The sequence below is a fragment of the Eublepharis macularius genome, chromosome 13 (assembly GCF_028583425.1).
Source record: "Eublepharis macularius isolate TG4126 chromosome 13, MPM_Emac_v1.0, whole genome shotgun sequence".
NCBI lineage: Eukaryota > Metazoa > Chordata > Lepidosauria > Squamata > Eublepharidae > Eublepharis > Eublepharis macularius.
In genome coordinates, this window is record NC_072802.1 from 7,394,152 (window position 1) to 7,499,437 (window position 105,286).

Here is a 105,286-nt window from a genome sequence, read left to right on the forward strand (position 1 = left end):
TGTACCACTGTGATGATGTGCACATGACAGAATCCTCCTCTATGAAAAAAGCTTCCTATACATTGAAAACTATTGTGACAGATGTGTGTGTGTGTGGGGGGGCTTTTGGTTAAAGCCGTTGTTCTTGACATCAGGGAATATTTTGAATAGGGAAACATTTGATCAAGAGCTCCCATGCCTTCAGTGTGATGTGGCACAGCCCTGATATAGGTTGACTTCAGTACAAGGTGTATGCTTGTAGATTACAGCAGCAATGGAACTGAGTGTCCTTGGGCCAGTCATTCTTTCTCAGCTTAACCTTACAGGATTGTTGTTAGGAGGAGGAGGAGAGCGCCATATGTACTGCCAACATCTTCCTTAGGGGCTGCTGCGCTCAGGGGTAGAGCTGTAGCTCAGTGGTGTTCTAGAGTGCCGCCAGAGTAGCTGTGACACCCTGGTGAGCCTAGAGTGGCCACAGCAGATGTCCACTAACCAGAGAAGCAGCAATGCATACATCCTGCTCGGTGGGATGACGTTTCCTGTTCTTCCTTCTCATTTCACTCTGGAGTTTTTCCTCTTAATTTTTTTTAAAAATTCATTTCCAGCTTTCATTTTAATAGCGCAAATAGACGGTGGATGTGACAACTCATCCCGCCTTTCAGCACTGTGCACTGCTTCTTCCACTGTGTGTAGTAAAATGGTATTCCAGGCCAGCTATCTGTGTAAAAAGGTTCCACTCTGCAAGAAGGATGTTGAATTTGCACTCTGTGAAATTGCTCTGTCAAGTAGTCAAATATCAAAGAACGGATTTCTCCTTTTTTCTCCATTCCTGCTGTAAACTTTTTACCTTTAAAGGGCCAGATTAGTGGTCACATCATTTTCTCCCCTCCCTTTTAAAATGTCAGATTTCCCTGCACGCCTGGGGGGCTCGCTTGTGTTTGCAGACATCTCTATGTAGCCCTTGGTGGCCCCCTTGTGTTTCTTTGATAATGCATGATGGGGCACACATGGTCATACAGATATAAGAAAGAACACATCTTGAGAACATCATAGGAACAAGGAGGGAGATGTTTAAATAAAGCTTGTACATGTCAGATCAGGGATTAGCCCAGATAACACTTGCCCTTTGTGAAGAATTGCCCTTTGGTAGGTTTTTTTTTTTTTTTTTTGGAGAGGGGGCTCCACAGGGCCTAACAGTGTGTGTGCAGTCACAGCGAGGGGCCATATCTGCTTGCCCACAATCATTCCAAGGAAAAGAAGGGTAAGGAATCTATGGGGCACATAGGTGAGTTGGGGAACACTGGAGGGCCTGTAGAGAAGTGAACATTTAGCATAGCGTTGAGGAAAGGATTCAGGAGAAAGACCTCAATATAGCAGCAGCAGAGCCTTCTTTCTGTATATCTAGTGCTGGATGTCTTCAAGCCAAGACACAAAATATGGGGCAGTCGTGCCCCTTGACAGGGAAGGGCTAAGGGCAAGACTGGCTTGGCATGGAGAGTGAACACAAGCTGACAGCTGAGGGAGGGAGTGCTTGAACTTCCTCTCTCAATGGCTGCTGAACATAAAGGGGATCTGGCTTTCTTAAGTGGGAGAGCAAATGCTTCGCTTTGATAATTATAGAAGTGTACCACTGCATCCAAGAATAGCATGGGCTTCTTATTTTTGTTCTCTCTCAAACTTTGGGCCTCTGGAATTTAAGGAAGAGATGCCACCTTGCTAGAAGGAGGCCTTCCATGGTACAGTGGTCTCTCTTGCATTATGGACTGGAAAGAAATGCCCCTAGAAGCTGTCATGGCCTTTTCTGGTTATGCAGAGATAATGGGAATAGTGCTACATGATTAAGGGCAACTTGCAGTTTCTATGTAAAGGAGCAAGGAAGGCCATGTGTGCACCCAGGATGGGTGCTAGGGGCACAACTTAGAGAGAGGAACTAAACTGGCATCACTAAAAGCACATGTCACATTCAGAGTAAAATATTACTTATTTAACAAAATTTATATCCCACCTTTCTGCTCTCATAAGGGCCACTAAAGCGGTGAACAAATTGAAACATACATACTAAAATCACATAAAACCATTAAGATTGACCTAAACACATCAGTAAAACAGTTAAAACCAGAGCCTTAAAAACATACAGAAACATAAAAACAGCAATTAAAACATTGAGCATGAAGGAAGGATCACTCAGGATAAGCCAAATAGCAGAAGATGGCAACAGAAGAAGACAGACAAATATCCATGGGGGGAAGAGTTCCAGAGATTTTGTGCCACAACTGAGAAGTCCCCCTCCCAGGTTACCTCCCGTCTAATCTCAGAAAGCGGGTGGGTAGGTTCATAAGGGAGAAGGTGGTCCTTCAGATATGTTGGTCCCGAATCATATAGGGCTTTAAAGGTCAACATCTGCACCTTGATTTCTGCCTGGAAACAATTTGGGAGACAGTATAGATGGGCCAAGAGTAGAGTGATATGGACCCTACAACCCACTCCAGTCAACACCCTGGCTGCAGCTTTCTGCACCAATTGTTTGAACACTTCTCAAGGACAGCACCATGCAGAGCGCATTGCAGTAGTCTAATCTAGACGTAACCAGGGCATGAATCACAGCAGCCAGATCTTTTCTGCCCAAGAAAGGCTGCAGCTGGCTAACCAGGTAAAGCTGTAAAAAGTAGTTCTGGCCACGGCTGCCACCTGCATATCCAGCAGGAAGCCCAGGTCCAGGAGCACCCCCATACTGGTTCCTTCAAGGGCAGGGTAACCTCATCCAGACTTGGTGACGCCTTAAATCCTGGGTCAGACCTTCCACTCACCAGTAGCACTGCTGTCTTGGTTGCTGTCAGTTTGTTAGCTTGCACCCATTCCAAAACTGCCTCTAGACACCGGTTCAGGGTTTCTACAACCTTCCTGGGATCAGCTGGAAGTGAAAGACAGAGCTGAGAGGCATTTGCATATTGTAGACAAGCCAGCCCAGATCTCCAGATGACCTCACCCAGCAGTTTCATGTAGATGTTAAAGAGCATAGGGGATAAAAGTGAGCCTTGCAGGACATAACGCCAAAGGCCAAGGGGCTGAACAGCAGTCCCCCAGCACCGCCTCCTGAAACATACCCTCCAGGTAGGACCAGAACCCCTGCAAAATGGTGCTTCCCAGTCTGAAATAAACTAACTGACAAACACGGAATAAAGAATACCTCCTCATCCATTAAGAAAGATCACACATGGGCACATCACCCAGTGAGATGGAGGCACAACCCTATCTGCATTGCAACACTTTCCTTCCTCCCTCCCTCCCTCAATAAGTTGGAGGATCAGCGTTATGCAATGGGATCGCACACTCCGTCTCACCACTTCGTATTTCATAGCAAATCATCCTTGTTGCTTCATCCACACTAGGCAAAGAGTCGTTGATGGAAACTGTAACTTGTCCACAAACCAGAACTAGACAGCATGCTTTGATTGAAGCTCTGGCTTGGGGGGCGCCCTTCTTCGCATGCCCCCCCCGCCCCGCTGGCGTATCCTGCAGCTCACAGTTTTTCCTGTAACAGCTTCCCTCCCTCCCTGGCCCTTCCCTCTTGTGGGCAGGAGTCCCATTGCAAAGGCCTGCTTTCTCTCGGCTTTGCCAGGCAGCCCTCCAGGGACCACGAGCGCTCTGCCCAGAGGGGCAGCCTGCCCTGAGAAGAGCCAGCCTGGCTTTTATGAGTGCCTTTGATGGGGTTCCTTAAAGCCGGGGAGGCCGCCCTGCCCTGCAGGGAGGAGGAGAAGGAAGGAATTCACACACGGTGGGGGGGGGCAGCCTCTGGCTGGCAAGGGGTGGTGGAACTGGCAAGGGGCCGGCGAGGATTCTCTCCCTGGGCTACTGCTCCTCTTGGCAGAGGCCAGGGGCACAGGGCGTCTTTAAACAGCCCAGTCCTTGGCATGCTTACTCAGAAGGAAGCGCCCACAGAGTTCAGCGGGAATTCCTCCTAGGCAGCACACACAGAAAACCCGCTACTATTTGTTTACTCCCTACTCATCAAATTTTCCTCCAAGAGTGGTGGTGGTAGATTCTCTTGTGCCCTTAAGCTACACAGGCAGCAGTAAGACTGGTGTATTAGGGGTCAGAAGAAGACTGGGGAGTCCCAAGTTCAAATCCCAGCTCAGTCGTGAAGGCCCTGTTAGAGCTGTTGTGAGGGTAAAATGTTGTCCTGAGCTCCTTAGAAGAAAGCTGAGGTTCAACGGTCTTGTGTAAATGTCGGGCCTGAGCCCAAGCCCAAGGGGGCCAGGGCAGAATCTACCTGGGCATCTGCAGAGAGCTTCCAGCTGTTGCAGGATGCAGTTGCTAGCCAGGAGTCCTGTGCAAAGAACACGTCTGTGGAGGCCGGAGGAGCAACGTCATCAAATGCGTTTACGCAACTCCTTGCTCAGAGAGGCCTGGTCAGTGTGGCTCTCACCCCATCCTCAGGCGAAAGCTTCAGGGGGCTTGGGGGAGGGTCTTACTTATTTGCATATTTAATTCATACCCTGCCTTCCTCCCCAGTGGGGATCCAAAGTGATATACATCATTCTCATCCCCTCCATTTTATTCGCACAGCAACCCTGTGAAGTAGGTTAGGCCGTGTAATCCGCTTTGAGTCTTGGTAAGAAAGGCGGACTATACATAAATAAATAAATAAACAAACAAATATTTGTATTTATTTGTACCAATCCATATGCAAAAGAACCTCCTCAGGATACAGTACCAATCCATATGCAAAAGAACCTCCTCAGGATACAGTGAAGCCTCCCGCCATTAGCATTCCACACCCTGGGAAACTCTTACAGGATGACTCAGCTCAACCCCACCCCTCCTGAGTAGATACAAATGACCTGCCAACATCTTTTCCACACTGTGACACTGAGAGATCTCTGTCTTTTGGTGCTACACCTCTGAAGATGCCAGCCACAGCTGCTGGCGAAACGTCAGGAACTACAATGCCAAGACCACGGCAATACAGCCCGGAAAACCCACAACAGCCATCAAACAAACAAACAAATAAATAAATAAATGACTTGGCCCAAGGTCACCCAGTGAGCTTCCATGACGGAATGGGGATTCGAACCTGGGCCTCCCAGATCCTAGCCCAGCACTGTAACTTCTGCACTACACTGGCTCTCATCTTGGCTTAATAAGTTGCTGGAAGGTTTGAAAGATGCAGTCCTAGACTGCTGTTATGCTTCATGAACCATACTGGTTAAGTAGTCAGGTTGTAAATTTACGCTCTGCTGGTTCGACTCCCATGAGCTCAGCAGATGGCCACGGATAAGCCTCTCCTCTCAGCCCAGCTCCCCAGCTGTATTGCGGGGGAAATAACATTGACTTTGTCCACTTCTTCGAGTGGGGCACTAATCTGTCTAAAAAAGCGGTATATTAACACAGGTTTTATTATTATGTTATGTATTGATGGCGATAGTTGTTTCTCAAATTGGAACCCCCAATGCAAATCTTGATGGGATAGTGAGGTCTTTTTGAAAAAATATTTATGTACATATTTATTTATCACATATGCACCCCCCTCTTCTTTCAAGGAGCAGTGAAGGTGACTCTCCTCATTTATCCGTGCAACAACCGTGTGAGATGTGATCAGTGCTAGTCCAAAGCCTCTCAGAATGCTTCATGGCCGGGATCTTCACTGCCCACGACCAGCCCCTCCCCCTTTGCATCAGACCAGCCATCGGGAACGGCAGCTGCGCTTCCTAAAGAGAGGCCACCCCTGCACCTGTGCTCTGGATCTCTGCTGTGGATGGCGGCCTCAGGATGTTCCAGTGCAGTTACAATCTATGCCCGAAGAACATCTCAAGGTGCGTTGGCAGTTTTGGGGTCACAGAAGATCAGGAACTCTCTTTAAACATACCCGAGATTTGATTTTTTCCCACTATGTGAAGAACATGAATACTTTTTGCAACAAAAGAAAATGTCTTGAACAGCCTCCAGATTCTCTCTTAATTTCCAAGTAATTTTAGAAGGGAACAGTTTTCACATACCTTTCTAGGATGAAGACAGACTTAATATTTTAGAGCAGTGGGGTTGGAAGTTCCCTCAGTGTGTTCAGACAACCATTACTTTCCTCTCTAGTATCAAAGATTGTTTTTATTTAAAAGGTTCTGGCTGTACACAGAAATGCTTGGCCATTAGCTGTGATGTCACCAAGGAATCTCCCCCATTCCTCAAAAGCTTTGCAAATGACTTTTTTAATGGAGGGGCATGAATAGATAGATAAAGACAAATAAAATGCTTGAATAGAGGGTTTTTTAAAAAAAAGTAGAGAGCCTATTTAAAATATGGGGGAGGAGCAAGACATAGCCAAAGCGGCGCTAGATTCTCTGGTGTGCAACTTTCTCATTCGAATTGTGAAGCTGGACTAGTGCCGTGGGCTGACTTCACCTTTAGTTGTTCCAGCTCTCTTTGGCCAGGTTTCTCTCTTATCAGGTGAAACCATATATGTCCCACTGAAATAGTCTCCTCTCTGTTTCCAAGGAGAACACAATGAATGATTGCTATAGCAACAAGCAGCCCGCTTCTGTTCAGCAAGTAACCCACCAAGCGCCATCACAATCATAGAAGCAGAATGACCAGGACGTGAAACCCAAGACCAGGCGGGTCCCCACATCTCCCTTCTCAAAGAACCAGAGGAGCTGGCCGTGTTAGTCTGTAGCTGCAGAATAGTAAAGAGTCCAGTAGCACCTTTAAGACTCACCAACTTTACTGTACCATAAGCTTTCGAGAACCACAGATGCACGATGCATCTGACGAAGAGAGCTGTGGTTCTCGAAAGCTTATGCTACAGTAAAGTTGGTTAAAGGTGCTACTGGACTCTTCTCAAATAAGTATGATCTTTTAAAAAAAAATCAGCGGATGAGCAGGCACCGTAATGATATTCAGCATCATCAAGTCTATGCCAACAGCACATTCAGAATACCAGTTCTGTGTTTTGAGAAAGTTGGCCGAGTATGAAGCTGACACTATTATTTATTTATAAATACATTTGCTGATATTTCCAGTATGCTGACGTTTGCTGATGTTTCCAGGTTTCAGTTTTGAATGGAAAATTAAGGTCTTCGATATTGATTCCCTCCCCCGTCAAATTCTGAGTACTTTGGATTTGTTATCTAATTTTTTAAGACAACAATAAGAACATTTGCAATGGTTACCATCAAATCCTAAGAATCATATGTTCAATTATACAAAATTGAATTCAGACATGGTAGGATGTTAAATAAAGTGAAACGCCCCGCAGTATCGCTAAGGAGAGTTTTCGGAGCAGGTTTGTTCCAGCTCTGGTTGAGTACATTTTGTAATACGCTCAATTGTTTGGTTGATGTCTTCCCTGTCTATTTGGTGTGCCAACTCTGCCCCTATTCATTGCATCAGGAATTTTTCAGCCGCTCTGCAACAGCAAGAAGTATCAAGAGGATGAAATCTCACCACTTCTTCACCAGACCCTGAAACCTGCCCCAATCAATGCAAACCACGCTCTTAATTTGGTTGATTGAATAGATTCGTGGGCCGTTTCCACACGTCTTACCTGCCTGCAGAACATCGCACAAAAGACCCGGAAGACACCATCACGTGAAATCGCACCAGGAAGACAGTGTCTTCTGGATCTTCGATGCGATGTTACGCAGGCAGGCAAGACGTGTGGAAATGGCCATGGTCTGGACTCCCAGAGCCTTTTAAAAAAAAAATTATTATAGTCACAAATTTGTAGACACTCCAAAAAAGCAAACATTCATCACAAAGTAAGAAATAAATAACAATATGGAAAAAGTATCAAAAGGTTTCCAACAAATAGACAATCAGGTTAAATTAATGATCACTTCTGTTATATTAGAGATGTTCAAAGACACTGTACTATCATTATAACACTTGTTAACTACTTAGGACACCACGTGCAGCCTAGCTATAGTATACATGTACTGCCATGCAGAAATCCTGGCTCTGGAGTGGAGGACTACTAAGGCTGTGAAGCACAAGAGAGCAGAGCCCGACGTTCCTGCTGCTACATTCTGCTATAGAACATCATCCACCAGACTGTTCTATACGAATATGCAGTGAGGGAACGTGTCTCCCAGCACATTAAACTTTAAAAATTAATCACTGGTATATGAGCTACTCATTCAGCTGCAGATCTTTGCAAAGGAAGAGACGACTCTGCTGTTATTTTTCTCTGCTAGTAAAGGGGCCATACGAAACCCTGCCTCAGCTTCAAGAAAACTGGATGCAGAGCCTGGGGTAATCCGAGGCCTAGGAGAATTAATCTGTTTACCCACTAAGAACTGTGAGCCTGGCTCTTTAAGTGGGACATCTAGTTTAGATGGCCTAGAGGGAATCTCTTTGGTTTTTCCAAAGGAAGGGTCCATTCTTAATGCGAATCATTTCCTGGTGAAATGCTTGAGATTTCACATTGATTTCTGAAGCACTGGTCATCTTCATTTGAGCATCTTGTACAAATCGGTGGCGGTATGCATCGATTGGTTTAGCAAACTCCAGATCCATTTTGACTTGGCAATCAGATGACAAAACCATTATAAACATGCCCAGTTTTGGTTGGAAATACAACGTCTTGTGTACAGAGAAGGCAGAAGACACAGAATACCTGCAAGGGGCAGCGAGTCTGACAGAAAGATGGCAGAGTGGGATGCTTCTTTCTTCCTCTCTTCCGTCCTCCTTGCATGTCTCCAGGTTGGTATTCTTGGGCTACTTCCTGTTTCTTCCCGGAAGTCCCTCTCTCCCAGTTCAGTGAGGTAGTTGGTATCTATTCTGTTTCCCTGCTTTCTGTCAAAGTTGTAGTTCCTAAATAAACTCTCTTCATTCGCTCCTTAATCAGACTCAAGATCATTCCTAAGGTATACCACAGCCTACAGTTTTTTTAAAAGGCTGATGGCCCTTCCACACATAATTTGGCTGATAGGAAAACCAAAGGATCTCTTGCTTTGACTGGGAAGAAAATAATACCTCTGCTCAGCTATTGAAGTGTGAATTGATTCTCATAATTGGCTTGCAACGTTGAGTAATCCTTTCAATAAATATTAAATCACAATTGTCATTGGGACAAAATGTCATCACGGTTGATTGATGGGGGCACAGTCGCTGGCAGGCAGTCTTTCCAGCCTGGTATTCAGTTATTAACTCATTCCTTCATTCCAGGGCTCTGGAGCAGCCACTGCGTTAAGTGCTCGGTTTGTTTGCAGGCGTCCTGAGCTGCCTGAATGCCTTGTGCTGCACAGTGACTCACACATGCATGAAATTTGGTGTTTCAGGAACAGATATTGTTTGTAAACATTTGTGCCAAAAGATGGTTTGCATTCTAATGTTGTTTCATAAGGTTTGTAGTCTGAAAATGAGCACAGTTTACTGTTTTGCCAGATTTTAATATTTAAATAAAACTTAAAACTAGCCCTGCAAGCAAGTAGCTTTGAATTAGGGAGCATGTGGAGCCAGGCAGAGCTGCCTACAGTACACATTAAAAATATTAAAAATGTTGCACCATGAAAAATAGAATTCTGTGACCAACTATCCATTAGATAGAATAACAACAACAAAAAAATCGGTTTTCAGAGATGACTTAAGTCGCTTACAAATTAACCTATATTCCTAAAAGCATAGACATTGTAACTTAAGGCTGCCGCTTTAACGTCCGCATGATGTGGGCAGTGCAGTTGTCGTACAGTCTGACATTTTGAGCTCACTTGCAATGGGGTCCCTTCAGACAGTTGCACTTCCGCTGATCTTTGACATTTCCACCCCAAACTAATTTTACTGTTACCTCCATGACTTCTAAGGGGCGTTCTGTATTTTTAATTTTGGTGTAACCAAATTCTTATTTGTTCTATTTCTAAGGCACTGATCCTGAACTCAAGGAGTTGGACACTGAGCCTGAGGAGGAATAGAACTGGTGCTAAAAGAGGAAAAGGAAAGAGAAGTGGAATTGTTTGTGTGTGGGGTGGAGGATGCACGTGAAACATCCAGCTTATTGTTCACAGAGGTCAAGATGGGAGCTTTAACACAATTTCCATTGGTTTTGAGACATAAGTTGTGTTTTAACAGTTAAAACAGTGGGTTTTTTTAAAAAATAATTTCTATATTTATAAAAAAGGGAAGTAATTGGTTCACATGTTCCCTCCATGTATGTGTGATGGAGATTTTATTTTCCTTTTCTACAGAAATGCTTTATGCTTATAAAACAACAACAATGTAACCCCTCTGCATGCCATTAAAAGAACCCTCAACATACAAGTTGATTTTGAAATGTTTTTAAAAAGTTATGTGGTGTTGTGCAAGGACTTTCATCCACAATGTACAACTGTGAAAAAAGAAAGATAAAACTCCTTTGAAATCAATCCATTGCCTGAAAAAGCCCCCTTTCCTATACTGCTTACCCCTCCCTCGCTCCTACACCCCCCTCCCCAAATAACTGGCTTTGCTAATACACTCCTTCGCAAATGAATACCGTTTTTGTTTTTGAAAGACATCCCAGTTTACATTGTTACTGGACAAGTATGCACTCACAACTTGCCCTTTCTTCAATGAAATATGTAACTGAACACTTAACTTTAGGAGTACACAGTGAATTTTCACCGAACCATCGCAGGCAAGACGCCCGGTTGGATGGAGCTGCTCAACATCCATTTTTTGGTACAAGGTTGGCTGAGGTATTTGCTGTGATGGATTCTGTCTGTATGATGGCTTCTATTGAATTTTTAAATAGGACTTTTGTGGCACCATACAATCCTCTAAGCATGCCTACTCAGAAGTAGATTCTGCTGCGTTCAATGAGATTTAATCTCTCACAATCATGACCTGGGCTGCAGTTTTACTTGTATGGGGTTTTATTGTATGGCATGCTGTTTAAAATAGTGCAATGGGAGTGCGCTGGAGCGGCTGGCTGGCTTGCCACGCACGCAGGACCTCCCAGCCCTGCGCTCAGCCACCCACATGGCAAGCCAGCTGCCCCAGCGCATGCCCTCGCTGCCACTAGCTCCGCAGCTCACTGTGCGCTGGGGTGGCTGGCTGAGCGCAGGGCTAGGAGGCCCTCCACGCAGTTCGCGCGCCCCGCTGCCCTGTGCCGCCCGCACGGCAAGCCGGCCACCCCAGCGCACGGTGAGCTGCGGAGCTGGTGGTGGCGGTGAGGGCATACGCTGGAGCAGCTGGCTTGCCACGCTGGTGGCTGAGTGCAGGTCCTGCACGCACGGCAAGCCAGCCACCCTATCGGCGGGGCTGGTGAGGGTCTCCCAACCCTGTGCTCAGCCTCCCATGCGGCAAGCCACGATGCGCTCCCGGGCGGCTGGCAGCCATGCCCAGCGCCCCCTCTTTGGCGGTGCTGGGGGCAGGCTACCCCCCCTGCCCCCTTCGATCCGGCCCTGCACTTCAGTCTGGTTTCCCAGACTGGGAGCTCTGGGGTTTTTCCCGGGGCGTTAAAGGATGCTGTGGTGAAGCCTATACTGAAAAAAACAACTTTGGAGCCCACCGACCTGTCCAGTTACCGCCCAGTCTTGAACCTCCCATTTCTGGGTAAGGTGATTGAACGGGCAGTGGTGGAGCAGCAGCAGGCTTTCTTGGAAGATGCATTGATCCTGGACCCATACCAGTCTGGCTTCCGTCCGGGCCATGGAACTGAGACAGTGTTGGTCGCCCTCACAGACGATCTCTGTAGACATCTGGATCGAGGCGGGTCAGTGCTGCTGGTGTTATTGGATCTTTCAGCAGTGTTCGACATGGTTGACTATGAATTGTTGACCCACTGCCTTGCCGATGTGGAGATACGAGGGACTGCCTTAAAGTGCCTTGTCTCTTTTCTCCATGGTCGGGGACAGAGGGTGGCGCTAGGGGAGAGGGTGTCTGCACGCCAACCATTGGTATGCGGCATCCTCCAGGGGGTGATTCCCCATTGTTGTTCAATCTGTATCTGCGCCCCCTCTCCCAGCTGGCACGGAGTTTCAGACTGGGTTGCCACCAGTACACTGATGACACCCAGTTGTATCTCTTGTCGAATGGACGGCCTGGCTCGGCTCCAGAAGCCCTGATTAGAGCTTTGGATGTCGTTTCTGGTTGGGTGAAACAGAGCAGACTGAAGTTAAATCCCACGAAGACGGAGGTCCTGTACTTAGGTCTTGGGATGTTGGAGGGGGGGATCCAGCTTCTGGCCTTTGATGGCACACTACTTGTGCCCGTTTCACCAGTCAGAAGTCTTGGCGTGGTGCTGGACTCCTCTTCATCAATGGAGGACGAGGTCGCAGCAGTTGCCCGGTCTGCTTTTTTCCACCTTCGGCAGGCCAGGCAGCTGGCTCCCTCTCTCTCAACCTGGGACCTGGAAACAGTGATCCATGCAACGGTCATCTCCAGATTGGATTACTGTAACTCATTCTATGCAGGGCTTCCCTTTAGTCTGACCCAGAAATTACAGCGGGTCCAGAACGCTGCTGCCCGTGTCCTGATGGGTGTGCCTTTCAGGACACATGTAACTCCAGTTCTGCAGCAGCTACACTGGCTTCCCATGGAGTTCTGGTTCAGGTTCAAGGTTTTGGTATTAACCTATAAAGCCCTAAACCAACTGGGACCAGCATACCTGAGGGACCGTCTCTTCCCATATACTCCCCGGAGGGTGCTGAGATCAGCCGGTAAACACCTACTGGTGGTCCCTGGCCCCAGGGAAGCTTGATTGGCCTCAAACAAGGCCAGGGCCTTTTCAGTCCTGGACCCGACCTGGTGGAACTCTCTGTCTGAGGACACCCGGGCCTGCCAAGAACTTGTCTCCTTCAGGCAGGCCTGTAAGACGGAGATGTTCTGCCAGGCGTATGGTTGAGGCCATCAGGGTTTCCACCAAATGAGCCTCTCTCCCGGTCTCCTCTATGTCTGTAGGGGGTATTGACCATCTACCCTCCATATATGAGCAACCATGCATGGTTAAGCCGCACCTCCACTTCTGTCAGATGTTATATGGTTTTTATACGGTGAGCAGGTGTTTTAATTAGAAGCTGTGTTAATTTATTGTGATTTTATCTTGTATATTTTATCTTCTGTTGTAACTAGACATGGGCATGAACGAAAAAAAACCCCAGAACACCCTGTTCGTTGTTCAGTGCCATCCACGAACAACGAACAATAAACAACGAACATGGACGAACATGAACTGTTCCCGGACATGTTCGTTGTTTGTTGTTCATGGGGGCCAGAACCACCCCCACCCCCAAAAACCCCCACTTAGCCCCCCTCCCCTCACACACTTACCTAGCCCTTTAAAGATCCCTTTAAACTATCAGCTGTCAGGCGGCAGGGGGGGGATTCCCACTGACAACTGCCATGTGATAGTTTAAAGGGCTGGGAGAGCAGTCGCACAGCCAGTCTACCTGCCCAGTGCAAGAGAGGTGGGGAGATACTCTCCATCCCTCTCGCACCTGGGAGAATCTTCCCAATGTCCAACACCCACCAAATTTGCAGGGGATATAGTCCCCACTGTCCTCTGAAGACTCCCCCCACCCCCAGTTTCAGAGAGATTGCATGATCTACGGCTCTCCCCCTTTAGTCCCCATTGTCCTCTGAAGATACCCCCCCCCCAGTTCCAGAGAGATTGCACCCCGGAAAAGCATGATCCATGGCTCTCCCCCTTTAGTCTCCACTGTCGTCCAAAGACCGCCCCCCCCAAGTTTCAGAGAGACTGCAGCCCGGGAAAGGCATGATCCATGGGTCCTTCCCTTTGTTGTCATTTTCTGTTCACAGTGGCAAAAACGGGACTCTCTGGTGGAAGCTACTTTGAGGGGTTACAAACTGACCTTCCCAATGTCCAATACCCAGCAAATTTGCAGGGGACATAGTCCTCACTGTCCTCCGAAGACCCACCAAGTTTCAAAAAGATTGTACCCCGGAAAAGGCATGATGCATGGCTCTCCCCCTCTGTTGTCATTTTCTCTTCACAGTGGCAAAAACGGGACTCTCTGCTGGAAGTACTTTGAAGGGTTAAAGCCAGAAGGAAAGCCAGAAGGAGTTCAGACAGAGTTCAGTCCCGCCCTCCGGTTGCCAAGGGGATTGATTGCAGAAGGCTCCAGACTGGCTGGCTTGCCAAACAAACAAGGCTTTTAACATCCACCTGTTTGTTTAGGATGGAGCCTCCCGAACAAGCTTGCTCCCGAACAGCAGATTGGGCTGTTCATGGTTTTTTTCTGTTCATAATGCTGTTCGTGCCCATGTCTAGTTGTAACCCGCCCTAAGCCAGCTTGTGGGGAGGGCGGGATAAAAATATAAACAACAACAACAACAACATTGATTGTAGCAGAAAAGATAAGTGTAAGAAAACAGAGAATGGCATACAAATAAAGAATGCTGGGTTCTGCCCATGCAAGGGAGCAGAGGTTGGGGTCCAAAGAGCAGGCACGAAGTCAGCTCTCTTTATGTTCTCTGACTGGCAGCCAGTCTCTGCAGACACCCACTGAGATCATTCCTTGGCTACCTGACCTTTTAGCAGGAGTTGCTGCAGATAGAACCAGGGCCCTTCTCCATACCAGGTTTGTGTACTACTACTGTGCTATTTTGGGAGCCTCCTGAGATGCCACCTCCCACAGGAAGAAAGAAAAAAGCTTCTGGGGTGATTTTTATGGCATTAGAAATCCCAGAACTCAAAAGCGATGCCGGGCATCCTTCCAGCAAGCATCTCAAGCTCTTCAAGTTATTTTTTCCCTACTCCAATCACATAATTAGCTGCAGCGCTTTAGCAAATGCCACTCACTATTGTTGCTATGTTTCCCCCTCTTTTTATGACTAACTTGACTAATTTAAAAGTAATTATATGAGTTTGCTTTGCTTTTTAAAAAGGAAAGAGAAAAATGAGAGGTGCCCCAGTGTTAGCAGTCAAATCCCTCATCTAGCTGAAGGGTCATTGAAGCTCAAGATGCCGCTTGGCCTAACATGAAACAAAATGGATGCCAGCCAGGTAAGAACCTGGAAAATATTTTAGAAGGTCAGAGCGACTGGCTGACTAATGGGCCCCTTCTTGCCTCGGAGACTAGAGGTGTGCACTGAGTACGTTTCTGTTTCAGTTTTGGATCCAGGGCTCCCGAACAAACTCAGTTCCATGATTGGCTTGTCCTGGGAGGACCTGTGCCAGTTCAAATCTAATCACTTAAGGGTTTTTTATCATGAGTTTTGACCTGTTGCACATATACAAGGCAGCTACTGGTGCACATGCACACACGCATGCTGTTTTCAAGGAGGGTTGGGGAAACAAGGCTCTGGGGCAGCTGTTTTTGCACTTAATGGCACCAGAATCATAGTTCTCCTTCCTAATCACTGATCCATTGAGTTTGAGCACACACATAACATTGGGGTTCGATATTTACAGACCCCGAAGAATACTTGGGGGAAAGTATCAAGGTGACTGTGGGACATATGTGCACACACAGTTCTTTTGGGGGGGAGGGCAATGCGCACGCGCTAGCGTTTGGACGCCTTGTCTCCACTCTCCCGAGGACATCCAAGTTAACAGCTTTAAAAGAATGTAAACTGCTGATTGAAACTGCTGAAACTGATTTATGAGACGTCTGGCACAACAAGAAGAAGCTTGGTGAAAGAATAGGTGAGAGGATAACAGAACTTGTTTAGTTTTAAAAGGGAAGGGAGGACGAGCCGAGACAGAGATAACATGGCGGCTACTGTGAAAGGCTTATCAGAACAACTGGCACAATTTCAAGCACTAATGCTTGACTCCCAGACCAAAATACAAACTTCTTTAACTGAGCTAACAGCAGAAATGAGAAATTTGGGCTCAGAGGTTAAATTGGTGGCAGGCATTGCATCGGAAGCCAAGGCTCTTGCGCAACAGAACAAAGTGGAGATTGATTCATTGAAAAAACAATACATAGACTTATCCGACCGTAATAGGAGGGGGAACATTATTTTCTTTGGTATTTCTGAAGAAGTTAAAGCATGTGATTTAGAGCGGACTCTGGTGGAATGGTTATCACAACAGGAGCTGGAAATAGAAGAAGATATTGAACGTGCCCACAGACTCCAAACAAGAAGAATGGGGGGGGAACCGCGCCCGGTGATAATGAAGCTTGTGAGGGAGAAGTTACAGCAGAGGATATTCAAAACACTCAAGAAAAATAAAGAGCTGACATTTAAAGGCAGAAGGGTTTATGTGAAGGAAGATTTTTGCAAAGAAACGCTTTATCAAAGGACTCAAATGAAACCTTTTGCACAGAAACTTAACCAAAGCAACATTAAATTCAGCTGGGCGTACCCAGCATCCCTGGTTATTTACCAAGAGGGGAGGAGGCTTTGTGCGAGGAACCCTGAAGAGGCACGGGACCTATTAGAAACTTTGGGAGTAAATGTGAGGAATACTGAGTCAATCCCGATGGATGAAACGCATCAACCTCGGCCACAGCAACCAGACTCTGAGGAAGGTCCATCTAACCGTCAGGAAAAGAGGCCAAGACTGTCTCGAGACTGAGACATATTAAGGGAAGTATACAAACAAAATTAAAATAGTATTAAAATGTTTATTAATATAACTCGGGGAGTGGAGGGTGCGCTTACCCCAGATGTGTAGAGAAGGGATGAGTACTCATCCCCAGCTCATGGCTCTACACAAGGGAAGGGGAGGGGGAGGGAGGGGGAAGGGAAGGGAAGTTGGGTATACAAAGGGGAATATCAAACTAAATATCGGGCCAGGGGAACAAAGGGAAGGTAAATCTGAGTTTGAAAATGGATAAAACGCTACAGGTGCTGACACTGAACGTCAATGGTATGGGTTCGGATTTAAAAAGGTATAAACTTCTTAGATTTCTTAAACAACAGAATATAGATATAGCATGGCTCCAGGAAACACATAAATCAAAGAAAGATAAAAGACCTTTATTCAGAGACCCTAATTGGGGGATCTTGGCAGAGGCACGTGGATCATCAAAATCAAGAGGTGTGGCAATTCTGGCTCACAAGAGGAATGATATAAGAGTAATAGAAGTGATAAGAGATGCTGAAGGGAGGTTCATAATGGTTAAATGCCTGGTTGAAAATAGATTAACAACATTGATAAACATATATGCTCCAAATACGGGACAGAAAACCTTTTTATTAAAGGTATTAAAAAAAGCGCGTAGCTTCTCTGAAGGAGAGGTAATTTTGGCAGGAGATTTAAATAAGGATTTTAATAAAGATAACATAATTAATTGGAAACAATGGGATCTGACTGAAGTACACAAAGTTCTTAACCTAGTGCCCAAACCCACATATTTTTCAAGTAGACATAAAACCACCTCATGCTTAGACTATGTACTTATAAATAGAATGAGTACCTGGGAGGTAAAAAGAGTAACCACCCATCCAACATGGATTTCAGACCACGCCCCGGTAAGTGTAGAAATAATACTAATGCATAAACAAGTTAGAAGACCATGGAGATACAACAACATGATTATGGCTAGGGAGGAGGACAAGCGATATATTACGGATCAAATAAAGCTATACTTCAAAGAGAACAGAGGAACGGTGGAGACAAATACACTATGGGATGCGGCTAAGGCGGTAATTAGAGGGCAATGTATTATGAAAGAAAAGGAGATAAGGAAAAAATGGCATGCCAATAGGGAAGGGAAACTACAGGAATTAAGTAAGTTGCAAGAGGACCAAATAAAGAAATTTTGCCCCAATAGACATAAATTAATTAGGGAACTGCGGAAAAAACTGGATGTTCTTGACTCCATGGCATTATGGAAAAAGCAGGTTATGGTAAAAAACGAATACCAGAGAAATACACTTAATTCAGCCAAGAGATTAGCAAATTACCTGAGAAGGGAAAAGGAGAGACAAAGGGTGAGGAGTATTAAGATAAATAAAAAGGTGACACAGAATCCAGAGGAGATAAAAGGAGCATTTGAGAAATTTTATAAAAGTTTATATGAGGAAAAAGAGGTGAAGGAATTTGAGGAAGAGATAGGGACAGTGTTAACGGGAACTGAACGAAGGAGGCTTGAGGAGGATGTAAAGTGTCAAGAGATTGAGCAGGCGATAGGTAGCTTGAAGACAGGTAGATCTCCAGGGTTAGATGGTTTTTCAGCTGAATTTTATAGGGAAATGAAAGAGGTATTGATCCCTGAATTACAAGAAGTATTTAATAATATATTAAAAGGAGGAAAGGCCCCAGATACCTGGAGGAAAGCAGAAATAACGGTGATTTTGAAACCTAAGAGGGACCCCCAAGAAGTGGGTTCATATAGACCGATTAGCCTGCTGAATCAGGATTATAAACTCTTTGCCAAAATATTGGCAAATAGACTTAAGAATATTATTCGGAAAGTGATAAAAGAGGATCAATACGGTTTTATGGAGGGTAGAAACATTGCACACCCGATAAGAAATTTAATCAATGTCTTGTGTCATAGTAAATTTAGGAAACTGGCTTTATTAAAATTAGATGTTTATAAAGCTTTTGATACACTGTCATATCAATTTTTATGGACAGTTATGGCCAAATATGGAATTAGTCAATCAATTATACAAGTATTCCAGGAAATATATAGAGAAGGCACAGCGGTAGTTAGACTCAATGGGGAACATACCTCACAATTCTCAATTCAGAGAGGAGTTAGGCAAGGATGTCCGCTTTCCCCGTTCCTCTTCATAATGGCTATAGAACAACTAGCTCAACGCATTAGGAACTCTGGGAGGATAGAGGGATGTCAAATAGGCAAGGAAGAAATTAAATTAAACTTATTTGCAGATGACCTGATCATAGTTATATCTAATCCGAAAGAAGGAGTCAGAGAGACAAAAATTATATTAGAAGACTTTGAGTTAAATTCAGGATTAAAAGTTAATATGGCAAAATCAGAGATAATGTATATTAATGTGAGGATGGAAGAAAGGAAAGCGATACATAAATGGACAGGAATAGGTTTAGGGGTCAAGAAATTCAGATATTTAGGGATAGATATAGTTAAAAATGTTAATAAGATGGTAGAGAGGAATTATAATCGGACGTGGAACACAATATTGAAAGAAATGAGGAGGTGGGGCAAGAAGACATTAAACATAACAGCTAGGATTAATATAGTGAAAATGTTCTGGACCCCAAAGTTATTATATTTGTTTCAAACGATACCTTTAGAAATCAATAGACAAAAAATTAACAGTTGGAATGCGAGAATAAAAGAATGGGTCTTTGGCAGTAAAAAAAGTAGGGTTTCTAGATATTTCATATATGCTCATAGATCTGACATGGGATGGGGTGTCCCAGAACTGGGAAATTATTATGAAGCATTTCAAATAAAAACATTAATGGAAATAGGGGAGAGAAGTGAACAAAAATGGGTTAGAATCGAGAATGAGGCAAATAAAGGGGTTGGAAGATTTGGAGTATTTACAGGAGGAAAGTTTAAATACAGTATGTTAGAACCGGGACCGAGAAAAACAGCATTAATGATTTGGAGGAAATGGCAACCGAAATGGTTAAAGGGAGTATCTAAACAAGTATTATTAGAGGCATTGGATGAGGAGGAGGAAGATGAGAAGTGGTGGAGATTACTTAAACAGAAAGGATACACTAGATTGCAAGATATACTATGTGGGCAGTCACTTAAACCATTACAAACATTACATGATGAAATAGGAAGGCAATATTGGTTGAAGCTAATAGGTCTACATAATAGACTTAAAAAGATAATCGAAAATAGGACTCTGACGGCGGGGGAACCAATGGAGGAGTTATTAAAGGTGATGATAAACACAAAAAGAGGATTAGCAGGCAAGATATATAGAAGGATGATGTCTGATAAAGATCGGACAAGAACCCTCCTTCAGGGGAAGTGGAGCGTAGAAATTAGTCTAGCGGATAGAAGAGTTGACAGAATTATAAAAGGTATACAGGAGATAAAAGTGCATAAATTCAGAGAGCTGGAATTGAAATTCTACACGAAGTGGTATAGAACCCCGGCTATATTAGCTAATATGTTCTCAAGACTAAGTTCAAACTGTTGGCACTGCAGAAACGGGAAAGGATGGTACTCCCATATGTGGTGGGAGTGTGCAGAAGTTAAAGCTTTTTGGGAGAAGGTAACAGAGCAACTTTATAAGTTCTTCGCAATAAGACCAAAGATAGACCTAGAATTGATGTTAGGTAGTACTTTAGGTCATAAAGATATCAGAAAAGAAGGACAGGACTTATTTAAAGCAATGGTGCTAGCCGGTAAAGCAGTAATAGCATTTGGTTGGAAAGACAAAACTAAGTGGACGGAACTAAACTGGCAGGATTATTTATTTGAATACATTCAATCAGACATTATAGCCATAATTAATCAGGATGAGTCATGGGAATTAAGAATAGGAAAGATTAAGGAAAAATGGCATTTATATTTAAAATGGGTCATGGAGGGTCAACAACGGGACGTTCGGTGGAAGCTCCTAAGCTTGTGCCCCTGGCTAGAAAGGATGAGTAGCTAAAGGGAGGGCGGGAGGGATAAGGGTATGGAAATACAGATGAATAACTTGAATGGGAAATAGTCATCCAAAATACACTAAAACTCTCAACCCTCCCCGGCTATAGGATACAATATCTTCGGCGATGAATTAAGTGAGGAGGAAGAGGAAGGAGAATCAAGGAGGAATAGAAGAAGGAGAGGACTCAGAGACTAACTCCTCTTATCCGGATGTGAAGAAACAAGATAAATAGAAGAATGATTCTTACAAGGGACTTCTGCCGAAGATATAGAAACTGTATATGAACTTATGGGGAGGGGTTGGGCAATGGGTATATATGTACGGGAATAAGGATGTTTCGAAGGAAATGCACAAAAATATACAATAAAAAAAAATATTGAATTGCAAAAAAAAAAAAAAAAAAAAAAACAGTTCTTTTGGGGGGAACAAGACTTTATTCGCACCTAACCCAAAACCACAAATTTGTTACCATTAGTCCCCCCCCTCCTACTGCAAAAACCCTTTGATACAACAAGTTTCTCCTCAAGTACAAAACACAAATACACAGCAATGGATCCTGAAAAAGGAAGAAAGCCCTGACCCAAATCCACATATGATTCCCCAGGGCTTTTTTTCAGCAGGAACGCGGTGGAACGGAGTTCCGGAACCTCTTGAAAATGGTCACATGGCCGGTGGCCCCGCCCCCTGATCTCCAGACAGAGGGGAGTTTAGATTGCCCTCCGCGCCGCTCAGCAGCGCAGAGGGCAGTCTAAACTCCCCTCTGTCTGGAGATCAGGGGGCGGGGCCACCAGCCATGTGACCATTTTCTCCGAGGGCAACCCACTGAGTTCCGCCACCTCTTTTCCCAGAAAAAAAAGCCCTGTGGTTCCCTCTATCCTCTTCTCAGAGGCTCTGCCAGACGGACAGTTTCCTGTATTTACTTCCCCTCACTCAGCTACTGACCAGGGCTACTGGGGAAAGGGAACTTTGAGTGAACTTCCCTTATATATGTTGCTACCAGTTAATGAATAAGGCCCATTTGTCATGACGAGAGTATTTGAGGTTTGTGTGTGTGCCTTATTTCCCCTCAGTCAACAACTTCAAGCCAGCCAGGGTTAAAACAGAATTAAGAATAAATTTTATTTTTGACATAGACACACTGGAGTGGATGATTTTAAAACTCATAGATGTGTTAAACAGGTTACTAAATATCAGAACTAGCTTGATACCTCTGCCTCACTATGGTATTTAACTACTTTAAATCCAGTTATAATACTCATTATGGGTATGTAACATTTTTTGGTTTGTGTTTTCTTTTTAGTTGGTTTTGTGGTATAATAGCATAGTACCCGAGCTTCACAAAGGTATTTGAATAAAGCAAAGCATGTTGATGTCTGCAGTTTCCTTGACCTGATTTTTACCTCAGAACACAGAGTTCCACAGCTGACCAATCAGAGAGAGGGAAGTGTAAGCAGGCAGGAGCCTGCCAGCCACACAGGAAAGCCAGGCCCCACAGGGAGATTGGCAACCCTAGTGAACTTTGAAGGGAAGACTGGGAGGGACATTTTACCTCAGGACACATTCAATGACTCCCAATAGCAACTGCATACAGTTTAGAATGTGGGGAATGAGGACCAATCAGGCCACATATGCAAATGACCTCTATGTTCCAGCTGTCTCTGGGGGGAATGAGGTGTGGAAAGTTGTGAGACTAAATCAGCCCGCATATGCAAATGACCTTGAAAGGCTGGCTTAATCAGGGAAGAGTGGCCAAGCTGGCAGTGGGTGGGGGCACAATCAGCAGCAGCCTCCCACCCACACAGGGAAGCCATATCCCTTTGGGAAAACATATTTGACCCCTTTTGACCCCCTTAGGGGGTGAATTTCTTAAAATCCCTTCTTAGTGGGTGTTTGCATCATGAATGTATATATATATATATATATATATATATATATATATATATATATATATATATATATATATATATATAGACAAGTGTTAATGGCTAGCTATATCTCTGCTGCTGCTTCTCCCTCTTTAATTGCCTTCCAACAGACTTTCCACTGTCACTCCCCAACATTCCACCAGCTGTCATTGACTGTTACCCAGGAGAAGCAGAGCTGGAATTATTCCTGTCCTCCACAACCGTCTTCTCCTGTATGTTCCTGCATGGGAATTAATATCACAAGAAGCCCTCCTGACTGTTCCATCATCTGAAGCAGCTCACCTGGTGGGTACATGAGAGGGCCTTTTCAGTAGTATTCCCATGATTATGGAAACAGTATTCCCAGGGTGAGCTTGCCCCTTTACTTTCAGGAATTTCTATTTAGGATGGCTCTGTTAACTTTGTTTTTATGTTACATTTCCTAAACTGTGTTGTTTTTAAACTTAAACTTTTACTTGTGATTGCTTTTATTTTTATTCTAAGCCACCTTGAGTTCCAACCTTGGTAGAAAGGCAGTAAACAATTGTTAAATAAAATAATTTTAAAAATTGCTCCGACATGGTCTCATACTGCTTTCCCATAGCTTCTCCTCCTTCCTGTCTGCTACTGCCTCTCTGTTCACCACATTCGTTCAGGTATATAAAATATTTACAATTCACAGTAAGTGACTTACAGATGAGAGGTGTGTACCTTAAGACAGCTTGGTTGGGCATTTGTTAATGGCCAAGGCAGGTGAATTTGTCTGGATGTGATCTTGAACAATTTGCACATGCACCTTCTCACACTCACTAGTTTTTTTTTTACATCTTTCTCCTCCTGTAGGTAATATAAATTATACAAGTTGACGACACCTGTGCAAAGAGAGGGCCATCGGTACTTGAAGGATAGGTAATTATAATGACCAAACTATGACCCTGGGGCATATGTGCCTCTTAGGTAATGCAGAAAGTTCTGGCCACAGGCTGGGCAGGTGCAAAACTGCTGCATGTTGCAACTCTTAATTTACAAGTACAGTTTACTTACTAAAGGTAGGACCCACCAGTGACCCTGGAGCATATAAAGCCACATGCATAAAAGCCTGTAGAGGAGTAGCTGTCTGAACAGCTGAGAGGCTGAACACTGCCCATGGGGCAGAGTGCAAAGCTGTTTTATGTGGCAACCAACGTAAATTTCAAGTGACCGATCAAAACCATATAGCTAGGGACCTTGGTTCAGGTGTAAATGATCTTTTCAATCACAGTACCTAAAAAACATAGAGCACATTTTTTTTAAAAAAGTCCACAGCATTCCTTTTGCTCATTCAAAAGGATTCTATAAGTGCTAAAAGTTACAAGGATGCAAACTGGGCTCCAAATAGGATGAGGGAAGTTTGGCTAATAAATAATTATTCCCTGACAGGGCAGCCAAACCTCTATAAAAAGAAAAGTCAGACATCTTCAGAAATCCTGAAACAACAACATAAATTAAGCAATTTTCTGGTAACTGAAATGCTTCAATTTAATTCAGGAATAGAAGCCAAAATGTATCGCCAAGTTCAAATCCTAGTTGGATACTGTTTAGCAGAAGCTGTAGTCAAGGTTGTTACTGGCATTTCCCTCTAGCATGGTAAAGACAGCAGCAGATAATTCATTCCAGAGAGGGCAGATAGCAAATCTAATTCCAAAGTAAGCTTTGGGCAAGTAGAAGGCACTTCTCTCTGACCCGAAGGAATGCACGAGATCCATCATGTCCCCCTGCAGTTGCAGGTCCCATACACACCTGCTATTGCAGAGGACTGCCAGGATCCAGCTTTTGGGGTTCTGCAGAGGAGAAGGGTAGTGCAGAAGGCAGGCCAGGGCTAGAAACATCTGTCCCATGATGCCCCTCTTGTGGTTCTTTGGATCCAGCAGCCACCTGCCACACACAGTCAATAAACACACACTGGGGGCATTTCACCCTACATGATCTTTATTGGAGACAGGTGTGCGTGGGGGGGGTCACTTATTATACAGGTAACATCGCACCATTATCTTAAGCCCATTTCATTTCTTTATAAATTTGTAGCAAAAGTGCACTTTTAATCTATAGTATATATCTTTCAATATTCTCTCTCTCTCAAGTCATGTATTTTAATCTGTAAAAATGTTATCACCAAATATACAAAATACAAGTTTAGTGTTCTGCTAAAGTTACTCTGTCATATTTGCTCTTTCAGTATGATTACATTTGGTGATATTTTCCCAGGGCCTGCTACAGCTGATAAACTTCTGTTTGGGACCCCACTTGGGTTCTTTATGAGAGGATTTCTAACCAAGAGAAAATTGGTATGTAGTGTATTATTGTCAAGTAGTTGTCAATAATTATTTCATTACGGCTGACAAGCTTTGATGAAAAGATTTCTTTTGCATATTAAAAAGTGTGAGTTAACCCATCTTGTTGATTCCCTCCCCCTGAAATCATTGAGGTGTGAATGCTTGAACTTTAATCCAATTCTAAAACCAGAAAAACAGAGGGTGGGGGGGGGGGGTGTTTTAAAGAGCAGAATGTGGCAGAATTGTCATTGGGTAGCCTTAACGAGAAAAAAGCAAGACACACCAGACTGTGTAGCAGATGTGATGCTGAACACCTTCATGTAATTTTGCTAACCTGCATTTCCAAACATTGTGGCTTTTACTCAGGCCATTTTTACAAGGACAATATTTCGGCCGATGCCTCTTGATCAGAACCTACATCAAAGGATTTCATTCAGCTCATCTTCCTCCTAGAGACTGACTGCCTAGCCAGTTATTAGAAGGGCTGCTGTAGAACAAGCACATTCTATTTTAACGTCTTCACAGAACCAGCGGATACCCCCTCCCCCCTGCAAATGTTGCTATTCAAATAAATTGCAAAGTTATTCTGGGTGGGACTGCTTAACTTATCCCATCCCTTCTCCCCCAATATCTGGGCCACTATGACGTTTTAAGCAGGTGAAATAAGCTTTTTGACACAGCTGAAAAAGAATTTTTAAACAATAAGACAGAAAATGTTTGCAGAGTTCTTCATTGCACATTTCCCTCTAATCATCCTTGGGGTTCTAATATACAGTATGGGAAATTCGGTGTTCACAAGACTACACCATTTCCCCCCCATTAAAGCAGCAGCAAATACGAAAACAGGCAACAATAATGGAGGGGGAGATAACAGATGGAAAAATGCACCCCAAGGCATTGGTATCTATTAGCCCAGTTAGTTATTTCTTAGTCCCACCGCCTATTGTTTAAATAGACAACTGTAATGACCTTAGTTAACTTGCACAGTTAGTGTTACTTAATGTGCATTTTTAACACACAATTGCTTTTTAAAAAAATGTAGTGTACAGTGAAACGAACACTAAACAGATCCTGTTTCAGTAGAGGGCACTTTTGGCTTATGTAATAGCTCCAAGAAATACAGTAACTTTAACTTTTTACTAGACATGACCTCAAAGACTTCCACATATTTCTTTGTTCTCCTGGCTTCTACCATATTGTGACTTTAAGTCAAACTTCTATTTAATAGAAACAAAATTAAGTAATTATATAAAAATTATATCTTTCAAGAAAAATTGGGAAAAGGCAGTTAAAACTTTTTAAAAATGTAGACGAGAACTATAGCATTATCTGAAATAAAGAAGACTCTTCTTGGAAATACACAATACTTGAGAAATAATTTTTGTCCTTTTTCCATGTGTAAGATTTAAGGATGTGGTATTTCCAATTATGACTTAACCTTGTCGCAGATCTTCATGCTTCGGAGCACAAAACCATTCAACAACTTTCTGCTGCTCGTATCTGAAAAAGCATCTTCAGCCAATAAGGAATATTGAAACCGTAACCCATTCTGCTAAAATACAGAAAAACAACAATAATGGAAACCAAACCAAGATGAAGTCTCATGCTGTCGCTGAGCAGTGAACAAGTTCTATGATGCTACTTTAAAAACCTTTCCTTGGTTCTTGAACAATTAAGCAGCCAGATTTCAAGTAGAGGTAACAGATTTTGGAAGATAGCACATATAAAATAGCCCAGAAAGTAAATCAGAGCGTAACCCTTCTTGCTCCCCCTTGAGCTTAGTCTCCTTTTGGTCTCCTGTGATCCGATGGTAATGACAAGAAATTGATTTGACTATCATTATGACGTCCCATCTGGGCACAACCTTGATCCCTTTTTTGTACAATGGTAAGACGCTTCAACATGTCATCTTAGTCCCTTGACTGGTAGAAGAGGATATATCCAGATTCTGAGTTTTTGGAAATGTCTGATGTTAACCCATAGAATTCTTCAATTGCTTGAGCATCAATTTTCTGTAATTTAAGAGAACCACCAGATTAAAAAAACAAAACAAAAATAGAAGCCATGTAATACATTTTATTAAGACCAACCAAAATAACATAACAGCGCACAAGCCCTGAGTTCTCCCAGACGCTTCATCAGGCTGGATATTAAAAAGCAAAGCGGGGAGATATCTAGGCCATGGCCATGAGGCCTCTCTCTCTGCATCTTATACAGCAGGATGCTTCGTTGGTTTCGATGGGCACAGGGTGCAGCTAGCCAGCAACAAGGAGCACACCCTCAGCACACTGAGGGGAAAAAGCAAAAATGGATGCCGTTCAGTTTAAAATATAACCACATCACAAGAAATTTAGCAGAGCCATTTGTTTGTTCTTTCCTGCCTAGCACACCTGTCGCTCTATTAAGCTAAGCTGCATTTATTTATTTATTGCATGGAAGACAATATTCGAATGTTTTGAACAATTTATCGAGCAAACATCGCCAATTAATTTGGACCACTTACCACATATCATTCCAAACCTTCTGTTAGGCAAGGATGCAGCTGCCGTGCCAATGGAGAGCAAAGACTCATCTATCAGAGAGGGCATCTACACCACATTCCTGGAACTTTCATCACAGTGGCTGGGATTTAAACGCCTGTGCAACTACACCTGTGCCCTTGTGTGATAGGAGGCCATACTCTCTAGCCAGCTGCTCTTGAAACAGACGTCCGAAAGTAGGAGGCAGAGCAGCAAGACAGTTGGTTATTAAAGATTAACTTAGACATACTTAGAACAGCTCCATGAATCCAAGCCAATCCCTTCCAATGTTGCCCCTTAGGAGCATATGAATACATTTTCGGGGCACAAGTCCCATTTAATTCAGTGGGAGAAGTTCTAAGCCTGAGCTTTGAAATCAATGGGACTTAAAAATGGTTAACTTTGGCCAGACAGCGCCCATTGTACTTTCTTACTGGATTTTTATTCTGCTTCTTAGCAAGTTGTTCTCAGAGTTTTAAATCTTAATTGAAAATTCATGCTATGATACAAACATCATCTAGCGCAGCTGCTTCCATTTCAATGCTGGGACCAGCTCCTTCCTTTCCTAGGCAAAAGGCAGAGGGTGATGAGACAGAAAGGCACTTGGCTGCCCCCAAATGAGTCCTGGGCTCATCTGATCACTGATGGAAGACCTCTCAGAGAGGAACTCGCGCGTCTTTCATTATCTACATACCACCTCGGGAAAAGGGCCTTGGAAAAGTGCACAAAGAACCCCTGGTACTGTGGAGTCTGGAAGACATGCAGAGAGAGCAGGGGACAGGAAAGGCTGCAGTAGCCACAAAACTCTTTTGAATGAGGGGAATAATTGCCCTAGTCAACGGCACCAGCCACAGACTATCATTCAACTCAACGGGGGATCTCCAACTCCAACCTTTGCCACATGTAAAATGCATGCCCCTCCCCCCCACAATGGTCACATGTTGTCTTTGATAACACAGATTAGTAACAGCTCCCAGACTCATCTGGGGGCCTGAGTTGCGGGCAATGCAGGGGGAGGTGAGCGGGGAAGCGGCATGGCGGCCGCCATGTTGTGGAGGGGCGGGGAGTGTCCAAGGGCCAAGTGACTCCACCCAGGCACATCCAGCACGGGCTCCTGGCCGGATAGCTGATCCCCGCCCCTCAGCACTTGGCCCGTGGCGGCATAAGGGGTCTGGGGAGTGAGGAATAGCCGGTGCATGCCCAGATGGGGCCTGTCAGTCTGCCTCACTCCCAGGTGACAGGGGATGATCCATAATCTAAATCAAGACTGCTCTCTCCTTCTTCGTGCAGTTTAGCCAGGTCTTGTGCCAGCTGCAACAGTGCAAATGTCTGGGGACTGCTAAACCTCCTCCCTCTGTGCAAGTTCCTTCTTTACTTGTTCAGCAATTAACAGCAAAGAAACATGCAACACAGAGAATACCACCTCCCCCCTGACCCGGCAAGGGTGGCAGCTGAACTCCATGCAACCCACCTGAGGGCAGGCCATGGCTTTCCAGTTAAGACGACTAATGATTCAGAGAAGAAAGCACAGAGGAAGTGGACGAGGCAAGGCGAAGCAGAGAAGATCCTCCAGAATCAGAATACACCTACCTCTACAATGTCATCATCAAACAACAACCAAAATCCGTGGCTTTTGACAATGGTGATATAATGTCCACGGTTTGGACCACTGTCACAAAGAGAGAGAGGTTACAGTCACTGAAGATACAATTTCACTAAGAAAGTAACAACAGTAGGGATATCAAACATGGTGTCTGTGGGCACCATGGAGCCTGCTGACACCTATCCTGGTGCCCATCAAGTGTTTTTAGAAAGTGGGTGTGGCTTTTGCCCAGCAAGGATTCTGATTGGCTGTGCAGATGTTTAAAAACATTGCTTTGGCAGCAGCTGTCACCACAGCACAAGGATCTTTGCCGTGTGACTGAAGGTAAGCTGCCGCAGCCATTTTATGACTAGCTTCACTTCTTGCAAGAGTTATCTTATGGCAGCCATTTTGTGGCTGCACCCGCCATGCGGTGTCAGACTTCCAAAGATGCCTAAAGGCTTGAAAAGGCAGGGGATCTCTGAGCGACAGGATTAGCTGGCAACATGGAATTCCAACTCTGGAACCAAAGGTGCTTACAACATCTGCCCCCTGCTGAATTTCTCACTGGGCTGGGGGGTTCAATGTTGCTGGAAACATTTACCCACAGAATCTGGGGGTCTTCCTCTCCCAGAATGTACTTTCAGCAAGGAAATATAAAAATAAGTCCCTTCCAAACTAGCCCCACATGTGTAGAAAAACGTTTTTATTTAGTGCATGGGGGAGACATGGTTTCTGTGTTACAGAAGAGTAGAATTATGACTTTCCACAATATACGCCCCCCCCCCACCTTCCAAACCAACCCTTTGTGTACTAAAACATGAAACAATTAAAAATGCTTTTTAGCAGAGAGGATCTGTTTTGAAGAGGTTTCTATATTGCAGACTCTAGCAAAATTGTTCTTCTGCAATACAGAAAGAAGTAAAAAATGGAAATCCTTTCCAAACTCCCCTTCTGTGTGCCAAACTCTATGGTTTTCCACTCTCAAGAGGCTTGTTTGCAACAGGATTCCTTCTTTTTATGATGTATAGGAGTATCACAGCTGTTATCTGAAATGGTGAAAAAAAATTTACAGAAAAAACAGTTTATGCTTTAAAACATATTTATAACTTTCCAAGGAGTAAAAATAAAAATCCTTGTGTGAAATCTACTGTCAGTTTTCCAAAATTCTCTTTCCTTGCCATAAGACAAACAGAGCCAACCCCAAATCATAATGGAGTCACATAACAATAGAGCTGAATGGCAGAAGTCTTCTGTATCTGGAAAAGCAAGTATGATGCAAGCTTATTTTTTCTGCCTCTACAGTTCCATGGTCTTTGACATACAATTGACAAATAATGTTCCCCTGCGTTACTGGAAGGTAGAAGATAGGCTCAGTGGCTTTCTCCAGTGCTGCAAACTTGCCAAATCAACACTGGCCCAAGATATTTTGGTACAGTTCCCTAGTTAAAATGGGGCACAGCCCAACAGGAAGCTTTTTCTCCTCGCGTGTTATTTCAGTGAGAAGAAGGCGTGCTACAACACCAAGTTGGGGAATGGATGTGCAGTTCTCCTGTGGAACGCTGCCACCCGCTCTGGTACACTTAAAAGCACCTAACAGCACTCACACTAAGGCCTGCCACTCTCCAAAATCTCCCTGAATTCATTTCTACAAAGAAATGGAACTTCAGAGCCATACACTCCACCCTTGCTGGAAATGAAACAAAACAGCAGCGTCCTGTGGATGCTGGCGGAGGCTGTTTCTATCCAAGCACGAGCACCTCCTCAGCCACTTCTCACCCAAGAGTCAATTCAATGTCTTGGCTGTTCCACTCCAGAAGGCAGGGCAGGACTCACACTAGGGAATCTTTCTCCATACCCCCCAAAGTATGTGCACACAAAACCTCTACAGGCCAGGGAGAAGGCTTCTCAACTTCTTCTTGATGTGAAGCATCTGTATCTGCATACATCCCCCCAACCCCACAGACTGAAGCAGTACCATCCAGACACAGGTTCCCCTCCAGAGAAATATACACCAGACAGAAAATGTGAACTGAAATTATACTGGCATTCATCTTTTGCGGAGGCCACCCTTTGCAACGGAGCGCATTCCTCCAGCTTCCGCTCAAACAAGACTACTGTCTCTCAATGAGTGGGAAAGTATCTAACGCTCAAGGAAAGTTGTCTGCCGTGGAGGGCCATCTCCACCGCAGATTAAGAGAGGTACAAGTGGGAGGGAAGCTCAGGATTCAAGCCAATCATTGCTAAGACTGTCTGGCAACCCCATATCAATAAGCATAACATTCACACACACAATACAGGATAGCTTTGGGTAGGTCTTTCAGATGCACGTTGTGGTTAAGCAGAGGTTATGAAGGGCACTTGAAGAAAAATATTTTATTTCATACAATACACTTTTGCTCCACAGAAACTGACTTCCTATTACTTCTGACAATTTAGTACTGACGAGACAATTTATTTTGACTCTTAATATATTCAACAAATGCACAGTTTAGCCACTTGGTGGCAACAGCATTATAAAATCAAACTAGACTGCTTTAAACAGATTCATGTTCCAACAGTGGCTTTAATTTCTTTTTACCTTGCTGGAAGTTAAATGGCTCACATGCCTGGCCTCTACTAACTGCTCTGCATTTTCAGAAGAGAAAATCTTTATGTGGATTAAGAGAGTGACTAATACTCTCTGAAGCAAAAATTCTAACCATTTTAAAAGCATGAAATATGCAACTGTCCCGTTTGCATAACTGAGGGTACTAAACTTCCAGCTGCTACACCACACAGGAAATGGTGGGCATCTGCCCGGGCCACTGGTCCCAAAAGAAGGTCTGCATGGAGCTTCTTCACTGTTTCCAGCTTCCTTAGCAAAACATTCCTGGGCAGAAGGGGGGACAGAAAATGGAAGAGGGAGGACTGCGGGCAGTGCACACAGGGAAGACTGAGGGATCCCGTGTGTCAGGTTCAGAATGCTGTATTGTACTGCTTCGCTTAACCGACTCCATCTTTAATCCTTTCAGTGTTTAAGTGCTCTCTCCACAGGTGCCAAGGTTCCCAGGCAGCTATCTCACAGAAGAGGATTGTTTTGGCTACCGACGTTCCACCAAGAACCGGCCTTGGGAACTTTCGCTATCCTGACTTCAAAGGGGTTGTTTTGAGAACTATGGGGGGAGGTTGGGCCTACTGTGATCTGTTACTTTGTACCTCATGCTTTGCCAGTCATTGGTAACAATGCATATGTACCATCCTGAATATTGCATTCAGGCTAGTGGACTATAATGAACTATTTTCCAGTAAAAGCCTTTTGGAAACAATGGACTGTTGTCTGATTGCAGAAGGTAGTCTGGAGTAAGGACATTATCTAGCCACAGTTCTGACATTTTGTTACCAATCAACCTTTCCAATGCCTAAGCCGGATCAAACGGACTCCAAAGCTGTCCCAGTCAGGGATCCTTTGTTTGACCCGTATGCCTCTCCCGGCTCTCAAGGTTTGGAAGCCCAAGAACCTGTACCGCGAGGAGACGGCTCCTCGGTTACAACGATTTATACCCTTGCTCCCAGCAATGCTGATACTCGGCCTAGAGCCACAGCCGCACCACTCTTCAACTTGCCCACCCCGACGCAGTGGGGTGCAAGGCCAAGGGAAACGAGGGACAGTGCGATGTTTACGCAGCTACAGCTGGATAGTCGGCGCAGTTTGGAATCCATACCCGAACAAACCGGTGGCCAACCGTGGCTGTTCTGGAACAGGACGACCGAACAAACGGAATGGGAAACGTCCCGCCGTGGCGCCCTGAGTTGGGATTATGCGGAAGTCACCCCGTGGTCGGGGCAGCCAGATGTAAGTGAGCACCAATGGGTGCAGCTCCAGAGCTGGACGATTGCCATTGATTCAGGAATATCAGCAATCACTGGCCTGACAAAAGGAGTTTTAGCCGCGAGATCTCAAGAGGAACAAGGGATAGAAACACCCTTGCCGTGGCGGCAGACGCTAACCACGGGACCACCGCCCGAAACTATACCGACTTCACAGACGATGGGAGATGTGGGGTCCACGGAACTACGGGAGGAGGAAACTACGGATAGAGTACAGCTGTTGGAGAACAGACTCCTAAATATGGAAGAAAGTTTGGCAAATGCCGTCCACCTGCTTTCAGTGCTAGTGGCGGGGGACAGAGGCCGTGTTCCGCCAGCTGGTTTACCTGACATCAGCCAAAGTTTGGCTAACCTGCAAAATCAACTGTGGCCGCAATAGCCACCAGAGACGGGAGATGAGGACTCTATCACCGGGGAAAGACCCTGCCCAGAAGATCCTTGTCCAGATGAATCCCGTCCCGAGCAACCGATCACACCAGGAGACGTCGGTGCCAACGGGGGAGGTGGAGAACCGTGTCCGGAAGACCCTCGTCCCGATCGCCCTATAACTCCGGCTGGTAGTGGGACTGGAGGAGGAGGGGGAGAACCAGGACGACCGCTAGAGCCAGCTTCCCCGATAGTCCCACCACCCACGACTCAAGCGAGCCAGCCCCCAAGCCTTCCGGGAGGAACTACACCCCCGGTCATCCCAGGAGCGAGCAGGCCTCTTCCGACACCGGGGCCGCGAGGGGATACGGTTCCTCTCCAACCCATCTCTCCTCACCCACCTCCGTTGCGGCCAGCTCCCACTCCCCTTCAACCAGTACCTGGGGGCCTACCGAGGGGGCGTCCGACACCTTCTCGGCCAGCACCAGTGCATCCGGCACCAAGAGGACCCCAGCCAATCCCCCAGCCGATTCCGGGGGCGCCGGGGATTCCCCAGCCGATTCCGGGAGCGCCTTTGCCGCACCAACCTCAACCCTACCCTCAGCATCCTCCGCCACAGCTACCGCCAACGCCGCAACAGCCTCCTTTACAACTCGCTCCGCTTGATGCCTACCCAATGCCAGCACCAGCTCCTAGACAAGATCTTCCCATGGGATGGGTCAAACTGGACGCTACGTTTGATGGAGACCCTTCCAAATTAGGATTCTTCCTGGTACAAGTAGTGCAATTTTTCAATCGATGGGGACATCTTTTCGGGAGTGAGGCCAGTCAAATAGAGCATCTGGGATCACGTCTCCAAGGTAAAGCTGCCGACTGGTATGTGGGACTTTATAACGTGGGGGCCCCTGAGTTAGATACGCTCCAAGGGCTAGTGGATGCGATCCGAGCCCAATATGAAGACCCCCTGGAAGAAACTAGGGCCCGAACGGAATTACAGGCTATTAGGCAAGGCAGCATGTCGGCTAGAGACTATGCCACAAAATTCCGACAACTCGCTGCCAAATGCCCAAGGCGCGAAGAGTCCACCAAGATTATTTTGTACAAACAAGGTTTAAATCCTAAATTGTTGGACCGAGCTCTCATGCAGGATAACCCTCCTACGCTGTTAGGATGGATACAATTGACCTGCGAAGTTGAAAACCGCCTACTAGAAGTTCGTTTAGTGGAACAACACCAACAACCTCCGGGCCAAAGACGCTCCTCCACTCCCCTCAGGGGGAGCCGGGGGGCTGGATATGCCACTCGTGGATGGCAACAAGGGCTATGTTTGCAATGTGGCCAAAGTGGTCATTTTGCGGCGCAATGCCCATATCGGCCTGTGCAAAGACCTCTGCTCCAACTAAGACGCCCAGCCCCCGCAGCCTACCCGGCGCCACCGCGCCCCACTCCAGCTCCAAGAGCCGCTCCAAGAGGTAGGGGGGCACCGAGGAGGAACCTCCCCGAAAGAGGACTAGAATTGGAAGAAGTTATGGAATACGATCCAACAGCCCTAACGGGGGGAGAGAATCCAGAGAGCCCCGCCTCGGGAAACGAAATGGATCTGTCGTAAAAGGACCCAAACGGCACATCAAACATTCGCTGGTTCCGGTTCCGAACCGACCCCCTGGGTCCATTCTCTTCATACCAGTAACGCTGGTGAATCCTGACAAGAAAATGCACATTCGCATACAAGCCCTGATTGACTCGGGCTGCTCCAGAGACATTATCACACCAGCTCTAGTAAATGGACTAGTACTTCCTGTAAAAGATTTGGAAATACCAGTAATTTTCGAGCAGATGGATGGCACTAACATGAATCCAGTCACTACTGAAACCACTCCGATCATAACAGGCATGGGACAACATTGGGAACTAAGATCATTCGTCATTAGTGCCACAGCGAAATACCCCTTGATCTTGGGAAGCCGGTGGTTATGCGATCATAACCCTTATATCAACTGGGCAGAGGGAAGCATCACGTTAACTCATGAATCATGCAAGGACCATCGTTGGAATCAAAATTGGGGTAATAACCCTACTGTAACTGAGCCTGCTCTCCTCACCCAAGAAGAAATCAACCAAATACCCAAGCAATACAGAGCGTACACCCAAGCCTTCACAGAGGAAGAGGCTAATACCTTACCTCCTCACAGGAGGACGGACTGTGCTGTGGAAATTTTACCGGGCGCCTCGCTGCCAAGGGCCGTCTATATCCCATGAGTCCTAACGAAAGAGAAGAACTCCGCAAGTTCATCGACCTGAATCTTCAAAGAGGATTCATTCGCCCGGCTAATAGCCCCCACGCAGCGCCAGTGCTCTTCGTTAAAAAGAAGGATGGGGGCCTAAGACTGTGCACGGACTTTCGAGGACTCAACGCGGTCTCCTCCAGCAACGCCTACCTCATCCCGCTCATCAGAGATCTACTCAACGTCGTGGCGCAAGGTAAGGTCTTTACGAAATTGGATTTGAAAGACGCTTACTTCCATGTCCGTATCCGAGAGGGGGATGAATGGAAAACTGCTTTTAACACGCCCCTCGGCCAATATGAATATTTGGTTATGCCATTTGGGCTGGCCGGGGCACCCTCGGTTTTCATGTCCATGATCAATGAAGTGCTGCATGAATTTCTATACAAAGGCGTTGTAGTTTACCTAGATGATGTGTTAATCTATTCGGAAACTGAAGAGGAACACGTGGACCTTGTAAAAAAGGTCTTGATCACTCTCATGAATAACAAACTGCCTATAAAGCTCTCCAAGTGTGAGTTCCACAAAACAGAACTCACTTATTTAGGCTACTGTATTTCTCAAGAGGGCTTGAAAATGGATCCAGGCAAAATACAAGCAGTATTAAATTGGCAAACCCCCGCGACCCGCAAAGAATTACAATCCTTCTTGGGCTTTGCCAACTTCTATAGAGAGTTCATAGCAAACTTTGCTCAAATCACACTCCCCCTAACTGAACTGTTAAAAACCAAAGACAAGGGGGACCAAGCCAAAAAACCAAGTGCAAAGTTGTCCTGGACGCCTGAATGCCAAACAGCGTTCCATCACCTCAAAACGCAGTTTGTTTCAGAGCCCGTCCTGCAGCACTCCGATGAAAATCGTCCCTTCATAGTGCAGGTCGACGCCAGTGATGCTGCAATTGGGGGGGTGTTGCTACAGCGGGGGGCGGACGATAAACTCAGACCCTGCGCCTTCCTCTCCAGAAAGTTTTCAGAGGCGGAAAGGAATTGGAATGTTTGGGAAAAAGAGGCCTTTGCTGTAAAAGCGGCTCTCACTACCTGGAGACATTGGCTAGAAGGTGCCCGTCATCCGTTCGAGGTCTGGACGGACCATAAAAATTTAGAGGCCCTACGCAGCCCTCGCAGGTTAAACGCCAAGCAATTGCGATGGGCAGAATACTTCTCCAAGTTCAATTTTACTTTTAATTTTCTCCCAGGTAAAACCTACTTCTTGGCAGACGCTCTATCATGCATGCCCCAACACAAAAGCAAAAAGGAGGAGACAATTGACAGTCTTTTCGCCTACGCAATTAGGGGGCGTGGTGACCACGCGCAGCCGCACAACCCTATCCCATCAACCCGATCAAGGGTGGAGACAAAAACTAAAAGCTGAAGTGGAGAAAGAAGGGGGGGATGTGCCCAAAGACAAACTGCAACGTTCCGACCAAGGGGAATGGCTTTGGGGAGATCGCTTCTATGTACCCAAAAGTTTAAGAAAAGAAGTTTTGCAACGCTGTCATGATGCTCCCACTGCGGGGCACTATGGGTACTTAAAGACGCTTCACCTAGTCCAACGCCAATTTTGGTGGCCGGGCATGCGCAAAGACATCTCCCAATATGTAGCGTCTTGCCCTATTTGTCTCAGTGCCAAATCCCGAAAAGGCAAACCTCCAGGACTCTTACAGCCGTTAGAAACGCCAAGTAGACCGTGGGAAATAATCTCTATGGACTTTATCACTGACTTACCCCCCTCAAAGGGACACAACTGTATTTTGGTCGTAGTTGATTTGTTCTCCAAGCAAGCTCATTTTATACCTTGCACCACAATCCCCTCTGCTAGAAAACTAGCTGACATCTTCCTAAGAAACATTGTAAAAATACATTCTTTTCCATCTAAGGTGATCTCGGATCGTGGCGGACAATTCGTTGCCAACTTCTGGCGGGAGCTTTTGCAACTGCTGGGCATTGAACAAGGTTTGAGTTCAAGCCATCACCCGGAAACAGATGGACAGTCGGAAAAAACTAATCAGATATTAGAGCAATTTCTATGCTGTTACATTAACTTCCAACAGGATAATTGGTTTGACTTGCTCCCCTTGGCAGAGTTTTCATATAATAACAGCGTGCACGCTTCCACGGGGGAAACTCCCTTCAAAGTCGTCTATGGCTTCCACTTCAAGCCATTCCCGTTTGAAGCGCTTCCCCCTCCTATTGCTGTTTCCAAAGACGTCTCCGAGTGGTGGGGGGAAGCAGCCCAACAATGGACTCAAATTAGAAAACACCTCATCAAAGCCAAACAGGATTACAAAAAATACGCTGACCGCCACCGTGTGGCGGAATGGGAATTACAACCTGGTGATCTCGTTTACCTTTCTACAAAGAATCTAAAAGTAACCCAAACCAGCCGCAAGCTCGCATTAAAGTACCTGGGACCTTTTCCTGTTCGCAAAGTAATCAACAAAGTGACTGTTGCCTTAGATTTACCAAAGAATTTACGCCACGTACATGATACCTTCCATGTCAGTTTATTGAAAAAAGCCCCTTCTGCAGACCAGTGGCACACCCGTGCTCCTCCCATCCCTATGTTAATTGATGATCAAACCCACTATGAAGTTCAACAAATATTGGACTCTAAAGTAAAACGTAATCAGTTGTTTTATCTCATCAGATGGAAGGACTTTGACTCTGGGTTCGATGAGTGGGTGAATTCTGTACATGTACACGCTCCTAGACTAGTTAAAGCATTTCACTCTCGTTATCCACATAAACCTGGGGGGAGGGCATCTTAGAGGGGGCAGAATGTCAGGTTCAGAATGCTGTATTGTACTGCTTCGCTTAACCAACTCCATCTTTAATCCTTTCAGTGTTTAAGTGCTCTCTCCACAGGTGCCAAGGTTCCCAGGCAGCTATCTCACAGAAGAGGATTGTTTTGGCTACCGACGTTCCACCAAGAACCGGCCTTGGGAACTTTCGCTATCCTGACTTCAAAGGGGTTGTTTTGAGAACTATGGGGGGAGGTTGGGCCTACTGTGATCTGTTACTTTGTACCTCATGCTTTGCCAGTCATTGGTAACAATGCATATGTACCATCCTGAATATTGCATTCAGGCTAGTGGACTATAATGAACTATTTTCCAGTAAAAGCCTTTTGGAAACAATGGACTGTTGTCTGATTGCAGAAGGTAGTCTGGAGTAAGGACATTATCTAGCCACAGTTCTGACACCGTGCTCCAAGAGGAATCAAGGCTGTGTAGGGGTACAGACGAGGAGGAGGAGGAGGAGGAGACGGAGATGGATCGCAGTGTGATGGAGTATGCACATTCAGCAGCCCAATGAGTAAATCACCAGTGGCATTTTTGGCCTTAAATGTGGTGATGGCCAGTAACTTAGGTAGCTTTAAAAGCAAAAAAAACCTAGACAATTGCATGAAGACATAAGCAGTGGCAAACTGAGAGACAGTTTAGTGTAGTGGTTAAGAGTGTGGGTCTCTAATCTGGAGAGCCGGGTTTGATTCCCCACTCCTCCACTGGAAGCCAGCTGGGTGATCACAGCTCTCTCGGAGCTCTCTCAGCCCCACTCACTTCACAGGGTGTTTTGTTGTGGGGATGATAATGGCATACTTTGTAAACCGCTCTGAGTGGGCATTAAGTTGTCTTGAAGGGCGGTATATAAATCGAATGTTGTTGTTATTATTAGCCTTGACAGTTAAATGGGACCTCTTTATTCAAAGGCAGCATTCCTTGGAGGGAGAGATGATGAGGCAAGATGGATGCTGCCTTGACGGTCGACCAGTCAGCAGCTTAGGAGTCTTTGGCCAGCCAGTGGATGGCACAGGGCACTAGAGAAGGGAGCCGTTTGCTGCAATTCAGCAGGGGGTTCTCCGTATATTGTTCTGCTTGCCTGGGAACCCCAAATCGGACACAACGACCTTTTGTGCAGCTGCACACTCACCTGCCACAATGGACAACGACAGCCACAAGGTCATACATTCTGTCGGGATTTGTAGCATCTCCTGAAGTGTTAAAGAGTCGGAGCTCCAAAGGGAAAACTACGCGATAGGAGAGTTTGGTATATCGATGCAGCTGGTCCATGTATTTGAACCTTTTTAAATGCAGAGCTAGAATCATAGGCAACTTTTTCACTCGCATCCTGGGCCCACAAAGCATAAGAGAATGAGAAAGACATTCATGTTACAAAGTACCAAAGAGATCTGTATGTAAAACAAGAAGATGGGAAAGAAGGTCTTGCAAAAAATAATGAACCTTTCAGTGTTAAATGAAGGTGAAACATTGCTCAGAGGATTTCCTGAATAAAGTAAAAAGCCTTACACTGTTAAATGACATTTGAGTGCAAAACTGCTAAAATCATTCATCTTTCTTTAAGTGATGAATAAACTTTGCCCTAGCGTTATTAAACTGAACAAAGAGACATATGAATTTTCTGTTGCATCTGTGAGTGAAAGAGAAAAGATAAAGAGGGAAGAAACCCTACATTCTCCCAAATGGTTTTGATTTGACCATCAAGAGAAAAAAGTGGTCCTATTGGCGAGCCTTTCTGGAAGGAGACAAGATTGGGCTGAAGAAGACCCAACTGGCTTTGCTCCCACAGAAAAACAAACTCTTTGACTCTAGACCAAGGTTCAGATGCTGCCTTCTCAGCAGCTGGCTGAATTCTGCAATCTACATGACTGTGCTCTGTATCAGGTCTACTGTTCTGCATAATTTCATTCTGCATTTATTCTGGTTGCTATTTAGCACAACCTATTCTGGGGTTCCTTCCTTGTGGTGGAGAGGGGCAAGGGGCCACAAAGACTTCTCCCAGCCTGAAGACATGGCCAGCCTTCTGAGCTTTCAGCAGGTCTCACTCATAAGCTTTTAAGGGCCACTGACACATGGGCTGTTTTGTCTGGCTTAGACTCTGTCAGGAAGTGGACCCCTGCCCAGCTTTCCCACAGCATCATGCTGGTTCTGTGCACCTCCTGCCTCTCTGCCCCCCCCATCCATCTTTCCTGCAATCTTTTGTTTTGCAAAAGATTACAGCAAAGTGGGAGGAGCCAAGCAGACGGGGAAGTCCAAACCTTCCCATTCTTGCCCTGGTCAGTATTATTAATTTATTTAAAATATTTCTATGCTACCTTTCCACCCAAATAGGGTTCCCAAACTGGAAAGCATCTTAAACATTTCAACATTAAAACAACGTTTAAAGTAAAGTATATATAAAATAATTAATAAAAACATATAAACACACATGCCATTTTCCCTGCCACTGGAAAGTTGTTTCTGACTTAATTCAACGAATGAAAATTGTCATAGTGTTATAAAAATTGTCTATCAGGTTCTCTAAAATCCGAGCTTCATTTTTAAAAGGTCTCTAGACCCTTTTTGGGCAGAGATATACCTTCCCCCTAATAGCTCCTCAATGAAAGAGGTTACAGACTTTGTGTGTGTGTGTGTGTTGTGTGTGTGTGTGTGTTTTAATAAAGCTGGGAATTCAGAAGACATGGTAAGTTGTTATAACTTAACACTATAATGACCTGCCATTTTTTTTTTAAAAAGCACAAGGTGGGGGAAATTGCCACTGGGGGAGACCAGGGCAGGGGAAATGCTGGGAAACCTGCCACGTGGAAGCCACACGGCTGCTTTGCTGTACCAGCAGCCGCAGCAGCAATGGAAGAACCACACGAGACCATCCCTGCGCGGAAAACACCAGGCATAGCTGGCAGTGTGCATGGTTTTTTTTTTTAAAAATAAATAAATGGAAGTGAAGGATCTGGCACCGTGGTCGCGTTCAGTGCCTCGTGTGCGCTCCCTGACTGGGCGCCCTGAGCACCGCGGCCTCCTGCATCCATCCAGGGGCAGCAGCATCCAGCCCGGCTCAGTCTCACCTCTTCTGTGCTTCCTGTTTGCTGCGGCACTGTTCACAGTGGTATTTGTATTCACTGCAGAGAGTCTCTGTGTTGCTGAACCCCCTGCGGGAAAGGAGGAGCAAGAGCCTGGTCAGTGCGGGGCAGGCGGGCCTTCTACGGCCGAGCAACTCTCCTCACGGCGCAGCCCTCGCTGCCGCACATTCCACTTCACACAAGGAAATGCGGGCGCCATCCTGCCAACTAACTGAGCCATCCAAGGATAGGCGGGGCTGCTCCCACATGCCTTTTTATGGCCCAGTTCTCACGTTCCTTACTGAGGGGGAGAAGTCACTACATGGTGATTTTGCTGTGCCAGTTCTACAGAGCTGACATTTCCTTTGAATACACCCACAGGAGGCAAGAGCAGATTCATATAAACCAACTGCCCCACGGAGCTGACCTGGAAAGAGTCCTCCCCCAGCAACATCCAGTAATGTGAGAGTCGAGCCTCAGGGCGCACGACTTTGTGACTTCCGAGGAGGATTCAAGGCACGCATTCAAAGAAGCAACTAGAAACCTTTCCTATTACTGATTCAGAGACGCATCAGTCTCACTATAAACTTATGTGGTCTAGTTGCTGGGCACTGGGGGTCGTCTTTAAACTAACGGCATCTGCTATCAGTAAAAAAGCCACTGAGGTTACATCAGACTTAGTTACATAAATGTACAACCACCACTTCCCACTCCTCTTCGAGAAGGAAATAATTTAAGAGCCTTAAGAATTTCATGGGACCCAAACATTCCAGAAAACTGGCAGGCTCTGCTCAAGGGCTGCCACACCTGCAGGAGGAAACCACTTCAGCGCATAGAACTCATGGCTACGAATCACGCATGACAGTGCAAACAGCTCTGCTTGGCCACATATGCCTATTGTGTACATATCAGGCTACAGAAGCCCACAAATGCTCTCACTCACCTGCTTGTCCAGGCCTATGTAACTCAAGTCAATTGTGGCATGTTGAAGGATTACAAGAAGAAAACAAGCTATCTTCCGCCCTACCACCATTTCCCTGCCTGGCCCCCTCAGAGGCAATCTACTGGCAGACTGGCAAGTAAACTGGTGGCAAGCCTGGTGTACATTATGGCCCTCCCTGCTGACACCACCATTTTCCTAAATAGCAGCAAAATCAGGGTAGGAAATGGTTGCCCGGCAAGGGCCTGCATGAAAGCAATTTCTCGCAAATTTAGGGAACATTTTATACCTGCTATTGTTGCTATTTCAGCTCAACAGGCTCACATTTTCCTGTCTTTGCATAGCCTAAAGCTGGGCCAGTTTACCCAGAAGGGAGTCCTACGTAGTTTAATCTGATTTACTCCCACCTATGTGTGTGCACAGGATTCATGCCCTTAAAACAGCTTCAACTATCATCCCCCAAGCTGCCCCTTGTGCCTGGAACTATCTGCCAAAACCACTGTGTGGTGCCACCTCTTCTCAAAACCCTTGTTTCACATGAAGCCTTTAGCTTCACCCTGTAAAGCCAATCTCTAACTGAAGGCAAGGCTGGGCTTGCTGAACTTGTCCACATTCACCCCTTACTACCTGTACCTCTCCCCTCACATGTGTCAAAATGTAGGCAATCGTTTCCTTCGGGCAAGGATGCATCTTTTCGCTGTACCACTGTAAAACACTCTGTATCAATGACATTATATAAATAAATCCTCTCAGGTGTAACATGGCTGCAAAACCCACCAACATCATCAATTTGCTGAGCTCTTGCCTGCTCACAAAGTCCACCCTTAAGCTTGCTCCCCCCCCCCCAAATTTACCTCAGGCAGTGTGTGATTGAAGTATTTTGTTCCACATCCACTGACAGGTCTAGAAAGTCCTCGTCTTTGCTACTAACCTTGAACAAAAGAGAGGGGGTGGGTGGGGATGGGGGAGGACATCATAAAGACTTAAACAAGTTTAGAAATGGTTACAGTTAAAGTAATTGCACAAATGTCCTTCCAGCAAATCAGGCACTTAGGATTCCAAAGTCCTGCTTTAAAATGTAGCAAGTTACGGACTCATCAGGTGTCCCAAGTCCTAACTTGTGAACAGACAATGGGGATGAGTGTGGAAGCAACACCAGAACTCCTTTCAGTCTTGCAGGGAAGGCTGGGCTTGTCTGCTGGATCACAGTCGGCTACGCGCGGACCCCAATTCCTCTGCCGCCTCTCCCCTGAGCCTCGTGGCTTGGCCTCTTGGGGAGCACAAAGGGGCATGGGATGATGCCCTGCAACAAGCACAGCGTGTCTCATATGCCCACAGTGTTTCTTAGAAGTCAGGCAGGATTTCAAGCAGAACCTAGCATTGTCTGTCTTACATTCTGATGGTTGTTGTGGATTTTCCGGGCTGTATAGCCTTCGACACTACTGTCTTACATTCTCTTTACCCGATTTCTCCACGAAATCCAACAGTCTGTTCCTTTCCCTCTCCTTAGGAATGTGGAATCTGTTTCCAATCAATTGTTTTGATCAGAGAAATCAGAAGAGGGGCAGGAAGGGGAGGGTCTGCAAAATTTAATGATGTCATTCTGTAGATGCTCAGAGGCAGGCAGTGTCTTCCCAAGCCCTCCTGCCAGAGGACTATACTGTGGTGTGTAACACAGAACCACTGCAAGGGCTAAAACCACGAATGAGTGTATGGATTTCTCTACAAAGAGAAATCAAAGTGAACTGAGGAAAGCGAATATAAAGAATCAATAGTTAGATGTAAAAAGGTGAATTTTGGAAAAAGCAATAATCCTTCCTGTAACAACTCAAGGGGTACAGATAGCTGGTCCAAAGCAGGAGCGCTCTCAGGCAATTCAGAGACGAGAAAAATCTCTCCCTCAAAGGGGCAGCTGCAGGACTGCTTGAGAGGAACTCCAGCCAGGCACAGAGCTTCCCTGGAAGCAGCACATCCCCAACAGTCCAGGGCAGCCTCTAATGGGACACTGGCAAGGCAAAAGCACGCACCTGGAGGCCTCTGGCCTCGCCTAACATTTGAACTGAGCTGCTGCCTGTGCAAAGCTCTGCGTGTCTGATTAAGCACACCGGCATATCTCACAGCCCTCAAGCGTGCTAACTAAGGGAAACAGCTGCTTAGGAATGACCCCCGTGCCCCGAGCAAGTTCTCCTTTCCATGCCCCTGCCCGAGGCCATCACTTCAACCACAGCTGGATGGCGGCAGCATCATCCGTGAGGCAAGTTCTTCCAGAGGAAGGGAGGAGAGCCTCCCTGCACTCTGGCCATTTTCAGGAAGCTCTGCAAAGCAGCACTGCCCAGGAGGACACTGAAGGGAGGCCGAAATGGTTGTTTCAAGGGCTAAAAAATGACAAGCTGTGTGCTGTCAGACAGGGGTTAACCTGCCTGGCATAGAAGGCGGAAGTTACATAGCTGCAGTTTAATGTCTGACAGGAGTTAGCCTGTCAGTTACAGAAGGTAGGGAAGTTACATAGTTAACACAGTTGAGTTTTCTATTGCTGAAAGGCTGTCCAAGCCAAGAGTTCCGTTCCATCGGAAAAGGGAGGGGCAAGGAGTATGTAGTCAGCACTGTCACAGTTAAACAGTCATTCTCGGCAACTGCCTTATGTTCGTTGGTTGTACTGTGATTCCTGAATTCTTTAAAAAAATCCGTTTACGGAATCTGTCTCTGCCTGATCTGATCGGTGCGGATATTTTTGGGAAGATCCATGGAACAGAAACTGACACGTGCGGGCTTTTGTTTTATTGTCTTGGCTGTTTCAGTGATCTTGGGCAGGGGCTCACTGAGGGGCAAGCTTTTGTTTTGGGAAGTGTTTCAAATCTCTGTGAATAGGTAGAAAGGCAGGATCATCACATAAAAGGAGCAGGGATAGCAACAAAAGTGATGCAAAATGCTGTGGGAGTGCAAAGTCCCCCAGCAAGCACTTTTACCTCAATAGCAACTGGTTTAAGGTGGTCCTCCGCAACAGATACATGTAAAAATAAAGGCAGCTTTGAATTGGTGCAGATGCTCCATCAATGCTCCATTAAGAACACAGACACACTTCAGCACTTTGAGATTTGACAAATCATGCCACCTCTCTGCAGAGACTCTTTCTTTTCTGATCCAAAAAGCTATCTGAGGCTTGCCCTAAGGGCTTGGGCCTACTCAGTAAAGCTTTTTTTAAAAAACATTTTTCATTTGAAAAACAACCCCCCAAGCTGTATCACAAACCATCTGGGAAATGCCTCGTCTCAAAAGTGGTTTGCCATGTGGCATAGGAGACTATTGTATGGGAAAGACAAATCCAGAGCTCCCTTTGGGGCACAGAACCAGCCACAAAGGACCCAGGCCATGCTACTGGATCTACTTCAGAAAATGATGTGAATTTGGGGCTGAGAGCAGGCTGCTCTGAGTTGCTAGCATAGGGGGGCTTGCAGTGTTCTGACCGTGGCTGCAGCACAGCAGAGTCCTGAGAATTTATGCTACTAAGACTGGAAATGACTTCAGTCTTGCAAGCAGATACACAATCTTAAAACGCATTCCGGTGTATGTCAGCATTTACTCCAGTTCCAGAAGAGGTTAAACTGATGAAAATGATTTCTGACTCACAAATATGGCTGATGCATGCCCAGGTTGGACAAAGGTACCTTTATGCAGAACGAGAATACAGATGATTAGTTGCTGTGGCAAGGGATCTCCGGAGAAGGAAAACAAGTTCCAGCAGTAGAACAGCCATGTCAGTCTGTTGCCACAGAAACTAAAAGGAGTCTTGGAGCACTGTTAAGATGCCCCTTTATATCTCTCATGAGCATGAAAAGAATCTTGTATCTGCGAGGTTCAGAACTGTTTCATAGGCTAAGTGAAGCCCAGCTTTTCTCCTGACCGTACTCGGTACAAAGTGTCTCCATTCGTCACAGACATTCCATTATCTTAGGCATACACATAAAAATGCAATGTTTGAACAGGCCATAAAGTGACTGTTCAGGTTCACGCAATAAGAGCATTCAGATTAAGTTCCCCCCATAATCCATCTGCTTGCTAAACTGTTTTGCTAGATTATAACAAGATACAGGTGTCCTACCTAGCACCGCAAAATGCATATTAAATTAGCACAGAGATGCAGTAATGGAAAAACCCTTCTAACATACGCCAGTGGTGTGCGAAGGACCATAAGACGACCTGTTTGGACACAGGCAGACAGAATGACGCCTCGTGAATGGCGCACGTGAATGGGTTTTGAATGCTAGCAGAAGATCCCAGAATCCATCTCTGCCACCCTGAACTAAAGGGTCTCAAACACAGTTCTGGGAAAGACTCTCCGCTTGTGGCCCTGCAGAGCCACAGGGCAGTCCTTGATGGACCCCTGGCCCGAGGGGGGCTGAGCTCCCATTCCTCAGCAGGACCATCCAGGATTAGTTCAATTAGCTCTTCGCTGGCTAAGGCCCACCCACTGCTCAAAAATAGACCCAGAAACATATTCTAGCTAAATGTTGGCTCACTGTTTCGAAAACTAGAAGAAAAGTCAGTAAAGACTGTTAGGAAAGAATCATGCAAATTAGAATTTAGGGTGTTTGTGATTTCTTTAACATACAGCTTCACAGTTAAGACATCTGGTTTCATTCGTGAGTGTCCCCTGGAAGATTTCATGGACCCACGTGAGGTCGGTCTTCTCCCCTTCATCACTGCCAATGCTTCCATTCTGAAGTTTGCCGTTCTGCTTCTCCTGCTTTTTTTCTTCCTGTAGCAAGTCAGCAATTGTGTTCAACAGGTAGTTCAGAAATTCATGTGCATCTTGTTGCATGTAATTGTCAAACAATTCTGGAAATAAGCGACAGGAACAAGAGAAACAAGAAAAGACTCATCAGGATGCTATCTGGGCCCTTGCAGTGCAAATCTTTGGCTGTTATCAAAGCTCCAGCAGTGTGGGGCCTGCTCCCAGATCCATAAATCCTATCGGGGAGGATAAACAGATGCACAAGGAGGGAAGTCCTAAGAGCAAGTCCCTACTTCACTTCCTTCAGTTGGGTTGGATCCAGCCTCTTACAACAACAGGAGGCTCCTGGTGCCAAAGGATCCAACCCATGAATGAGGCACAAAAGCTCTTGTATGCCCCCCGCCATTAATTTCAATGGGGCCTGTGGGATCATCAAGCGGACTGTACCTCTTGCGACAAATCTGCCCCTTTCCTTTTGGCTAATTCTTCCATCAGAGGTGGCTGCCACCATGGCAGAACTGCCTCCATTCTTCTGGTTGCTGCAATGGGTAACATTCAGCTCTGGAAACTTGGAAGGGGGTTTGTTAGGGATAATCAACTGGCAATCAAGAAACACCCTCTGAAGCATTTTTCATTGGCTTCTAGAAGCTTTAACAAACTTTAATCAATGGGTGGTAAAATCTGTGATTTTTAATTAAAAAAAAGGAGTGCGCATGTGCAATTCCATGCTATAAAGTTACGGAGGTAAATAGGAGGGGATCTGTAGCCCAGGGCAAAATATATTTTTGGCCCGTTCCAACTAGGGAAAGCTCTGGAGTTGGACCACTCTTTGGCCAGATTCTGAAGATTCTCTGAAAACCACACGTGCCACATGAGTGGAGGCCAAGACCCATCTGGTATGACTAAGCCATACCCATCCTCCTTTGAATTAGCTGAATTATGTAAGAAAATTGGAGAATCAAGTTGCCAAAGACCTGTGATGTCCATGGGCACCTTTTGACATTATCCTTTAGGCTTAAATTCACTGCAGTGTGGCTCCTTCTTGCACTCTACAGTAGTCTCAGATGCCCATCACCATTCCTTCCTAGGCCAGCATTGATCCACGCCTCAAGGAAGGATGATGATTCAGTGAAAAGGAGGCCATCATAAATGGCCCAGATCTACTAATGCTTCTGGAACAGTGATGAAGGAGCACATGTCCATAAATGTCACATCAGAATGAGCCCTACATTTCCAGACACTGAAGGGTGCTAGGAGTATTAGGATGCTTAGTTACCATTTTCTTTCCTCAGCCGAGAAATAAATTTCTTGGGTGGGATGACCCCCACCTTCTTCTTCTGAGTTGCAATGCTATTGAAGAGGTCAGAGAGGCACGTCAGGAGACTTTCCTTCTTGCGGGGCTGAACCTTGTATGCCAAAACCTTTTCCCGAAATGGGCGACAAAAATAAAGTGCCTGTAGAACGGAGTTGCAGTAGCAGGTATTGCCAAACTGATTAGGAGAAAGTAAAAGAAAAGAAGAATGCAATGATCATACATAGTCTACTAAAAAGGGCCTAGGAGCCAGCGGCCACCTAGCAATGGGTTACTCTCCCAGCTAATCTGACCCTTGGAGGCACTTTTCTCTCCTCCTTTTGATACCCCACACCACCAATTGGCCTCTGTAGGAATTACCCATTGAGAGGGCCAAGGCTCCCCACTTCCCTGCGTAAGCTTCCCGTCTCATGCCCAAGTCTCCTGCTACCCAACACTTGGTTCCTGCAGGGGCAGCTTCTGCAGTTGCACACCACTGGGGGCTTAGCAGTTTGCTGGCCCCCTTTCCCGTGGCACCCATAGAGAGCCAGTGTCATGTAGTGGTTAGAAAGTCAGAGTAGAATCTGGGAGACCCATGTTTGAATCCCTGCTCAGTCATGGGAGCTTGCTGGGTGACCATGAAAGAGTCACACCCTCTCAGCCTAACCTACCTCACAGAAATGTTGTGAGGATAAATATTTTAAATACATTTAGTATATAAATTTTATTTCCTGCCTTTCCACAATGCCCAAGGCAGCTTACAAAAGGTAAACATGGAGTTATAAAACACCGCTAACACACATGTTAAAATACATTATATCAAAACATTGTCATTCATCAGTTACTTCTCCAAAAGGCACATCAAAATAATTCCATTTCACTCTTTTTATGGAAGGAAAAGAGCGGTAGGAGCTTCCCATACTATGTTGGGCAGACTATTCCAGTGTGGGCACAGCCCCTGAACAACAGCATGCCTGGAGCCCAAACAGAGGGGACAGCCTCAGGTGGAGCAGGGGCTCATATGGGGAGGAAGGAGAGAGGAGCACAGTACAAGCCACTTGGGGGCCTCACCAGTGAGAAAGAAGGGGTGTAAATGAAGCAAATAAATAGATAAAGAAACTGAAATCCAGCTGCATGGAGGTGAAAAGACTTGCAGAAAGTCAGAGACTCTGAGAGTGCAGAGCATGCAGTCACTGATCCAATGGCTTTAAAAAAGAATCCCCAAACACTGAAAAGTCGGAATATTTTCCCTACCACCCAAAAGTGAGAGAGACTAACTTGATTAGACAAAATGTAATGAGAGGGGCCACCGCTCAGTGAGAGAGCACTTGCCTTGCGTGTTCAGACTCCACATAAGACAGTTTCAGATTTGTACTCTGAGAACACCCAAGGCTCAAAGCTCACACAATATTGTGACATGATTTAGCAGACAGAGACCACGGAAGCCAAAGCCAGATTTCCAGCATGTAAGAACCCCTCGTTCTATTAAGCAAGAAGCGTTTCTCGTGGCAAATTTCAGGTCTTTCATTCTAGAAGCTGCTAGACTCTGCTCTGCACAGGCAAAGAATTAATAAAATCATCCATATTTATAAGATCTGTATCTATGAACCCAGAACTCAGAAATGAGATTTAACAGCCAGATATTCTTAACTTCACGGTTGTTGCATAAACTGGCCTCATTAATTAATTGTGTGAAGGGTATAGCGCCCTACAGAACGTTGCCCCAGAGGTGCTGTCACTCCCCAGCAAGGCTGGTCAATGCAGGCCAGTGGGGAGGGCAGAGCAGGCAGTTTTTGACGCCCAGCAGGTTCTTGCATCCAAGAATCTCCAGGAGCACAACAGAGCTCCCTTCGTCCAAGGAAAGATGCAGACTCCCTCTGGGTCAGCTTGTACTGGAGAAGGAGGGGATAGGTTGGCTAAGAACAATTTGCAATTGCCTGCATGTGACAAAGGAAAAATGCCTTTGAGGGCACATGAGACATTTAGTTCATATTTCCTGTTTACAAGGATAATACTGGCAACGTGCCCAATGTCGAGATAGCTAGAAGCAGCTGTTTTGCATCTGTCATATCTGAAGACTGTTTCATTTCAGAGAAAAAGAGGACAGAGTGGAGGGGACGCAGTCTCTAGAGAGGATGGCCGATGCACTAGCAACTTAGATGTTGCCTTTCTACAGGTACCAGAAAACAGAGAGAAGGATATATCAGCACAGTTGGCTTTGTTTCCAGCTCTTCATATTAATGAGATTAATGAGAGCGATTTAATTTTCACCACAGTAAAACTTGTTTGATTAGACTGCTTAATCTAGTTTCAGTCCCTTACAAACATCTCCCCCCCTTCTCCAAGATACTGCCAAACCTCAGACTGATTTTCTGATGAGAATCTACATGTATGGAACATACTGAGTGATATACTTACAACAAACAGAAGTAACACACAACTAATCAAGCCTGCAGAAGGCCATGCATCGCACAGTGCAGCATGTCTGGGAATTCAGCTACCCGTGATCACCAAAATCTACACACAAAAAACTTTAGCAGAAGGCTTTCAAAAGAAGGTCTTCATTGAGGCCTTCTTCATTGAGGTTTTCTTTGGAGGAGGGCAAGGAGCTGTTCCAGTTGGCAGCAGAGGGTAGGACCCGAAGCAACGGGCTTAAATTACATGCACAAAGGTACCGGCTGGACATCAGGAAAAACTTTTTCAGGGTCAGAGTAGTTCAAAGGTGGAATCAGCTGCCTAGGGAGGTGGTGAGCTCCCCCTCACTGGCAGTTTTCAATTAGAAGCTAGATGAATACTTGACAGGGATGCTTCAGGCTCATCCTGCATTGGGCAGGGGGTTGGACTAGAAGGTCTGTATGGCCCCTTGCAGCTCTGTGTGATTCTGTGATTCTGAGAGTCAATTTCCAGACTGAAAGACTAGAGTCACGTTTGCTTCATAGGAATCCCAGATCTGAAGCTGCAAGACACTGAAACATAACCTTCCTGTTTACAGAAAAATGAGGGACAGAGATGGAAGCCCGACTCCAAACTAAGCAAGTTTAGGTACAGTTTTCTTGTCTTCATCAATTACATCACCAACCTCAATTTAATGGAATAAGCCAATAGAACAAAACTGGCAAGGAGCTGCTGCTGTTCTGCTAATGGTGGCACGTTCCCCAAATGCAAGGGCCTCTGCACCAGGGAATGCTCCTCACGTCAGGGGAAAGCAGCACCATTAGGAGAACAGATCCACAGGATCCAATCCAAGGGCTGGTCTGAGCAGCATGTAAAAGAGGAAATACTAAACAGCTCTTGACCCAACTCCCCCATTGCCACAGACAGCTGGCTGAGCTTCCAGCATCTCTTCCACCAATCTGCGAATTAACCATTAAGGAGGACCTGCAGCAGCAGCGCCAGGGTTTTCGGTGCCTGCGGCCGGCCGGTGGGCTGGGCGCATGCGCACACACGCACCAGCCTGCGTGACAACGTCACATGTTATGTCATCACAGGCACATGCATGCAGCCAGCCCAATTGCTGTGGCAGGCGGCTGGGACGGGGCACAGGTGGCCTCCGAGCTCTCCCGCTCGGTTGCCCTGTGCCGCCGCAGATGCCTGCCCGCGGCTGCTGAGCATGGCCAGGGGCGTGTGCTGGCGGTGGCGGCAGCACGGGGCGGGAGGGGTAGGAGGCTGCAGCTCCGTGACGTGCACTCCCACCCCCCGCACCTCTTCCGGCGCCCCCTCCGGCACCCCACACCCACCGCCTACCTGGTCTCAATGGGCGCGCCGGCCCTGAGGACCCAGCAGCATTTCTACTGATTCTGAAAACAGAGTTGCACTTACCTGTAACTGTTGTTCACTGAGGTCTTCTGTGCAGGCACACATGGGACTGCACACGCACAGGCCTGCCAATTGAAGGTTTTGTAGCTTTAAAAAGTCACTAGAGGGTGCCTGATGCTTCCCAGAGCACAGCATTTCTACGTCCGAGGAGTGCAATTCCCTCAGCGCCTGAACTTTGTCAGGGTCTTTGCTGGATAAGTGCTTTGTCTTTGCTCGCTTATTCCTTGGTGGTTCAGTTGGAGTGGACAGTTCAAGACCTGTTGGCTCCAGACGCTGCACCTGAGTCGACGCCATCAACGCTGGTGAGATTGGGTCTCTCGACCTTGACCATCGGGTCCGAGGCACTGATGGTTCCGAGCACATAGGTGAACTTGGTTCCAAGTACTTTCAGATCCAGGCGAGACGAACAAAGTTGGGGCCTCACCAGAGATGGAAGGAAGTCGGTTCTGAGGCACTGCTGGTTCCAACGGTCAGTCCAGGCTGATGGAGTCGGGGTTGGATCCATCTGCTCCACGGCGTTATCGGGGGGGGGGGGCCTCGATTTTGATCCTGGAGTTGCCACTGCGAGTGCTTTTCCCCAAAAGGCTGCTTTCAACCGACTGGCCCGTTCTGCATGTGCTTTTGGTGTAAAGCCCTGGCAGACCTTGCATGGTTGAGTGTTATGCTCCTTGCCTAAGCAAAGAAGGCAGAGCAAATGACTGTCGATCTTTGTCACATTTGTGTTGCACTTGGAACAATGCTTGAATAAGGCCTTTTCACCCATTACTCACAAGTCTTTTCCTTTCTTAGGTGAAGAATGGAAGAGAAAAAAACGCTGACTCAAAGCCTCTACTAAATGCTACAGCTAGTCTCTCTTGCCAGCAGGCAAAAGAGAAACTGAAGATGGAGGGCACCACGCCTCCCGGGTACAGGCTCTTTAGGCGGGAAAACAGCTATGGCTGCACCCTGGGAGGCATCAAGTGCCATCTATTGACTTTTTAAAGCTACAAAACCTCTGATCAGCAGGCCTGGGCATGCACAGCCCCATGTGGGACTGCACAAGAAGACTGACAATGAATGAATAATTCCAATTGGCTTCCTCAATTATACACTCAAATAGCATAAGCATAATTTGCTTCACTTGCATAATTATGTCCTGCTAGCACTGAATTTGCAGATGCAAGATTTTCTGTGGCATTTTGCGGTTCCAACTTGTGCTAACCAGCTTCTCTGCCTGGACAAGATGATGGCTGTAATACCCTCAGTGTGATGTTATAATGCCCTCTGTAGACAACACAATGCATCTGCTCTGATATCAGGATTGTATTGCCCAGCCTAACATCCATGTGTTAGACATATTCAGTACTGCTGGGTGATGGACGCTTCTCAAGGCTAGGGGAGGGGGAAGGGCACAGATCAGGCCTGTATGTCCTGGCGTCTGTGTCTAGATCCCTTTTTAAATGTGAGATCCAGTTGCAAATATTAAGTGAATTTGAGCACTGAATGGAAGCACAGGACCAGCCACTGCACTCCCCACCACATGTTAAGTGCTGTATCAACCACGTGGAAATAGGAAGGTTGCGATTCAGAGGTACTGGGAGGGGTCATGGCTCAGTGGCAGAGAATCTGCTTCGCATGCAGGAGGTCCCAGAATTAAACCCAGGCAAGTAGCGACACACTTGCAACTGTTTGCCTAAAACAGCAGGTTCTGACTGAAGAGGCAGAATCACAAAGGTGCAAAAAATCTTTAATATGACACAGAAGTCAGTTTATCTTCTCATTGCTGATCTTCCATCTCTTCCTGCATGCTGCCAAAGCAGAAAGACTACCTTTATCCACAACTGAGGTCTTCTATACTATAGGATTTTTGCATCTTTGCAGTTTGCTACTTGAAGTTGTGCTTGAGGAATGCTGCAGCCCTCCTTGGGTCAAGAGGAGCAGAGCAGACTTGAAAGAGGATGGGAGAAGTGCGATAAAAAATCATGGCCTCTGCTCACCAAGTCTCTAGAAGCCCCAGGCGGATCCCTTTCAGAACAGACTTGGAAGCAACTGCATGCCCAGCAGTCAGGAACAAGCCAGAATTTCCTCTATGTAACCAGGTCAAGTTGGGAAGAAAAAACCTATGAAATTGTTGGCTATTTTAAACCTGCGGTGTGCCACAAATAACTAACACGTGCATGTCTAAGCTGGTGCACCAGGATGTTGGGTGGACATTTGCAAGGCTGCCTTAAAAGCTGCAGAACAGGCTGGAGAAGCCCATACAAAGGGTTCGCTTGGGAGTTCCAACCTAACTAGAATGGAGCAGCGCTTTGCAGGGCTGTGCGGTTCCAGTCATTTGCATCCAAATGCTCTTGGGTGGGGTGTTGCCTGCCAGCTGGTAGCTTCCCAGGAGAGAACATTTCATATTGTGACAGAGGAGTAATAATAACCGGAAGAAAGAATGTTGAGGCTGGGGAAGGGGCCTTTATGATGGAAAGAGGAAACATGAGACCAAGAAGTTATTACAGGAAATGGACTTCATACTCTTGTGAATACTGTGGGTAGTGAAAAAGACATTTTAACACCCTCTCTCCCACCCACCTTCTATTTATTTTACAGTACTGACTTTCCTCTGGGTCATCCAGGCTGCTGCAGCCCTGGGACAGACCTTAAGACAACCCTTGAGAGAGATGTTTTTGCCACACAAACTTGTTTTACATCTGAAAACATTGAAGTGCAGTTTGTTCATGACAAAAATGAACCTGAAAATTGCTAAGTTCCCTACCTCTTTTCCTCATTACATGCTGTACTGAGATTGAAACTGTTCTGATACAAATAGGAATTTGGATTAAGCCATGTTTTAGGGTCCTGCTCTAAACAGGGTTGCTCTTACCTGTAACTGTTGTTCATTGAGTGGTCTGTGCAGGCACACATTGGGACTGTGCATGTACAGGCCATCCACAAAGATTTCCAGAGCCTTCTAGAAGGCTAGGAGTGCCCCTCCTCTTTTGGGCGCATGACCAGGAGGAGGGGAGCTATTCAGTTCTCACCATGCCGCCACTGAAGATCCCCCAGAAATGAAGGTTCCAGAGAGTTCACAGCGGGGTGGGCAGGAGGGATGTGTGCCTGCATAGAAGACCACTTGATGAACAATAGTTACAGGTTAAGTGCAACTGTTATGTCAATATAGATTAAAAGCACATGACAATAATCAATACTAATCAATACTAGGCCAAGCTCTTGTATTCTCTAGATGAACTTTTAAACTTTGCATGAACTGTCTGTGTATTTTTTCTATGTGTTAGGTAATTCAATAGGTGTGCTTTCATCCTGTGACAGTTAATTAAAATAGTGGACTCTGTCGAGATTAATGTTCCTCTATCAGAGATTCAACCAATGGTGATCGTTCAACTTAACTTTTCCTGACACCTCTCAGAGATTTGTAGTTTTGTTGTTGTAAGTTTGAGTATGACGTAATTTTTTACTAATTGGAAGGCTGCACTATGGAGATTATGAATATTCAGTGAAGTGTCAAACCAATCATTATTTGTTTGTGCTATCATGTGAATAGACCTTAAATATTCGCATATGATGAGGTATATAATTGCAAACACAGATAGAATGGCAGGGTACTGATGGAAGAAATCTCTTGAGAGAATCTAGGTGAGAACTTATTCTACCTATGTATTTCATAGAAACTTTGAGCATGTTAGGATTTATTAAGAAATGTTAGCAAACTTATTTCTTATTGCCTTTCTGTGTTCTGTTTTTATAGGATTTGTCTTAATAGCCTTTATTTTGATTACTTGCTTCATTAAAAAACTAGGGTGTATTTTCAATAAAGTGAAATAAACTCTAAACAGGTGTCTGTGTGTTTGATAAAGAGTTGCAAAGCAATACTGAACCCTATATAAATAAATGGACTGATAAACAGCTGGTTCAAAGAACTTATCTGTTTGACAGGTCTGAAAACTAATTGCTGTAAACTCTCCCGGAGAGAGATACGTCTTTCTCTTGGCTGGTAGAAGCTTAGTTTCAGACACGGGCAAAAGCTCGATACACAACCATTTTCATCTTTGCAGCTTCTGTGCAGTCCCACGCTGGGAGAGTAGCTCACTTCCTGAAGGAGGTGGGTGTGAAGCTCTCAAAGTAAGAGACTATGGAGGACCAACTTCCCAACAGACACTTAGCGTCTCACTGACATTCGCCCAGAGGCGCTTCTAAAGAAGCTGGGAGCTCTCTAAAACTCTCTGCCAAAACAGGTATGCAGCAAGGAAAACACAGTGCTCAAGAGGGGAGAGCCAAGCAAGGTAAAGGACATCGAAAAGTCAAGGCAGAGTGTGATAGCCTCTATCGACTCATAAAGAAGAGTTGCATGAGGATACTGCCAGGTCTCTCTTGGAGTCATGACTAATAAAACTGATAGTGTTGTGAGACATGAGGGCTGAAAGGCAACCCCTGGTAGGGAATCCTGGCCAGGGCATTGGGCACATTAACATTGTGGATCTCTATGAATGGAGGGACACAGGTTAGAACCCACAATGTCCTCCTTCCACAATGCTGTACATTAAAAATGAAGCATCAGGGAAGTGCAAAAAGTTAACAAGGGGTTACACCCCTACTTTAAGGAAGAGGAACATTTTGAATGTTTGAGTCTCGAACACAGTCACTAGCACAAGAAGAAGGGTCCAAGTCCTGCGATAGCCTCAGTACAGACTCTTACCCAATTAGAGGTGCAAGATATGGTAGTCAAGGAGCAGCAGTTGCCACTCAGGAAAAAAATTGAGATTACTGCTATAGTGCAGGAAAAGGAGCTGATCAAAACTGCCAAAGCCATCAGTGGGAATGAAAAAAAGGAGAGCCACACTAGAATAATGAAAACAGTAAAGCAGGTGTGATGGGGCCAAAGAAAGGACAGTATGCACCATCAATGACCCTTTTGCTGCTAGCAGAACCACCTCCGCAACAAAAACTGCCAGGGGATAAAACATAAAAACAGATTACCTTGCCAGTGGATTAGCAAGGGCATTCCTCAATGACTGGAATCCCTGGCAGCAAAGTTATTTTGCAGAAGATCAGAAATCACCTGGAGACACACCCTCATAGCAGAGCTCCCACACTGCAGGGAGCCTCTGAGGTGGCACCAACTCTCAGAGTTACAGTGTCGCAAGAGTGCTCTGGGAAGAACAGAACACTGAAAGTACGAGAAAGACGCATATATGCTTTAGGAAAGAAGAAAACGAATTTGGGTATCCCTTAAAGCAAGTGAAATTCTACCTCTTGCACCTTCAATCAGCCAAGTGAATACTGTCAAAAGAGCAGAACTTTCTCCACGGTGATGCCCAGCCGATGGAACATACGGCTTCAAGAGGTATAGCCATCTCTCTGGTGTACTGATCGCCCAGCGCACCAGCAGATGCTGTGCCTGGCCTGTTAGAGGCGGTGGCTGGCTGGGCCTTCGAGTACCCCAGGCTTCTGGTCTTGGGGGACTTCAATGTCCATGCCGATGATGCTATCTCCTCACGGGCCATGTACCTGATTGCCTCCATGGAGGCATTAGGACTCTCCCAGTTTTTATCGACACCCACACATCAAGCAGGACACACGCTGGATTTGATCTTTAGGGTGGGGATACAGGTGGATCTGGATGAACCTATAGCAGTGCCATGGTCAGACCACCTCGTCCTGAGGGCTTGTCTGGGCACCATGACCCCCACCTCCTGCTTGGGCAACGAGCTGATTTATGCTCGCCCGTGGAGTCAAATGGATCCAACTGAATTCCAGAATGCTCTGCGGGATCCAATACCCCCTGGTGGCTCAATGGATGAGCTGATAGAGGACTGGAATGCCCATCTCTCTGAAGCTATCGACAAGATTGCTCCGTTGCCCTCTCCGCCCCCAAACTAGAGTAGCTCCTTGGTATACTGATGAGCTATGACAAATGAAATCGGAGCTGAGATGGCTAGAGCGAGTGCGGCGGCGACTCCGTGATGAAGTGACAAGAACATCTTATAGGACGTTTATGAAGGCCTATGAGATGGCAGTGAAAGCTGCAAAGAGAGACTACTATGCAGCTTCCATTGCGTCCGATAGTTCTCGCCCAGCACAACTTTCCAGAGTGATTCGGTCTTTAATGTCCCTCACACATAGGACAAATAAAAATGTAAATTCGGTAATAAGCTGTGAGGCTTTTGCGGATAAGATCGTGTCACTCCACCGGTATCTGTCCACCACGGTTGATGCAATATGTGTACTGGAGGCCCCTTGGTCATCCTCAGGGTTGATATTAGATCAATTCAGGCCACTCTCCCAGGAGGAGGTAGGCAGGGTCCTGGATGCTGTGAAACATACCACATGCCCACTGGACCCGTGCCCATCATGGCTGGTGAAAACTGGCGGTGATGGGATTCAGGCACCATTAGCTGACATCATTAATCTTTCTCTGAGTTCTGGGTTTTTCCAGACTCAATGAAGGAGGCAGTGGTGTGGCCATTATTAAAGAAACCATCACTGGATCCTGTGGATCCAGCCAATTACCGCCCAGTTTTGAATCTTCCATTCCTGGGTAAGATAACTGAGAGGGCGGTAGCAGAACAGCTGCAGGTATACCTGGATGATGCCTCTATCCTGGATCCATTCCAGTCCGGCTTCAGGCCTGGCCATGGTACAGAGACGGCTCTGGTCGCCCTCACAGATGATCTGCAGCAACACCTGGACTGGGGCTGGTTGGCACTGCTGATACTTTTAGATCTTACAGCAGCATTCGACACAGTTGATCATAATCTTCTGATCCACCGCCTTGCCGATGTGGGGATTCGTGGAACAGCCCTGCAATGGCTGAACTCCTTCCTTCGCAATCGGGGACAGAGGGTGGCACTCAGGGAACAGATGTCTGCTCACTATTCTTTGGTATGCGACGTCCCTCAGGGGGCGATTCTTTCCCCGATGCTATTTAACATCTATATGTGCCCCCTCGACCAGTTAGCCCGCAGCTTTGGGCTGGGTTGCCACCAGTATGCGGATGACACTCAGCTCTATATGTTGATGGACGGCCAGTCTAATCTCGCTGTGGATTCCTTGGCCAAGGGTCTTGAGGCCGTGACGGTATGGTTACATCAGAGTTGCCTGAAACTGAATCCCCGGAAGACTGAGGTTCTGGATCTGAGTCGTGGGGTGATCAAGCTGGGGACCCGGCTCCCAGCCCTCGACGGGGTATAATTGAAACCTTCGCCGACAGTGAGGAGCCTGGGTGTGACCTTGGATGCCACACTTTCAATGGAGGCCCAAGTCACAACTGTTGCCAGGTCTGCCTTTTTTCATCTTTGACAGGCCAGGCAACTGGCGCCCTATCTTTCACCCCGGGACCTGGCCACAGTAATCCATCCAATGGTCACCTCCAGGCTAGACTACTGCAACTCATTCTACGCTGGGCTGCCCTTGGGCCTGACCCGGAAGTTACAACTGGTCCAGAATGCAGCAGCACGTGTCCTTACTGGAATGCCAATCCGAGCGCACATTCATCCTGTGCTGTGCCAGCTGCACTGGCTTCCAGTGGAGTTCCGGATCCGGTTCAAGGTGTTAACCTTGATGTTTAAAGCCCTTCACGGATTGGGACCTGCATACCTGCGGGACTACCTCTTCCATTATGTCCCCTGCAGGGTGTTCCGCTCTGCAGACAAGCAACTCCTTTTCTGCCCTGGCCCTGGCCTGGCGGAACGCTCTCCCGCTGGAGATCTGGGCCCTGCGGGACCTGTTAACAGTTCCGAAGGGCCTGTAAAACGGAGATTTTCCATAGGGCCTTTGGCTGAGTGCCAGCAGGTATCCTCCTTCTTCCATCTAAGACCACCACTTTTTCTGGGGCTGCCCTCGGCCATCTGCTATGCCCATATACAGACCCCCAATATTTGTTTAAATAGCCTGCTCCTGGACTATTTTAATGACTTTTTAAAAATTATTGCTTTTATGGTTTTTTGACTTTTAATGTATTTTTTAAATGTTGTTAGCTGCCCTGAGTCCATCTGTGGGGAGGGCGGGGTATAAATCAAATAAATAAATAAATACGCACCTTAAACAGGTTCTCTAGAGCAGTGACACAGAAATTCTTTAAATAAAAAATAAGTAGAATCTCCATATTCAGAGGCAGTAACACTGAATGCCAGTGCTGAGGAGCAACAATAGGGCAGGTTATGCCTCTGTGCCTTGCTTACTAACTTTCCAGAAGTTGGTTGCTCTGCAAAATAGGTTAGCTGCCCTGCAAGGACCATTGGTGCGATCAAGCACACCTGCTATGAGTTTATAGCTCTGAAGTTTTCATGCTCACATGAGTAGGCTATAATAATAAATAATAATAAAATAACATTTTGATTTATATACTGCCCTTCAGAACAACTTAAAGCCCACTCAGAGCAGTTTACAAAGTGTGTTGTAAGTTTATTATCCTATGAGCAAGAATTAAAAAAAAAATCCTTAAGTCAGCTACCTCCATATCACTGGAACTGACTCAGAATTTCTATCTATTGCTAAGTAATTAAACACTTGCCAAAATAGGAAATCGACAGTTGTTTAAAATTTGCTTTATTTAAATTCAAAAAATATAATTTTTTTAAGTGCAGTTTGCGTGTCTCTAAGTGCAAATTTGAGGTCCTGTACATTTTATGTTAGTAATACCACCCACAGACACATTGCTCCATTTCGGTAGGCAAGCCAACACTGATCACAAACCCGCATACAGCACAGAAAATCCACTCACGTTGACCAAGCCAAAGTAATGTTCGTTCACTGGAAACTGCTCAGGACCAATCTCTTTCTCCAAAGCGGAGGCATTGGCGCCCTGGGAAAACAGAAAACATGGCTTACTGGCAAGGAAAAAAAATAGTTTCAAAAACATTTTACACCAAGTTGGAATGCTAGAATCTTAACCACACAAATATTGGCAGTTGGCTGCTGAACTGATTACTTATCTAACTACAGTCAACTCTTTCCCCCAGCCAAGAATGTCCTGGTGTAAGTGGTAGCATACCTTTACATCCCATTCAAGTTCCATATGTTAGCAAGGCCAGAAACAAGAGCTGTTTGCCCCTCTCTTTCAGCCCTGAGCACAAAGCCTTGCAGCTTTGCAAAACTTTGGCACCTGCCTCTTCCTACAACTGCAGGTGCAGCTGGTTTGGAAAACCAGTTGGCCTAATCAGCATAACTGCCTTTAAAACCAGAGCTTTCTTCTTAAAAAGAAAAACAACTGTTCTTACTTTATTTTTGTTTTAGAGGTTTTTTTTTAAAAAAAAACCCTTATAATTATAGGCTTATTTTAGTGTTCTAGAATAAAAAGTCAAAGAGAAGAGCTGTTCAGCAAAACATTCACATTTACAGAAATCTTATCTAACATTACTAAAAGGTATAACTTTGCTTCAATTAAAAATTGTTTTACAGTAAGAGTTAACTAATTTCCTTTCATAGTTGGCTAAGTATCAAACCTATTGATGCTTAAAGTATCTTTTTTGTTGCTCTAATAAAGTTAATGCTTTAAAAAAAACCTGACCAGTTGACCACATCATTTTTTACTAACCGGCCAACCTTAGTTCTTTATCATCTGCAACTCTTCATAAATAGAAACAGTTCATTAAAGTGCTGTAAGAGCAGATCCTTCCAGCATTGGGAGATATGACGCAACCTACACACTGACAAGCAGTCAGGCCTTCTTGCTGATCTGAAAGCTATTTCCCCTTCAAACCCCTTCAAACAGACTTCAGGTACAGCAAAACTGGTAATGTAGCATAATGCTATCCAAAAGCAGGAGTCTCTTTAAGCTAAATACCTCTGGTGTTAAAATCCCCAGTTTTACAGAACTGCCCACAAACCAATTATGATAAAGGGGGAGTCAAATCACATTCCTCCTTCTCCCATTTTCTATACAAGAAAAACATGCATAGCCATAACCATGTTTAATGGTAACGTTAAATGGCTCTTTCACAGCAATTGTACATATTCAGAAGTAACAGCTTGTGTAGGGGTAACAACAATTATGAAGAAATGCTGAAAGTTATTTCACAAATCATATTTTCAAGAACTTAAAACCTATCTTGTTGAATCAGACCAAGAAGTCCATCAAGCCGTCCTTCTCACAGCAGCCAACCCACCCACATGAAACACAGAAGCGGGGAGTGAAGGCAATTGTTGCTCACCAGTGACTGCCCCTGAACGTAGAAGTTTCATTTAAACATTAGGGTTAATAATGCAGGGTCTAACAAATCTCGGTAACTAGAAATTTCATTGTGGTGCCTAATATTTTCAGCAGTCATTTATTATGAGCCCCTCTTGGTGATTTTCAGTAGAAGCATAACGCTTATTTATTTATTCAAACTATTTATTAGCCACCTTTCCTCCAAAGGTGCGGTGTGATGCGGTGGCAAAAAAGGCAAACTCAAGTCTTGGGTTGTATCAAAGGGGCCATAGCATCAAAATTGCAGGAGGTCATAGTCCCTCTCTATACTGCCTTGGTCAGGCCACACCTGGAGTATTGTGTGCAGTTCTGGAGGCCTCACTTCAAAAAGGATGTGGACAAAATCGAGAGGGTGCAGAGGAGAGTGACGAGGATGATCAGGAGTCTGGAGACTGAGCCCTACGAGGAAAGGCTGAGGGCCTTGGGAATGTTTAGTTTGGAGAAGAGGAGGTTGAGGGGAGACATGAGTGCTCTCTTTAAAATATTTGAAAGGCTGTCATTTGAAGGAGGGCAAGGAGCTGTTCCAGTTGGCAGCAGAGGGTAGGACGCAAAATTACAGGCAGAAAGGTACAGCTGGATATTAGGAAAAACTTTTTCCAGGTTAGCATAGTTCCAAGGTGGAATCAGCTGCCTAGGGAGGTGGTGAGCTCCCGTTCACTGACAGTTTTCAAGAAGAGGCTGGATGAATACTTGTCAGGGATGCTTTAGGCTCATCCTGCATTGGGCAGGAGGTTGGACTAGAAGGTCTGTATGGCCCCTTCCAGCTCTGTGTGATTCTGTATATTATAAAGCTGTCTTAAATAAAAACAAATTAAAAAAATAAACAAAGATGTCCTGAAGCAAGACAGTGAGGTGCACCTTCCTGGGGAGAGTCTCCTACAGTTGTGGGGCTGCCACTGAAAAGGCCTTCTCCCATGAACCCACCAACTGAGCTTCTTTGGTTGACGGGATGGCCAGTAGGCCTCTCCCTGCGATCCTAACTCCTGGGCAGGATCATACCCTGGTCCCAACCACACAGGACTCTATAAGATAGTACTAGCACCTTGAATTGGTCTGAGGAGTGGATCAGTAGCTAATGTAATTGCCGTAATATTAGCGTCACATGTTCCCAACAGCTGGCCCCGACCAGTAGTCTAGCTGCAGTATTCTGCCCTAGCTCCAGCTTCCAAACTGTCTTCAAGGGTAGCCCCAAGTGAAGCCGTCATATCAGGCAGGGGACCAGGGAAGCTCTCTGTAGGCTGCCACCATTCTGGTACAGGTTTCCTTGGAAGGACCCAGAGCATCCAACTGATCCCTTTTGTCCACTTTTTCCCAGTAGGTTTTACTTTATATGTAACCAAATGAGGCATGAGAACCCAGGCAGAATAATAAACTACGTTATTTAAGAGGGTCAGTAATAACTGCTGTTCAAAACTTTGTAGATTAAAGAGAACAGTAAAGGTTGGTGAACAAACAAAATACAACACCCTAACACATCTAACTTGACTGTTCCTAGCTGTCTCCTGGTGACTGGCTTCAAGTTGATTCAGCCCTTCCGGATGAGGGATCCCTCTGGCTGCAGCTGCCTCTCCTCTGCTCCCTAGCAGTGAACAACCTCCCACTTGCAGGGGGGCCTTTTATCCCTTCTCCCAGGCACCCTGCCCCTATTGGTGCAATTTCCCCCTCCAAATCCCGTGTTAACCAATCACAGGGTCCAAAGGGGACCTGGGAAATGTAGGCCTTGAAGTCAATTTAGTGCAGGCTTCCCTGGAGCCACTAGGCATCACTACGTAGGCCCAGGTTCATAACAGAAGCACATTGCAATAGGCCAGTCAGGATGTAACTAAGGCATGAATCACTGTGGCTAGATCTGACTGAACCAGGAATGGATGCCACTGATGCACCAGCCAAAGCTAGGCAAACGCTCTCTGAGCCACCTGGCTTTCTAAGGTGGCTGATGTGTCAAGAAGTACTCTTAAACTGCAAACCTGATTTTTCAGGGGGAGTGTGGCCCCATCTAAGACAGGGAAGATGTCACATTGCTGGCCAGCTTTTCTACTAACTCAGAGAACCCCTGTCTTGTCTGGATTTAGTTTCAGTTTGTTCACCTTCATCCAGCCCATGCTTTAGGGCTGCCAGTTCCAGGTTGGGAAATTCCTGGAGATTTTATGGGTAGAACCTGGAGAGGGCAGGGTTTGTGGAAGGGAGGGGCCTTAGCAGGGTATATTGCCACAGAATCCACCCTCCAAGGCAGCCCTTTTATCCAGGGGGACTCATCTCTGTGGCCTGCTGGAGATCTCCAACCATCACTTGGAGCCTGGCAACCCTAAGCCCAGTACTGACTCCAAGAACTGGTTCTGAACATCAGGAACATCCTGGGAATTAGATCGAAAAGAAAGGCAGAGCTGGGTATCATCTGCATATTTAGGTAAGGGACAGAGGTTAGCTTGTTGTTGCAATGAGAGCCAGAGTTACCTCACAGTTATTTATATGTTACAATACTTTTGTTATAGCTTTTAAAAAAATGACAAGAAACTGAAGAGATTAGGATTAGATTTTGTGGTAGCAATAATTAGACAGTATGGTCATTAAAATAGAAAACCTTGAAGGCTGAAAAATTAGTCTGGCTTCTAGATTTTTGGGGTGGCTCATAAAGTTAAAGAAAATTTGTCGAGGCCTGGGTTAGTGACTGCTAATAGACTCCTCCTCCACAAATCTCTTCAGTCGTCTTTTCAAGCCAAGCAAGCCTTAAGTCATCACCACACTTTGCGGCAGCAAGTTCCCAAAATATATCGTGTGAGGAAATACTTTGGCTCAGTGCAGCCGGATAATTATGGTTTGCTGCAAAGGTATAAATATCTAACTATCTGGCCACGTACCAGGGATTGGGAGCCCAAGCCTCATTCATGCAGTGGCAGGCCACGATTTCCCACTGCGTGGGATTCACACCTACTGATCTCAGATCTGCTGCCCCATTAATTTATTGGATGACCCCGTTCTAGTATTAACGGAGAGGAAGAAATTTTCCCAGACCAGTGCATGAAGGTAAATTCTCCACACAGCTGCTGGAAGTATCCATGCATTGCGGTAGAACATGTGCTGCTGCAGTGCAATGTACAAAATCACCCCAAGGAACGAAAGGGAGGTGCCACAGGCAAGGTGGCTGTGTAAAGAAAAACTTTTCTGCCATGAGGCAGTGTGCACACCTACAAAAAAGGGAACTCATCTCTTAAGTCATATATTGAACTCAAACTAAGCAAGAAATTGGACTATCCAGAATATGCTGTGGTATGTAGCCACTGCTGCATTATCTGAGAGTGTTGGTTGCCGTGTTCCCATTTCAAGTCACTGTTAGTGTCCCATTTATAGTTCAACTAGAAACAAAGCCCATTGTGGGGAAAAATACAATGGGCTCTAGAAAGGGGAGGGCAGGCAAGTAGGAATTCTCTCCTCCTCCATCACTGGTCCTGGCTGGATGAAGTGGGGGGGGGCATGGCCACCTCCTCTGCACCTGATCCCAGCCGAGTGAAGGGGGGAAGGCATTGCCCCCTGCTCCACTTCTGATCCTGGCTGGCTGAAGGGGCGGGTCTTGCCGCCTGCTCCATGCCTGATCCCAGCCAGGAGAAGCGTGGGTGGGCATTGCCACCTGCTCCACTCCTGATTCTGGCTGGGTGAAGAAGGGATGAGCATTGCCTCCTACCCTGCGCCTGCACGGCTGCGTGGTGGCGGGGGGTGATGGCAGGAGGCAGGCATTGCACATACTCCACTCCTGATTCCAGCTGTGTGAAGGCACAAGGTGAGTATGGCCCTTTGTTCCCCTTCTGATCCCAGCTGGGTGGAGGCAGGGGATAGGCATTATCACCTGCTCCGCTCCTGATCCCAGCTGGTTGAAGGCGGGGGGTGGGCACTGCTACCCGCTCTCCTCCTGATCCCAGCTGTGTGAAGGGCAGGTGGGCATTGCACCTGCTCTGCTCCTGATCTCAGCTGGGTGAAGGGCAGGCGGGCCTTGCCACCTGCCCCGCTCCTGATCCCATCTGGGTGAAGGCAGGGACAGGCATTGCCACCTGCCCCATGCCTGATCTTGACCTGGGCTTTCTGCCGTGGCATGCACTCTGGAGGTCTGGCTGCCTCATCTGTACTTCCCTCCACAGCAGCGCTCTCTGGTGGCGTCCCAGGGTAGGAAGTGAGGTGTCTTGAATACACTTAGCCTTTTATATAGTAGGAAAAGCATGTTTAAAGTTGAATAACCCAAACCAAGTGCTCTCCCCCTCCCCCTTTTAAAACTAAAAAAATATTACCATGCCTCAAGCATCTTGGTTGTCACTAGATCAGTACTCAAGGCATGGAAATATTTTTATACATAGTCATTCTCTGGATCTCAGTCTAAGTTTGCAAGAAATTAAAAAATGATTAAGCGGTTTAAAAAATGCGAAGTTTTTAAGATTATGCATGGGGGGGGGGGAAGCAGAGACCTTCGTCCTCTCCCATAATACAACTTGCTAGCACCCAGTGCAGCTGACAAACAACAAAATCTTGGGGCAGAGAAAAATTTTCTGCACTCAACAACTTGTGGAACTTGCTGCTACAGGATGTGGCATTGACCACTAGCTTAGATGCTTTTAAAAGGGAATTAGACAAATTCATGGAGGCTAGGGCCAGCAATGGCTATTAGCCAGGATGGCTGAAGAGGACACCTCTCAATGTCACTTGCTGGGCAGGAACAGTAAGGGAGGCCTTGGACTCTGTGCTCCTGATGTCGGTCTTCCAGGGTCACTGTGGGAAACTGAATGCTGGGCTAGACGGGCCATTAATCTGATCCAGCATGGCTCCTTCGTTCCTATGAATACAGCACTTCAGTCTAACGGCTGACACAGACCAACAGAGGAGCCAGAGCCCGACTGCAGAGCACATGCTCTGCATGGAGATGGCTGCAGGTGTGAGCTCCAGCAAATCGAGAGAGAAGAATCTCAGACCTTTTCCACACAGGTTATTTGCCTGAAGTCTGATGCTATTAGGAAGCAGCCCCCCCCCCCCCCCACAGCATTATGAAACATTTGTACTCTGCCTGGGTAGGGCAGCAGCATCTCCTGCTTATCCTGAACTGCCTGGCTCCTGCTCCTCCTCTTCCCCTGCCTACCTGGCTCTCATGGCAGCAGGCCGTTGCTCCTCCCTTGGCCAAGATTTTGCAAAGTAGTAACAAAGTAGTAACATGACTTTTTCTTAACACCTTTAATTTTTTTTCTTCTGCGAATGGCGGGGGCGGGGGATCTGTAGAAAAATCCTCTAATTTATACCTGGCCCCATGATATCCAATTGCTGGTTTTATTTAAAAAACTGAAAAGCCCTGGTGGCATGAGCGGGAGAGGCTGGCCACTGCCAGGGGGCAGAGACAGGGAAAACCTGGGAGAAGCATACCGTGTGGGAACCCCATGGCTGCCCCACTGTACTGGCTGCCACAGCAGCAGCAGCAGCAGCAGGAAAACGACATAAACCTGACCCTGTGTTGAAAACACCTGAGAATCTGCCTGAGACCTTGGAAATCATCTGTCAGAGTGGCCAATACTGATATAAATGGACCAGTGGTGTGACTCAACAGAAGTCAGCAATGTTCATGTATGTTTAAGTATTTGCAAGACCCCACCAACTCGTGAAGTGTGGACAGCGCACACGAATGGCCGCATATAAATCCAGCACTTCTTAATTAGGACGGTTGTGCACTTTTCTGAGCTTAGCCACACAGTATAAGGCTTCACAGTGCACAGATGTACTGCGCAGATGTAAAAATGGTCACAGACACTTGCTTCCGGAAATGTAGGAGACAATGCTGTTGTTTCTCCAGCAGCTGGCATTAATGCACTCCTGCCTTTAAAACCCGAAACAACGTCTAAGGCCATTGTTTCTTCCACATGACAAGCACAGCTTTCAACTCTGATTCCTAAGTGAATCCCCCTAAAAAGCACATCCAATATGCTTCAGCCCACATACATTCAACAAAATCAATGCCCACCAGGAGGCAGGGAGAAAGCAGCAGCTCTGGCAGCTTCCCAAGGGAATGTGGGCCAGTGGCCAGATAAGGCGGTGCCTAGGGAAGTGGACTGCCCGTGCCCATACAACACAACACCCCGCAGCACTGTTTGCTTCATAAAGTATTTGTATTCAATTAACTGCTTGAAAGGACTGAAACATTTGCTGTCCCGTTTTTCTGACTTGCTCTTCAGTCTGGGTTCTGTGCAAAAGGTGGCAACGGCTTCCAGCCCGAACGGTCCTTTCTCGGCCCTTCCTTGATCCCAGCAATCCACTCCCCTCTGTCCTCTTTCCATGCCGAGTTCTACTTGCAGCTTCCTTCCCTGCTTGCAGCTACTGACACACTCCCGTTCATTCAGACCCCCTCCGACAAACTCACCATGCTTGTCTCCTCCCTTGCGGACATTCAGCCCACCATGTCCTTGGGTAGTTTTGAGAAGGGAAGTTTAATACACTTCAAAGATCCAGAGGAGTTAGCCGTGTTAGTCTGTAGTAGCAAAATCAAAAAGAGTCCAGTAGCACCTTTAAGACTAACCAATTTTATTGTAGCATAAGCTTTCGAGAATCAAGTTCTCTTCTCGAAAGCTTATGCTACAATAAAATTGGTTAGTCTTAAAGGTGCTACTGGACTCTTTTTGATTTTAATACACTTCAGGACTTCTTTACTTGCATCTATGCATTCAGTGGAGTTATGAGACCACAGCATGCCCTTGTACATGGTCACTTGAGGACATACATTAAACAGCCCAGGTTTGATAGGAAAGCATAGTCAATCTTGGACCAGTGTATCTGCATAATACATTTTTCCAAATACTTCTGTTCCACACATGCATTACTTCTTTAGGATTGTGTGAAACAATCCCGACTCCCTAGCTAAGGTGCCCTGCAATGTGAACAGGTGACTGGACAGCTGCATAGCCAGGTTAACCACAAGGGTTGGTAGGAATGGTGCCAGCTTTCTACAGGTTTAGTAATAGGCCTTGCAATAACGTGGGGGGTTTCTGCTTCTGTACAAAACAGGCAAAAAAGGCATCATTCAGTCATGAGACATGACATGCATTTTCCATGCAAATTTTGCAATACAAATCTCTAGGCTGGAAGGTCAGAGCAAAAGCCCACCATAGAAGTGCCAATTCTGGCAAATCATAACTATTATGCTTGTACCAAATATACACAACAGGCAGTGCAATGCTCCGTAAATAGAAATCTGTATTACTAGTTGGATTTCTACATTCATGAACATAGCAAAAAATCCCTTTAGATACAGATTAGTCAAAACCAGCAACGTAGTCAGCTGAAGACTGCATGGGGGGGGGGGAATTAAAACTCAACGGCCATACAATTTGGGGGAACACTGAAAAAAAATCTCTTATACTGTAGATATAAAAGAATTTTTTAGTTTAAATGTAAATATTTTTGGCAACAATATGTTCGTATATGTTTAATGACAATACATTATTAATGAACTCAAGTGTTTTCAATATTATAAAGTTCAGCTGAACATACCAGCAGTCCTATCTATTGGGACTCAAGGTGATAATACAATAAGCATTGCAATTGAAATCCTGTTCCCTTATAAAAATGACCTTAAAGAAGTTCAACGCCTTCTTAAAACAGAGGCCAGGAAGAATTGTAACATAAGCCAGACAGGGAAGAATGCGCAATACGGGTTTATTTGATAAATATGTTAGTGCCACACAGACAGGATTCAAAAGTAATACAAAATATAGATGGTAAAAAGCATCTATAGAATGTCTATATACAGACCAGCTTTATAGGCACAAGAGAAGTCTTATGGGCAAAGTGACTAATTGCTATAAATTCAAACCTCAAGGGCCAGATTTAAACCAGACCCAGGTTCTTAAACACACATAACATGTTTCTTAATCACTATGAAATCTAATAAAACCTACATCCCACTATTTAAAGCCTGTTTCCCTACTCGATTTGCTGAGGAACTTCTTGTACTTTCCCATCCTTCACAGCGTAATTGCTTGCTGCAACAATTCATTTTACAGTGCAATGAAATCCATTCATGGGCACACTAAGAACTGATTTATTATCTGCAACATGTATAAATCCTTCCCGTAAAGATGCAGAAGGCACATCCTTTATTTGTGGTCTAGTTACAGGTTATACAGGACCTGTTTTTTAAATAGGCATTGTTCTGAGAAATGCATATAATGCCCTACTTATAGTAAAAACTCAGTATAGTAAAAATTCAGCTCAGAAGAGACTGTTGCAAAAAGCGGCGTTCAGGAATTAGTCTGTTCTTTAAAAATGAGTCTGTTCTTTAAAGACAGACACAGACAGAAATTTCCTAATTTAGTTATTTTCTAATTTGGTTAGTATACTGATATGCTTATTTAATGAATTCTTAATTAATGCAAGAAGGATCAAAATGGGTAGCCATGTTAGTCTCTCTGTAGCAGTAGAAAAGAACAAGAGACCAGTAGCACCGATAAGACTAACAAAATCTGTGGTAGGGTATGAACTTTCATGAGCCATAGCTCACTTCTTCAGATAATTAATGCAAATTCTGAAGGTAAAGGTTATTTCACAGCCCATTATTATTCAGATGGGGAAAAACAGGAATGGATGAATAGGAATTACATTTCTAATACTACCAAATTAGCCTCCTCAGTGGCGGATGACATTTAGTTCTACAAGCCTGTGAGGAACTGGAGGTGGGGATGGTGAACAACTGGAAATTCCCCCCCACCCCTGATTAAAATCTCCCCCCCAGAATCCTATAGGCGGTTCCAGCCTTCAGCAGCCCCATTTTCCCATCTCAGTGTTTGTGGTTTTCCCTTCTGCAGATTCTCAAATATCCCTGACATTCCAAGAAAACAAGCATAGAATCATAGAATCACAGAGTTGGAAGGGGCCACACAGACCATCTAGTCCAACCCCCTGCCCAGTGCAGGATCAGCCTAAAGCATCCCTGACAAGTATTCATCCAGCAAGCATCCTTAGTCTTGGTCAGTCTCCCCTCCCCCAGGGCGGGGGCTTGTTTGTTTTTTAAAAGTTACAAACTATTATTGCTCTACATACTAGAGGGCAGTGGTACGTTCACAACTGCCATCAACCCAAAAAGCCATGTTTACTTCCATCTCTGTATGAGGCCCATACCTCAGTGAGGCCCACCAATGACTCATTTCTCCAGAGGAGGCTGCTGCAAGGTGGAGACCACCAGCCAGCCACAAAGCCGACTGGGAAGGAGCCGGTGCCAGCAGGGACAAGGGGTGCTGCGGTGGCGAGAGAGCAAGCTGCATTGGCCACAGCCTGTTCTCTCGCCGCTGCCCGCAGTCTCTGCCCCTCCCCAGCGCGTGTGACGTTGTCATGCATAGCGCCCTTTGACCCTGTGCAATGACGTCACTCCCGGAAGTGATGTCATCACAGACGCTGGGAGCGTGCGCGCAGTCACAACATCAACAGCGATGACAGGGTAGGAGCCAGCATCCCAGTCTCCCACTGGGAGACTTGAGGGACCTGGCAACCCTAATTAGGAGTGTTTTTTTAAAAAAAATGTTTTGAACATCTTTCACTTTGATTATTTCAGCCTTATAGAGATTTTTCCAAAAGATCAATCTATCCCAGGCAGAACTTAACTCAAAGCAAAAATAACAAGAACAAAAACCTTAAACCTCTACACTGTTGGTCTTAAACCTCTACACTACACACTGGCTTTCATTTTAGAAGTTCAGTGTGATTTTATTTTATTGCACTGCATTGCTCATTTGATTTAATTAATTTTATCACATTATTGGATATTTTAAGTTTAAGTCACTTTGAACAAGCGGTAAGTGTAAAAGCTGGATACAAATATTTTAACAATAAATTACTTTTAAAACCATACTACGCACGCTAGAAATTAGATTTTTAAACAAAATACAGCTTTGTAGAAAGGGAAGTGCACTGAGGGTAGCTTTACAGACCCCCCCCCACCACCAAGATTATCTTCAGCAGGACCACAAAAAGGGTGGCAAGAACCACTCAGAGTAAAAAAGTGTGCAACAAAATCTGAGGAACTTTCCAAACAGTCCCTATACATTGTAGTTAAGTCTCAAGTTAAGACTAGGATGCAGTCACTTCTCCAAGATCCAAGTGTAAAAACTAAAACAGCTTAACCCTTAACTGACTTTACATTATTTATCAAGGGCAGCATACAGCTAGGATTCTGACACACATTCCCACCATAATAGAAAACAGTCCAGTAGCACCTTTAACCAACTTTACTGTAGCATAAGCTTTGGAGAATCACAGTTCTCGTCGTCAGATGCGTCTGACGAAGAGAACTGTGATTCTCAAAAGTTTATGCTACAGTAAAGTTGGTTAGTCTTAAAGGTGCTACTGGACTCTTTTCTCTTTTGCTACTACAGACCAACACGGCTAACTTCTCTGGATCTATTCCCACCATACACACCTTTTTCATCCCTACCTTTTCTTCTAAAACTGTTTACTACAAGGATGACACAAGATCACCACCAAAATGAAGCAATGCCTACAGAATTATGAAGTGCACAGCACATCTGGAAAGCTAACCCATTTATCTGCACATTTCAAAAATGCAAGAGGAGTGGGGATCTCTGTTCTTGGACAAGCCACTTCCTATTCTAACACAACCTGCTCTTGCTCCAGTGCCTGAACTAATAATTCTGCCCCTGCTAAAGCCACTGCAATGGCAAACCACCTCTGTTAGTCTCTCACCATAAGTTAGCTATGACTTGAGGGTACTCTCCACCACCAGAGCAACCACAAGATTTATTTATTTATCATTCATCTGAAGACATGAGCTGTGACTCACGAAAGCTCATACCCTACCACAAATGTTGTTACTTATAGGTGCTACTGGACTCTTGCTCTTTTCCACTGCTACAGACAGACTAACATGGCTACCCATCTTGATTTATACACTCTCATCTCTGGCCAAAATGCTTCACTGATTTTCACAGGCAATCCATTCCCTTCTAAATTGAAAATTGAAGGGGGAGGAGAAGAGTGGGAAAGACAACAGAGAGAGGAGGAGGAGGAGAGACAAGGGAAGCAAGGGACGAACGAGGACAGGTGCAGCTGCTGAGTTAGGGGGTGAGAAGGTCTCGCAGAAAAGGTGGTTTTAATAATGTATTCGAAAGGGGAAAGAGAAGGGACATGACGTGAACATTCAAGGAGGGAGTGTAGCAAGGGAGAAAGGGTACTTTGGCTTGGAGAATAAGAGACTCTCCGGGGGGGGGCAAAAAAAGCACAGGGGGGGGGGCAAGACCAGGGAGAATTTTAAAGATAAGGATGAGGTGTTTTGTGCTTGACGGAGGAGGCAGAAAGCCAGTGAAGGGGTATGAGGAAGGACACACGGTCTGAGTGCCAGGATTTTAGCAGCAAATCTTTGGATACAGGTGGGAGGACTGAGGCATGAAAGAAGGCCAAAGCCAGTGTGGTATAGTAGTTAGAGTATCATGCTAGAATCTGTTTAGGTGGGTAGCCATGTTGGTCTGCAGTAGAACAGCAGGATTTGTCTAGTGGTGTCTTGGGACACCAACAAGATGCCTAAAGAAGGGAGATTTGACTCTGAAAGCTTACCCTCTGAAAATCTTGTTAGTCTCTAAGGTGCCACTGGTTTCAAATCCTGCTGAACTAGAATCTGAGAAACCCAGGTTCAAATCCCCACTCTGCCTGGAAGCTTGCTGAGTGATCTTGGGCCAGCCACACACACTCAGCCCAACCGACCTCACAGAGTTATTGTGTGGATAAAACGGAGGCGAGGAGAACAATATAAACTGCTCTGGGTCCCCACTCATGAGAGAGTTAGGGGAGAAAGAGAAAGAGAGAGAACAGGTAAGTAAGTCGTGGCAATTAAGATGGAAGCTGGCCCAAGCATGAAACCACTGAGTGGATTATGATGAATTTGTAGGGGGTCACAATGCTTTAGGAGAAGGCCCATAATAAGGTAATGGGCTCAATGTGGGGGTAAATAAGAGGGAGAAATCAAAGGTCAAGGCATGGCTGCTCACTCGTTCCCCCAGGGTGAATGGTGATGCTATCACCGCGTGTGAAGACTAGCTCAGATCTGGGTGTACTGGGCCTAGATAGAAGACATTCCAGCGGCCAAACAGGTGGAGATGCAGGACTGATCAGGAGGGGAGAGGTCCAGGGTAAAGAGGCAATTTGTATGCCATGAGTATAAATGTGGAAATGGAAAATTATGGGCACTAATGAAGTCCGCCAAGAAGAGAGAGTTGGCAGAAGGAACAGCAGGAGAAGCATTAAACAAGTAATCTAAGATAAGAGGAGAGTCAGCTAAGAAAAGTCAAGCAAACCTAAGGGAGTCCTGGGTTCAAGCACAGAAGGGAAGTTAACTGTACCAAACATTGGCTGGGAGAAGACTGTGTACTGTCAGTGGAGACCAAAGGATAAAAGCTAGACTGAAGAGTAGAGGTAGGTTTAAAATATGGTAGAAGCACAGGTGACCTGCAGTCTGGAAGCAAAGGAAGAAAGTAGCAGTAAGAGGGTAACGGCATGTCAAAGAAGAGGAGGAATTTTTCCTAATGAAAGATACTGGCACATTTGAACGCAGAAGGAAGGAACAAGAGAAAGAGGATAGGCTGATGATGCGGTAGAAGGGAGGAGATAATGGGAGGTGATGTGTCTGGTGAGGAATGGTAAACAGGTACTTGGAAGCAACAGGATCAAATGCATTTATCAGCATGTCACTTGATAGAGGGATGAGAAATTATATGAGAGCAAAGTGGTCATTTTCTCAAGAGTTGCTAATGCAACTGAGGGAGATGAAGAGGAACGGCTTTGCACTGGGTTACTTCAAATGTATCCCTTTACAATAAAGCAAGACTTCGAGTAAGGATGCCACAAATTTTGCAGCAACCTGACCAGCACTCAAACGTACCTTGTCTGACACTCAGTCTGTCAGCAGATCAAAGAGACGTTCAGCTTTCACTGAGCAACTCAAACAGCTTTCAAACAAGTTCAGAGTTGACTGTTAGAAGCCAAGTCTCAGCTCATCTGAGAATCAGTTCAGAGCCAAGTTCTGATCCACCACCAAGCAGGGAAAAAAGAGGAAAACTCCAACCCCCAAATTAATTAGGTAACTGAGAGATTCAGAAAAAGCAACCACAAATGAACAAAAAGTAAAATGAATATTGAAATTACTGATATTTGCCATTATCCTGTTATATTGAGGTGCCATATAATTTGAATTATATGATTTCATTGTTCCCTATTTCATTAATTTTTTTGTTTTTTAAAAAAATTCAGCATTTATTTTACTATTTGTTCATTTGGGACTGCTTTTTCTGATCTACCACCACCCAGAAAAATAGCTACCCATTGAAGTTTGAGATTAGACACAGTCGGCTTCTGATTCCCCTGCGCAAACGGGGGAGAAGAATAAGCCCATTTGACTCCCTTCCCCTTGAAGCAGGGTAGGGACAGACGCAACGCTTCTGATAGTTGCAAAGGAGAGAGGAGAAAGAGCATTAAAGGACAATTGTGGTCTTTGGAGGGATTTTCAAATTTTATATAAAAAGACTTTAACGAAAGAAAAATATATTAAGATCTTTATCAGGGTAAGAGAAATAGCAATACAATGTAATAATATCTATGAATAAAAGGGGGGTTCGAGTGTTGTTGGAAGTCAACAAAGAAAAGGGGGTGGGGAGGGGGGTGGGGTATATATCTAAGTTGAAGGGTTAATTAGGATAAGATTATTGTATTAATCAATTATTGTATATTGCCTCATCCAATAAAACGTTTAAATAAAAAAAAGAGAGAGAGAGGAGAAAGAGCTCATTCCTCTCCTTATCTCCGCAACCCAAACCAGCAGCTTGTGGTCCGGAGAAGTCCATTTCTTTCCCTGTCCCAAACAGAAAGCTTGGGCTGGGGAGAACAGGAGTGACCACCTCCTTTCCCTATAGGCCAAGCTTATGGCTTGAGGTGGGGAGTAAAGAAGGGAAATTAGTTGGGTTTCTGACCTCCCTCTCTCCTGCTAAATATGTGTATCTCAATAAGCCTGGATCATGGCAAAATTTCCAGGATGTGAGTTCAGAGGAAACTAACTTCAGCACTTGATCTCCACACCACCCCCAAAAAACTTTACTAGGTACAGAGCAAAATTTCCTCAGGTGGAGATCAAAAGCCTGACTCCCAGCTGTTCCCTCAACATGGGAGTTGGCTTCTGATGGGTGCAAATATCTGTTCCCGGGAACAGACGCGAACAGGCTGCAAACAGCTGAACAGCCTGTCGATTAACTGGCTGCCTGATTGCCATTGGCAAAGAGGAGATGAGCTGAGCTGTCAGGTGTTTGAACATCTCTAGTCTTGGGAGAAAAATAAAGGAAGAGGTGCTGGATAGACACTACAGCATCAAAGGCAGGAAAGAGACTACAGGGATCCTGTGATTAAAATGGTATAGGAATGTTACTTGGCCAGACTGACAGCAAAGGCAAAGAAAGAAGTGATTTTAAAGTGCACACCAGTCCATCAAATCTTGACTTTCTTCACTCAAAAACACAAGCAGAGATTGTAAATGGAGGGAATGAGCATATCCAGGGAAAGTGGGATAGCAACGGGGTGGAGGAGTGTGTGGGACTATGGGTCGAAGAAATAAAAATGCTGTTTTGCTAAGGGGCAAAACGTCCAGCCCACATCACTCCCAGGATTTGCACCTGCTCCCTTGATGGGAGATTCTCCTAGCAACTATCTCTCTGTTTCCATCTCCTCCCCTGCTGGTGTTAAAGCTAGCACTTGCTTCTGTACCACACTCTCTTCCCTGGGAACCAGAATGGGTGTCAGGCCTGCTGTCCACAGCGACTCCATGTTGTATTCAGATGCTTTCTCATGCTGTAGCTTTCCAGTGTTTTTCTGCCCACAGGTTCGCAGACAACCAGCTGTGTTCCCAGGGAAGCAGGAAGGCCTTATCTACTGGGACTAGACATCGACCTTGGAGGAGCATCCCTCGCCTTCCCAGGCATCTATTGAAGCCGGGCAATGGGGGAGGGGGGGATTGCAAAGGGACGCTTTGATATATTGCCATTTGTAACTAACACGTCATTCTCAACAAAGCTTCATAGTCAGCCAGAAGCTTTCATGCCTTTGGACTAATTATGGACACCTGTACTATAAATGTAATCTTTCAGTAAAGAACCTTTTGACTCAAGACCTTGGATTTCTTGCAGCAAGGGGTTGGGAGATGAAATCAGAGTAACTTGAATTCCATAAACTGACATTGGGCTTGTTCAGAGATATACCACTTCCACTTAACAACAGGAGACTGCTGAGCCCTTCCAACATGGGGACTGGACGATTCATCCTTCACCCAATCCATAATATGAATGCTAGGTCTCATAACTACTGGCTCTTGGCCAGTGAGTCTTTCAGTTTTTCCCAGAGCCCAGTAGCATGCAAGCAGTTTGCGACGGCATCTGGCAGCTTCCACAACCAGAGGCCCAGTAGCACTTGCCTCCCTCTTTCTCTTTTCTGCTACGAACTGCATACAGCCACTTCTGGGTTAGCTGACACCTGCAGCTCAAAAGGAATCCCTTTAAAACAAAGGGACCAAGTGGCATTGCTGCTCCTACAGTGGCTTTGGCTTCTGTGGGACTGCCTGTTGGAGCTCCCCTCGTTCAAACTGAGCCTTCTTTCTAGTAACTAGACAGGTTGGGCATAGGATTTGAGCAAGATGTGGATGGAATATACTGCCTTCAAAAATACATCAAGCCCACAATACACTGAGCATCACTCTTAGAGGGAGGGGGCTGCAAAGCAGCTACTACATTCAATACCTTGTCTGGTATGTGTCTGACTGGTCCAGCCCACACCACTCCCAGGATTCGCACCTGCTGGGCAGGTCCCTGTATTTTCTGGGGGTTAATTTCCCACTCTCCGGGATCGCATGTGCTCCACTACAGTGGCCACTCCTTGCTGCACCTCCTCCTCAGTGGCTCCTGGGATCAAAGCAGGACTCAGAGTAACTTCTTTCAGATCTCTGGCCATGAGCCCGTAGCAAAGAATGAGTCTTATGTATGTACTCCTAGGGCAAAACTTCAAATGCATACTGCTCCCCGCCCCCAGCTAAACACAAACTGGTCCTGGGAGGACTTGTCAATCAAAATACTAAAGAACACATTTGCCAAATCAATCACAGCCTTTGCATGCTTCTCTATGTCTTCTAATAGAGTGACCATATTTGGCACAGCAGCTGCCAGAAGTGCTGCTTGCTTGTTTAGCTGCCCTTAGTCTACAGTCGTTCTCCAGCTCCTATCAAGTTTTTTCAACGGCCACACAGGGGAAATAAAGGGAGAAACTGCTGGTCTTAAAATTCCCACCTCCAAGAGCCCCTTAATGGTTTCAGAAATCAGCAGACAGTATTGCTTCATATTCACCAGCCTGTCAGGTGGAGGAATGTAAAAGGAGTCAATTTAGCCCTCCAGTAAGGATCTGCCAAGTAACTCTCAATAGGACTTCACTGTGAGCAGTAAAAGAATCCTTATTGATAAGCCACTAGTATCATGATCGTACTCCGTCTTTGCCAAGAATAACAGTTACGTGTAAACATCAAGCAGATATAGGTTTCAAAAGCACGGGTGACTTCTAAGCTCCCCACCCCAGTCTAACGTCATCTAGCATCAGTGAGAAAGCAGCTAAGCGGGAAAAGAGCAGGCAGGATGGATGGGGGTGTTCAAGGTCGTGCCAGTCTCTCTTCCCAGACTAAGGAGAACAGTTTCCGGTGTTGTTCGAAGGAGTGTACAGATAACAATGAGAACAAACATTTCCCCTGCATAGTTTCCCATCACAGGTCCGAGAGGCAAGGCTAGCAACATCTACAGTTCAAGCTAAGTATACCTTCAGCATTTAACCATAATATAAAGCATAAGAAGTATCAGACCACCTTCACAACAGCAGTACTGAGTATGAGCGTGACAGGTGATTACAAGCCCCTGACGCCTCCTCACTATGACAGCTCAAACTCCAAAAGCAAACCACCCTGCTGGTGTCTGGAACCCTTTTCCTTAAGTAAATCAATGCCAATAATGTACTCTGGGACCCGAGAGACAAGCACTGCAGCCCAGAAATGTCAGACAGGCTAGCAAGCCAGCCTGCCTGCCATACAGGAAGGTGTCCAGCTATGGGGGGGGGGGGGGAATGGGGAGTAAATCAGCTGCTTCGCTGCTCCACTGTTTCCTTTGCTGGGTTTCTACTGCTGTCTCTGCGGAGCTGTGTTATCAGTGCAGGTGGGAGGGAGCGTCTGGGAACCGACCAGCCTTGAGGACTCAGAGCCAAACTACAAGTGACGTCTTACACAGGTTGGACACTAGTCGGCTTCCCTCAAGTTTTGATGGGAAATGTAGGCATCCTGGTCTTGCAGCTGTAATGGAGAGCCAAGCTGTAAAACCAGGGCGCTTACATTTCCCATCAAAACTTGAGGGAAGCCGACTAGTGTCCAACCTGTGTAAGACGTCACTTGTAGTTTGGCTCTCAGCTCTGCCTCTCTTAGCAACTATGCACCAACTTCAACCGACTTTCTTTCAACCTAGGGGGAAGGAGACTGGGGGTATAACTCTTCTGAAAGGGTTTCGCTTTGGCATTCTAGGGAATTGCTCGGTACAGTGTTCTGCTAGGGGAAATCCTATATTAAAGACCTTTAACTCATACAGCTGTATTTGATGAAGTGGAGAGTCTGAGCGAGTCCTCTAGCCAGGCCTGACAAGAAAAGTGCAGACCTCGTCAGAACTAGGCACACTTTTACTTGCTTAGTATGCTCCTCTCTGTCCCCATAGGCATTGATTAACACTGTTGGTCCTTTGTGCTTATCTGGGTTTCCATGAATTAGAGTCATTTCATCTGTGTCCATCAGGATGTGTTCAGTGGTGAACAGAACTAGCACCTTATCATGGAGACAGATGCCCTGACTGATTAAGTGGAGGGACCACAGCCCAGCGGTTGAGCACACACTTTACATGAAGAATGTTTTAGGCACAGTGCCAGAAAGATCAAGTTCAAAGGGTCACAGAAAGCTGGTTTCCCAGGAGCACTTTCTGATCCTGAGATGCTAGAGGGCTGCTGTCAGTCAGAACAGACGATACTGAATTGGATGGGCCAATTCCCTCTAAAACTGCAGCTTCGTATGTCCATATATAAATTGGTCTCCCTATCACAGGGAGATTGCCAAAGAAGCTATTTTGCGGGCAAAATCTTGTCCCTCCGCCATGATCTGCCGACCACAACTGATACAATAAGGGAACTGGAGGCTCCTTGGCTGTCTTCTGGGCCAGTGTTAAAACATTTCAGTCCACTCTCCCGGGATGAGGTTGACAGAATCCTGCAGATGGTGAGGCCCACCACATGCCCTTTGGACCTCTGCCCATCATGGCTGGTGAAGGCCAGCGTTGATGGGCTAGGGGCTCCACTGGAAGTCATTGTTAACTTATCCTTGAGCTCCAGAATTTTTCCAGAAGCACTTAAGGAGGCTGTGGTGCGACCTTTCTTGAAGAAACCATCCTTGGATACCACCTATCCAGCAAGTTATCGCCCAGTCTCGAAGGTGATTGAGCGGGCAGAGCAGCTGTGGGTTTTCCTGAGGGATTCCTCTATCCTGGACACATTTCAGTCTGGCTTCTGTCCTGGCCACAGGACAGAGATAGTACTAGTCATCCTCATGGATGATCTGCATAGACAACTGGATCAAGGCAGATCAGCATTGCTGTTATTATTGGACCTTACAGCAGTGTTCGATATGTTTGACTACGACCTGCTGACTCCCCCGTTCGCTGATGTGGGGATACAAGGGACTGCCTTACAATGGCTTATCTCCTTTCTCAATGGTTGGGGACAGAGAGTGGTGCTAGGGAGAAGTTGTCATTACACCACCCACTGGTGTGCAGCACCCCACAGGGGACAATACTCTCCCCGACGTTCAACATCTACATGCGCCTCCTTGCCCAGTTGTTACAAAGTTTCAGACTAGGTTGTCATCAATATGTGGATGACACCCAGTTGTATCTGTTAATGGACAGATGGTCTGATTTTGCCCCTGATGTTTTGGCTAGGACTTTGGAGACCGTGAACGGATGGCTGATGCAGAGTCAACTGAAACTGAATCCCATGAAGATGGAGATCCTGTGGTTGGGCCATGTGTCATTAGGTTTGGGTGTCTGTCTCCCAGCCCTCGATGGGGCAGCACTTGTGCCCATATCGACAGTCAGGAGACTGGGGGTGATTCTGGATGCCTCTTATCTATGGAGGCCTAGGTCACAGCAGTTGCCAGATCTGCTTTTTTCCATCTGCGACAGGCTAGACAACTTGCTCCCTACCTCTTGACCCATGACCTTAAGCAACAGTCACCTCCAAGTTAGATTACTGTAACTCACTCTACGCTGGGCTTCTTTGGGCCTGATCCAGAAATTACAATGGGTCCAGAATGCAGCTGCACATATCCTTATGGATACTCTGTATAGGATGCATATAACACCAGTTTTACAGCGGCAGTTTTACAATGACTCCCTGTGGAGTTCCAGATCAGATTCAAGGTTTGGGTTTTAAACTACAAAGCCCTGAGTGGGCTAGGACCAGCATATCTGCAGGATCGCCTCTTCCCATATATGCCCCGGGGGTTACTTCAATCAGCTGACAAATCATTGTTGGTGGTCCCTGGCCCCAGAGAGGCTCACCTGGCATTCACTAGAGCCAGGGCTTTCTCTGACCTGGTGCTAGCCTGGTGGAACTCTGTCTATTGAGACCAGGCCCAGTGTAATTTATCATCTTTTTGCAAGGCCTGTAAGACAGAGATAGTCCACTAGGATGATGTTTCACTGAATTGGATTATTGTATTTATGTTTTTACTGTTGGTTTTAATCATTGTTGTTATCTGCCCTGAGCCCATTTGTGGGGATAGTGGAATATAAATGGAATAAATCAAGTTCCTCAATTCATCTCAGTAACATTAAAAAATAGTTTTTGCAGTTTTGGTAGCTTATCAGTCCTTAATCATTTGTCTCTTAAATATGATAAAGGCATAACACATTAACACACAGGACTCAATAACTAGTCTCGGCTGCTGTGACTCAGGGATCCTACAAACAACCCTAGCAGAAACCTGCCACGCTAAAGAGATACCCAAAGACATACACAAGACCGTGTGTTTTTTCTGTGATTCTCTCTATTGGTTTACTATACACAAGACCATGACAATGATAGCAGGCAATGCTGGGGCATGCAGTTAACAGCTGTAGACATTGGGACACCTGTCTCTTTGTCTTTCCAGGGGAATGCCACATGAGGGCCCAGGATCCATAAGAAGCCTAGATGCTCCAGATCCTTGTGTCTCACACCCCAGGACTAAATTGATACTACAGGCCGAAGTCCATATCCCTGCCTATGGAACACAGAGGTACAGCAGTATTCTTTTATCTCTGTCTCAGGTGCTGTAATAAGCATTACAGGTTTGCTAAGAAACCACCCTCTAATCTGCAAAAAAAAGAAGCTAGAAAACAAAACAAACAAGTAGACCTACATATATTTGGGGCACAGCTCAATGCTTTCTCCCCTTACGGATGCTCAAGATCACTCCAACCTCACTCTTCATAGTTTACTGACAATGTACAGCATTGCCCACTCAACAGATTTTCCAAATTACTTTCTACGGTTGCTAACATCCAGCTGGGACCTGGAAATCTCCTGGAATTACAACTGATCTCCAGGCTACACTCTGTAGCCTGGAGATCAGTTTCCCTGGAGAAAACGGCTGCTTTGGAGGGTGGACTTTGTGCCGTTATACCCAAATGAGCTCCCTCCCCTGCCCAAACCCTCCCCAAGCTCCATCCTGAAACCTTCAGGAATTTTGCAACGAGGATTTGGCAGCCCTATCTATTTCATCTACAAAATGTCTAGTTAACATTCTTAATTTTCACACATGTTTCTATTACATGACACATTGAAGCACTTAATACATTATGGAAAAATCTCTATAGGACTTGAACAATATTAGCATAAGCACATGACACAACATATGTTCATCTGGAATATTTCTTGATTCAGTAGAACATATTCCATTGAAAACTGTGCATAGGACTGTATCAAGACATGTATCAAGAAATTTTTATCAAGCCGTGTGCTGGAGGAAAAGCATGAGTATAATCAAGATCGAGAGTCCTGCCTGCGTCCGAAAATACCAGTGATGGGACACTGGATGGGCAGTTCCTGGGAGAGGAGCCAGGAAGATCCGTTGTCCGCTGTCGCTCCTTAACTTCAAGGCAGATACTTGTTCTACATACACAGTTACCTTCCTTCCCAGGCCTTTGGAATGGAAAGGATTTCAAGTGAAATGGAAGGCCAGGAAACAACTCAGGCCTTCTGTGTCTTCTGCATGACATAAATTATTTACCAAGCAGTGGTAAACCAGCAGTGCGGCAGGGCTGCCAAACCCAAGCTAAGAACACTAAAGCATCAGACGCTGGATTTTTTTCTTCTGGTTTCAGGAAAATCAGAGGGCAGTAGCATCCAACCCAGCAGAAGCATTAGAGACTACAAAAGCTTGACAGAGGCCAAACAAAAGCATGAAGACTATGAGACTTTGTACAAAAAGAGTGGAGGGACCATTTTTCTTTTGAGAAACAAGACCAAGAAGTATCCCAAAGGAGAATGAGATGTCATTGGTTAGTCTGTTGTTCGTTTTTAAAGACACAGGATTTACAAAGCAATCCTATGCAGTTACTCCACTCTGTTAAAATCCGTGGGCTCAGACTGAGGAACTTCTCATACAGGCATGCTTCAGACCTCTGTGCTTGTAAAAGGCACCTTATTAGTCTGATAGTATCAAAAACTACATAACCAAAAACCTACACAATCAACTATATGAAGATAGTATTTGGGGTCTTTACATGTCTGTAATGTGTAATGTATTGTGTTAGCCTAGGGGTCTAAAATGACCTTAATATTCCCACCCACTTCCCCTGCCATTTATGCCCTTTTCTTGGAATCTAATAGTTCCAATACCTATTTGGGATCATTAATTCAACTTGTGGATAACTAAGAAGTAAAGTATGAACCTAATGCAACAGACTGGTGATTTACTATATATATCCAAAGTGGCCCTCGCTCAATCTATGAGATTAATAAAGGGATACATTAGATGAAAAATGCAAAAACGTAATCTTGAAATTGGCTGCAAAAGCAAGTAAGTGGTAAGGGAGCAGCTGCTGCCCCAGAAAAATGTCACACGTGCTATTCCAGGACAAATATTTAGAGCTGGAATATTAACGCATGCACTGTGGATATAATTATTTGACTAACAGCTATGTGGAACAGCAAGAGAATGACACAGGTTGAAGCACAGACTTGCATGAATCATGAGAGCTGGAGTGATCGTGGAAAGGATTTGGTTAGGATATAATGAATCCCAGGTTCAAAACACTACTCAGCTTGTGGCAGGCTGGCCCAATCTCTCAGTCTCTCCCATTTCACAGAGCTGTTTTTAATTCTTAATTTTTACCACGGAAACTGTCATGGGTACCTTTTTAACCACAGACAGGCAACCTAGAAATGCTGTATATAAATAATAAACAATGCTCACTCACCCTTCCAAGCTCCTTTGAAGAAGAGTAGGATACAAATATTATAAATTAGAAAAATACAAGCCACATAAAATGTTCACACATAGCTGGATCAACAAAAAAGCCCCACAAAAATGGATGCAAATATTTAAGTTCCCTTGAACTTTTAATCAGGCTGGACGTTACAAAACAACCACAACACCAGGGGGACGGGGGGGGGGGGCGGGAAGGGAGTTTCAGGCTCTGATCTTAAAGCACCTTTTCTGCACCCTGTGGCAAATTATGCTGCAGACTTGAACAGATCAGATGGTACCAGACAGCTCTGGCATCATCAAAGTGCACATAGGAAGGACGATGACACAAAGGCAGCCTTCAGTTGAAAATGTAAATATCAGGGGTTGAGCAAAAGCCTTTCTAGTTCTAAACAAGTCTCTGGAAAAACTGAGAGCAGACGGAAAATGTGGTAGGCATTACATTAACCATTCTGAAGATTAATGGTAGATAAAACTCTAGACAAAGAGTTAATAGAAGTCAAATTAGGTAATATTATCTAGCAGGTGGACAGCAAGCCCGCCCCCCATCTCATCTCAGATCATCTTCCTCCAGTTGGAATCCCTCTCTTAGAAAACTAAAGTTAGATTTCCAAAATAAAAACAGAGATTGCAATAATCTCATTGCTGGGAATATGTCATACGAAATTTAAGGGGCTGGACTGGTCCCCACCTTTTCCGAGAACATGCTTCATGCTGAATGGATTTTGTGACATACAGAAAGTAACTGGGTAAGATGAATATACATTGAAAAATGGAATCCAAACATTTGCAATGATTGCAAGAGGCACTAAGGAAGAGACAGACAAGCATGCAAAGACTGGGTGCTGACCGTTCATGTCTACATTCCACTTAAAATTAGGCCTGAGAGCTGCATGCCGCAGCAATGCTGCCCAGCATGCTTCAAAATATGTTCTTTAAAGAATGACACATAGACACACTCTTTGAGGAACATGTGACAATGCCTCCCCCACTCCCAATATGCTTAGGGACCTTGTGCCTAGGCACTAGAACACCAGACAAAGCATTCGTTGGGTTCTTCCCAAGAGCCACACTAGTAATAATGCTAGGACCATTGGCCACATAGCAAGGCACAATAACACCTGAGTGCCACTGAAGTATATATACTTTTAGCTGATGTACTGAGTAGGCAGGACTATAGAGGATATGTCATCATTATCTCAGCAACATGTTGGACCTGTAATTGTTATTGTTGACTCTAATGAAAGATGTTTGAGTAACCTTTTCATTAAGAGAGAAAGAAGACTGTAAGGATTTGAAGTTAAGTGTGTATTTCTTTAAATGCTTGGTGAGTTACAGATGAAGAATGGGGGGGGTGAGAGGGATGAGTGAGTGAGGTGATTGGTTGATGACTGAGAGTATGGGAGAAGTTGACAAGTGGATGTGGAGAGAGGCAGCTAGCTGAGGAAGTCGGGAACGAACAGTCAAGCTGCCAGGAGTTAACAGAGTATCTTCCAATCTGAATCCAAACTAGTGCTGTGAAAGGCATTGGGATTCTAGGGGGAAAATAAAATACTTGGAGAGGGCATACTGAAGACTAGAGAGAGAGTCAGATCTTGATATTGCCAGAGTATCAGGGGAGAGTGAGATGGATAAGTTAACAGAAATCTGAGTGAAAGGAGTGTGAAGTGATTGTGACACCTAAGTCAGAAGAATAACATACCCAGTTTTAATTTCTGAAATTATACAACAACTTGAAACAAATACGCTTTATGTACTAATACAGGTTTATTTTGTTTATTTTGTTCACCCCAGAGTTACATGTGAATTCTATATATACCAGCCTCATCCACAGGGCCACATAGTCTGAAGAAGGAGTCATAACACTTGATCACATTATTCAGGGAAAAATTAAATTAACCAATTTGGAATTGAATTCCTGGTGGCAGCATTACCTATCCAGAGGGTGAAATAACAAGAGGGTTTAAGGCACCAAGTGTAGCCACACAAAGGAAAGGAGTCATGACAAAGACGAATACTGAACTGGAGAGGTGCTGCAGAGAGAATAGCAGCAGCAGACAGAGACAGTTCTGAGCAAGCACCTTAGCTAAGAAGATGGGAAAACGAGAAGAAGTTATTTGGGTGAAATTTAAATCAGACTTTGAAGACGATTTTAAATCAGATTGGAATGAGTGTCAAAAAGATTACAATTAACTGCACAGCTGTTCAGTTAATCCAAATGAGAAATGAAGAAAAAAATAAAAACATCAAGATATGCATCTAGCATATATAAGAGGTCCTCAGAACTGCTCTATTCCAAGTTCTCCCATCAGAAGTCATAGAATTACAGGGTTGGAGGGGGTCATTTAGTGCAAACCCCCTGCACAGTGAAGGAAATTCACAACTATCCCCACCCTGACTGCCCCAGTGACTCCTGCTCCATGCCCAGAAGATGGCAAAAAGTCTGCAGTCTGTCCACTCTAAAGAAGTATATCAGACACCTGGTGCAGTAAAAAAACTGCCATCTAGTAACAGACATGAAATAAAGAACTTTCAAGCATTACCCCAGAGGTCTGTACAGCCTACACCATTCCACTCTGATGGTATGAGCATTTGGGAGTGCAAGAAAAATGAACAAAACAAGGGTAGTTCTTCATCAGGTTGCACGTATGCAAGTGAGAAGCTGGAAGTTGCATACTATTATATCACCTTGTCATGTCCTTATGCTGAATCGGCCAAGCGTGATGGAGGACTTTCTGATGGATGGCTTCACTTTGAGGATTTTAGACTTGATGCTGTGTGACTGCCAGATTTCTTTCCATGTTTCCTCAGAAGTGTTAACCTTGCATTCCTTCTGCCAGATTTTCTGGCTGCTGCTACAGAAATATATTTTCCTCATAGTACTGCCTTCAATGCATCCCATACAAATTCTTTTGAAACCCCGCAGTTCAAATTTAAATTTTGATAATTCTGAATTTCTGTACTAATTTCTTTATACATTTGGTTATCCAATAAAAATGTTTTGTTTTTTTAAAAAGGAACAAAACAAAGAAAAGCTCATTAATTTACCAAGAATTAAGATCAATGTCCCTGTGGAAGCAACTCCAAGGAAAAAGCCCAAGAATGTGAAATTGCCCACAATAGAAAATAGGTACCTTGGTATAGGAAGAGAGGGTTTGAGCAAGAAACGTTTGTTGAGTTCATACTCCAAAAACTTTTATCTTGAAGAACAGTCACTGATGAAAATTACAAAGAAGAGAATGCAAAATATGATTCTGAACATCACTGTATGTGTGCCTGGTGCCCTCAAATCATAGCTGATTTACCGGCAACCCCTGGCGAGGTTTTCATGGCAAAAGACTATCAGAGGTGGTTTGCCATTGCCTGCCTCTGCAGCCCAACCAAGGCTGACCCTGCTTAGCTTCTGAAATCTGACTAGATCAGGCTCACCTGGGCTATCCAGAAGAAGTGGATATTCTACAGGAGGATATTTAGGAAAATGCTGTCCTTCCTCCCCCAATTCATCTCCAGTTGTTTTCTCTCTACCTTTATAAAGCTAGTTTTATTACTTCACATTTTAGCGCTTCATACTTGAATGTAATGATTCCTGATGCTTATTTCAAATTATTTAAAGGATAGAAAATCCCACAGACTACAACCTGCGTTCTTTTACATTATACGTTTCTGAACTGTGGAATCCCAGCGGCCTGCAGCCCTTGGTCCTAATTTACACCATTCAGTAAACATTAGCCAGTCACCGGCAAAGTGGAACACATTTAAACAAATATTTAAGTTTTAAAAAGAGGCTTCTTTACTTACATAAGTGTTATCAATAAATTATAAGCCCTATATGGAAAAATCAAAAAATGGTGTCCAGTAAGCTTCTCGAGGGGTTGCCACGATGACCGGCGGCTGAGGGCGAAGCGGATCCTGCGCTGCCCGCCCTCCCCCGCCCGGCGCGCCGCGGGACTCACCATGGTACAGATGGAGGCGAGTCTGCGGACCGTCATCAGCATTTCCATCCGCCCGACCGCCCGGAGCCCGCCGCCAGCGCCATGTTGGGTCCCGCCGCCCGACTGACAGCGGCAGCCGCAGGTGGCGCAGCAGCCAAAGCGGCCCGGCCTGCTCCCGCCGCCCGAGACGCGAGGGCCGCCCCGCCCCTGGGTTCCCCCCCGCCGCCGCCGCCGCCGCCGCTGCCGCTGCCGCTCAGTGCGCAGGCGCGCGCGGCGGCAGCAGCGGCAGCCTCCCCGCGCGAGGTCCCCCGCCCCCTCGAGGCGGCGCTGGCTGCGGAGCGGCCCCTGCTGAGGAGGGAAGCCCCCGCCGGAGCCCCGCCGCCCTCTCCTTCGCCAGAAGTCCCGTTGGTTTCCCCGGGGCTTACCTCTGGGTAAACAGCTGGCGGGGTTCAGCCACCCTGCAGCGCGGTCCCGAGTGGGCACGCCGGCTCAGAAGGAAGCCTCTGCGCCTGCAGGGAGACGCCGGAGAGCAAAAGCCGGGAGAGCGCCGCCCAGGTTCTTCCTGGCTTTGCCTCTCGCTGCCTCCGCTCTGCGGCAGCGGTACGCCGAGAAGGAAACGGGTGACGCTGGAAGCAGCCTGGAGTGTTTTGCAAAGATCCCCCACCTTGCTCTGCTTGATAAATGTGCCACTATACCATTTGCCCCCTTGAAGCTAAAATGACACAACTGAGGCTATCGTACTTTGGACACATCATGAGAAGACAAGACTCTCTGGAAAAGTCAGTTATGCTAAGAAAAGTGGAAGGCAGCAGGAAAAGATGACGACCCAAAAAGAGATGGCTGGACTCAAGAAAAGAAGCCACATCCTCCCATTTGCAGGCTCTGAGCAAGTTTGTTAATGATACGCCGTTCTGGAGGTCTTTCATACATGACTCGCCATAGGTCGGAGGCAACTTGACGGCACATAACACGCATGCGCATACACACACCATTTGCCCATACTGCCCAGTCTGATAGTATAAGCCACCATATACTTTTACATAACCAGCATTTTAAAGTTATCTTGTTCCACGTTCAGGAATATATTGTGGTTGCCATCTTCAGAGATGCAACACAGGTAAGCATGCCAGAGGCAGAAATCTTTAAGCATTCATAGGGGGCAGTAAACTGCACAGGCAGCCAGAGGGCTTCCTTTTGCATAAAGGTACATCTATCACATTATTGCTCTGTTCTTGCTCCAAGTTCAAGGCAACGTAAGATGGTTTTGCTGTCTTTCATTTTGTGCTTGCAACAACCTGTGAGGAGGGGTGCCTGAGAGAGAGTGCGCACCTTACCCCAGAACATGCTACAAACTTAATGGATGAGTGCAGGCAAAGGCTCACACTGTAAGGAAAATAACACCACACTCCACATTTAAACCCATCTGAAACAGTTCAACTGTCATCAGAGTAAGAAGGTGCCATCAAGTTGCAATTGCCTTATAACTACCCCATTTATTTATGTCATTTATAGTCTGCCTTTCTCACTGAGACTCAAGGTGGATTACAGTGTGAGATTAGTACAATCAGTATCGAGAACATTTCCATAAACAACGTCATAGGATTTTACAGAGACATAGCGTTAGTAAGGATCCAATACAGAGTTGAAGAATTGCTGGAACAGAACATAATCAGTTCTAGAACTGACATTAGATAACATGAAGCACAGGTAGCATATAGGAGTACATATTCAAAGCACCATAGTGGTGATGTTTATGGTCCCTAACTCATTAGCGAAGCATCTGAGACCCCCTCCCTACAATACTTCCATCTGAGTAGCTTGAAAACCATGGGGTTTTCAAGGCAAGAAGAGATTAACAGAGGTGGTTTGTCATTGCCTTCCTCTCTCATAGCAACGCTTGTCTTCTTGGAGTTTCCATCCAAGAACTAAGCATGGACAACCCTGGTTACTTTCAAAGTTCTGACAAACTTGGGCTGATCTGAGTGATTCAGACTGTCCTTGACTATTATGGATACTGAATATTCTTTGACAGAAATTCCCTAATTCTACATGCTTTCCTAGGAGGCCTCCCTTGCCAGTTGTGATAGTTAAACTAATTTGAGACATTTAAAATAGAATGAAGACCTGCTTTTTGCCATGTGGAAGCACTCACCTTCCTAGCGAGGTCTCAACAGAATTTCAGTTTCTCAAGATACAGCAAGAAACACAGCATAATGGAGCTCTGGCTTTGGCAGCTCACTCCCCAGAGAGGCCCACCAAGACATGGCCTCTTTCTTGTGCTGTAGAAGCGAGTTAGAATCATAAAGCTAGAAACAGACTAGAGTCACATACCAGTCACTGAGTACCAGGGCTTTTTTTCTGGGAAAAGAGGTGGTGGAACTCAGTGGGTTGCCCTTGCTGAAAATGGTCACATGGCTGGTGGCCCCGCCCCCTGATCTCCAGACAGAGGGGAGTTTAGATTGCCCTCCGCGCCACCGAGCGGTGTGGAGGGCCATCTAAACTCCCCTCTGTCTGGAGATCAGGGGGCGGGGCCACCAGCCATGTGACCATTTTCAAGAGGTTCCAGAACTCCGTACCACCGCATTCCAGCTGAAAAAAAACCCTGCTGTGTACCAAATATATGAGGTAGGCAACCACTGACCAAACCATTCTGTTCGGCCCTTGGGGACAGTTCCTCTTCACCCAAGCCACTGAGACCAGTCCATGAGTCTAGCAACACAGCAATGGAGAAGGTTTGGCTTATGCCCATCATGGCTTTCCAGAGCTGCCAGCCAGGCCCAAGGCCAGCCCCAGAGACACTGTCAGCGTCACTGGGATGCCACTTGCTCCTGTTGTATCTGGTCAAGGCAAAAAGAAATGAACAGAGGTGATGTGTCTCCCCACCTCCCACCTTTTGTACCTGTGAAGCACACCTGCTTCACAGGTACACTTCCATGTTTCTTCAGTACTCAGGCCAAAAATGTCACCAATGCCCAGTACAGGAAGCTTGCCACCAAGATGCAAAGACCCTCAAGGAATGCCACTCTAGGAATGACAGCCAATGGTAACTCACGCTTTTTAGCAGAAGTTCATGCTCTGTGTCAAGCAGTTCGGAGCAGCGCTGGTCTCATTAATGTCTGCCGCTGTTATTGCATTCTCTGCAGTGCAGACAGGCCAGCTCCCTCAGCGGAGCTACAAAACAGACACTGAGATTCCTGTGAATCAAAGTGGGCAGGAAGCTTGGGGGTGGGCGGGGGGGGGAGCTCCTTGCTCTGTTTCAGTGTTCCTAAAGGTCTGACAGCCAAGACATGCTTTGTTTCCGAATTAAAACTGGAGGCAAGCTGCACTTGTAACAGCACCAAAGGGTGCAAAATGGCTGGCTACTTGCCCTCCCTCTTGCAATGCCCTCTCACAGCCACTCTCTGCTCGGAGTCCTGTCAGCCTCATATGGGCTGCAAGTAATATGTTGAAACTTAATCCCAGGCATGCAGTTGCTAGTTCCAGGTTGGGAAATTCCTGGAGATTTGGTGGGTGGAGCCTGGAGTGGGTGGGGTTTGGGGAGGAATGAGATCTCAGCTGCCATTCAGCTCTTCCAAAGCAGCCATTTTCTCCAGGTCAGCCTTCTTGTAGGAGAGCCAGTTGCATGGAGGTAGAACACTTCTGGCCTCAGTGAATATCTGAATTTGGCTTAAGGCCCTTTGATCATCTGTGCCTTATCTCTTCTTTAAGAGATTCAGGCTTGTATCTGTCAAGTGCAATGTCAGTCCTGTAGAAATGGTATCCACTGTGAAAAAACACAGCACACGAAATTGTCAGTCAGGTCACCCAAAGGTCTGCAACTAATGGTTTCCCTAGTGCTACCACGCAAGGTTGTTTGTCAGTTACAACATGAAGCACCTTCAAGTGTCTCATGAGGAGGACAAAGGATATTGCTTGTCAAGAAATCGGCAAGGGCTGTTTCTTGCTCTGAGGTTTTCAGTCAGTCCTGCAAAAGCAACAGGCACTGGAATCTCTTCGTATCGCAATAGTTTTGGAAGTTTTCCTACCGTTCCACCTCCATCCACCATGATTAAGCAATTTAATATGTTCCTCACCTTGTCAGTCTATGGATGACAAGCTATGGCAGACAGACCCCTGCAAGACCCCAGCAAGAAATCCACGATCTTGGTTGAAAGGCTTTATTCAGGAATCCAATCATATCCACAGGTATGTCCATAGGATTGCTCAGAAGAAAAGCAAGCATACAAGCAAGCTGGCAGGAATACCTAAATGTGTGGAAATCATTCTTCTTATAGAGCACAATTACTCATCCCCCCTCCCAACAGTAAAACATAACTTTTGGCGCGAAGCAGTCTTGAGTACTTTTCGCATAGTTTACACATCAAGTCTAGACACTAGGAAAGCATAAGATTAAAGTAGAAACAGTGATTCATGAGAATGAAGAATTTACAAGGTCAGAAGCTCTGAGTGCTTCAAAGCAGTTAGATAAGGCACCTGCGGCTTCAGTGGGCCTGGGAAGGCAAAAATTTATGGCATTGGTAATATGACATCAAGATGCAGCATCAATGATGGTTCACTGTAACAGCAATGGTTCATTGTAACAGCTCAGCTTAAAATAATGGCATGGATGAGGTGCAGACATGACACACCTGCAACATCGTTGACTTTTATATCTTTCCATTCCATGTAAAAGGATGGAAGTGTTAAGGCCTTGTCACATCCCTGGGCACCCCAACCCTGGGGGAGAAGGGGTAGGAGTGCCAGAAGCATAGTAAAAGGGTCAGAAGGATACTCCAAGGGCCTGAGAGGAGCAGAGAGGAAGGACAACCAGGGCTAGTTCCCAAGGGAGAAAAGATCTACTTGAAGGCAAAGGTCTCCTTGGCAGAAAGGACCTAGCCAGGAGAAAGCACAGAGCAGCAGGAATGGGACAGGTCCAGGAGAAAGCCCCAGCTGAAGGAGGTGGAGAAGAAGCATCCTGCCCTGAGCTTTCTACAGCCAGTAGAGACAAGAACTCCCTTAGACCAGGGAAGTGACATTCCTGGCCAAGGGGCAATGACTACTGCTGGACACAGGCCTGGGTGGCCTAACTACTACAGGTGTTAACCCTGCGCCAGAAAGGTGGATGGCCAGAGCTAGGAGCTACCAAGACCTAGTGACGCTTCTCAGCAGGGAAAGCAGGTGGAAGTAAGAAGGAGTAAACCAGCCAGGCTGCAGTGTGTCTGCTAACCTTGGGAACTGGTGATTGGAACTGAGCTGAACGATAAAAGGGCAAGCTCTGCCTCTCTCAAGTGTTGACTCTGACAATGTGGATACACCATGCACGTCATGGTGGGATGTGGCCCCAAGTGGCTTCAAAAAGCCTTCTTCAATGGAATATGGATTCCATCAGCAGAGTTCCCTCTGTTGGCACTGTGAGTCTTCCCAAACTGCTTTCTGATGGATGAGTGCAAATAATGCAGCGAAATTACGCTGTGGTGATTAAAGAGGCAAAAAGTTTTATTTGAGGAAATTACATACTTGAGAATAAAGAGGAGAGAGAGATTCCTTGCTATCTGACTACATCTTGCAGAGAGAGAGAAGAAGCAGGATATTGCCCTGTTTTTTTTTCTTCTATATATTTCTTGTATTTGAGGCAGGTTAACAGTAAATTTCTTCTTAAGTAGTGGTGCTGAAACATTGCATCCATTTTATATTTTTCATACCACATATATGCATGCCATCCAAATATTTTATTATGTCCTTCCAATATTAGTAACTTATGTTTGGTCAAGGTTACCCATTCTCTAATCCACACCAAACATATCGCTTCATGATAAAGTCTTAGATCAGGTAGTTGCATACCTCCTCTTTCCTTCACATCACAAAGAACTTTCATTTTCACTCTTGGCTTCTTTCCTGCCCAGACAAATTCCGAAATTTTTCTCTGCCATTTTTCAAATTGCTTTTTATCTTTCACTATTGGTATCGTTTGCATTAAAAACATCATTCTGGGCAGCACATTCATTTTGATTGTGGCAATTCGACCTAACCATGACAAATTTAATTTATTCCATTTTATCATTTCTCTTTCAATTTGAATCCAGAGCTTTTCATAATTATTCTTGAATAAATCTATATTCTTAGCTGTCAGCTCTATCCCCAAATACTTAGTTCTATGTACCACTTCGCAATTTGTTAAATCATTCAGTTCCTGCTGCTTCTTGGTCATATTTTTGTTACTATTTTTGATTTCTTTTTGTTAATGTAGAAGCCAGCCAAATCTCCAAACTCTTTTATTTTATCTAACAATCTTGGCAGGATTTGTAGAGGGTCTTCCACTATAAACATCACATCGTCTGCAAATGCTCTCAGTTTGTAGGAAGACCCCTTTATTTTTATCCCTTTTATAATATCATCCTCCCTGATCTTCCTCAATAATACTTCCAAGACCATCACAAACAAAAGCGGCGATAGTGGACATCCTTGTCTAGTTCCTTTCCTTATTTCAAATTTCTCTGTTAGGTCGTCATTGACACAAATTGTTGCTCTTTGTAATTTGTAAATTGTTTTGACTGCTTCTATAAATTCATTGCCTAAGTCCATCTTCTCCATAGTCGCAAACATAAAGTCCCAGTTCAAATTGTCAAAGGCCTTCTCTGCATCCGCAAAGAATAGGCCAACTTCTTTATCAGGTCGCTTATCATAATATTCAATGGCATTTATCACCACTCTCAAGTTGTCTTTTAATTGTCTATTTGGTAAGAATCCAGCCTGATCATCTTCTATAAAATCCATTAACCATATTTTAAGTCTTTCTGCTAATATTCTTGCCATTATTTTGTAATCGTTGTTTATAAGCGATATGGGTCTGTAATTTTTAACATCTGTCAAATCTTGATTTTTTGGGGGGATCAGAGCAATAGTTGCTTCATTCCACGTATCTGGGAGGCCTTTTCCTTGAAGCATTTCATTCATTGTATTTTTTAAAATCGGTACTAGGTCCTCCTTCATTACTTTATAAAATTTAGCTGTGATCCCAACAGGTCCTGGTGCTTTCCCAATCTTAGCCGTATCAATTGCTTCTATGATTTCCTCTTCTGTAATTGGAGCATTCAGTCTCTGCTTCATCTTTTCTGGTATCTTTGGTAAATCAGTATTCTTTAGATACCCCTCTATTTCTTGTAAGTTTACTGATTTCTTCTGAAATAACAGCATAATATTTATAAAATGCGTGTTTAATTGAATGATGCTCTCTCAACTCGTCATCTTCTATTATTCTATTAATGATTTTCCTTTTTTTTTTAAATTGCCAGGCTAGATACTTTCCTGGTTTATTTGCTCCTTCAAATGATTTCTGCTTTAATGTCTTTAATTTCCATTCTAGCTCTTTATTACTAATGGCTGTTATTTGGTCTTGTAGTATTTTAATTTCCTGTATAATCGACTTTTTCTCAGGTTTTTTCTTTAACTGTTGTTCTTTTTTATAAATTTTTTGTTGTATTTCTTGCCATTTCGCCTGTCTTCTCTTCTTGTCCTTACTATTTAATAAAATTAAATTTCCTCTTATTACAGCCTTATAAGTGTCCCATACCATCTTTGTTGAAACTTCATTACTATTATTCGTTAAAAAAAAATGTTTAGTTTCTTCTTTCAAATAATTCAGGTTCTCCTGATTTTGTAATAAATCGTCATTTATTCTCCATCTAAATTTTTTTCGGCCCATTGTCCATTTCCATAACATTGGATTATGGTCTGCACTTACCCTTGGTAATATTTCCACTTTTTTAGTCATTAAAGCCAAATCCTTTGTCGCCCAAATCATGTCAATACGTGAAAAAGATAAATGTCTTGCTGAGTAGTAAGTAAATTCTGCACTTTTTGGATTTTGCTTTCTCCATACATCTTCCAGGTTTCCCTGCTGGACTAATTCAAAAATTTTTTTTGGCAATTTTCCTGATTTTTTTAACATTGGCTTTCGATTTTTTATCTAGTAGTAAATTCACCACGCCATTAAAGTCTCCAACCAAAATCATCTGATCAAATACGTCCTGATCCAATTTACTTAATATATCTTTAAAAAATTGGTCTTTGGCTCCATTTGGGGCATAAAGGGCTATTACCAGAGTTTTCTTTGCATTTATATTTATTTCCACAGCTATATATCTTCCATCACTATCTTGGAAGATTAACTTTGATTCTAGAGTTTCATTTATATAAATCACTTTGGATTGTGCCGGCTGAAGTAATTAATCCAAATTTTGAATATCAGGGGAAAGAATGGCTTACCCTCAAAGAACTGACAGTACTAGAAGATGATCAATTGAAGCTTAAAAGAAATTAGGATTTGCCATTTAGATATGGTTGGCTACAAAACAGACAAATCAAAGACTTATTTGATTCAGAGCAAAGAAAAGTAGGTTTTAGAACTAAAAACTCAGACTTGGAAGATACTATTGGGAGATAATATTAAAGTAATATCTAAAATGTACAAGTTGTTATTGAAGTGGTTCACAGAAGATGAGATAGTAAAAGTTCAAATGGTAAAGTGGGCTATAAACTGTAATAAAGAAATAACTATGGAAGCATGGGAACAGTTATGGAAAAATACCTTAAAAATATCAGCTTGTACCAGTATTAAAGAGAATGGGTATAAAATGTTGTATAGGTGGTACTTAACACCGAAAAAGCTAGCCATTGCTAACAAACAGTTGTCAAACAAATGTTGGAAGTGTAAAGAGCATGAAGGTTCTCTGTTTCATATGCGGTGGACTTGTCAAAAGGCTAGGGACTTCTGGTCTAAAATATGTGCTGAAATGTCTTTGATATTACAATATAATGTTGCAAAAAATCCATAAATGTTGTTATTATCTTTACATTTAGAAGAGGTTAATAGAAATGATAAGATAGTGCTATATTTTATTTATTTATTTATTTATTTATTCAATTTATATACCGCCCATCCCAGGGTATATAAATATCATATATTATATGATAGTAGCAGCAAGAACTCTATATGCTCAGTATTGGAAAAAAGAAAAAATACCGAATATTGAAGAATGGACAAGGAAGTTGTTGTACATGGCCGAAATGGACAAACTAGCTAGAAATCTGAAAGAGCAAGATCCAGACATTTTCTTGGAAGAAGTTCAAGAAATATTTGGAAAAGAAATGCGATGTTAAAGGGCAATTGTGGTCTTTTGAGGGACTTTAAATTTTACACAAAGGACTTTAACGAAAGAAAATATATTAAGATCTATACCATGATATAAATATTAGCAATATAGTGTAACAATAATAATATCTATGAATAAATGGGGGGCTCGAGTGTTGTTGGAAGTCAACAAAGAAAAGGGGGAGGGGAGGGGGTGGGGTATATAGACATGTAGAAGAGTTAAATTGGATAAATATATTGTATTAAGTAATGATTGTATATTACCTCATCCAATACAAATTTTATATATATATAAAAAAAGATATTGCCCTGTTTTAGCCCAATAGGAGACAAGACAAGGAAATGACCCCCAGGAAACAAGAGAGGTGCTGCTCTCACTGTCCTAACTAAGTGATCCTTGCTGCCCCCTGCGTGGAAAGGCTCTTCTCCCTTCTTGCTGCTGCAGTACACCAGACATTGCTATTTCCAACACTTTCAACCCTTGTTCAGCCCTGAACAAGGAGTTGTAATGGATGGCACAGGACACAGCGCAATGCATCTTTCTAAAGTCTGGAGCATTTACTTTCGTCACACTGATCAAACTTTATTTCCAGAGCCAACACACTCCAGGCTGCTTGATCATCCAGTTCATATGTTTTTTTGTGGAAAGAAACTACTAATGCAATCCTATGCTGTTACTCCAGCCCACTGATTTAAATAGATGTAGACATGAATAACTGCATAGGACTGCACTGTACACTCATATCCAGCCACCAGAACTGAAAATTTGGGGTTTGGGCCATGCTTCTGTGTAAAAACATTACTCAATAGGACGGGGGTGGGGGTCCCAAGTGAGAGACAAAAGCTACCTGAGATCGATAGCACACATCTCAATTTAGGTCAAGAGTTGTGGCAGAAGTAGTTCCTTCCTGAAACTTATAGAGAGATCTTGTGAGAAGAATCCCTCGGGCATAGTCTTTCCCTGCCTGTCCAATCTTGGCACAACCCAGAGTCCTGCATAGTGGCCCACTACTTTAAAGAAGCTATTGGAAGCATGCAGACCTCTGAAATAAGAGATCAGAACTGGACATTCATATCTGCTGTGGCTTCCCACCTTCTCTTTCCCCATTGGCAGGTGAATTAAATAGGACATCAAGAGCTCCTTGAAGGAATGGCAAGATACAAACTCAGTTTCACCAATCAACATCCTGTAACAATAGCTGCCAGAGTAAACTCTTGCTGCAGTAAATGTGTTAGTCTTTAAGGTGCTACAGGGACCTGTTGGTTTTGATACAACTGACCTAATATAACAGGCACCCCTCTGTAAATTCTTGACATAACTGAAATCAGGAGAGGATGAACATGGACAGAACCTGTCCTCACTTAAAGGACAGATTATAGATTTTATTTGAAGGCAGGAGTCTATTTCTAACCTACTCTTACAGTCAGCAATAAATCCCCTTCTGATCATCACTTATCTCTTCCCAAGTACCTGAAAATCAGAAGTCCTCATTTCTAATGAAGAAGTAATTCAAATTTTTTAAATTATGCTTCTTCTCTTTCTAATTACTACAATATGTAGAGAGGGATGAGAAAGGGAAGCTGGTGCAATTCAAATGTCCTCCTCCCACAAGTTTGTGTAGTAACCAAAACTTCGTAATTTTAATCATTTTTACAGACATGCCTTCAAACAGCCAGAGACATGCATTTTAATTCCAGTTTTCTAAGCCTTCATTCTGTTTACCAGCTTTTCACCAAAAATGTCTCCTATTTCATAAAGAAGCATATTTCTAGAAAATTGTGCCAGATTAATTATGCAGATGGTCCCAATCAAACCCTCTATAGGTTGGGACATAACTACACCTGAACATAGTGAAGATAATGCATGTTCAAATTAATAAGAAATTTTTTGGTGTTTTCAAGATTCTAGTCCTATAGAGCCATTTGATTTCTGTGCTTCTCCCCAGGGCCCTTCTCTGCTAGTTAAATCATGCAGAGTGGAAAGGAGGGAACGAAGACACTCCTCCTGTTTCCATATGCACATGGTGGAGAGTGCCATCAAGCCACAGCTGTCTTACAGCGACCCCTGGTGGGGTTTTCATGGCAAGAAGCTAACAGAGATGGTTTGCCATTGACTGCCTCTGCAACTGTAGTCTTCCTTGGAGGTCTCCCATCCAATTAGCAACCAAGGCCAACCCTGTTTAGTTTCCGAGATCTGATGAAATCAGGCTTACCTGGGTATCCAGTTCAGGGCTACCGTATGCATACAGGAACCAATTTGCAATCACCACCTCTCCATTTGGTAAGCTTCTGGTCACATATTACAAGTGAGTTGAATTGGGGTTTCCCTCAATCAAACTCACGTTAAGTGCCTGTGTAAAGAGATCCTCTGTTTCAATGCCATAAAATATACAATTTCATTCTGTTCCTGATGCTGGAAAGTTCATTTTATTTTACGTTTTGCCACATGGGATTAAGGTAGGCCGGGCCTGGCAATATCCCAGAATTTCAACTGATCTCCAGACTAAAAAGATCAATTCTCCTAGAGAAAATGGGAAATTTAGAGGGTGGACTCTATGGCATTATTCGTTGCTGAGGTCCCTCCCCTCCCCAATCCCCACCCCCCCAGGCTCCACCCCCAAATTTCCAGAAATTTTCCAACCCAGAAATGGCAACCCTAGATCACTGCCACCACTCCATCCTGCTATTTTAAAACATGTCGTTATGTACCCCCACAAACCTGCAGCCAAGTAAGATTTCAGTGGGATTAATTTCCAGATGGGACCGCAGTCTTTGTTTAAATGTGTGTGTTGAGATGGGTGGAGGGGGAGGGGTCAGAGAGGTTTAGTTGTTTTTATTCGCAACAGCTTTTCATCATCATTAGAGCCCATGTTGCATTTGGCTCTGGCTTAAAAAATGTGTTTTTGGTTCTGTTTTGCTTGGCACACAAGACATCCTCAAGCCCAACAGAGCTCCACAAATAACATTTTGCAGAGCCATAAGCCTGAGGCTTAAAATGGACTTTAAGAATTGCAACCTCATTGCAGCGATGCTATTGTTTTTGCATTACAGAAGTGCAAGCAGACGAACATAGAGGTTAAAAGGATGTTGGCAGATCAGATGAGTGGCACCAGAGGGAGTATTTTCTTCTACCGTCAGCTGCTTCATTGGGTCTATTTTTTCCCACACATAAAAAACAAACGCTTCATAATTATTACACCAATCAGCCCTCTATTATATTAGTCTTGATCGAGGCTGCTGGAGATGTATGGCGCCCTGAATGTTGGCTGAGTGAATGAGAGAGAACAGAGATGCACAACAGTAGCTGAGCCAAGAACACCCAATCAGCAACTTCAGAAGGATCATGAATTGGAATGATATTTACAGTCCTGTACAGGGCAAATACCAGATCCATGAGGCCATTTCAGGTTGGGAAAAAGGGGTTCTATGCCTCTTCTCCCAACATACCATGGTCTTGATTGGTCCTGGGAAGAATGGGGCTCACAGAACATGTCTGTGACCTAGGGTTGCCAGCTCCAGACTGGGAAATTCCTGGAGATTTGGACAGGTGGAGCCTGGGGAGGGGCAGGGTTTGTGGAGGGCAGATACTTCAGCAAGGTGTAACATCATAAAGTCCATCCTACAAAGCAGCTATTTTCTCCAAGGGAACTCATCTCCATGGCCTGGGGATCAGCTATAATTCTGGGAGATCTCCAGCCCCCACTTGGATGTTGGTAACCCTCTTGTGACCTGACCCAGGAGTCTTCTAGGGCTGCCCAGTCTCCCATGCTGGTGGGCAACCTCCAGCCTGGCAGCCCCAGTCCCCATATCAACAAGGCGGCAGGGGAGATGTCAGGCTATGGATGACAGGATATGGCAGACAGATCCCTGGACCATTGCAGCAAGACACAGGTTCTTGGCTAAATGGCTTTTATTCATAAATCAAATCATTTCCATATATATGTCCATAGGACTACTCAGAAGCAAGGTAAGCATCTGAGCAGCAAGAGCAGAAGTTGATAGGAATGACATCACGTGAGAGAGATTTCTCTTTTAACATTCAAGTCTGCTCTTTCCCCCCTCCCAATCATAAACAAGGTCCTTGTGTGAGAACGTTCTACATATTTGTAATATCAAGTTGAGTCACTAGGAAGCAAGACATAGCAAAGCCTGAGAGTACAAGGTCATAAACACTAGAAGCTGTTACAGTCTATTAGATAAACACCTGTGGAAGCCTTATGATGCTGGTAAAAATGACATCGAGTTACAGCAGGATACAGTGGTTCAGCACAGAAGGATCATTCAAACTGGCATGGATGGGGTTCAGACATGACAGAGAAATGGAGGGACAGCCACTATCGCAATGCCAGTGAAAACACAAAAATGACATCACTATGTTGGAGTAACACTGAAACTCTAGCCATTCTGGTGCAATGGCGTCACTTCCAGGTTTGCATTTCCATGTCCCTGCCCCCACATTGTTTCTACACCTGTTTGAAGGATAGAAGGCAACTGGAAATCAGCCTTCTTGCATGGCTTCTTGCACATTTAAAACCTCCTCTTTGTTTTTCATACACACACCCCAAGTATGGGCAGAGGGGCTGAAAGGCACATGAATTTGGTGTATAAGTAACTTGATGAGATCAATGTCAAGGGCAGTCTAGTTTATCTTCTGGGTTCTGGTATGTGAGACAAAGTAAACATTAAAGAGGCCTTTGCTTCTAACAAGCAGTGGTAGCATTTGTGTTTTTGATGATAAGTTATCATTCCATTTCCTTTAATATGCAAAAAGGTCTCTATAAGGATATTTAGGTTACTCACAGACAGGATAATTTGTTTAAAAATTGGTTAGTCATTGACTAGAAGTTCTTTACACCCTTCCTTAATGGTCGAGGTCTCTCCCTCCCCACTGATGTGTTTGTGATTCTGCCAGCTCTTCCCGTTCCGCGTTCTTGTGCAGACGGTGCTGATCCTGGAGCCCTCAAAAGCAAGTGGGCACCCAAATGTGGTCTAAAGAATTCACCCACTCCTGATTTTCTTGAATTACGAGTTGCTTGAATTATGCAAACTTACCTACACAATATACAGTATCTGTTTCAGAATTCCATTTTTCTGTAAGTAGGTTTGGGTTCCCCTGATGCAGATTTATTTCTAATTTTCTGTTTGTTTCTACAGCCCTGTAGCAACACAGAAAGTGGATGTAGCTTTCTCCCTTTTTTATCCTGGAAAGCCAAGAGAAGAAAGTCAAACCAGCCTGCATAATGCGGCATTAAATGCTCTAGGATGAAAAAGCACAGGGACAGTTTGGTTGAAACCACAAGGAACTTTTTCGAAGCTGAGGTTCTCCCCAAAATGAACTGTTATTTTCATGGGGAAATTAGTATGAAAAACCATGTTTGTTTAGCTAAGCAGATGCAGTTTTAAATGTAGTTGTGATTCCTAACAGAGGGTCCCTGACAGTCCCAAATGGTGGAGAGCTCTGAATATGTTTTCATTCTGAGGTTAGGGAAAAGAAACATTTCCTATAAGCATTTCAAGGCATCTTATTGGTTCCAGCTGCACGAAGAAGGGCCATTAACCTCTTGATCATATGCAGAGTAGTGCCAAAACCACACTTTAATTATCATTGGGGAATCAATTTGCCAGTTTCATTTAATGCAGGTAAAAGGTACAGGTAGTCCCCTGTGCAAGCACCGAGTCATTACTGACCCATGGGGGACGTCGCTTCACATTTTCTTGGCAGACTTCTATTACGGGGTGGTTTGCCATTGCCTTCTCCAGTCATCTACACTTTACCCCCAGGGACCTGGGTACTCATTTTACCGACCTCAGAAGGATGGAAGGCTTGAGCCGGCCTCTTGAACACGGCTTCCGCCACGATCGAACTCAGGCCATAAGCAGAACTTGGGCTGCAGTACTGCAGCTTACCACTCTGCGCCACGGGGCTCTCATTTAATGCAAATTACCAATATTCATGTTACGCTTTTCCCAGTTTAAATGTTATCAACTCCCTCAATTCCTCCAGTTAATATAGAAGACACTGCATTACCTGCCCACCCCAATGCCAGTCCACTCTAGATTCAGACGCTATCCATAATTCACAGTGCCAAATTGCAACAGAGTCACCCATTGACTTCAAGGGACTCCTTATAGGGTGGCTCTGCTTAGGATGAACACCAGAACACAGAAGAGCCCTGCTGGACCAGACCAGTGGCCCATCTAGTCCAGCATCCAGCTACTCTGGAGGGCCAAAAACAAGGCATAGAGGCCTTCCCCTGATGTTGCCAGCTGTCACAACTTCACCACCTCAGGATGTGGAAGAAAATGTGCCTATTTGCCAAGTGACACACATGCACATTTGTTGTTGTGTGTAGGGGACAGCTTTGGCAAGGTAAATGTGGGACTGTAAGAGCTTACAAGTGTTGTTGTGTACCTTTTTCTTTTACTCACCTTGCAGTAGGGGGGGGGAATTACAAAAAAATTCAATGCCTTCCCCTTTCCTCTCTTCCCCCACTCTCTTTTACAAAAGACAAGAAAGAATTTGCTTCAGAATTGGGGGATTCTAGCTGCACAGTCTCTTTTCTTCTCCCTTCTTTTAATGGTGACCAAAGAGACTCTGCCATTAGGGTTGCCAGGTCCGGGTAGGGAAATTCCTGGAGATTTGGGGGGTGAAACCTGGAAAGGGCAAGATTTGGGGAGGGGTCTCAGAATGGTATAATACCCTAGACTCCACCCTCATAAGCAGCCATCTTCTCCAGGGTAACTGATCTCTGTCACCTGGAGATCAGTTGTAATTCTGGGAGATCTCCAGCCACCACCTGGAGGCTGGCAATGCTATCTGCCATGGTTTTTTTTAAGCCACTTTCAAATGTGTACAAGTCTCTGGTGAAAACTGCTGGATGAAGGATTAAAATGCATTTCAGAACAAACACATCCAACTGCAGGTGACACCAAAATTTCAAGATGGTTGGCACGTGATTGTAAACCTGCCTTCCTCTGCAGACTGATTGAAAACCTGAGAATGGCCTTTAAAGACTGTTCCTTTTACACCCCAGCAACAATAGCAGAAGAGAGATTTGCCAGAGCTTCCAGTGGCATGTTGAAAATCAACTAGATTTCCACGGTTTGAGCTTTCAAGAGTCAAAGTGCCCTTCATCAGATATGAGAAATGGAAAAAAGGAGTATTTATACTCCTGGGGCATTGCAAATTAGAGTGTTGGGAAACTAGCTGTAATACATGTTGTAATTAGCTCGAAAGAGCATGGGTGAACAAAAAATTAGCGTCTGTCAAGCAAGAAAAATACTCTCAAAAGCTCCTACCCTGGAAATCTAGTCGGACTTTAAGGCGCTACTAAAGCTGGATCTTGCTGTTCAGATACATGTCTCTTGTATCCGAAGTCGGGAACTCTGCCTCTAGAAAGCTTCAACCTTGACATTCCTGTTGGTCTCTAAGGGGCCCCTGGACTCGAACCCGCGGGCCGTTCTCCCGCAGACCCTCCCGGCTCCCCGCCTGCATCGACAGAAAGAAAGGGCTCCCTGCTGATTGGCGTTGGCAGCCAAGAGTCCATTTTCAGCTCGGAGGGGCTCCG

At 45.1% G+C, this 105,286-nt stretch overlaps 1 protein-coding gene across 3 annotated transcripts; it reads right to left on the reverse strand.

The window, feature by feature from the left end:
* Positions 1-24,268: 24,268 nt before the first annotated feature.
* LOC129341113 (ubiquitin carboxyl-terminal hydrolase 12-like) lies at positions 24,269-88,752 on the reverse strand. 3 transcript variants are annotated; one of them, XM_054996072.1, is made up of 9 exons: positions 88,610-88,752; positions 60,599-60,679; positions 48,061-48,274; positions 46,662-46,888; positions 42,907-42,983; positions 41,119-41,202; positions 39,186-39,383; positions 28,744-28,822; positions 24,269-26,646 (listed from the first exon to the last, which is right to left on the reverse strand). In XM_054996072.1, the coding sequence occupies exons 1-9, from the start codon at positions 88,655-88,657 to the stop codon at positions 26,545-26,547; spliced, it is 1,110 nt and encodes a 369-aa protein (XP_054852047.1). In that variant the 5' UTR covers positions 88,658-88,752; the 3' UTR covers positions 24,269-26,544. The 3 variants fall into 3 exon arrangements, with proteins under 3 accessions (XP_054852047.1, XP_054852048.1, XP_054852049.1); XM_054996073.1 differs by lacking the exon at positions 24,269-26,646 and adding an exon at positions 26,668-26,922; XM_054996074.1 differs by lacking the exons at positions 24,269-26,646; positions 28,744-28,822 and adding an exon at positions 28,835-29,784.
* Between the last annotated feature and the right edge of the window lie 16,534 nt (positions 88,753-105,286).

What these genes read in the sequence shown, in the direction of transcription:
- LOC129341113 (XM_054996072.1), bottom strand. Translation starts at nt 88,657, where the DNA reads ATGGAAATGCTGATGACGGTCCGCAGACTCGCCTCCATCTGTACCATG. An exon ending in TCGGCTGAGGAAAGAAAATG is followed by an intron (nt 46,889 to 48,060) that starts GTAACTAAGCAT and finishes GCTTATTTCCAG; the next exon opens with AATTGTTTGACAATTACATG. An exon ending in AAACAGGAAGCACAGAAGAG is followed by an intron (nt 39,384 to 41,118) that starts GTGAGACTGAGC and finishes TTGTGGGCCCAG; the next exon opens with GATGCGAGTGAAAAAGTTGC.